General features: G+C 42.0%; 2 protein-coding genes and 1 long non-coding RNA gene across 6 annotated transcripts in view; 2 read left to right on the top strand and 1 right to left on the bottom strand.

Moving 5' to 3' along the window:
• DACH2 (dachshund family transcription factor 2) overlaps nucleotides 1–12985 on the bottom strand; it is a 290074-nt gene extending 277089 nt beyond the window's left edge. Inside the window, exons 1-2 of one of the 3 annotated variants that reach the window (XM_087972089.1) lie at nucleotides 12516–12950; nucleotides 12111–12459 (exon numbers count right to left, since the gene is read on the bottom strand). In XM_087972089.1, the coding sequence (XP_087828215.1) occupies nucleotides 12111–12459; nucleotides 12516–12840 (674 nt within the window). In that variant the 5' untranslated portion in view covers nucleotides 12841–12950. Of the gene's footprint in view, nucleotides 1–12110 lie in introns of all 3 variants that reach the window. The other 2 variants (XM_087972087.1, XM_087972088.1) reach the window with 2 other exon arrangements.
• Nucleotides 12986–17100: 4115 nt separating this feature from the next.
• Nucleotides 17101–35745, top strand: LOC148129752 (uncharacterized). Its single transcript, XR_015750717.1, has 3 exons — nucleotides 17101–17328; nucleotides 27428–27542; nucleotides 35553–35745. It is a non-coding gene; the product is annotated as an uncharacterized LOC148129752 (long non-coding RNA).
• A 7794-nt stretch (nucleotides 35746–43539) lies between these two features.
• Nucleotides 43540–114708, top strand: CHM (CHM Rab escort protein). 2 transcript variants are annotated; one of them, XM_026674675.2, is made up of 15 exons: nucleotides 43540–43600; nucleotides 51950–52016; nucleotides 64264–64336; nucleotides 65360–65484; nucleotides 68724–69120; nucleotides 72634–72750; nucleotides 74250–74370; nucleotides 75194–75419; nucleotides 91794–91871; nucleotides 98613–98717; nucleotides 102152–102218; nucleotides 102775–102871; nucleotides 108337–108426; nucleotides 112952–113121; nucleotides 113984–114708. In XM_026674675.2, exons 1-15 carry the CDS (start codon nucleotides 43552–43554, stop codon nucleotides 114167–114169), a joined length of 1968 nt encoding a protein of 655 aa, XP_026530460.1. In that variant the 5' UTR covers nucleotides 43540–43551; the 3' UTR covers nucleotides 114170–114708. The 2 variants fall into 2 exon arrangements, with proteins under 2 accessions (XP_026530460.1, XP_087828212.1); XM_087972086.1 differs by lacking the exons at nucleotides 112952–113121; nucleotides 113984–114708 and adding an exon at nucleotides 110270–111668.
• The last annotated feature ends 8899 nt before the right edge of the window (nucleotides 114709–123607 follow it).

The following is a 123607-nucleotide window of genomic DNA, read 5'->3' as shown; positions in this document are numbered from 1 at the left end:
AAATGGTTTTCAAGAGGAGAGAGGAGAGGAGAGGAGAGGAGAGGAGAGAGGAGAGAAGGAAGGAAGGAAGGAAGGAAGGAAGGAAGGAAGGAAGGAAGGAAGGAAGGAAGGAAGGAAGGAAGGAAGGAAGGAAGGAAGGAAGGAAGGAAGAAGACAGACAGACAGACAGGAAGGAAGGAAGGAAGGAAGGAAGGAAGGAAGGAAGGAAGGAAGGAAGGAAGGAAGGAAGGAAGGAAGGAAGGAAGGAAAAGAAATGGAGATGAGGCAGGGACAGAAGGAAGGAAAGATAAAGAAAGGAGGGAGGGAGGGAAGGAAGAGAGGGAGGGAAATGAGGTATTGAGGGAAGATAGGAAAAGAATAAAGAAAAGGATATAAGGGAGGGAGGGAGGGAAGGAAGGAAAGAAGAAATGAAGGAAAAATAAAAGGACATGAAGGAGGGAAGGAAGGATAAAGGGAGGGAGGGAGGGATAAAGAATAGGAGATGAGGCAGGGAAGGAAGGTAGGAAGGAAGAATAAATAAAAAGAGATGAGGGAGGGATGGAGGGAAGGAAGGAAGGAAAAAGAAAGGGAGAGTAGGGAGGGGAGGGAGGAAAGAAGGAAGTAATGAAGGAAAGATAAAGAAAGGGAGATGAAGGAGGGAAGGAAGGATAAAGGGAGGGAGGGAGGGAAGGAGTGAGGGAAGGAAGGAAGGAAGGAAGGAAGGAAGGAAGGAAGGAAGGAAGGAAGGAAGGAAGGAAGGAAGCCCATTACAGACTGCATGATTGAGGCTTTTCAAGAAGAGTTTCCAAAAGTAAAAATAAAGATGCTGGCCTTGCATGAAGCGTCAAACGAAGCAGAACAGAACAGCATGAGGGACACATAAATGTAATCACAGTGGACAATCAACAGAGAAGTCCATGCGAAAAAGGACACGGAGCTACTTGTAGCTGCATCATTCGTTACAGAGCCACAAAAGCAGTGAGATTTTGCAAAGCAGGCACTTTGGGTCCCTTCATATTTCAAGTTTTCCAACTTTAAAAATACCAAAACCCAGCAGCCCAGCAGAAGTTGGCAATACATAGCAGTGCCCAAGTTTAAAAACGCACCAATACTCAGGGGAACTTCTAGTATTTGGAGCAGAATACTTCCTATGGCAGAGAAGCCTTGCCTGTTATGATTTCTAGCAATTCATTTCTCATCCAAATATTATTATTTTTTAAAGTAGTCATTTATAGCCTCTAAAATTGAAATTCAACTTGAGTTAACATTTGCAAAGTGTTGTTTGTAAGCCCGATGCTTCTTTATGTTTCTTCTTTTCAATAAAGGAGACAGGTGTTTGTCCCCATGTAAAGTTACTACCTCGATACCCATGCTTCGCTACGAAATTATGTGATCGGGCAAGTTTTTGGGGAGGAAAATAAGGAAGAAAAAAACTGTGCCTCTGCCTAGCAGCATCCATCGCTATTCGCCTGGCTAGAGTCCTGTCAGTGTGTGAGAGAGTTGAGGGCTGTTTGGAAACTGAAACAGTATTTGCTGTGTGAGCAAGAAGGAGACAGCAAGGAACCTGGGCGTGGTAAGGCTCAACTGTTCTGTACTAAAGCTGCTTGATGCTGCGAAATTAAAACTGAAACTCCTCTGCTTGTGTTTTGCATTTGGAACAGATTTCTTTTCAGGTGGGGAAGAGGAGTAGAACTCCTTAGCATCAGAGCATGTTAATAATAATAAGATATGAAATACTGTTGCTCTGATAGTCATTTTGAAAAATCCTCTAAAAAACTTTAATAGTTATGTCTAAATTTACAGTGCGTGGAAATGTCTATTTTCCCCTCTTAAGGCACTACTAGGTTTGCACATTTATTCTCCAGTAAAATGAAATTACCTCTTTGGTCTTGAAATCAGAACTTACACTCCGTAATGAGAGCTAAAAGTTCAATGATCTGACACAGGGAAACATCTATTTGCTATCCTTTTATACAGCAGGATTCATCCATCCCACTCTTCACTTTCCCAATATTCAATTACATAACTCCTTTGAAAAGCTATTTAAGGCACACACACAAAAAAAACTAACAACAAGAAGAAGAACCTCCTGCGGAATAAAACAAAAAAAAATGCTTTTTTCAAAAGTCACCATGTTCCGTAACTTTTTCAAGTTACGCAATTAACACAAAGAGCAAATTAAATTTAGCAATTAACGTGGAAAACATCCTGAACCAGGAAAGCAACTGAAACGTCTTTAAGGCAAATGTACACAAAAGCATCTGTTGGCCAGGAATAAGTAACTGAAGCCTCCATGTTAAATCATACATATAATTCATCCTCAACTTACGACCACATTTGAGCCAAAAATTTCCAGTGCTAAGCAAGACAGTGAATCGCTCCAACTGCTAAGTTAGTAACTTTTTTTCAGTCCTGTTGTAACAGTCCCTAAATGAATGGTCTGAAGTTGAAAACTACCTGTATATCCATTTATCAGAATAATCAAAGTTATGCGAAGGGCACAAGTACAAAAAATTCTAAGCGAAAGAAATTAAAGCCACAAAAATACGGAAAACAGCCAGTCTGCATTTTATCTGGATACACATTCCCCCCCAAAAAAATCTGTTTGGCATATTTCACTAAATCATGACGATGTCAAAATGATGAATGCAGTGATTTCATTTCCTAAATGCAACCATTATATATTTATACCTTGATATATGTCAGTCGCAACATTTGTAGGAAGATGTTTTCACGCAGATCTCATTATAGTTACATTATTAAAAGGCCTCGGTTTATATTTAATTTTATATATTGATATATAGTTCTATATATGGGTAAGTTCCACTGGGGTGGGATAATTAATCATTCAGACTAAAATTCCATGTTGAACAGCCTATGAAGGAAGTTATTATAGCCACTAACTCTGAAAAGTTTTATGACTTTGATTTTGTCTTTTCCCCAAAATCCTAGTTTTTTTTTTAGAAAAAAAAAATTTCTTTTTTTCCTCCAATCCTCAGAAAACCTGGAGAGAAAGAGAGAAAGGGATAGAGAGAGAGGGAGAGAAAGGACGCCGCTACTTTAAAAACCTAAATCTCTCTGATGCTGCCATATTTGTAAGAACATTAATATATCTGTCACAATAAACCTTAATGTCCACTAAATTTGAAAAGTCTTTTTTTTAAAAAAAAACAATTTTATTGGTTTTTAAAGACAAACAAAATAAACAAAACATGAAAACATCCAGCTTTCTTTCATAAATATACAAGCAGTGTGTCGGTTGGTTTACCAGTTTTTTGTGCATCCATTTCGTAGTCTCAATTACAGTTACATTACATAATAACTCATATTATCAATCAGAAATTAAATACCCTGGTATCACTATTAAACAATCATTTGACTATAATTTTATTCATTCATACTTTGCGAGATAACTATAATTTACTTAAATTTGAAAAGTCTTATTATAATTTTCTAAATTCCACTCTCTTCTTAAACATTATGTTGGTTTTGGAGAAACAATTCCTGTTCTCCCCACTCAGGAAACTGAAGAGGGACAGAATAGAAAAAGAGAGAGAGAAAGAAAGAATACGGCTACTTTAAAAACTTCCATCTCTCTGATGCTGCCATATTTGTGAGAACATTAATGCACCTGTCACAATAAACCTTAACATCCACTAAATTTCAAAAGTCTTATTATAATTTTCTGAATTCCTCTCCCTTCCTAAGCAACATTATGTTGGTTTTGGAGAAATAACTCATTTTCTCTCCACTTAGAAAATCTGAAGAGGGACAGAATAGGAAAAAAAAGAGAGAGAAAGGATATGGCTACTTTAAAAACTTCAATCTCTCTGACACTGCCATGTACGAGAACATTAATGCATCTGTCACGATAACAAGCTAAGAATAACATCCAGACATCAAACTGAGCAAAGAATCCATCTGAGGTGATTCACTCGGATCCGTCTCATTGATTTATTAAACACAGAGCAGCATCTGCAGCCTCACAGAGGCGCTTGGCAAAATGAATGCAAGATCAATTCAAACAAAAACAAAACAAAAGAAAACAAAAGAAAACAGATAAATTGACGCATAATTTACATGCAGTTCCACAAACGGGCTCATCGTTTTATTCGAGCTTAAATGTGCACGCTTCTTTGATCAGGTGGTGTAGGACAGCAAAATAGTTTCCAAACACTTTTTGAATATACCACAAAGAATATAATCCAGGTGTAATTATTTGGCGTCAAGCTCAAGGAGCAAAGGCTACCTGGGAGTAAGTCCAGGACAGCAGGTGGAGGAGACCAGGGGGAGTGAGCAAAAGGTCATTATGCCAGGCTCAAATGTGTTACACAATGCACAAACCCTACCTCTATCCTGTGCTTTGGGAAAAAAACGAGAATTCCTGGGTAATTGGGAAGAGAGAGATAAAAATCACAGCTCCTTCACAATAGGCCTTGCTTTAACGGAACTCACAGGAGAATTAACTATTCTTATGCGCCCACACCCAAATTCTCTATAAAGTTCGAGAAAGCAATTCGCTACCCACAAAGATATTGCTAAACCAGATAATACCGCCCAACTACGTTTGAAAATGTTTGCGCAACGTCGCCAGAATTTCTGGGAGGTCACATATTGGCACCAGCCTTAATTAAGATGGTTTGTTTGCATTCCCATATTAAGGGGAATAGTCATTCTGGTTGATTTTTCAGTCTAGGACAGGAGTCAGCAACCCGTGGCTCTAGAGCCGCATGGGGCTCTTGCATCCCTCTGCTGCAGCTCCCTGTCACCAGTTGGCTCCATACCAGTTGGCTCCATAATTGATAGGGCTTTCAGTTAGGACAGGTGGAGGAAAAAGGATGCCGCGCTAGGAGGAGACTCTATGGTGGGGGAACCGGATGTCTGGTCAGCTCCAGAATTGAACAGGGGGCTTGTGGTTAGGACCTTTGTGGATCTTTTGAGTGTTTAAGGTTGCCGACCCCTGAACTAGGACAGGTAGTCCATGAGTTACAATCGCAATTGAGCTCAAAATTTCTGTTGCTCAGTGAGAAATTTGTTAAGTGAGTCACAGAGTTGTTAAGTGAATCTGGCTTCCCCATTGACTTGGCTTGTCAGGTCACCAAAAGCGAGTACGTGACCCTGGGACATGGCTACCATCATAAATATGAGTCAGCTGCCAAGCGCTTGAATTTTGATCAGGTGACCAGGAGGATGCTGCAGCAGTCATAATGTGTGGAAAACGGTCATGAGTCACTTTTTTTCAGTGCCGTTGTAACTTTGAATGGTCACTAAAAGTATGTTGTAAGTCGAGTAATACCTGCATACTGTTTAAAACCAGTCAATTCTACTTTCTTTAAAAACCACAAGTACAGATAGTCCTCGACTTACAACAGTTCATTTAGTGATCACTCGAAGTTACAACAGCACTAAAAAAAGTGACTTATGACTGTTGTTCACACTTGCGACCGTTGCATGGTCACGTGATTCAAAATTCAGGTGCTTTGCAATTGACTCATATTTATAACCACTGCAGGATCCCAGGGGTCATGTGATCCATTTTTGCAATCTTCTGACAAACAAATGGGGAATCATTTAGCAACCATATTACTCACTTAACAAATGTAATGTTTTGTTTAACAACTGCAGCAAGGAAATTTGTAAAATGGGACAAACTCACTTAACAAATGTTTTACTTAGCCACGGAAATCTTGGGCACAATTGTGGTTGCAAGTTGAGGACTAGCTGTAAACAAATATTACTTATTCAATATATGAATAAGTCAATGCCTTTTAATCAATAGAGTTTACTAGAGCTTGTCATTGTTCGGTTGGCTTACCTCTTACACTGCGCCTTGGAAAGATATGTTGTGTATTTTATGATTAACCCTACTTTTTGCTCACAATTAAAGGAAAAACACAGTTATGCAACGCTTAACTGTGACTCTACCCATTCTGCAGACGAGAGGTGAAACGTGAAAGGAAACGCGTTTTTTTCAAAACCTACAAAATAAGCAGCCGGATTAAATCTAAAAGTTAAATCCAAGATGTTCCAGTTTACAGTCTTGCCACCAAACTACAAATCAGTAAGCAGAGCACTTCAACATTCACACCCGTCTACAAGCTGGCAAGTTAATAAATATTTCTCTTTTTAAAAATATCAATCGCATCTGTCAACTCATTGACTAACCACTCTGGACAAGCCTTAATTCATGCAAACCACTTGACATTCAAAATATGGTCTTGTTTATGCGAAGATTATTGTGGGCATTCGAAAACTGTGATGTGACAAAGATTTTAACTTTTGGATTGTCTACATCTAACGGAGCAAGATTTATGGAGGTTTTCAAACAGATGCTACAACCAGAAAGGATTATGTCACAAAAGCAAGGCCCAAAGTCAGTTTTGGTTGGGGCTTTTATTTTAAAGCGTATACTCTTTTAATGGGAGGAACTGATCACAGTTTTAAATACATTTTTTTTTAAATTAAAACTTTACTAGCTCATTTATGAATTCCCTGTTTTTCCGAAGCCCTTTTAAAACTTCCTTGAGATTCCTGATTTCCGTAACTATGCATGCTTAAAATGGCAGAGACATCATTTTACAAATGTTTTAAATATTCAAATATCAGGATTTAAAGTAAGACTTTCTTAGTTCCTTTCTCCTAAGTACCTGTATTCAGAAGTCAAATTAATGGCCTTATCTTCCAGCTAAGTAAATATAGGCACGTAAATGTTTTTTAGTTATATGCCTAATATTATCCATAGGATCCTAGGTGATAAAAAGTCCAGAATTAATTACTTGCCTGAATTTCCACAGCAATCTATAAAATACGTGTATAAAGGCTATTATTGGAATTCCCTAGAGAGTCCCCAGTGAACACACATATATAATATTGAATAAGAAGATTTACTGAAATGGTACTTCTACCCAAAACTAAAATACAGCACACGGGAGTTTAAAAAAGGGACTACAATGGAAAAGAATTTGGTTTTCAACAACAGAGACACATTCCCGTGTTTCCCCAATCTTCCGACAAGAGTTTGGATGAACCCTACAGGAAACAAGTGATGTTCTCAACTTAGTAGAAACTACTATGGTTTAAAGATGTTGCTGTACTAGAAAAAAAATAATTTAAGAAGCATGGCATTTTTAAAAAAATAAATAAAATCTGTGCTTCTAGAAGAGGAAGGGATGGTGATGGAGGAGGAGGAGGAGGAGGAGGAGGAGGAGGAGGAGGAGGAGGAGGAGGAGGAGGAGGAGGAGGAGGAGGAGGAGGAGGAGGAGGAGGAAGAGGCAAAAAGGAAGAAGAATGAAGATTGTAATGGTCAAATAACATTCAGGGGGCCAATGCAAAGTCACATCCCAGCTGCACAAAGACATCAAAAGTCTCTTGACAATTTCACATTCCAGGTGCAAAAGATCGACCTTCTGTGGGGTTACCACGTCAGAATGCACTGTTGAATTTAAAGTCATACGCCTAAGGTTAATTAAGAAATGTTGACATAAGAAAAAGAGAGGAGCCCCAGACTTCTTATAAATTCTCCTTTCACAGTTCTGCAATCCAGTTTCTATACAGAGTTTTGTTTCAAGCTGCAATGTATAGGAACATTGTCAGCTGTCAGTTACGGGAACATCAAAGATAAATAATGTGTGGCTTTTTTTTATTGTAATCAAAGGACAGCTGTTTGTCATTTCCCAAAGAGAAGGTTATTTCACGTCCTTCATCAACAAAGCATGAAGTCAAAAGTAACGGGATTGGGGGGTTTTTGCTTTCCAAGGAAAAAAAGATGATGATGACTCGGAATTCAACAGTAGGATCGGATGGCTAAGAAATGTGACAATTATTTACAGCAAATTTAGAAGAAAGTCTCACTTATGTTAACGGGATTAATTTCCAAGGAGATGCGTACAGGACGACAAAATAAGGAACAAGCCAAATCGTGCCTTCCCTAACTTGTTTCCTTTAAAAGCTTTCTGTTTTTAATTAGACATCTACTTCTGTTTTTTAAACAAATCTGTTCTGTTTCATGATTTCAATTGATCTAGAGATTGCCATGCAGTTGCTCCCCAATTAAAATTTCATACCATCTCCTGGCTGGGTTTTATAAAGCTTCTGGAATCCGTGAGTCTCTCTGCACACAATGCCATAACCTTTTACCAAATGCATCCCAGTTAGTTGTACTTTCTGCACAAAAGTACCAGTCAAGACTTGACTTAAGAATTCTGCAAAGTTTCATTGGGTCTGAAGAAATAATAAATACCCAATTCGTTCTTTCGCCTGGTTATTTTTACAGACTCCAAATCAGATCTAGCAAACTCCTTTTAAGAGATGCCCACACACACACCCCAAAGCTTGGGCACCAAGATTTGATTATTTGATTTCACTGCCCTTGAGCGAATATAACTCCTGCCTCTCCAGTTACAAGTGGCTTTAGGAAGTAGCCATCCCTGTTTCAATTTGGCTTAAATGAGGAGATGGAAGGCGGAGGGGCTTATTATACGTTTTAATACATTTTATCCAACCCGCCCACATCATTTTGACTTGACATGGTTTAAAGACAGGAACTTCACAGAGAAGGCACAAGCTAAAAGACACGATGCCCCCTCTCTGAAATGAAAGAAACGCCTTAGCCATCTGTTCCCGTCCTATTTGAATACCAAGCGTCGCTTACGTGCGAGCGACCTTAAAGTAGAAATCATTTCTACTGCAAGAAGCCTCAACGCACAGGAAAAGCGAGTGACACCAAAGGGGAAAAGTCAACACTGCACACAAGACACCAAAAAGTGAGAGTTGTGGAGATTCTCAATCCTCCAGGTCATGACTGTCCCCAAAGAGGCTTTTTTCCAAAAGGCCAAACGGACTTCCTTGGTTTTATTTTCCTTTGAAAAGGTCTCGCTTCTCATCTAAGAAGATTCTTCAGTTCTGAAGTCCTGAAAAAGCTTCTTAGAGGAGAAGCAAAACGTTCTTAAACAAAAGAAAAAAAACAAGACAGTCCAACTGTCTTTTGGAAAAACACCTCTGGGACAGTCAAGGCTAAAACTTTACCTGCACTCCACTCAATGTGTGGCAATCAAAGGACTCTACTCACCATGTGTCGTTGAGCAGAGAGAAAGACGTTTTTCAAATTCTAGACAAGTGTAGAACGAAATAAAATATTTGGGCGTTTCTAGCCCTCTAAAATTGGGGCATAGCGATAATGCAAAGAGTGCCCCACTGTGTGCATAATAAAATCAGGGTTTTATACAGGCAGCAAATTCTAAGGGAGAACATGTACACCCCAAGAAACTTCCATTTGAGGCCGGGGGAGGCTTCAGATTTGCCAATCTGAGAGCTCAATCCAACTGCTTGATGTGTTCTTTTTAAACTAAACAAAAATAAAAAAAAAGATAACAAAGTAGAAAATGTTTTAATAATAAACAATGATCTAATAATAAACAATGAGTAGAAACAAAAGTTGGCAAGCTTTGTATTCATTCTAGGATCTCAGAAAACACATTAACAAGAAAATCAGCTTTGTGGCAGTTTAAAAAATTGAAAGAGCTTGGTCATTTTGATCAGAATTGGGATTTTTTTTTCTTCCTCAATCTTATTCCTACTGAAAATTTCATCTGATTTGAATGCTCTTGTACATTTACAATATGCAGAAAACTTTTCTATGTATTGTTTTACAGGATGAGATAAAAGAACTAAACTATTTGGAGAAACTGAGAGACACTTTCTGACTGTAACTATTTCAATAACTCAGGAGGCTGTAGGGCAAACAATACTTTTGAGAATGTTCCTTTAATTTACTTTATACTAAGGAACAGTTTTGCAAATGTTCATTCAGTTCTGATCTTACACCACTCCTAATGTTTTCAAGTAATCTGCATCCTCTTTGTGCATTGCAAATTATAATTCCAACCGCAAGAATTTAAGGAAATACAAAGTTTTAAAGTTTCATAACAAAGGAACTAGGGAAAAGTCTCAGATACATACAATTGGAAAACCAAGCGTATTTTTGGTGTCTTATAAAAGAAATGCAGAGTTTGATTTGTAATAGCAAAAAAAAAAAAAATTATCAAAACCTTGAATTAATCCTACTTCTTTCTATTCTGTGTATTTATAAAAGCATATTTTCCTGCTTGCATTTTGACTGAGCAGACGCTTATCCCTCATATGAATTTTGCAAAAGGTTTTTGCAGTAAGGACATCAAACAACATTAGTTCCAATATTACTATATGATCACCTTCCTTTAAGAAAATTTGCTGCCGGCGTTTTTTTGCCTGCTATTTACATAATCTCATTCAACCACAACTTCCCTCTGGGGGAACCAAGCATCCAATAGAGGTTTGTCCCACTTCTGGGGTTTACAGCCAAGGACTTGAGAGAGCAGATGGTAGTTTGAATGAACCTTGCTTGGATCTTTTCCTTATGGCAGGATCCTCAAATCGCAACCCAGTTTGTCTTGTTGGCTAGGTGAGAGCCACATGAGAACCCAGCCAAAATCTGGGGACCTTTGAATCTACCACTACTAAGATATGACCACTGACATGTCCAGCAGTCTTTTATCCCAACCTCCAGGACCTTAAACCCAAGGATACAATCAACTTCTAAGCGGTTTCTATAGCAACCAAGTTTTCTATTAGGGCAGATACACTATGCAAAATTCAGAGAAAGCGGTTAACAGAAATAGAAGCGGTCCTCAGCCTAGATTGATCCTTGTCAACTCACTAGAAGTTGTTTTTAAAGTAGGAATGTTTAGGATATTGCTGCTAAATGCAATCTTGAATCTCTTTTTTTCCCCCAAAGAATTTCTCTACTCAATAGTCAACTTTCCCTCCAAAGGGTGCATCTTTTAAAGAAGATTAAACTTCATAACTCTGAAGTGAATATATGGAAACTGAAGTGGAACTCAACAGCTTGACACCCTAACAAAAACATCAATGCCCTGTTGCAAAGGAGACCTTCCAAGCCAAGATTAAAGTACCCAGAGGCATATTTAAAAAAAAAAAAAAAAAGCAAAAAGTGGAACTTATTTTAAAGCATCATGTGCAACTGGCCTTAAATCCCAAAGTCTGTGTCTTGCTTGCAGGCAAGAGTGCAAAGGAATATGTCCTGCAAACAGCCCTGCCTGAAACCAAATGCCCCCTTATTTTTAAAGCATGGCCGTAGCTCCACATTGTTCCCACGCTCACGGGGTTTTAATAAGTGGCGGGCAAATCCTGTGTTTTGCAACCAGCTTCAGTAAAGTTCTTTTGTACAACCCAGCTTAGGGCACCAACTCAAAGAGGCGTCTTTTTACGGCCCAGAAACTTGCTTAAAAGTTGGACCACACCATCAACCTCCCTTCTCCTCACCCCTTCTCGACTCCCTCCCCCGCTTGCCTTCCCAAAGGCACGTAAATTTTCACAGCCAGAAAGTTTTGGGTCTCTCTGTCCCCAGACAAAGCCATTGTGGGGGGACCTCGGACTTCCTAGAAAAGTATCTTCTTTTTCTCTGAATGAATAGCCCCTCCAAATCCAGACAGGCGGAGAGGGGGGGTGGTTTGAAGTTTCCCACTCTTAAACTCCCCACTTGTCCACTATTCCAGGTGTCAAATTTCCTGCCCCCACAAAAAAAGTCTTCACAGACTGGCTCCTGTAAAGGTCCCAAATGCCAGAAGAGATGCAGGCTTTCTTTCTTTCTTTCTTTCTCTTTTCTTCCTTCCTTCCTTTCTCTCTCCCCCCTCCCTTTCCTTTCTTTCTTTCTTTCTTTCTTTCTTTCTTTCTTTCTTTCTTTCTTTCTTTCTTTCTTCCCTTCCTTCTTTCCTGTGTTTACTATGATATCGTGTGAATTACTTTCGAAAGGCCAAGAGCCGCTAGCCGGAATTGTTTCCTAATTTCCAACCGGGGGTGGACGGTGGAGAGGGAATCCCAAAGCACCCGTTAAAGAGACCCATGCCACGGAGCGCGACCTCTCGCGTGCCCTCTTTAAGCACCCCGGCACGCCCGTAACCCCCATTCACACGTTCGGAAGCGATTTCTCTCGCCCAGGAGGGTTTTGGTTTTTTTTTAACCCCTTCTGTTTCCCGGCGTCCGAAGGGGCTGCTTTCTCCCTCTCTGCCCCCGCTTCCCAAACGGGGAAGGGGTTTCTCTCTCACACTCACACACACACACACACCGGCGCTCACCTGGCGTTGGTGCAGTCGCTGTACAAAGTTTCGAAGTCTTTGCGCGTGATGAGCTTGCACCGGTTGACGCCCGGCTGGATGGCGCCCAGCCCGCGCAGGATGCGCACTTGCTCCACGGTGCACACGACGGGCGCGATGTCCAGCCGCTTCAGCTTGGTGTAGACGGTGTGCAGCCCGCCGACCAGGTGCTTGAGGAAGAGGTCGAAGACCTGCGGCAGGCAGATGAGCTCCTGCCCGTCCACCACGAAGGAGGCCACCTTCACCCCGTGCAGGTCCACCATCTTGCACTCGTTGCCCACCAGCGGACCCGACGGCGCCGAGGCCCCGGAGACCCCCGCCGCCGCCGCTGCTGCTGCTGCTCCGCCGACGCCTCCTCCTCCTCCGCCGGCCGCGACCCCCAAGAGCCCCCGCCGCCCGCGGGCGCCGCGTTGGAGATGAAGCCGTGGAGGAGGCTCCCGCCGCCGCTGCCGCTGCAGCTGCCGCCGCCGGCCAGCCGCGGGGACTCGGAGGGGCTGGGGGCATAAAGAGGGTCCGGCCGGAACAAGCCGGCCGAGCCCCCCGCGCTGCTGCTGCTGCTGGTGGTGCTGCTGGTGCTGCTTCCACCGCCGCCGCCGGTGCTGCTGCTGCTGCAGCCTCCGCCGCCTCCTGCTCCGCCGCTGCTTCCTCCTCCTCCTCCTCCTCCTCCGGGGTTGGAAGTTGCGGGAATGCTCGGGGGAGAAGACACGGCCATGCTCTCTACCCCTCCGCCCCGGCCGCCTGGCTCGGCGTCGGCGTCGGCAGCCGCATCCAACCCGGCCGGCTCCACTTTTTCCTCCAAACTGTTTGCCGCTTCCTCGAGGAAAGGAGGCGAAAGCAGCCGGCGAGCGATGCAAAGGGGGGGGGGAGGGGGAGGGGTTTGGACCGACCCTGGCCCGGCCCCGCCCACGCCCCGCCCCTTTCCCCGGGGAGCGCCGAGAAGCAGCCTGCTTGCCCGCCCAGGCGCCTCCTCGCCCCCCTCTCCTCTTCCCTCCTTCTGCCCGCCCTTCCCTCTCTCTCGAGAGATAGATAGATAGATAGATATACACATACGCACACACAAAACACATACACACACACAAAACACACACGAAACACACCGCGCTCCGGGCTGGGGGGGGGGGTCGATAGGTGGGAGGGGTCCTTCCCTCGCTCCTCCCACCCGGAGCGCTGGTAAGGGGTCCCAGCCGGAGTGGAGGGGGCTTTTGCAGAAGCCTCAGGAGGTTTTTCTCTCTCTCTCTCTCCTGCCCGAGTGGCTTTCCTTGCTGCGGGCGCCCGGTTGGAGATGGAGAGGCCAGATGGCCAACTTAAAAAGAGGCAGCGGGGAAGTTAAGGAGGCTTCTGGGGACGGGCGCCAAGTTGAGGGAGCTGGGGTGTGTGTCATAAACACACCACACACACATTTTACACGTGTATTTACACACACACACACACACACACACACACAGAGAGAGAGAGTTTACACGTGTCTTTCCGGCAGCGAGGCGCGGGGCTCCTTTGCGCGTGGAGGGGCAAGCCTTGGGACCAGCCCGCTTGGCAAAAAAAAACCGCTTGCAGGATCGCCTGTGGATGTGGGGACGAGGCGAGGGACAAAGCTGGAGAGAAGCCGGCGGAGGACACGCGGCGCTCGGCGGGGCGAGGAAACTTGTGGAAGGGGTTGAGACTTGGGAGGGAGAGAGATCGGATAGTAGACGCAGCCTTGAGATGGCAAGTCTTCAATTACTTAAGAATTTTTCCCCGTTTAATAGTTCCCGAACTATTTCATTTTTCTAGGAAAAGGGGCTTCCTACAAATGGTACCCTTCTTTTGCGCCTTTTTTGCTTGGCCAACTTTAAAAAAGCACAAACTAGCCTTGGCTTCCCCCGCACCTCACAATCCAGAGGCTGTTAGTTCGATCTTAGCTAGAGGCTAATATTTGGAATAGACTCTCCTGCTCGAGCAGGGGGTTGGCCTAGATGACCTCCAAGGTCCCTTCCAACTCTGTTAATTCTACGTTCTAACCAGAGTTGCTGCTGCATTCACACAACAAAAGGTAAAGGCCAAGCCTACCTTGCAATGGGGTTTGCCATGTGCAAATATGCCAGTAACTTTTTTTCAAGCCACACACAGCACCATCGAACAAGCCAGACTTTAGTTTCCAAAGACTGGAGAAGATGGCTAAACGCTTAGTAGAGCTGCGTTCAGACATTATTAAGCATTGATTGGTCAGCCACTTTCAGGCCTGGGTTGCAAAACTCTGGACAACTGCTGGCAGGATGAGCAGCAGAAATAATGCAGAAAATGCACTGTGGCATTGCGATCTAGATCTGTAACCTTACGTAGGACTAACCACGGTTCGCTTGATTCACCCAAGATTGCTAAGCTGTAAAACATGGTTTAGAATAGCAGACAGGGCTCAAAAATGTGAAGTGCAGACATATCAGTTGGCCAAGCACCCAGCTTTTCCTCACTTGACCATAAGGCTGCAGCAGTCATAAGCGCAAGAACTGGTCACAAATCACGTTTTTCACTGCCGTCGTAACTTTGAACAGTTGCTAAACAAGGCTTGTAAGTCAAGGCCTACCTTTAAATAATTAAATATTTAATTAAGTATTATAGTTATTATCCTGTGTTGGTTATTGTTATTTTGTTTTGCATGTACACTGAGAGCTTACGCACCAGAGACAAATTCCTTGCCAAAACATACTTGGCCAATAAAGCTATTCTATTCTATTCTATTCTATTCTATTCTATTCTATTCTATTCTATTCTATTCTATTCCATTTTAATTCTATTCTATTCCATCCATTCTATTTCTATTTCTATTCTTCATTCCAATATTCTTTTCTATTCTATTCTATTTCTGTTCTATTCTATTCTATTCTATTCTAATTCTATTCTAATTCTATTCTATTCCATTCTAATTCTATTCTATTCCATCCATTCTATTTCTATTTCTATTCTTCATTCCAATATTCTTTTCTATTCTATTCTATTTCTGTTCTATTCTATTCTATTCTATTCTAATTCTATTCTATTCCATTCTAATTCTATTCTATTCCATCCATTCTATTTCTATTTCTATTCTTCATTCCAATATTCTTTTCTATTCTATTCTATTTCTGTTCTATTCTTCATTCCAATATTCTATTCTATTCCATTCCATTCTCATTCTATTCTATTCTATTCTTATTCCCTTCTCTGTATTATATTCTATTCCTAATTCATATTCTATGTTACTCTATTCTATTCTTTTTATTCCTATTCTATCCTACCCTATTCTATTCTATTTTACTAATTCTATATTTTCTATTCTATTTTCTGTTCTATTTTCTATTCTATAATCTATTTTCTACTCTATATTCTATTCTGCATTCTATTATTTTGCATTCTATTCTTATTCCATTCATATTCATATTCTACTCTATTCTATTCTTTTTATTTATAGTCTATTCTACCCTACCCTATTCTATTTAATTAATTCTATTCTATTTTCTATTCTATTTTATTCTGCATTCTATTCTTATTCTATTCTATCCCATTCTCCATATTCTACTCTATTCATTTTATTCCTATTCTATTCTATTTTATTAATTATATTTTATTTTCTATACTCAGTTCTATTTTCTATATTCTATTCTATATTCTATTCTATTTTCTATTCTATTTTCTATCCTATCCTATCAATTTTCAATCTCTCTATTACAGGGATTCCCACGCTTTGAGCTGTGTAACTGCCTGCTGTGAACTTGTGTAGCCCAAATGAAGAACTAAACTACAGAGGGCGTTTCAATCATACGGTTACACGGTACATTATTTGCACCAACTTAAATCCGTTTTTTAAAAACGTTCTCCCTAAGTGGTTTACAAGAGTGAAGCCCAATTACAGTTGGCTAATCTGTAGTGAGAATAGACCGATGGCAGGACTACAATCACAGCCTTGCCGGTCCAGCTACAGGCGGACTGAATTCACCCCTGTATCAACTGGAATGCTTGCATCAGATATTCCAAGATGAAGGTAGCCAGCCTCTCGCAGCAATTGCAATTGTGAGTCAGAGATCAGCTGCCTCTAAACACGGTCTTACCTGAAAGAGTTGGAAAGCACACCTATGATTTTAAACCTGTGTTCTTTGTGTAACCCGTCTCCATTGCCTTTTTCTATGCAGAATTACAAACTGATTCCACCAGGTAAGGTGTCAGGTTCTCTATGACAGAGGTCCCCAACAGAGGTGGTATTCAGTCGGTTCAAACCGGTTCTAGCGCACCGGTTGCGGAAATTTTGAGTAGTTCGGAGAACCGGCAAATCCCACTTCCGACTGGCCCCACCAACCGCATCTCTTCTCTGCCTCCCATTGAGTCCCAGGTGATCTTCTGGGTCTTCTTTGGTTGCCCTGCCTAGGAGTACGGAGCTGGAAAGCAGGTTAGTGGGGTGGGGAGGGAAGGGGGATTTTGCAGTAACCTTCCCCCAGGAGTGGGGTGGGAATGGGATTCTACAGTATCCTTCCCCTGCCACACCTACCAAACCACGCACACCAAGCCACACCACACCCACCAAACTTTGCCCACAGAACCAGTAGTACATTTTTTTTTAATCCCACCACTGGCATGCAACCACATATATCAATTGGGGAAAAAGCAAAATAAAAGCAATCCATGCAGGCTCAACAGCAGAGGTGGTATTCAGCAGGTTCTGACCAGTTCTGGAGAACCGGTAGTGGAAATGTTGAGTAGTTCAGAGAATCGGCAAATACCACCTCTGACTGGAGATTTTACGATATCCTCCCCCTGCCATGCCCACCAAGCCATGCCCACAGTACCAGTAGTAAAAAAAAAAAAATCAATCCCACCCTATCCCGTCCTATATTCTCTTGTTTTTTAGTGGCAGAGCGGATTACTGTGCCTCAGCTGAGCTAAACAGCAGCTCAGCCTACCAGTGCCGACAGAGGGTGGTTTTTGATTGTTACGTGCGCGCGCAAAGCATGCTTTCATAGAACCGGTAGGAAGACATTTGGAATCCCACCACTGGTCCCCAGCCCTAGGTCCATGGACCGGCACGGGGCCACGGCATGCCAGAAACCGGGCCGTGCAAACAAGAGATGCCCCATCCGTAGGATGCAGTCAGCATGCAAAACCACGCTCCCTCTGGGCCACGGGAAAAATCTCTCTCCACGGAACCGGTCCCTGGCACCCAAAAGTTTGGGGTGGGTGGCTGCTCTACGAACAGGTGAGCTGGGCATTAATTTACAAACCTTGAGCATTTCCTGAGCATGGAGAAGTGCGGTTCTCTTTTTCCACGGATAGTTGCTTCTCAAGGCTACTGTTTTTATACAGCCTTTATGATTTTATATTGCTTCATGCCACTCTTGACACGAAAAGGAATTGATGCTCAAGGCTTCCATTGGCCTTGCAAAAACTCATCCTTATTTAGAAATCTATTTAGCTTATGGAAAGCATTAAAGTCAGGGCAGAGGAAGGGGGGGGAGAGATCCCAAGAGCAAGGAATTTGATAGTCTGAGGAGAGGAACAAAATTCCTTGAAAGGGAAGGAAGGAAGGAAAATAACAACAGGGCAAAACCTATAAATTAGGTTTTATATTTCCTGTCTGAAGATCTTTGCACGGGTCTTGTTTAGAATTAAAGATTCAACCCTTAAAAGTGGACAGGATGTTTAAAAAAAAATGGGGGCTAATTCTCTCAATTAGAAATTTGGGTGGTCCAGGCCTTGATTTTTCTGTCAAAAATCTGAGAACTGAATCTTCAGGGCTGTTGAAAAGATAAATGGCTTGAATGTGTCAATCTTTTTTTATACTGTACAAAAAGTTGACTGGGTTTGCATAAATAACACTGAACTAGCCAGTTACATATGAAGTGAGTTTAGCCTACACGATCGTTTAGTGCACCCCCAAAAAACTGAATTTAACAGATTAAGAGTTGGAAAGGACCTTGTTGATTGCTGGTCTCGCTGTCAGAAAATGTGTCCTTATTTTCAGGTTGAATCTCTCCTTGTTCAGTTTCCATCCATTATTCCTTGTCTGGCCTTCAGGTACTTTAGAAAACAACTTGACCCCTTCCTCCTCTCTGTGGCAGCCCCTCAAATATTGGAAGACTGCTATCCTGTCTCCCCTGTCATCTATGACAGTTCTGTTGAATTCACAAGGCTTCAATTCTTAAAAATGATCATTTACCTAAGGAAGATAGGATTGTGCTCCTGGTGTTCCAACATCCAACGTTAAGTCTGTTCGTACAGATTCTGAGAACAATCTGTTACATTTGCAACCAACGATTTAATTTGGGTACTTTGCTGGCTTCCAAGGAGTCTTTTAACATTTGTAAATTCCTCTCTCTTGGCTTTATCAGAAGGCAGCTATTCTTAGAGAGCTGTAGCTTTTTGACAAGTTCTTTAGCTCTTTGCTTCTTATTAGCAGATTTGCCCAGAAGTGAGTGGGAGATTTGACTGTGTCTGTTACGGAGGCTTTTATGGGAGGGTTTCTCTTCAGATTGTATAATCTTGATTATTTACAGCCCAACATCCTTTTTTTAAAAAAAAACAAATTAAGTGTACAACTGTTCATGAGATATCAAATATAAAGCAACAATAATTTGGTATAAGAAAATGAGAAACAAAGAAGGCGTCACATGGTATCTATGAGCCATAACTAACATTAAAGATTTGACAAACTTCCTGGAAATTATTAATTTTGGAAGGGATTACTTCTTCTACCTCATAGGTATCTTCCCAATATTTCTGGAATTTGAAGATGTTCCAGAATTCCAGGAATTGGAAGACCACACATCTTAAAATTGCTGAGCCACAGTGGTTTTAATCTATATTTTATTTTTATTTTTTTAAAATAATTTTTTATTGAAAATTAAGGTTTAAAAACATTTGAACAAGGTGATCTTTTGACATATATCAGCTGTCTTTACATTATTATAATCAGAATGTCATCAAACAATATAACACACACACACATCTATATACATCTTTACATTATAATTCTTCATATTAATTTCCATCTTAGGTGTTTTATTGTAGTATAAACTCTTTCTTTGATTTCTATTTTACATTTTTTTTTTACTTCCTTTCATATCCCTCCAATTATAAAATTTCTTCCATATTTCATAGAATTCTGAAGAATCTCGTTCCTTCAGTTCTAATGTTAAGCTATCTAACTCAGTGCAATATAGAATTTTTTTTAATTATTTCATCATTAAGTATTTCTTTTAATTTCCATGTTTGGGCAATTGATAGTCTTACGGCTGTGATAATATGTATAATTAAATACAGATCTGCTTTTTTAAACTTTTCATTTGTTATTCCTAAGTAAAAACATTTCTAGTGTATAATTTATTTTTTAATTTAACATTTCCTCTATCCATTTCCATATTTTTTTTTTTTTTGCCAAAGTTCTTGCATTTTCTTGCACTCCCACCACATATGATAGTAAGTACCTCATTCTTTTAAGCATTTTCAGCATGTCGGAGATTGGGAACCAGTCATTTTTGCTAATCTGGTGGGTAGGAGGTGCCATCTGTAGAACATCTTAAATAAGTTACGTTTACAAGATGTGGCTAGAGTGATCTTTTTATTCCTGTCCCAGATTTGTTGCCATTGATCCAGATTTATGTTATGAAGTTTTAATCTATATTTTAGATTAGTCACAGTTCATAATAATAATCCAGTTCTTTAAAGAAAAGGGAAGAACAGATACAAGCATCAAGGTTCACACTGCACATTGCAGGACAGGGGAAGCAGGACACAAAATAATGGTTGGAAGATCATTAAAGAGAGAGCCAATCTAGAATTAAGAAGGAATTTCTTGACAGTCAATGGTTGAGCATGGGGTTGGACTAGAAGACCTCCAAGGTCCCTTCCATTATTTTATATTCTGTAAAGTTGTGCAAATACAACCTATTTTTTTTTTTATTTCATCAAAGAAGCTGATACTTCATTAAGTTATTTTGGAAATACCATAGCAAGCAAGGTTGAATTCAGAAATTACACATATATATGTATATCCATCATGCAATTCCCTTTTGGTTTTCAGCAATATATTCTAAAGTCTAAAATATTTATCAGTTTGAGCTTTAGAAAACTAACTTCTTAACCCCACTGCTCGGTCTTGGCAACCAGGGAAAATATCAGGGCATTCTCATTACATATCAAAGCTGATGGACAGATCCGAGGCGAAGATAAAATATGAGAAAATAAACAAGGGAGATTCGACTGTTTCACAGCCGTTGGAGAAGGGCTGGACAAAACAGGCACAGGGGAAACTTAGTTTGCAACGTAGTAAAATGTGTGGCTTCTTTTAAAATTTGGGAAAGAGAATTGCCATCTATTTCAAAACGATAAGCCTTAGTAAATTATTTCTCCTGTTTTAGGACAGTGTGGTGTGCCACAGGTGGTCCACGACTCACAGAAGTTCATTTAGCAAAGTGGCTTATGACTGGTTTTCACACTTAACGACTGTTGCAGAAGTCCCACAGTCACGTGATCAAAATTCAGCCACTTGGCAATAGACTCGTCTTTACGACGGTGTTCGGACCCAGCTCCGCAAACGCAACAAACCTGCTGAACTCAAAAGATTCCTTTATTAGGAGTGCTGGCTCACAGGCTAACAAGTCCGTCCGGCCAGAAAATGAATAGTTAACTGTCACACCTATTCATCTCCGCCCCCTGCCTTTTATCCCCAGAGCTAGGGTGGGACCTCACTAGCAGCGGTGGCTCTTCCTTCCCTAGGACCGGCCCATAGATTTCCACTGCTCTCCTCTCCTCTGCCTTCTGCGCATCTGTGTGTCAGGCACTGGACCCAGCTGTTCCTCTTCTTCATCAGCCACCTCCAGATCTGGGGGCTGTTGACTCTCCGTCTGAGGGCTGACGGATAGCCCAGGCTCCGCTCTCTCTCTCTCTCTCTCTCTCTCTCTCTCTCTCTCTCTCTCTCTCTCTCTTCTCCCTCTCTCTCTCCTCTGGCTCCATTCCTCTTCCCTCGCTCCCAGGTTGCCCTGATGTTGACCCATACCTCCTCCTCCTCCTCCTCCTCCTCTGATTCGGCTGCTGGAGGGGTCGGAGGTCGACAGGCCACAACATGAGATACCAGGGTTCTCTAAATGCATAAATACAATCTCATGTCCTCTTGTTTCAGCCTTAAAAGATGAAGATTTGGTCCCAATTTAGCCAAAGATCTTGGGCGCAGATCTTTCGGCAGCCGACAGGACCTTGGGCACAATCTTTCAGTGGCCAACAGGCCATAGCAGACAGTTGTAATATCCTGGAGTCGTGATCCCCTTTTGCGACCTTCTGACAAGCAAAGACAAGAGGGAAGCCAGAATCACTTAACAACCGTGTTATTAATGTCAGGATTCCAGCAATCGCCCTAATTAAATCATGATTCTCAAGCTAATCTTCAAAAAGGTTCAAAGGATTCATTAGAGGCGACCTACTGGCACTGCCCTGTATGTCGCCTCTAATGAATCCTTTGAAGTTTTTTGAAGTTTGGCTTGAGAATCATAATTTAATTAGGGCGATTGCTGGAATCTTGACAGCAAGCCAACTCTGGCCTACGTCATTTAAAGTCCTCTGTGATCCTCTTTCCCCCCTCCCCCTGGGTGTCTCATCAATCAGATTCTCCAATTGATGAGCACGTTCACAGGCTGGGTGTCATCAATCATGTTCTCCAATTAAATACATTCGCGGGCAAAAACTCTGGTATTTTAGTTACAATCTTTTAAAGATAAAGAGTTGGAATGTACCAATGGACTTGGAATGTAACTGCTCTTCCAAATTTCCTTTCTCCCCCTCCCCTTCCCTATGGCAACTACTAAAACAGGCATAGGAATGTTTTATGAACTTAACAACTGCAGTGAACCATTGTGATAAGAAAGATCGGTTGGTAAAATTCACTTGAGAAACGTTTCGCTTAAAAACAGAAATTTTGGGCTCGGTGATGGTTGCACGTCGAGGACTACCTGTTGTTTAAATTCTGGTTCGGGCTACCTGGAAGAGGTCACAGCTCTGGGTCTAAACCTTAGAGACGCTCTAGACTTCTGTTTAAAATGTCACATTAATCACACCGAAGCCTTGTGTCATGGACGCACATCGAATGGGACACTTGGTAACTCCTAATAGCATTGCTAATATATAAAAGCTCTCTGCAGAAACAGGGTATGAAAACCCAGCAGCCTAATTAAATGGATTTCGGAGGCTTGACTTTCAACAGAGCGGTGATACCCTTTCCTGTAATTAAATGCATTGTATTAATATGTGCATAAGGCAAAATCAATAAATAATGAATTACTCCTGATTATAATTGAATGTTTTCTTAATTTTATTGTCAGCTGTGATAAATAATCAGTACTTTTATACTGCATTAAATTAATTAGAGTGTCATTTCTGCTACATACATCAGCGGTGAAGAAACAAAGTGACATCTGTTTCTAATGTCTCGAAGATGTGATATTCCTTATTAAGTATTAGGTATATGGCTTCTTTGTTCCTGTGATTGGCAGCTCTGCTGATCAGGCACAAGTTGGAGTAGGGGGTTGGGGAAGCCAGAGAAAATAAGATTTGCATGCAAAACAAGTGAAGAAACACTGATTGACATTCCACCTTTCTGAAGGCCAACCATCGTCTGCAATCTTGAAAAAGATCCTGATCATCTGATGAGATCTGAGCCCATGTTTTTTTTTTTAAATTCCAATATCAACTTGAACAAGAGAAGGAGTCACACATCATCCTAAGCCAGTGACTAGTTTTACACACCCCAGAAACAATAATGTACAGGTTAATTAATCCTCAAACTTAAAACCATTCGTGCAGTGACCATTTGAAGTTACAACATGGATGGGTGGGTGGGTGGATGGGTGGGTGGAAGGAAAGAAGGAAGGAAGGAAGGAAGGAAGGAAAAAAATAGCAATGGCACTTAGACTTATATATCACTTTACAGTGCTTTTACAACCTTCTCTAAGCGGTTTTACAGAGCCAGCCTCTTGCTCCCAACAATCAGGGTCCTCATTTGACCCACCTTGGAAGGATGGAAGGCTGAGTCAACCTTGAGCTGGTTGTCAAGAAATATTCAAAACCAAAAGTTTTCAAACACAAACCAGGATAGTCCGAACTTCCACAAGGCTTGAAGTGCAAGAATTTCTTTGCTTCCTGCAAAGAACTCCAGTCTCTCGGGCTGGTTTTTATCCCTTAAGGGAGGGGTCATTACCTTGCAGCCTTACTGCCGAGTTGCCCATGCTGCTGCAGCTGCTCTTTCTTTCAAGCAGCCCTGCCCTGCACGCACTGGGCACAGGCTCCTCGGGGACCTCTTCATCACTGCTGCCAGCCTCCACAATCTCCAAAGGCAGCACTCCCTGATGGTCCTGGCCCCATCCCTGCATCATACGCAGGCCCCTCATCTGAGTCCTCGCTCTCTGAGACTTCAGCTGTCCACACCTGCTGCCAGCGAACCACAACAACGACTTAGCATCAGAGTGTGTTAATAATAATATACAAAATACGAATGCTCTAATGGTCATTTTGAAAAATCCTTTCTTAGTAAGCACCTAGAAGCCAAGAGGAACATACGTGCCAAATTTCAAGTTTGTAGGCTTTATGGTTCCGGAGTTTTTGTGATGATGTGTGAGTGGTATTTCGCAGATAGATAGATAGGTAGGTAGGTAGGTAGGTAGATAGATAGATAGATAGATAGATAGATAGATAGATAGATGATAGATAGATAGATTTAATTGTTAAACATAAAAGTACAGCTATGTTTTACCCTATTATAAGCCGCCCTGAGTCAATCAAAAGAGTGAGGCAGGCAACATAATAGTTTAATAAATAAATCCACCAATGGTTCACAGTGCAGCCAATCATAGGAGAGTTCACCAAACCAAAAAGGTTGATCGTGGCCATAATTCCCCACCCCATAAATGGCGGTGTGAAGGAGAAGGACAAGCAGAGCCTGGGAGCGGCATCAAGACAGGAATCAGCCTGGAATCGTTTCGTTCCCACAAGCGGTTGAAGTCAGATTCCTCTTTAATTCCATTGACTTTTATCTAGTACCAATTTGGTATTTAGTTGAGTAGATTCTTGTGAATAGGGATAGCAATAAATCGGCTTAACTGGAACTTAACGTGTGGTCCTGACCCCTTGCATCTGACACAGTTCAGGGATGTACTAATTCAAATCTCAATCTTGATCTCAATCTTGAGAAGGTTTTGTTCTGGATTGTTGCTCTTGCTCTTGTTTTTAGGTAATTTAAAATTTAAGGTTATGGACTCCTTGCAAACCATCTACAGTTTCTAATAAACAATAACTCTACATGAGAAACCCCAAAAGCCAGGTTCACAAAACACAACCGACTGTCCACTGCCCAACCATATTTTAGCCTAATATGCAAACAGTAGTAACACTTGTTAGCAGTGAGGGATGCTGTGTGACCCCATAAAATGTGTAAACTTGATTAACACTAGTTAGGGGAAACCTTAATACATGAATATGTGCTGAATGGACAGAGCTGTGTTCTGTGCAACAAACAGTTACGTACACACAAACACATATTAAAAGTTTTGCTATGGATAGCCAGACGGAGGGCATATAAATTTAAAAGTAAAATAATTTTTCAAAGAACTCACAGAAACGAATAAAAAGTACAAGAAAAGAAAGCAAAGCTGCAGAAAGAAAGAATAAAAAGAAAATAGAAGCTTCTGATTTCCTTTGCAGCAAACAACAGGTTCAATTACAAAATTATCTCTTACTCTACCATTACAAAAAGAAAAAAAGCAATGTTTTTCTATTGTCCAATTTTCTTCCAATTCCCCCCATACCATAAATTATAAGTGCATTGTTTCCACTCCATGCAAAATATCTATAAAGCATTCCCAATCAGCCAGAAATGAAGCTATTATGTTTTCTGTAATCGAGAAAATCAATTTAACCATCTCTGCAAGTTTCAATATCCTCACCAACTGTTCCTCCCTGGTGGTTAGTGCCAAAATTTTCTACGTTTGAACCTATAGTTGTCTCGCTGCAATTGTCATGTGCTCTGAGCATATTCCCTCTGGCTGTTACTCTCCCTTTTGCCAGACCCCTAAAAACAGGGACAAGCCACAAACCCTGATCCGAAACTCCTGCCACCTAGTGATGTGAGAAAGCCATGCCAGCTTTCCACTTCAGAGGCTAGACAAAACTCAGCTCTCCAGAGCTGCACACAGTTTCCTGACATTTGTGCAAAGGAAGAATTGTTTTGTCAGCATTCTGCCACGGCAGACAACACTGAGCAAGAGAAATGGGGTGTAGCACATGTCTGTATTCATTTACTCCGTGCGTTCATTTGTGCAGCAATCGTTGTTGCAAGCTAACAAGAACTCCTGGAATTATAAAACAAAAATCTGAAGAGGGTGAAGTAGGAAGCTTCATTGTATAATTCTCCAATTTGAATTGTAAATTGAATATAATCCTCCAATCAGAGTTGTAAATCTAATCTTCCGGTAATACTGATTTGCAAACTAGGGCATACAAAACCTTTGCTAGTCCAATACTGGAATACAGCTCCGCTGTTTGGAATCCTTACTATATATCAGACATTAATACAGTGAGTCCAGAAGTATTTTACAAGAAGAGTACTACACTCTGCAACAAAATATTCTACACCACCAGACTTGAGATTCTAGGCTTAGACAACCTTGAACTACGCCAGCGAAGATTGGCCTTAAGCATAGTGTTAGATCTGGAGGAGTGGGCGTAATAACGGAGACGAGGCATCGATAGTGACTCAACTCAACACTTTAATAGTGACTTCAGAACAGAGCAACAACAAGGGCAGCAGCAGCTCTTTATAGAGCTGGCTGCTGTCACAACAACCAATGCAATTGAAGTAACCGCTCTAAAAGCGTCCAGTCGGCAACGGCCCGTTTTCAGCCAATCAGGTCAGCCCGAATCGGCCAATCACGATTAGCTTATCTGCGGGCCAATCAGAAGTGCAGGCTTACAAGCCTGCTGCTGAAGTAAGTTAATATAGTTTTTGATGAATGAGTTTATTTAGTTCGTAACACATAGTACATAAAATTATCAGTTTCTATGTCTTACCAGTTAATGAATATTTCAGCTTTAACCACAACAACACAAAAGCACACAGCAGATATAAACCAAATGTAAACCACTTCAAAGTTGATTGCAGGAAGTATGATTTCAGCAACAGAGTGGTCAATACCTGGAACTCACTACCTGATTCTGTTGTCATCTGCTCAAACCCCCAATCTTTTACCCTCAAACTATCCACTATTGACCTCACCCCATTCCTAAGAGGTCTATAAGTGACGTCCATAAGCGCACAATCATGCCTACCATGCCTGTCCTCAATTATTTGCACCTATTTCATGTATTTATACTTATGTTTATTCTTATTTCTATTATATTGTAAGCATTTGACTAAATAAATAAATAAATAAATAAATACATTTGATTCTCCCGTTGCACAAAACCATGGTTTCTTGCATAAAGTTCACGAGGCATGAAATGAAATGCAATCACACGTATTGGGAACTGATTTTTAGTTCAAACTCAGCCACTTCTTCAATATTGCTTCTGATAAAAGAAAGACTCTGATGAGTAGTATGGTCATCATGTTAATGCATGATCTGTTAAACCTTGATGTGTGTGAATAAACCACAGTTGTCTGTATTCTCCAATTCAAGTCCTATTTATCTGTTTAGACAATGTACCCAGGCTAGGCCACTTTTACTAGCAAATACAGGTTGTCCTCAATCTACAACAGAAGAGCCGTGGTGGCATAATGCTTAGAATGCAGTATTGCAGGCTAATTGTGATGACCCGGGGCGTGGCACAAAAGCAACAAAGTCACAAAAGTAGGTAAAGTCCATTTAATACCTCCAACTTGGCTATAGGTCCTTGATTGAAGGCAGGTTGGTAGTAATTGTTTTTTTTTCTGCAGTCCTAATTACTCTTTGAAGTCTGTGTCTGTCCTGTAGGGTTGCAGAACCAAACCAGACAGTTATAGAGGTGCAGATGATAGACTCAATAATTCCTCTGTAGAACTGGATCAGCAGCTCCTTGTATATATATTTTATATATGATCGCACTTTATGTAAATCTTACATACCATTATTATTTTTATTTTTATTTTTATTTTGACTATTATTATTATTATTATTATTATTAAATTTTAGAGGTTATTGTGTTTTGTTTAATTTTTAGATGCTACCTTATAACCTAGATATAGATAACTCCTTTTGTATTTCACTCAAGGATTCTAGTCAGCTTGATTTACAGGTGTCTTTTAATTTTGTCTTACTTTTTATTTACTGTCTCTTCAGGTAGATTTATAAGTACTTACAGAGCACTCATGGACACGTTCCTTCTCCTGGCCTTAAAACGTAATAAACAGACTGGCTGACATGAAAAGGAAAGTGATCCCAACAACTTCAGCAGGTGAATGGTTATAATTTAAAGTCATTGTTTGCCTCAATGCACGATGGGAAATATTTTCTTCTTTTCTTTCTAATGGGCTTCCTTGTGAATGGACCAGAAGGTGACTATTTGCATTGGGGCAGCGGTGGTGGGATTCTTTTTTTTTTTACTACCGGTTCTATGGGTAGGCCTGGCAGAGGGAAGGATACTGCAAAATCTCCATTCTCACCTGACTCCAGAGGAAGGATCAGTGGTGGGATTCAAAAATTTTTTTATTACCGGTTCTCTGGGTGTGGCTTGGTGGGTGTGGCAAGGGAAGGTTACCGCAAAATCCCCACCCCACCCCACCCCATTAACCTGATTTCCAGCTCTGTTCTCCTGTGCAGGGCAACAAAAGAAGACCCAGCTGATCAGCTGGGATCAATGGGAAGCAGAGAATAGATGTGGGTGGGGCCACTCAGAGGTGGGATTTGCTGGTTCTCCGAACTACTCAAAATTTCCGCTACCGGTTTTCCAGAACTGGTCAGAACCTGCTGAAGACCACCTCTGATGTTTATCTAGAAAAACAGATAACAGATAATCAGAGTTGGAAGGGACCTGGTAGGTCATCTAGTCCAACCCCCCAACTTGCCAAATTTAAAGGAGTTTGCTGCTGAGCAAACATCCATACAGATAGCCCTCCATGTACGACCACAATTGAGCACAATTTTGGAGTAGTTCGGAGAACGGGCACATACCACCTCTGACTGGCCCCGCCCCCATCTCTTCTCTGCCTCCCATTGAGTCCCAGCTGATCGGCTGGGTCTTCTTTGGTTGCCCTGCACAGGAGAATGGAGCTGGAAAGCAGGTTAGTGGGGTGGGGAGGGAATGAGGATTTTGCAGTGACCTTCCCCTGCCACGCCCACCAAGCCATGCTCACCAAGTAATGCCACGCCCAACAAGCCACGCCCAAAGAACCAGTAGTAAAAAAACCTGAATCCCACCACTGATAAACATGCTTGTAGACTGAGGGAACTGACTAAACTTTACAGCACAGCAATAACAGCCCCCTTTCCCCAAAAAGAGCAGAGGGCAAATGCTTAACGCAAACACAGCCCTCTTCAGAAAAAAAAAAGCAACATCTTAAGTTTGTGCCAAAGCAAAGGGAGTGAATTATTTGCAGATGATTATAATTGACAATGTCGTCAAAGATAATCATCATAATTATTATGATTTTTTTGTACGCCTTTGAAAAAAGGAAAGAATCCCAATGTCACTTTAATCTTTCTCTCGTGTCAGCGTGCTTGAGGCATTCACCTGCATTCTTAAGTTCCTAAACTTTTCAACATGCAGCTGTCGTCTTTAAACTAGTTTTGGAAAGAAAGAAAGAAAGAAAGAAAGAAAGAAAGAAAGAAAGAAAGAAAGAAAGAAAGAAAGAAAGACAATGGGAAGGAAGAAAGGAAAGAAGGAAGTGGAAGGGAGAGAAAGGTTGGCAAGAAATGTGGATGAAAGGTGGAAGGAAGGAAGAAAGGAAGATAATGAAAGAAAGGAAGAACTAGAAAGAAGAGGAAGGAAGTGGAAGAGAGAGAAAGGTTGGCATGAAGGAAGAAGGAAGGAAGGAAGGAAGGAAGGAAGGAAGGAAGGAAGGAAGGAAGGAAGGAAGGAAGGGGTTCTCCAAAAATAACATTTTCTGACTGATTTCTGTCTGTGTTTTTAGATCTGGTTTTTAATGGACACAGAGGTCTCAAGGATAATGGACAGCAAGTGGCTCCTGCAAAATCCATTTGTTCAGGCTGCAAGACTATGGATATTTCTTTTCAAAGCAAATCATATTCATTTCAGGGATTTTATATCAGGCAATTGAATGTAGAATATAAACTGATTCAAATAGTGAGGTTTAGTGAGCCATAGAAATGGATAAAAACAGGACATGAAACATAAGCAGTTTTCACCTTACAATCATTTCTTTAGTGATTATTCAAAGTTACAACGGCACTGAAAAAGGGACTTACAAACTGGTGCTCGCACTTACGACCATCCCAGCAGCCCCATGGTCACATGATCAAAATCCAGGTGCTTGGCAAATGGGCATGTGTGGATGAGGATTGCGTTGTCCCATGGTCATGAGATCACCAATTGTGACCTTCCCAGCCAGCGCCCAACAAGCAACATCTGTAGTGATTCATTTAATTGTTGCAAAAGAGTAAAATGTAAAATTATGTATGACTCGCAACAAGTGACTTGCTTAACAACAGAAATTCTAGTCCCAATTGTGAACATAAGTCAAGGACTCCCTGTAGTATAGGTATTATTAAGGATGAAGGAATACGTGGAATTGCTTGGAAACATATGCATCCAAGCTGGATACCCGTGCTTCACAACGAAACTTTGTGATCGGGCGATGCAGGAGAAATTCGGTTCACAACCGTTGGCTCAGTGGTGGTGGGTGATTGAAACACATAAGAGAATATCGCTCCCGCCACCCTGAGTCCAGAAGCAGTTCCATAGGTGGAAGGCATAGACATTTTGGTGAGGTACCAATGTTTAGTACTGTAAGGAGCCCCAGGTTGCTCCTGAGTGAAGGAGTGGACCGTCTGCCAATTTGAACTGAATGTGAGGCAACTGGCAGTTGGAACAGAGTTCTTTTCAGGTGGGGAGGGGGAGTAGAACTCCTTAGCATCAGAGCGTGTTAATTGCTGTATAAGAAATACTAATGATCTGATGGTCATTTTGAAAAATCCTTTCTTAGTGAGCACCTAGAAGCCAAGGGGAACATATTTTCTATATTTCACTAATCTTCCTTTGTTTTTAACTTTCATATTTATTCTCTTAACTATCGATAGAGTAATTCCCATATCATATAATATTCAGTTTGTTCCTTCTCTTTAATTGCAAGTGTTAACCTATTCATTTCTGCACATCCTAATATTTTCCTGATCAACATTCTCATCAGTAGGAATCTCTTCACTTTTCCAGTTTTGTGCAAATACAATTCTAGCTGCAGTTAATACATGAGTAATCAAATAAACATTCTCGTTACTATAAATTTCAGGTAAAATCCCCAACAAAAATATGTTTTTAAGCCAATGTGCTGTTGTATCATCTTTTCTAGCCGTGTATGTATTTTTGTCCAATAATTTTTGGCTTCTAGATATGTCCACCACATATGATAATATGATCCAGGTATCTGGTGGCATTTCCAACATTTTGCTGATTTATCTTTAAAAAAGCTTCTTCAATTCTGAAGAAGAACCGAAGAAGTTTCTTGGATGAGAAGTGAAACGTTTTCAAGAGGAAAAAAAAAAACAAGAAAATCCAGTTGCCTTTTGAAAAAGCACCTTTAGGACAACCATGACCTCAAAGACTTGAGAATCTCCATCGAGGGCAAGCAAGCAAATTATGATTTAAGCAAGCTGGGGGGAACGCAACCAACATTTTGCAGAGAAGAATGTCAGATATGCTATTCATGTTCTGCCTGTGTGACAAATTAGCATTTTCAGCTGGGCTTAGCTGTACAAAACCATTAGCTGTGGTTCAAGAAAGGATTCCTTGTACAAACTCACCCCTGCTGATGTCTTTCTAGCTTTATGCTTACGGGTTCCCTTTATGCAGTTAAAAATAGAGAAAAATCACTTTTCTTGCCTGTATGGATCTCCTTCAAACCTTTCTAGTAGTATGTATTTTCCGATGGAGTTTGCAACACAGGGTTCAGAACAGAGGTGGTATTCAGCAGGTTCAGTAGCAGAAATTTTGAGTAGTTTGGAGAACCGGCAAATCCCACCTCTGACTGGCCCTGCCAACCTCATCTATTCTCTGCCTCCCGAGTCCCAGCTGATTGGCTGGGTCTTCTTTGGTTGCCCTGCACAGGAGAATGGAGCTGGAAAGCAGGTTAGTGGGGTGGGGAGGGAATGGGATTTTGCAGTGTTCTTCCCCTGCCATGCCCAACAAGCCACGCCCAACAAGCCACGCTCACAGAACTGGTAGTAAAAAAAATTTTTTTAAAACAAATTTTATTAGTTTTTAAAGACAAACAAAACATAAAACATAAGAACATAAAACCTCTTTTCTGAAAGCTACTTGTAAATTTTAACAAGACAAATAAAACATTGTTTTATACAGCATAGTTCTAAATTATCACATTTCCATATAAACACATGCATATCTTTTTCAAATTTCTCATTATTTCTCCCTTTGCTTTTATTCAATTATATTTCTTTTCTATATTTATCTATTTTATATGTTTTTATTCATTATACTTATATTTTCATCTGACTTGTTTATAGTTTCACTATTCTCTTCTAACATTCCTCCAAGGTTTTATTAATTCTCAATCAAACATGAACACACAAAACACAAAACATAGAAACATAAAACTTCTTTTTGGAAAGTGGCTTAGCCCCGGGTTACATCTTTTGATACAGACCTAAATCAAATTCATGCTCACCTTGTATACCATTACTTATCTTATTTACCATTCTATATTTCCTATATAACTTCTTCCCTCTTTTCACACTCTTTTGTGTTAAAGAGAAGAGATAAATAGATAATTGGGAAAGAACGGACAAAAGATACAAGTATAATGATTTAAATTAAGATGAAATAAAAAAAAATAGAATTAAGAGAGTGAAAAGAGAACTGGTAGTAAAAATTTTGAATCCAACCACTGCTTCAAAAAATTTAGCAATCGGTTCTCTGCTCGGTTACTGGGTGGGCGTGACCATGGAGGGGATTGCCTAGTCGGCCTCCTGCTGTCAGCATTAAGATTCAGGATAATATCAGTGTTCCAGCAAACCTCCACTCCAACCAATTACTCCAAATCTTCTTAAAAGTTCCTTTTATTTTGGATAGTAACTGGCACAACTGGGGAAACCCGAAAGTTCCGCGTTTCCTGGCAATAAGTAAAAACTACAAAATCCATCCCCTGCGCCCATCATCGCATCACATGGCCCAATCACCATCCGTCCCAACTTGAGACTTCCTCTCACTTATGCGCAACACAGCCTGACCTTGAATTAGAAAAAAAATGTTATTATGTCTAACTAGATATACTCCAAGAAATTATCCCCTCCAACTTTCCCAGGCTCAAAATGTGGCAGCCTGGGTGCATCTGATCTCAGTATGGCTTCCAAAGCTGACACCTGCACCATGGTGAGGGGGGGCATTTTCACCCTCCCCAGGCTCCGGAGGGTTTTCTCAAGCCTCCGGGAGAGCAAAAATGGTCTCCCCAGGCTCTGGAGCCTCTCTGGATGCCGGAAACAGGCCCATTTCCGGTCTTTTTGAAATTCCAGGAGGCCCATTTTTCACCCTCCTGGGGCTCCAGAGGCTTTCCTTGAGCCTCCAGGAGGTCCGTTTCCCCCCTCCCTGGGCTCCAGAGGCTCTCTGGAGGCCAGAAACAGGCCCTTTTCTGGCTTTCCGGAGCCTCCAGGAGGCCTGTATTTTTTGCCCTCCCCCCTGAGCCTCCATGCAGACTCTACACTTACCTGGGATCCAAAACAGGCCTGTGGAGACTCCTGGGAGGGGCAGGAGGAGCCATCTAGTTGTTGCAACTACCAGATGTAAAATTAACATCCAGTTCGTCCGAACCGATGCGAACTGGAGCAGCCCACTCCTGGTTCAGAATAATAGTTTCCTTTCCTTATGGATTTATCCAAAGGAAACTGATGTGAATACTTTTGTTCACTTTCAGGAGTATCGAGAGAAAATGGTTAAAAAAAAATAGTTGGGATGGCAGTGCTGTTTTTATATGTTGTGCAATAACCATATACTGTATGTGTAACAGATTGGGAAAGAAAGAAACTTTCAAAAATGCCCCTCGGCCTCCTCACCCGCATCGTAAATTAAAATGCTATGCTTCAAAATGTAAATATTTTGCCAACATTCTCTTCTCTTTTGCAAGAAACTGCAAAGCAAAATTCTCCAGGTTTTCAAAGTAAAAAAGCACAAAAGCCACCCAACTTGGGAGAATTTTCCAATTCCTGTCAGTACGGTCTAGCCAATTTGGACCCTTCTAAATATTTCAATCTGTTGGTGCAGATGCAATAACATAGCGGAGTGATACTTATTAATAGAGCAATAACACTTGCACTTATAAATCAAGGTTGGTGAATTATCCCCCCTGTTCACAAGTCATGATTTACAGCTCGGCTGTTTCATCCCCGTTGAAGGAACGTCTGCATTTCTCAGGCAATTCCATTTGCTATCCATGGCTTCCTTCCTTCCCATTTCTGAAACGAATGTCATTAAAAAACACACACGCCGACTTGGTGCTGAAAAGATGGTATAGAATAGTAATGTGTGAATAAGGTGACTGGGAGGACGCAGTACTGCCCAGTTTTTGCTATCAGTTTATTAAGAAGCGGGGAAAGGACACCATTAACCGCCCTCACAATTTCCTGGGGTCCTTTCAGATCACACACAAAGCTAGTTCCCACTCCACGCTAAGCCATAATGTCATTTATTTAATTCCGGCTTGTTTGTTTATGAATCTAGTCCTGAATTCACACAGCTGTACAAGTAGTCTTTGACGTGCCATGATTTGTTTAGTGACTGTAGTTGTAGAATTACTGCATAACTCTGTTAATGAGATGGAGACAAAAATACTTATTAGAGACATGAAGTAAGGCTGAGGGTTACCATTTTGATAGCAACAATACTGAACAGACATTTATCAATGGATCAAATTAGAATAACTTAGTTTTAGAATAACTTTATTGTCACTTTGAATGTACGCTAACTGGCATACATTAAAATGAAATTTCATTGCATAGAGCTCTCAAAGGATCACCATCTCCAATATACACTACACAAACATGGCAAAATAAATAAATAAATACAAAATTATGCATTTACCCACATATATTATATGACACAGAGGAACAACACAGTCTAGTCTGGATGTATACATGTACATGGCGAGAAAGATGCATCTTGTGAGTTTACCAGATGGATGGCATAGGGAACAAAACTGTTACAGAATCTGGTGGTCCTGCTAGCAATACTTTGAAATCTCCCCCCAGAGTGGAGCAACAGAAACAGGTGGTGAAGTGGGTATGTAGGGTCTCTAACTTAAACATGCAACAAAAACATGCTTCCTGAATTCCCAAATCCCTCCGTGAAACTGTATTTTATGTAAAGCAATTGGCATACAATAACGCAAAAATCACTTATAAAGAGAGAAGCATTTGAGGGATGTGAGGAAAGAATTAAAAAGAACCAAAATGCTAAATCCAATTTTGCACGTTTTATTGTTACACGTTGTTCATTATTCCACACCTATTCATTCATTGCACTTGTTTGTTCAAAGACTACCCCTAGATTACAAATTCATCCAAAAGATAAAGATAGGAAAGAAAGCAACTGTATGGTAATTGAATGACTGCAAAGGGCTGGTTGTTTTTTTTTTTTCCAGTGTAATCTTGCTCCTTCTTGAATAGGTGTAGGCTATTGTAATTGACAAAAAGGCTTGTTCTGAGAAATATAAGAACATTTTTCACTCATGCTGTCGAATATGCCGGTACAATGCTGGGCTTTTCTGTTTGTTTCCAATGTAGAGGATCTATTGGTAAAACAAATGTCATTTTGTGGTCTGCTATGCAGAAAATGTTTAAACCGGTGTTTGACTGACTCTGTTAAATCTTTTTTATTGAATGTGCTTATTCGTCCATGAAGAATTGAGTGTGCTCCTTTTCTGTTACTATGACACTGCAATTAAAAGCTAAGCAGGAAAGGGGTTGGGGCTGGGGGGAAAGACATTTTTCTAATGGGCCATGCAAACAGCTATAAAAATTATTCCTACCTGTGTTTCCCCCTCCGTTCCTCTCCTCCGTGAGATTTTAATCCAATGCTGGGGCTGCTGCAAGAAAATATTCTGTGGCAAAGCAGGAAAAAATTAACAAATCCTGCAGGGAAAAAAAAAAAGAAACTTGGATGTCCATTTGGTCAATTCTGCTGCTCCTGAAAACAGCATTTTTCCCCCCAAGCTCAGTGAGGAATGACTATCAGGATGAAATGATATTGCCTTGACTGTATAGTTTTTATGGATGAATTTAACAGGAGCTAAGGAAAACTGGAGAATGAGGTGGATGGATGGAGCCACTGAAGCTGTAGGCATGAGCTTAAATGGACTCTGGAGGATGGTACAGGACAGGAAGGCCTGGAGGAACATTGTCCATGGGCTCTTCATGGGTCGGACACGACTTCGCAACTAACAACAAAGAAAAGCTGGTTGTTCTATCTGGAAAAATACTCAAAGAATCATAGAATCGGAAAAGTTGGAAGTCTCCTCTTCTTCTTCTTCTTCTTTTTCTTCAGCGTTTGTCTCGCGCTCTGGCGAGGTCCGCTAATGTCCTTGAGTACTGCTTCCACGCCTCTCTGTCTGCCACGTATGTCGGGTCTGCCTTCGCGATCTCTAGATCGGCCTTGATCGTGTCCATCCAGCGTTGCTTAGGTCTACCACGCGGTCTCGCTCCTCCGACAATCACCTTCATCACAGATTTGATGATGGATTCTTCCTTGGCGCGACTCACATGGCCGAACCATCGTAGCCGGGACTGCCTCATGACCGTGGGGATGGGCACGACGTTGAACCGTCTGCGCACTTCTTCATTCCTGACGCGATCAAGTAGGGTGAGGCCTACTGACCATCGGAGCATTCGCATCTCCATTGTCTGGAGTCTGCTTTCGACTTCTTTGGTCGTCGGCCAGCACTCTGCGCCGTATATGGCCACGGGCGCACCACAGAGTTATAGATTTTCGCCTTCAGGCGCATCGGCATCTTCTTGTCACAGAGGATGCCCGTGACGGACTTCCATTTGCCCCACGCTGCGTTGATCCTGGCTGCCACCTCAGTTTGTAGTAGGCCTTCTTCCCCAAGAGTAGTTCCCAGGTACTTGAAGGTGGAGGCGCGCGGTAGCTCCTGCCCGTTCACGTGGATGGAACCTGTCGCTTCGTTGTCAGTGGTCAGGTATTCGGACTTCTTTAGGTTCAACCGAGCCCGAACTGCTCGAGGCGGTCGTGCCACTGTTGGACTAGGTGCTCAAGTTCAGCCTTGCGCAGGTTGGCCAGGAACACATCATCGGCGAGAGCAGCGTCCATGGGGCGGGCGTGTGCAGGTCGTGTGTAATTGTGTCCATCACCAGAATGAACAGCAGTGGTGAGAGCAGAGCCCTGGTGTACGCCGACGGTGATATTGAACTCCTCTGATATCCCAGCTGCCGCTTACACGGCTTTTGTGACATCTGTATAGGAGTTGGACCCATTGTACGAGTAGCTCGGGCACGCCGTGATCTCGCAGTGCGCACCAGATGAGATCATGCGGGACTCGGGTCGAAGGCCTTTTCCAAGTCCAAGAAGGCGGTGTGGAGCGGGATTTTCTTCTCTCTGTGAGCCTCCATCAGCATCCGCACACCGAAGATGGCATCGGTGGTGCCGCAGTTCTTGATGAATCCGCCTGGTTGACGCTGATGTCGACGATGTCCCGAATGCGCTTATCGAGGACGCGTCAAGATCTTCATAGTGTGTGACAGTAACCTGACCGGTCTGTAGTTGTAGCAGTCCGCTGGGCTGCCCTTTCCTTCCAGATCGAACAGTGGTGCTGCGGTACCAGTCGTGTGGCACTATTCCCGTGGAGACGATGTTGTTGAACAGCTCGCACAGCCACAATGCCGAGCCCGGTAGTGCCTTTTTCCAGAAGTCGGCAGGGATGTCGCCTGGTCCTGTTGCCTTACCGCTTTTTCATGGCCTTGATGGCGCCGGTGACCTCGCTGGCGTGAATGCCTGAGACTGGGCCTTCGACGGGGTCACCTTGCGGGGTTCGTGGGTGTGGGAACTCCTCGGTGGAGATCTTCAAGTATTGCCGCCACCTCTCGGCAGCGTCTCTGGGGTTGACGATCAAATTTCCCCTTCGTCGTTGATCCCATGAAACTGGTCAATGTCCAGGGTCTTCCTGTGTCTGCTTTTGGCTAGGCGGTAGATCTCATTCTCGCCTTCTCGCGTGTTCAGCTTCTCGTAGATGTCGTCGTAGTGGGAGCTTCTGGCTGTCGCTACTGCTTTCTTGGCTGCCTTTTTGGCCGCCTTGTACTCGCAGAGCTTCTCGCTGGTCTTGTCCTGAAGAAAGGCCTTGTAGAGCCGTTTCTTCAGGTGCACGGCATCTTGTACTTCCGGTGTCCAGAGCCATGTATCTCGCTCGATGCGTCTCCGTCCTGGCTTGGTACAACCAAGCTGTTGGCAGCCGGCAGTGTGAACAGTGCTCTTCAGCATGGACCACGCTTCCTGTGGCCCATCGACCATCTGCAGGAACTGCTCCGGTTTGATGAGGGGTCCCGCCATCTTCTTCTGGTTCCACCACTTGATTCGTGGCTGGTCTGCATTCTTTTGTCAATCTTGGTCTTGGGCTTGTTGATCCTGATCTTCGCCATCAGCGGCCTGTGCTGACTGCTCGATTCGTATGGGTACACCTTGGCGTTGAGCACGTTTTTAGCGGCTCTTCGTCGTACGATGATGTAGTCGATCTGTGTGTGGTGGTTCCCATTTCTGCTATGGTAGGTGAGGAGTTGGGGTTCTCGCCTAATGAAGCAGGTGTTCGTGATGGTCATATCATGGGAGTCGGCAAAGTCCAGGATCCTCTGGCCATTCTCATTCATATCGCCTGTGCCGTGCCCACCGTGGCACTGGTGTCCGCTTTTGTCCCGCCCTACATGACCATTCAGGTCGCCAGAGATGATGATGTCGCCTTCATATGGGATCTGCCTGAGTTGGATGTCGAGCAGTTCCCAGAAGGTATCCTTCTCCTCCTCGTGACATCCGGTCTGAGGGCGTGGCGGACAAGATGTATAGGCGCTGCCTCTCGGTCGCCACGACGATTATCATCAGTCGCTCTGTGAGGCGCTTAACTTCTGCAACGGAGCTTTGCCAGCTGGGACTGACAACCACAGCTACACCACCGCGGTTTTCCTTACAGCTGGTGTATATGATCTTATAGCCGTCTATAGTCGTAGCCTTGTTGCCCTTCCAGCGAGTTTCCTGGAGGCAGCAGATGTCCAGCTTCCTGTCCCGCATGGCCCTGACGATCTCGGTCGAGCGTCCAGTCAGCGAATCCACGCCCAGGTGGCCACCTTGAGCGCCTGGCAATCCTCTGTTCCCCGCTTGCATTTTTCACACGGATCGGGTAGTCTCCGTGGCGCGTCCAGACCCGGACGCGGCCGTCATAGCTTTCACACGGTGCAAGTGCGCCGTGCTTTCCGTGGACCATTTCGTTGATTTTTGACGCAGGCCAATGGTCTCCTGCACCCGCCGGTTCCCCGAACGCGGTAGCATTGGGCGTGTGTTCAGTAGTGGACGTTTCCACCATGTTGATGCGGCATTTGAGTACTCCAGCCGGCCTGTCGCGGGGGGCCTGTCGCCGGAGGGTCTGCTCTCAGTTACGGTCAGCGTTTAACGGCTTTGCGCATCCAGGGGACACCACTTGGAGGTGGCAGACCGCTCGTCCCCTAAAGTTGGAAGTCTCCTAATCTAATAAAGGAGAATATTTTTAGCTCAGACTTGAAATGAGGGGTCCTTGGTGCTTTCTGAGCTTGGTGGTTTTCTTGCAGATTTCTGATGGATGGCAGTCCAGTTTCTCTTGAAAGTCTCCAGTGATGAAGCTTCCACAGCTTCTGAAGGCAACTTCTTTTCTATGGGTTGATTGTTCTCTCTGTCAGAAAATTTATCTTTATTTCCAGGTTGAATCACTCCTTGTTCGATTTCCATCCATTATCCTTGTCTGGCCTTCGGGTGCCTTGGACAATAGCTTGATCCCCTCCTCTCTGTGGCAGCCCCTCAAATATCGGTAAACTGCTATCATGTCTCCCCTGGTCCTTCTCTTCACTAGACCAGCCATGCCCAGTTCCTTCAACCGTTCATCATATGTTTTAATCTCTTATCTTGGTTGCTCTTCTCTGCACTCTTTCCAGAGTCTCAACACTTTTTTTATAGTCTGGTGACCAAAACTGGATGCAATATTCCAGGTGTGGTCTTACTAAGGATTTGTAGAGTGGTATTGGTACCTCACTTGATTTTGATTGTATCCCTTTGTTAATGCAACGTAGGATTGCATTGGCTTTTTGGCTGCCGCCACACACTGCTGGCTCATATTTAACTGGTTGTCCACTAAGACTCCAAGATCCCTCTCACAGTTACTGCTATTAAGCCTGGTTTCACCAAGTCTATATATATATATATATATACTTTTGGTTTTTCTTGCCTAAGTGTAAGACTTTACATTTCTCTACATTTAATTTCATTTTGTTAGATAGGGCCCAGTGTTCAAGTCTGTCAAGATCCATCTGGATCTTGAGCCTATCTTCTTTTGCTGTTGCAACCATTATCTCTTCTCGGCTTGCCAACAAAACAGGGGGGAGGGGAGGGGGAGATGGAATATAGGCTCCAGACATTAAGAAGAGAGCCGTGAGAACCAAGACCACTTCAGCAGGTGTTTGCCGAAGTCAGAGACTTTTTCTCATAACAATATAATGAGACTCAATTGGACAATGTGGTGTGCTCTAATAGGGGAAGGGAGAATCTATACTTTAATTATATGGGTTTGTGCAGAAATTAGTTAAATCTGGTTTTGCCCTAATCAGGGCCGACATGAGGTACTCAATAGAGTTTTACATTCAGAGATTGAAACGTTGACAATGTGACTTAATTTTGTTATATTATCTGTAAAATTAAATGTGCTCCAGTTGCCTCGATCCCCTAGCTATGATTGTATGGTGTCTTTATTTGAAATGAAAAGTGTTTAATGATTTTAATTATGTGGTTCACTCAGAGAATTCTGGTCCAGAACAATAATAAAACTGCCAGGAGATGTTCTTCATTATAATGGTTTGCAGCTGATGCCAAGGTCAAAGCTTTCCACAGCCACAAGTCACAGCAAACAAACCTAATTCTGGATTGATAGCACATGCTTGTTCATACATTGCATTAATCCATAATGTGGCTTGATTTTGGTCACCGATCAAAGTAAATGTTGTCTATGTATCCATAACATGCATCATTTTGCACACTGACTTCATTGGGCATCTGGGTGATTGGCAAGGAACATCAAACATAATATAATAATATCCACTTGCAAATGCATCATTTTTGTGGTGATGTCATAGAACATCCAAGAAGATAGGCTCAAGATCCAGATGGATCTTGACAGACTAGAACACTGGGCCGTATCTAACAAAATGAAATTCGATGTAGAGAAAAGTAAAGTCCTACACTCAGGCAAGGAAAACCAAAAGTACACATATAGACTGGGTGAAACCAGGCTCAATAGCAGTAACTGTGAGAGGGATCTTGGAGTCTTAGTGGACAACCAATTAAATATGAGCCAGCAGTGTGCAGCAGCAGCCAAAAAACCTAATGCAATCTTAATGCAATCCTAAGTGCAAAACATAGTCACCGAACCAGTAGTAACACCGGTTGAATCCCACCCCTGATTTTTTGCCTTAGTGTTATCAGATGTTAAGGCTACTGTATGTCTTCATATTTATTTGGGAACCCAAGTCTGCAATTCCTGGAAAGTCCAAACTCTTCAGCCCAAAACCTTCCTGTCTGTAATAGCCACTTGCTAAAAGGTGAGAATGAATGATTTTATGCCTGGGATTCCTTCCGAATGTCAGATCACATCCTAGAGAACAATGAGTAACAAAGAAGAAAAACAATGCCTAGAAAATAAGAGGTTGTTTGGATTTACATATCACATTAAGCTTTGCCTTGCTTTAACCATGATTTCTGGCTGAATGAATGAATTGGCTTGCTTGCTTCAAATATAAGTTCACATTATAGCTTATAAAGGACACATTAAGACAGAACCCTGAGCATTTTATAGCTTTGTATAATGTATGAGCTTCAGGTTGGACTCTGAAGAGCTGTTTGCATGATGGACTAAGTTATAGGAACAGATTGATGAACACACCTCTATGTATCTTAGTCTCCTCGGAATTGTTGCGTCATAATCAAATTTAGAGTCTTACTTAAGTCTTGTTATGTTGTTGAAACTGGACTATTTATTTATTTTATTTATTTGTTTGCCCAGCATGTAGATAACAGATATAAGGATAAACATGATTATTAATACATGAAATGGATACGAATGAAAGGGAACATTAGGACAGGGACGGTAGGCACGTTGGTGCGCTTATGCATGTCCCCTTAAAGACCTCTTAGGAATGGGGTGAGGTCAACAGTAGCAGTCTGAGGTTAAAGTGTTTGGTGTTTGGGGAAGAAACCACAGAGTCAGGTAGAGTATTCCAGGCATTGACCACTCTGTTGCTGAAGTTGTATTTCCTGCAATCGAGTTTGGTGCGGTTCACCCTGAGTTTGTATCTATTGTGTGCTTGTGTATTGTTGTGGCTGAAGCTGAAGTAGTCATTGATGGATAGGACATTGCAATAGATAATTTTATGTACTACACTTAGGTCAGATCGAAGGCGGCATAGTTTTAAGTTGTCTAAGCCTCAAATTTCAAGTCTGGTGGCATAAAGTATTCTGTTGCGAGTAGAGGAGTGGAGAACTCTTCTCGTGAAATATCTCTGGACTCTCTCGATTGTGTTAATGTCCGATGTGCAATGCGGGTTCCAGACAGATGAGCTGTATTCGAGAATTGGTCTAGCAAATGTTTTGTATGCTCTAGTTAGTAGTACATTACTAGAGAAAAAACTACGCAGGACTAGCTGCTGCCATTTGGGATCAACCAAAATTTCAGAGACCTGGCAAATATAAAACAGCAGGTCAGTTTGGTCTAGTTGTTAAGGCACCTGGCTAGAAAGCAGGAAAGTGTGAGTTCAAATCCTGCCTCAGCCTTTACTTTATTGATTATTGATTAGTCAATTGACCATGTCAGTATGAGCTACGGTAAGGTACAATAAAAACAGATAAGGTAAAATGCAGTAAAACTATATAAAATGTTACGATGCGATAAAATAGAATAAAATATAACAGAGATATAAATCTAGAATAAAAATATGGATAAAATAACTATATGTCAATATCACCCCTACAATCTACTCCAATCAGTCCCACTTATGCCGATCTCAACTGGAGCATTTTGCTCAGATACTGTGCTAATTGTTAATTGTTAATTTCAAATTCTGGCCACACGTAAGGTAAGTTGTTTTTGATATGGGGTTCCCAATATGGGGTCGTTCATTTAGTATATAGACCAAGGTACCCGTCTTTCATCCTCTTATATAGACAACAATCAAATAGGATGTGAGCTAGGTCCTTAGGATCTCTCTCTCTCTCTCTCCCTTTCTCCCACCTCACAAGGTTGTTGTCGTGAGGAAAATAAGGGGAGGAAGGTGTGTTGGCTATGTTCACCGTATTATTTGTAAAAACAATAAAGGCAGGATGGAAACAAATTCATAGTAGAACATACATTTCATGTTAGCATCCCAAACTGTAGTTACTTAATTCAGCAATTCCTCCCTACTGCTGTTTCCCCAGCAGCTGCATAAGAGGTAGATTGTTTTATAGTATGGAGGTTCTACTTCTATATATATTACACAACTTTTAAAATATATACAGAAATAGAACCTAATTCTGAACTTGATTCAGCAATTCCTCCCTACTGCTGTTTTCCCAGCGGCTGCATAAGGGGTCGACTGCTTTGTAGTATGGAGGATCTACTTCTATATATATTACACAACTTTTTAAATACATATAGAAGTAGAACCTCCATACTATAAAGCAGTCTACCCCTTATGCAGCCGCGGGGGAAACGGCAGTAGGGAGGAATTGCTGAATTAAGTTTGCAAATCTTGCAACTTTAATCTCACATTGAGATTGATTAGGAGGAGGAAGGGGATTAGGTTTAAAAAGGGGCCCAAACTAAACGGACACAAAGGTTTTGCGCGTAAACAAAGCGGATCGCAACACAAAAACTCCGTTTGGGAAAAGGAACTACACTCCCCACAACGCCCCGCGAAGGACCTTCCGGCCGCCTCGACCCGCTTCCGGCAGCTCTCGGCGGACGCAGAGGAGTCACGTGACCGCGGGCAGATTTCCCCCCCCCCCTCCCAAGATGGCGGACCATCTGCCTACCGAGTTTGATGTGGTGGTCATAGGAACGGGTGAGGGAACTCGCGTGAATGTAACGTGCGCATGGCTGGGCTGGGGGGCGTCCGAAGCTGGAGCGAGCGAGGGGCGAGATTAGCCAGGAGTTTGGAAGCCGGGGGGGGGGGGAAGGAAGCAGCTTTGGAAATAAACATGATCCTTTCTTGCATCGGGTGTAACCCGCTAGGGGGTGGACTACAATTGCCATCATCCCCAGCCAAGTTCAGGTTTGGAAAGGGAGACGATGCCAGGCTAATGGGTGGTCGCTGTACCGTTGTGAGAAAAGGGGGCAGGTGCTGGTGGCTTTTTGGTATCATCATCATCATCATCACCATTATTATTTTGTAGATTTATGTCCTGCTTTTTCTCTAGGTCAGGCGTGTTTAGCTCTGACATTCATTTTTTTTGGCTTTCCTGGGTCACATTGAATGAAGAGGAATTGTTTTGAGCCCTATATAACGTGTGTGTGTGTTAATATATATCTAAATCTTACCTGTCATATATCTATATACCATGTCTGTCAGTCTGGCTATTCATAATCTATCACCTATCTATCTTTCATCATCATCAACATCATCATCATCTATCCACATAAAATAATAGAGTTGGAAGGGAACTTGGAGTTCTTCTAGTCCAACCCCCTGCTCAGGCAGGAGACCCTATACCATTTCAGACTAATGGCTGTCCAGTCTCTTCTTAAAAACCTCCAGCGATGTAGCGCCCACAACTTCTGGAGCCAAGCCGTTCCACTGATTATTTGTTCTAGCTGCCAGGAAATTAATCCTTAGTTCTAGGTTGCTTCTCTCCTTGATATGATCTTGCTGTAGGTGCTTGTACTGGTCTACATTGCACCTTTGTCCTCTACTTTTCCTCTCACAGCAAAGGGGTGGGGGTCTGGGCTGAAAAAGAGGGACATCAGTTCTAGTCCAACACTTAATACTGTCAATGAACCACATTGATTTCTGTTTCTGAGAGTGGGTGGGCACATTTGAGAATCCCTTAGTGATTGTCTTCCTAATGATAGTTCTAACTGTATAAGCATAGAATCGGCTTAAATAATATCTGTCTGCCACAGTGTCTACTCCTGGCAAGGGCTTGCGGGTAAGTCCCTGCAGGTTGCTTGGCAAGATTTTCAAAGGTGGTTTGCCATTGTCTCCTTCCTAGAGCTGGCCCAAGGTCACCCAGCTGGTGTCTTAAGAACTCATAAACAGTATCAAGTTGGCTTTCCAGTGGAAATGGTTTGCTTTTTTCCATTGCTGTTGCTGTGCTGGGAGTGTGTGTGTGTGTGTGAGAGAGAGAGAGAGAGAGGAGTGGTCCAAAGCCCCCCCCCCCCACTCAAACTGGCTTTGTGTCTAAAGCAGGATTAGAATTCATGGTGTCTGAGTTATTACTTTGTTAATTTACCACTACACCAAACAGGCCCTCCAAGGGAAGTAGTTTGCCATGGCCTTCATTTCCATTGCTATTCTGGAGCTGAGATGGAAGGACTCATCCAAAGTTCCTCAGTTGCCTTCATGTCTATGGCAACTCTAGAACTTTTAACGGTCTCTTCGTTTCTATCCTGGTGCTTTAACTGCTGTACCAAACTGGCTGTCCTTGCCTTCAAGTCTATCTTGACCTCTGGTGACTGCCTGGACTAGTCCGTGCAGTTTTCTTGACAACTTTTTGGGAAGTGTTTTGCCACTTCTAGAGATGAGGGAGAAGGATTGGCTCAAAGTCACCCAACTGGCTTCGTGCCTAAGGCAGGACTAGAACTCAAGGTCTTCTGGTTTCTAGCTTGGTACCTATACTACACCAAACTGGTTCTGTTAGCCAGTATAATGTTGGAACAAGTGATTGGATTTGTGTTTGCTCCTGAGACCAACAGAACCTTCTGGGTATTGACTGGGGAGTGAAGAATTGGGTGGATGCATTGGATGGATAAAACAAAGCCTCATACAATTCAGAGTCCTAGTTTTCTTGTCCATTGCTGGAAAATAGGCCTTTTCTTTCTGTTAACTGCATTTAGCTCATTTGCTGTAATTGCTTTTCATGTTGGGTTCGAAAGCACTGCAGATACAAGTTCTTTTTATTTATTTTTTAATGTAGCTAATATGGATGCTGAACGCTTTAAGGATTTCAAGCCAGGTTATAATAAATCCATAAAATGCATACAGTAAAGTGAAATAAAACTATTTTAAAATTAAAATTATTTGCATTTCCAATTATTTATTTGTCCACACATTTTTTTTAAAAAAATTGGATCTATACTCTGTAGACTATTCAGCATGTAGTTTTTTGCAGACATTAATAGAAGCCAGACATATCCGGATGAATAATGCTATTATCAGTAGCTAGCCTGGCTATAGAAAAGCTCTGAGAAGAGTGCCTGACAAGACTGTCTAACACATTAAGCTATGGTTTGTTTAACCAAATGTTGAATATACCACGCCTGCCTGAGGTCATGCAGCATGCTTCACTAAAATCAACTAAAACATGTTGGTTTTACATGCTTTGTGAATGCAGATAATTGTGTTTCATTCAAACTTTAGGAAACCACAAATTAAAATGGAACGTCTTGTTCACACTCTCTTTTGTCAAGGACTATATTTATTTATTTCTAGGAATTTATTCTTCTCTTTTCCCCCCTTCTCTTTAGCTACCTGTTTAGTTTTGAAGTGCTTGTGCTCATTTGCATATTTATTTCCCCTTCATGAGTATTAAAAAGGGCAAATTTGTAGGATCGGTCATGCATGAACATTATTGCCATTCTGAAAGTACCACGAGGTACCGTGATTCCTTCATTGTTTTCTTTAACTATGGGTTCTTTAGTCTCAATTGGATGGGTTGGTTTGTCATTCTAAATCAGGGGTGTTAAACTTGATTTCATTGAGGGGCACATCAGGGTTGTGTTTGACTTCGCGGGCCAGGGTTGGTATGGCCATGGTGGGCATGGCCAGCTTGACACCACTCGTGTTGGGGCACCTGTGGTGGCTTGAGACCTCTGCCAGCAAAAACGGGCTTCTAAGCTCCGTTTTTGGCTGTGACGGCTTTTCGCAACCCTCTGCCAAGTGAAAATGGAGCTCAGTGGCCCTCCCGCACTCCATTTTTGCTGGCAGAGGCACCGCAGGCCGGTCCTTTGCTGTTTTCAGGAGAACCCCATGGGCCAGATCTAAACATCCCTGCTCTAAATCATAAACCATGATGAGTAATGTTTGACAGTGCAATAAGGAATGTATACTGTGGTTTAGCCCAATATAGCAACCCAGCCTCTATGACTATGATTTTGAATATATTCAAAATGTATTGAGTCTGTTTCAAGCAATAGCTAAAATATGCCAAATATATTTAAATTGGGCTGTAAGTTACAACTTCCAGATGTGGACAACACCAGGACATCTAGCATGCAAGATTTGGTAGATCTATTCTAAATTAGATTGAAAAAAAATGGCAGGGCTGAAGGTTCAGGAGATTAGCAGGTCCAGAAATTAATTTTTTTTGTAAAATCCTGTGTGTTCAGCATTCAATTCCGATAAGAATTAGTTTCAATATGTGTTCATAGGATGCTGTTCCTCATTTCAGTATATGGATGTTTGTCATGAGCCAACCAATTGGCAACTGATTATTGAGGTTTCAGTTAAAAAAACAACCTTTTCGACTTTAATTCCTGAGCTAACATGACTGGAGGAGGAATTCTGGGAGTTGAAGTCAGGACCCAAAGTCTTCAAAAGCTGTCAAGTTTGATTTTGAACAAGGTAGACCCCCGCCCCCTCCTAAAGAGTTAGTGTTTTGTTAGCCCAAAGAATCACCCACACCCCCAACCCCCCCAACCCCCACCAACAAGGAATCACTTGGTTCAGACTCTTATTTCATATATAAAGCTTATTTGGTGTCCCTGAGTGAGGAAAACTACAGACCGACCCAAACTCCTTCCTATGGAGGAGGGGAAGTTTTTGAATTCAGCTCTTTTTGATTTTATTGACACAATCATTTAGTTATCTTGCCAAAAATACAGAATTACTTTCTGGTTTTGTTTTGTTTTTGATTTTGCAAAGTTAGCCTACAGCCCTAGCAGTTCTTGATAGTCTTCAGTCCAAGTACTAATCAATACTGATATCTTTAGCTTTCTAGCCCAGTTATGATCACCAACAGAGATTCTTAATGGAGAGGATAAAAAGCTGAATTTCTCGTGTTCCTGGGAGAAGAGCAGGACCAGGGAGAAAGTAACTTCGTCTGGAACTCTGATCTTGTTGTCTTCTGTGAGATGTAGGGTGGTTAGAGGAACTCAAATGAATTGAGAAATCTCATCCAGGAACACAAGGAAGGCCAGGTCTTATAAGGGACAGTCTTGGTGAAGATGGACTTGGAAAAGAATCTGTTTCAATAAGAAATGGGATCATCATAGCCATTATCAAAGCAGTTATTACTCCAGTTTGAATCAGAATGCCAGTTTAGAGTTTGTGTTTCCAGTGGGGTTATTGGTTGTTAAAAATGTTTTTTTTTTTTGAAAGATAGATGGCCTATGTTTTGCTGCAGATAAATTTGGGAAACATTTTTTAAAAAACCCAACTCCTCCAGTCCCTATTTTAACCAGAACTTGAGAGGATTCATTAGAAATGGAGACCTCGGACTTCAAGTATTTTGCCAAGCTGCATGGATTCTGTAAGGTCTTTAAGCCCAATGTTTGAGGCCGAGCAGTTGTGCCTTAAACAAATTATGATTGAAACACAGCATGGTTTTGTTTCATGTAAATCTCAGAGTCAGACAGTGGTGTTTTGAAATACGGACTGGGAATGGTGCCAGATTTGATTCTGTATTTTCATCTTTGGATCACAGTATACCTCTCTGTTCTTCATCCTAACTGGGATATTGTTGTGCTGGTTAGCTGTTGTTTAACTTATAACCTACACTTTGTCTCCACCTGAAAGGTGTTTGTGGTTTCTGACTGTATGTCAAACTAAGCCACTCTGTTTTCCCCTCTAAAAAGTTTGTGTGTGTGTGTGTACACACACACACACACACACACACCCCAAAGCCCAACCACTGTAAATTTTCTGGTTCCATGCAATTTTTCCCCTTCTTTCTGTTTCTGATCTTCGCTAGTTATAAATAACACATGAAATGACTTTCAAGGTAGAAGGCAGGAATCCATTTTGAAATATTCTATAAAATAAAGCGTGATTTATAGCTCTCTGTGATTTTGGCTGAAAGCGTTTGGGCTTCGCCCAGTCATCAGAGTCCTGTCAGAGGAAGCTGTTATTTATTGGTCGATATGCCAGGAACGGTGGTGATAGTACTTTATGTTTATCTTATGTAAGTATAATGTTAAGAAAAATCAATTCCAAATACTAATACGGTTTTTAAAATGTATCGTGGCACGCTAGCCAAACTGGGACATCAGGAAAGCTGGTTGTTTTTTTTAACCCCCTGCCTAGTTTTATTGCTTCCAATGTTTTGAGGTGTAATCTTTTGATATTTTGGGTTCCAATGTTTAATACTAAATTGGGCCTTTAATCTATACCCCAAATGATCAGCATCACTGATCATTTTCAGGAGTTTTCTAGCCAGAATCTGCACAAAAGCCATGTGCTTAGCAGCTGTTACATCACTCTCTGTGTAAAGAAGCATTGTTTTGATTGTTTTGATAGCATTGCCCCAGGATGTAATATTCACACCCTTTCTCAGTGTTAACATTCACAACAGGGGACCCATTTCAGTTTCTTTTTGTACTGTAAAATAACAGTATTTAGGATTCCCTGGGGCGGCAGCCATGACACGGAGTAGAATCTGGGGCATTGCATATAAGGAATCTTTGCAAAGGAAAATTTGTAGCACAAGGTAGTCCCATTTTGACCATGTGCCCACAAGATGCCGTAGAACAGGGCTCTCCAACCTTGGCAACTTTAAGACTTGTGGACTTCAACTCAGGAACTCTGGGAGTTGAAGTCCACAAATCTTAAAGCGGCCAAGGTTGTTGACTCCTGCTGTAGAACAAGGCGCACTTAGTGGAGGGGAAATTTCAGCACCTTGGATAGTTCCACGTATGCAACTTCCTGCAGCTATTCAGGCTTGCTTGGAAGTAAAACTTTCCTATAACATCTCCCTGTGCCCAATTGATTTCTTTTGGCATTTTCTGCAGAGATCTTTATTTTTGCAATGAATATAACACACAACAGCCAAAGATACTTATAAACCACTTTCAGGCTTTTGTGATAAGCTGATTATAGTAGGCGAGAATATAGCCAGTTGATTAGCCACAATGTCTGGGACTCCATAAACATTAAACAATGAGTAGTTTTTCCCTGTGGAACTTTGCTGCAATGCAGGGATGAACAATATTTTTTTAAAAAAAGTAAGCATTTTTAGAGTTTGGAGGGTGTTTCATTGGCATTCTCACAAGAAGATGTACCCAACTGCAAAGAAGACACTTATTAGAAATAATAATAAACAGTTAGGTTCTTTTTCCTCCCTTTATAGTCTGCAAGGGTGTTTTCTAGCACCCTCCCAATTTTTCTTGGTCGTTTTTGGGAGGTGGGTTAAGTAGGCAATCAAACATGCAAGTTATTAGCTACAACCATGCATGAACATCCATTTTGTTTTCAAAAGAAGGAGATAGGATCTACCAGTATTTTCGCAAATTTCAATAATGCTAGGTTGATGCTTCTCTTTATAGCAGATTCGGTCTTCATTCAAGTTGAATGAAGGGGACTTGGTGCCCGTGTTTGCACGTCAATCTTACTCATGGGTTGTTTACTTGTGGCTATCTTTGGCTGAGTTTGCACAACATCTTAAACCAATGGTTCTCAATCTTTTCTTCACCACAGATCCCCTTTACATACCTTTTGTGGCCATGACCCCCAAGACTTAACTCAAGATTTAAGTCATAACATTTTTTCTAGCCTTCATAGATCACCTGTGATGACATTGGTGGCCCCCCAGGGGTCCTTGGATCACCGATTGAACTGGATAACTGGTTCCTTTCCCTTACTATTTAGGTCCTGTCACTCTCTCTTCTCCCTGTCTCTTTCTCCCAGGAATTTATTTGTACTAAGGTGGATAATCTTTGAAATTCTAGTTACAAGCCGCATTCTACAACTTGATGTCTCACTGCCTCTGATCAATGTATTTTCTTTTCTTTTTCCTTTTTTTTTACTGTAAAGCACTTTCCTTTTATTGCCTCCAGCAGGATTCCACATATTGCCTTTTATTGCTTCAGGTGATATTCTAGATATTGAATTCTAATGTATGAATCATTTGAAGTAGTATCCTCTCCCAGGTAAAAGGATTAAGGACCGCTTACTGCCATTTAGTTAATCTGAATCCCAGTTTGTTAAAACAAAGCTAGCAAGGTTTTGGGCCTTTTTTTGTATTTATTTGCTATTGATTGATTTTTTTTTTTTACTTTGGCATATATATTTTGCCCTTCAAAACGTACAACACTAACATAGCCTAAACTCATCGTCTACAGCAGTGTTTCTCAACCTTGGCTATTTTAATACAGGTTGACTCCAACTCCCAGAATTCCACAGACAGCTCGGCAACGCTGGCTGTGGAATTCTGGGACTTGGAGTCCACACATCTTAAAATGTGCTAACGTTGAGTAACACAGATCTAAATCAAAGCTCACAATAGTGGTACTGGGTGAATGAGAAAGGACAGAAATCAATAACCAAATTGCCATTCGCTTATCTACATTTTGAATTATTAAAAACGAATGTCCAGACATGAGAAACTCAAATCAGGAATACTAGGAGCCTGATGAGAGAGAATCCCTACATGACCGAGAAAAATCAAGGAAATAAGAGCCGCACAGATTCTTTTTGGAAAGGAATCTCTCCTAGAAAGTACCAATAACGGAGAGTATGTGTAGCTCAGGGTTGAAATGAGAGGTCCTTGGTGCTCTCTGAGCTTGGTTATTTTCTTGCAGACACTTCATCACCCAAACTAGGTAACACTAGTGCACTGATAATGTTACCTAGTTGGGTAATAAAACATCTGCAAGAAAACAAGCAAGCTCAGGGAGCACCAAGGATCCCATAGCTGTCATCCTCCCCTCCTATTCCTCCGCATCCTCCCTCTCCTCCTCCTCCCCTCAAACCTCCCTCACTTCCTGCACTGATGATGTTACCTAGTTGGGTCATGAAACATCTGCAAGAAAACAAACAGGCTCGGAGAGCACCAAGGGCCCCTCATAGAAAGTAATGGAAGAGAGAATAGACAATAAATAAGCTGGAGATACCGTAGAACTATCTCCGTTAGTGTCAGAGAAGAATAAAATAAGAATGGGTCATTGGGGGGGGGGGGGGAACTGTCTTATCTTCAAAATGCATGGATCTTAAACTATTTTGACCATAACTTATTTAATGAAAGCCTTGTCTCTTTTATAGGCTTACCCGAGTCTATCATTGCGGCAGCATGTGCCAGGAGTGGCCAGCGAGTTCTTCATGTGGATTCGTAAGTCTTCCATCAATGTACATTTTGTGGCTGTAGGTCAGCATTTCCCAACCTTGGGAGCTTTGTGATGCGTGGACTTTTAACTCCCAGAAGTTGAAGTTGAATTTAAACTTCTTAAAGTTGTCACGTTTGGGAAACCCTGCTATAGGTCCTAACGACCGTTGACACGAAAGGCTGGCTTAATGGAGGAAGTCCTGACTTGAGTTAAGAAAGAAAGAAAGAAAGAAAGAAAGAAAGAAAGAAAGAAAGAAGAAAGAAGAAAGAAGAAAGAAGAAAGAAGAAAGAAAAAAGAAAAGAAAGAAAGAAAGAGGGAGGAAGGGAGAAAGGAAAGAAAGAAATTAAAGAGGAAAGGAGGGGGGAAAGGAAGGAAAAGGAAGAAGAAAAAAGAAAGAAAAAGAAAGAAAGAGGAGAAAGAAAGAGGAGAAAGAAAGAGGAGAAAGAAACAAAAGAGGGAGGGAGGGAGGGAAAAGGAAAGAAAGAAAGAAAGGGAGGGAGGGAGAAAGGAAAGAAAAAGTGAAAGAAAGAAATGAAAGGGAAGGAGGGGGAAAAGGAAGGAAAAGGAAGAAAAAGAAAGAAAGAGGAGAAAGAAACAAAAGAGGGAGGGAGGGGAAAAAGGAAAGAAAGAGGGAGAAAGGAAAGAAAGAAACTAAAGAAAGAGGGAAGGAGGGGGGAAAAGGAAGGAAAAGAAAGAAGAAAAAAGGAAGGAAGGAAGAAAGGAAGGAAGAAGCAAACATTTGAAGCCAAGAACAAACCACAACTTTGGGCTTCATCTTATTGGGTGGGAACAAGCTAGAATTAATCTTTGGTGTGGTAACTTAAATGATCCATACATTAGAAAGATTTTTTTGTGGTTTGTTGCATCTTTTCTGCTGGCATGAAAAGCAGGGAGGAGCAACAGAAGGGTGACTGCTTGCTACCTTCTTATTCACAGTAAATCATCATTTAGGCATGCTTTCACAAATGCAGTAGTTTCCAAGGATCGTTGAACCAACCTAAATTTTGTTTTAGGCAAATGTAATACATGCTAGACGTCCTAACAAACCCTTGTTGCATATTCATTATCTGCTTGTGGTCCTGGGGTCACAGAAAGTCAGCATGGTTTAGTGGTGAAGCGGTTGGATTAGGAGCAGGGAAACCCTAGTTCTAGTCCCTGCCTCCATCACAGAAGCTTTCTAGGTGGCCAGTAACACTCTATCATCAGCTAGCACTGATGATGTTACCTAGTTTGGTAATGAAACATCTGCAAGGTGGCCAGTAACACTCTATCATCAGCTAGCACTGATGATGTTACCTAGTTTGGTAATGAAACATCTGCAAGAAAACAACCAAGCTCAGAGAATACCAATGATCCCACAGTTTAAGGCTGAGCTACAGATATTCTCGTCTCATCTCTCATCCCAACCTATCTGATAGGATTATTTCTAGGGAGGCGTATGGACAGTGTCTATGGAATCCTGAATGAAAAGTGTGATGACCCAAAGGGGCGTGGCACAGGGGCAACACAGTCAGATGATCACTAGGAGTTCCTTTATCAGCTCCAACTTTGCCCCCAATGCCCAGGTTACCTTCTGGCTGGAGAAAAACTCTCCCAGGAACAGCCTTTGGCTGCAGAGAATTAAGTCCAAAACGTGGTCAACAAAAACTGTAACTTTTAAGTCCAATCAAGGCAAACTGAGGTAATTAGTCCTGCAGGACAAGAGCAAGAATTCCAGACCTGAAGGCATGGCAAAACTCACACGGTTAGGAAGATGCCAGGAACACAGATAAGCAACAACAACACAGGATAAATCATGTTTGCTCCCAGCAACTGCCACAGTCAGCATTCAGTTTCTTATAAACTGTCTTCCCAGGTGTAGCTAATGAAGGGAATCAGGGCCCTTTCCTCTCAACCCACGTTGCTCTCTTCTCCATCCTCCCCTGCATGCCCTAGGATGAAGAGGGGGTGGGCCTGGGTCTTCTTTTGAACGTCCTCTCCCTTGTTCTACCTCTCCCCTCCTCTACCCAGCTGGACTTTGCCCTTCCCCAGTTTCCTCCACAGCCAATGGAGCCACACTCCCACTCCCTGTCAGCTGTTTGGCTTCCTTCTCAGATTCAGACTCCAACGGGCATGACAGAAAAGGGGATAAAAATCTATCAAATAAATGTAAATTATTTTATCACATGAAACAGCAAACGGGATATTGTATAGCTGTGCTCAGGGTTGATGCTAAGGCAATGCCAACTGTATTAATACTGGGAACAGGCTGATCAAACAAACGTATGCAAACCATGATGGTTAGTATATCCAAAATAAGAAATGCCACGATGATTTCATGCAGTGTGTGAATCCAGCCTATATGTGCTTTTAAATTACGATGCTGGTCTCACCCACTAACTTCCACCCGGTCTCTAAGCTTTTCATGTAAAACCCATATAAATTCCTTTGATTCTTCAACAAAGGTGTAGCTTTCTTGCTTCATTCAATCTTCTAGAGGTTGAGATGTCTGGAGGATGTGACTGGAAACTATTCCACATCTCTCCTTATTTAACCAGGTTGGATTTTGATAGGGTCTAGTAGCGAGAAAGGAAATAGCAATTGGATGCTAGCGCTTTTCATTATTTGCAAAGCTAGTAATTTGTTCATTTGACAGCTCTGTACATTTGTTTCTAACCCGAGGGGGAAAAAGTGTAATTCCTAACACTTTTTTTCCTCAGAGTTGGGAAGAAAAAGTGTTAAGCTTTAAATTGTGCTAAGCAATATCCTAAGAGTTTACTCTTCTATATTAATAGGTTTAGGTACAGTATTTATATAAAGGTTACTCACTCCCTTATTCCCCTGTTATAACAGTTATACACTTTGCGCAAACCTGAATTGGAAAAAGGTTCTTGCTTTCATTTAACTCAAAGCCTGCAGTTGTTCCTTCTGCAAAGCAACTCCAACACTTTGAAATAATTGTCTCCCCCACCCACCCTTCTCCAGAAATACAATTCCAAGAGAAGGTGATGCAACTAAAATGTAGTTAAAGGAAAGGTAGAAACTGCTACCGCATTTACCTCTCAAAATGTAAACTCATCAATTTTGCACGGGTTTCTTAAGTGAGCAGCATATGAGATGGAAAATTTGAATATTGCCCCCCAATCCCTTACAAACCCGCTCTTTATTGGTGCTTGGTAAGCTTTAATTCTCTACAGGTAGTCCTCAAGTTACGACAACAATTGAGCCCAAAATTTCTGTTGCCCAGTGAGACATTTGTTAAGTGAGTTTTGCCACATCCTGCGACCTTTTTTGCCACATTTGCTAAGCAAATCATTGCTGTTGTTAAGTCAGTAATACCGTTGTTAAGTGAACCTGGTGTCAGGATTCCGGCAGTTACTCCAATTAAATCATGAGCCTCAAGCCACACTCCCAAAACCAAAAAATGATTTATTTGAAGGTAACATTCTACGTCTGGCAGTTACCTGGACGTAGCCAACTCTGAGATACGTAATTCACTGTCACCCCTGATCCTGCTTCCCCCCCCACTCCTCTGGGTGCATCATCCAATGAAACACGTCCATAGCCCAAGAGTCATCAATCATGCTCTCCAATTAGATTTTTTCTTGGCAGAAGCTTCAGCCATCTAATCAGTCTTTGAAGAAAATATGAATGGAATGTACTTTCGATTCCACACTGCTGCCTGCTCTTTGAAACTCCCCCCACCTTCTTTCTGTTGTCAACTATAAAACGTGTATACAAAATGTTTTATGAGTTGACACCTGGCTTCCACATTGTGATCTTGCTTATTAGAAGGTTGCAAAAGCGGGACGCTGCAACCGTCATAAATATGAGTCAATTACCAAGCATCTGACTTTTGATCACGTGAGCATGGGGGATGCTATAGCGGTCGTAAAGTGTAAAAAATGGTCACAAGTCGCTTTTTTCAATACCATTGTTACTTTGAGCGGTCACGAAATGAACTGTTGTAAGTCAAGGGCTACCTTTACTTACTTTCTTTAATTTTTTATTGTTTTTTTGTATACAACAGATCCATTCCATTTCAATAGTGCATCAATTAGGTACATATTTCAATTATTTAACCCTTATAAATGATGTTCTTCTCAAGTCTAACAATACGACAATAATCACATTCTCATGTAAATAATAGTATCAAATATATCTATTACATTAATTTCTCTAATTGTTCTCTATATATATTGTTCTCTAATTGTTCCCCTATACCACTTTATAGTGCTTTTACAGCCCTCTCTAAGTGGTTTACAGAGTCAGCCTCTTGCCCCCAAACAATCTGGGTCCTCATTTCACCCACCTCAGAAGGATGGAAGGCTGAGTCAACCTTGAGCCGGTCAGGATCGAACTGCTGGCAGCGAGCAGAATTGTCCTGCAACACTGCATTCTAACCACTGGGAGGGAAGGAAGGAAGGGCAATAGCAATAGTGCTTAAGACTGATATACCACTTCATAGTGCCTTACATCCCTTTCTAAGTGGTTTACAGAATCAGCCTGTTGCCCCCAACAATCTGGGTCCTCATTTTACCCACCTCGGAAGGATGGAAGGCTGAGTAAACCTTGAGCCTGTTGGGATTTGAACTGCCAAATTGTAGGCAGCTGGCTGTAGCCAAAGTAGCTTGCACTACTGGATTCTAACCACTGCGCCACCGAGGCTCTTTATACATTAAATCCCTTTTAATTTGTTCTATGTTCTATCCATTGATAAAACAGATCCCATACCATTTAATACTTTCTGATGGGAATTGGATGGAAGATGTATGTGGGATGGTTGGAAGAAACTTGAGAGTCAAAGGAAACTTTTGATCCACTTTTTGGTGCCAACCCTGCTTGGATTCATTACCCTGAGAGAATCCTTATCATTTTTAATCTCTCGCCACTGTTTTGTGTTTATCATAATATACCACTTAGGTGATGATGGTGGATGATCTGAAGTGAACCATTATAAACCACTGAGCAGCACCTCTGTTGATTTATAAACACCATCCCCAGCATCTCCTCCTCTAAGACCGCTAATCATATTCAAAATAGTCACTTCCATTGCAGCCCGGTCATAAATTCCTATAATCGTGTTTTAAAACCAAAGTTAGCTTCTGCCAAATTGTAATTGAAGGAGGCTTTCTTTAGCTATCTGTCTCAATAAAACGTTAAAAAAATCCCGACCATTGGTTCTTTTTCAGAGAGCTACATTTACTGTAGGTATTAATGAGCTGTTGACATGTGGGATTTCAAGGATGGATGCTAAGTGATTTAGAAAAGTAATTTGCAATTCAGAATACTGCCGGCTTGGCATTGAGTTTAAACTTGAAGTTGCAAAAGTTTGAATGGAAATTTAGTTTAGGGGAAGCAATTTGTGTATGCATGAAGATTTTCCTCCCCGGTCACCTCTCTTTCGTCTTTGCAAATCTTATTTTGGGGGACGCTGTTCTTGTTTGTCTGTCAATTGGGTTGCTTTGATGGCCGGGGAAAAAAAAGGAAACAGGAGAGCAATTTATTTCCTTAACTTCCCCAACTTCTATCTAGCAATAAAAGTTAGTTTATTCTTCAACAGCTTGTTGTCAGTAAGGCATCATTTTTCAATTGATTTTCGATTAATTAACCAAAGCTCAGACATTTCAGAGACCTTGGGAGAGCTATAATGGAAGTATTATTGGTTTAAGAGCAAAACTTAACTTGGTCATTTTGGAAGGAGAAACTTTTGATAGATAGGTTTTCATCTATCTTGTTCCTTATTGAAGTAAGACATTGCAATTAATGATTGGAATTAGAGTTCTCATATTGTACGAAGCCACGAGTGTTTAATCATTGTTTACTAAATAAATGTGGATGGATTTGCCTGACATGGCTTGTTGAAAGAAGAAAGCTATTATCTTTTAGGTCTGGGAATGATCTCTGCCTCCAACCAATGAATTTGAATTGGGATCCAAATGATCAATAAAGCCATGCCATTACAATATCCTATAAGGACATTGAAATTTTCTTTCTTCTTTCTTTCTTTCTTTCTTTCTTTCTTTCTTTCTTTCTTTCTTTCTTTCTTTCTTTCTTTCTTTCTTTCTTTCTTTCTTTCTTTCTTTCTTTCTTTCTTTCTTTCTTTCTTTCTTTCTTTCTTTCTTCCTTCCTTCCCTTCCTTCCTTCCTTCCCTTCCTTCCTTCCTTCCCTTCCTTCCCTTCCTTCCCTTTCCTTCCTTCCTTCCTTCCCCTTCCTTTTAAAAAACCCAATTTCTTATCCCTTTCTCATGTGATCACACTGGGACACATTCTGGAGGAATGTGCTATATCAGGAATCAGAACTCTAGCTCAGGGATGTCAAACTCGATTTCATTGAGGGCCGCATCAGGATTGTGTTTAACCTTGGGGGCTGGGGAGGGGGCGTGGCCATTTCATGTCGGGGGTGCTCGTAATGGCCACTGCCAGCAAAAATGGGTCCCGAGCACCGTTTTCGGCTGCCACAGCCTCCTGCAATCCTCTGCCAGCGAAAACGGAGCTTGGGAGAGCTCCGTTTTCTCTGGCAGAGGCACCACGGGCTGGTCCTTTGCTGTTTCTAGGGTGGCCCCATGGACCAGATCTAAGCCTCCCGTGGGCCGTATTTAGCCCTCGGGTCTTGAGTTTGACACCCCTGCTCTAGCTGGAAGGGAACACGTCCCCTTTACTTGATATGTCTCCATACTCCACATTCTGCCTGCATATGAAAACGTGTGAACTGCCCCTACTACCTTTGATAATGGTAGCCTGGGTGTAGACCACAGGGGTGTCAAACTCGATTGTGTCACATGACATATTGTGACATTTTTATGGTCTTTGAGGAGTCGGGGTGAGCATAGGCTGCATGTGATACATCCGGCCTGTGGGCTGTCAGTTTGACAGGCCTGGTAGACAGTTGCTGTATGGTTAGAAGTGAACTTTTTCTTTTAAGATAAAATGCTAACTCTTGTCAAGGCAGCTTTGTGGGCCAGCAGTTTTTTGGGGATGGGTGGTTTTTTTTTTTATTCTATTACTTCATATAATAACTCAAGGCAGCAAACATGCAATACTTCCTCCTCCTCCTATTTTCTCCACAACAGCCACCCTAGGGAACTGAGTGGTGCTTATAGAAATAGGCTGGCCCAAAGTCACCCAGCTGGCTTTCGTGGCTAAGGCAGAACTAAAACTCACCGTCTCCTAATTTCTACGCCAGCACCTTAAGCATCACCACACTGGTACTTATAACAAACAGACTTCAGGGTCCCAAATCCAAGCAGTTACCTAACTGTGTTCCGTTCTTCCTTTGTTTGACCAAGGCTTCCTGAGACCGTAACAATCACATGCTGTTCCCCCGAAAATTTGTTATTTATTTCAACAACTGTGAATTATATGCATTCACAGCCCGTAATGAGTCCCAAACAGTTTATGAATAGTCCAACAGAAGTCTGCCACAGTCTTTCGGGATAATGCTGATAAGCACCCACCTTATCTCCCTTGAAAGGCTGCCAACAACTAAATTGCCAATTAGCTGTACAAGGCCAAACGGAGCCCAAAGTCAACATGGAGCTTCTGATTTTAAACCAACCAGAACGAACAAAGTTGCTTCCTGCAAAGGCTCATGTCCCTTTGCTCCTCCTTTATGTCTTATGTGAGGGGCCAATCATCTCCAAGCCTTACTCCCGAGTCGCCCCTTTTGTCTTAACTGTTCTTGCCTTCTGGCAGCTCTGCGCAAGCGCGCCCTGGGAACAGGCTCCCCCGTTCCTCTGCCTCACTGATGTCAGATTCTGGAGGCTCCAGTGTCCACACATAACTTTCAGATGGCCCTGGCCCCTTTTCTGTGTTGGATGCAGATCCCTCGACTGAGCCCTCCTCAGACTCCAGGACTGGCCCATGTTCCTCCCCACTATCCGACTCTGCTGCCAGCTCCACCGGCCACCAGCGGACCACAACATCCTTTATTGGAAGCTGGAAACATTGAGCAACACATTTGGCTGTGTCCAGTTTTAGGCAGTCTGTCCTTAATGGATCCAGTGACAGTGCGATAATGACGCACTTGTACTTTTCAAATTAAACACCGATCTAATTGGCCAGACTTGCCCACGGGGCTGCCCTAGATATGGTGAAGGACTGGCCCACAGAACTCAGGAGGACCCTTTTTGCTGGCAGAGGGTTGCATGAGGCCATTGCAGCCAAAAATGGAGTTCGGGAGCCTGTTTTCTCTGGTAGAGCACTTGGGCCGCCACAGGCACCCCCGACATGAGTGACATCGAGCTGGCCACGCCCACCCCGCCCCCCTGAGACCAAATACAACCCTGTTGTGGCCCTCAGTGGAATTGCATGTGACACCACTGGGTTAGAGGGTTGCGGACGAGCAAAACTAACATCGCAATAACAGCTTCATCAAGTGTTCTGATCCAAATCCTTTTCCAATAAAACAAACAATAACCAAAGGAAACAGAAACCTTTTAATGAGTCTTACGAATCCCCAGTTAAAAGGCTGCTGCAAACTAATTAACTTTGATAAGCACAAAGCCTCACCAAAACTGTGCGAGGCTGCCAAGAATCAGAGATAAGAAATATTTCACAACACAAGAGTCCTCAAATACCAACTTCTGATAGTCAGGGGTGGGATTCTACCAGTTCGCACCTATTCGCTAGAACCGGTTGTTAACATTCTAAGCAGTTCGGAGAACCGGTTGTTAGAAGAAATTACTGGCCTAATCCTGTAAGGAAGGCAGGAAGGAAACATTCTGGTGTTGCTTATAGAAACTGCCTCTCCGTTAACCCTTATTACATTCTTGGCAGGACTAGACTTCCTGTCTCTGGAACTTCTCTGGAGTTTTTTTCCCCCTCCTTTGCTGGTACTTTGCTTGTGTGGAGTGACCATTCAAAGTTACAGTGGCATTGAAAAAAGTGACTTATGACCATTTTTCACACTTACGACTGTTGCAGCATCCCCACAGTCATGAGAGGCCAGGCGAGGTGATGCGTGCCTCGATGTGAGTGATATTGAGTTGGCCCCACCCAGCCAATAACATGACCACCAAGCTATGTCCACCCAGTCACATGACCACCAAGGCACGCCCACCAACTAAGCCAAGCCCACAGAACCGGTCGTTAAAAAATTTGAATCCCACCCCTGCAGATACTGTAATGTCCACGAGGCTGAGTTTCAAAACGTCTTTGCTTGCTGCAAAGACCGTTCGCTTCACAGCTGGCTTTTATCTCCTTGAAGGAGGGGCCATTACCTTGCAGCCTTACTTCCGAGTCGCCCATGCTGCTGCAGCTGCTCTTTCCTGCGAGCAATCCTGCATGCATGAGCACTTGGCACAGGCTCCTTGGGAACCTCATCGCTGCTGCCAGCCCCCACAATCTCTGAAGGCAGCGGTCCACTCCCTAATGGTCCTGGCCCCTCATCTGAGTCCTCGCTCTCCTCAGCCGTCCGCACCTGCTGCCGGCTAACCACAACATCAAGACGGTTGGTTGGAACTCCTTAAGATTTGATGCAGATTACTTTGTACATCCTTGCTTTTAAACAGGGACGCAGGAGAAAGTTTGCTAGCTAAGGGAGAACTCACTCGGATGACAGCCGGACCTCCTCCTCTTCCCCTTCCTTCTCCCTCCAGAAAGAGATCAAATAGAGGAAGATGCACGCAAGCAGGTCTCTGGAGAAATCACCAGGCATCAGCAGCTTCTTCCCAGACAGTGCCTTTGATTCATTTTTCCTCCCCAGGGCGACGCCTGTATCGAAAGAGGCGGCTTTCCTAACTGGCATTTGCGGCAAAAACTAGGCTTCCCCCCCCTGCAAATTCTGCTCGTGCATTTGTACCGATGACACTTTTCTAAAATCCTGACATTTATGAAGGTCTCCTTTAGCTCGGCGACCAGAGGCTTAGTGGAGATCTATTGCTGAACTTGTGATTAGCCTGACCCATCGAAGCCTTGATGAGCTTTGGAATGGGTCAGGATGATAACCAGTAGCTGACAGACCAATACGTATAGTCTACGATCTTGAGCAAACAAGAATTGGAATATCCCAAGAAGAAAAGGAGAGTACTGTAAGATTTGGGGTTTATTTTATGGATGGTTAGAAAGTAGAGTAAGAAATTAAAGGTTACTGTCATAACAATATACTGTAATAGATTATTTGGAATAAGATATAACATGAATATAATCCAGTAAGAGTTGGGATTTCCTCTCAAGGTTAGCTGGGAACTGAAATAAAAAAAACCTCTAATGATATTGTAATAATGATACAATATGATATATAATGTTGATTAGATTACAACATGAATGTGAACTCAATAAGAAAAGTATACAAATATTATTATGTGCAAAATATATATGTACCCAGCTGGCATACTGAATAATTGGAGGAAGATTTTATTTGTTGTTTTTGGTATAAAAAATGGAAAAAAAACTTAAAAAAATAAGAATTGGAATATCCCATTTTGGAATATTTGACGGCCCCACATTAAAAGACAGTTCTTACAGTTTAGGGAGTTCTATTGTTTTGTTTTGTATTTATTGGATTACCCAAATAAGGTTTTCAAATAGATGGATCTCTCTCTCTCTCTCTCTCTCTCTCTCTCTCTCTCTCTCTCTCTCTCTCTCTCTCTCTGTGTGTGTGTGTGTGTGTGTGTGTGTGTGTATGTATTGCAGATGATGACCCTAAGTGAGACACTTGTTCATTGTATGACCTTTCCTGCCACACTTGTTAAGCGAATCGCTGCAATTGTTAAGTTACTAACAGAGTTATTAGTGAATCTGGCATCCCCAGAAGGTTGTAAAAGAGGGTTAATATGACCCCAGGACACTGCAACCGTCGTAAATATGAACCAGTTGCCAAGCAGCTGAATTTTGATCATGTGATCATGAGGATGCTGCAACAGTCATAAGTGTGAAAAACAGTCATAAATCACTTTTTTCAATGCTGTTGTAACTTCGAAAGGTCACTCAATGAACTGTTGTAAGTCAACGACTACCTGTATAACTTCAGTTAGAGATGTAAATTATTATTTATTAAATTATTATAGAGTAGAATAGAGTAGAGTAGAATAGAGTAGAATAGAATAGAATAGAATAGAATAGAATAGAATAGAATAGAATAGAATAGAATAGAATTCTTTATTGGCCAAGTGTGATTGGACACACAAGGAATTTGTCTTGTTGCAAATGCTCTCAGTGTACATAAAAAGCAAAGATAACACTTGTCTAGAGTCAAGAATCATAAGGTACAACAATTAATAATAGTCCTAGGATACAATAAGCAATCAAATCATACCAGGAAACAGTCAATATAAATCGTAAGGATACAAGCAACAAAGTTACAGTCCTACAGCACAAGTGGGAGGGGATGGGTGATAAGGAGTGATGAGAAGATTAATAGTAATAGTAGTGCAGACTTTGTAAATAGTTGGACAATGTTGAGAGGATTATTTGTTTAGCAGAGTGATGGCGTTTGGGAAAAAACTGTCCTTGTGTCTAGTTATTCTGGTGTGCAGTGCTCTGTAGACTTGTTTTGAGGGAAGGAGTTGAAACAGTTTGTGTCCAGGATGTGAGGGTCTGTAGATATTTTCACAGCCCTCTTTTTGACTCATGCAGTATACAGGTCCTTGATTGAAGGCAGGTTGGTAGCAATTGTTTTTTCTGCAGTCCTAATTACTCTTTGAAGTCTCTGCCTGTCATGTTGGGTTATTATTCACTAGAGTGATGGAGTGGCCTTAAGGTTGTGACTTCGATCCAAGGTAGGGGCAGTTATTTTTCTCTCTGGGCACCGTGAGAATATATCTGCTGGAAAAAAAACTCTGCATTGGCGACAGGAAGGGCATCCGGCCAGTAAACCCTCAGCTCCATTCAGTTGCCCAGACTCCAGCCCGCAAGGGATTATGGGGTCATTAAAAGATATGATGATTTATTCTTCTCCACCCTGAGTCACCTTTTAGAGGAGGTGGGTGGCATAAACATTTAATAAATAGTAGAGGGTAAATGTAAGGCTCAATTATACTTCTGCTCCTGATCAAAACTTTGTTGGTGAATACACTGCATGCCTACAAGAAATTATATTCTACTTTTAAATGGCAACCATGATGACCAAATGAAAAAGGGAAGAGGGATTTTTGCTTGTTGGAATTGATTTGTATACTTATTATTCTCTTTTTCCATAGAGGCATGTGAAAGTCTCTTTTCTGGGACATCTTTCTCCATAACTGTAGATAATAGCAAAGTCCTTGCGATGAGGAAATGGATGACTTTTTCTTCTCTTCTCCCTCTTCTTTCCTTCTCCCCTCTGCTGCCACAGGAGAAATTACTATGGAGGAAATTGGGCAAGTTTTAGCTTCTCAGGATTATTGTCCTGGATAAAAGAAAACCAAGTAAGGAGTAGCTTTATTGTCTTATCTCAAATTCTATTGTTTTGGTTGAAGCGTTCATTTTAATTTAAATATAAGTTTTCTGTGCCTGTTTTCCCTTTTTAGGACCCAGAGTTGAGAATTCTCACATAGGTGGGGTGATAAGGAGACATGTTCTGTTCCCACCTCCTAATTTTAAATTATTTTAATATTTCTGCTTAGATCAAATTCCACCAAGAAGGGGATCAGTCGATTCACCCAATAAAAACAACATATAAGGATAGATTTGGCAACCTATGGCCATTAGGCATTAGGATTAGGTCACTATGGTCTTTCTGCCTTTTTTTCAGAAGCCTTCCAGGATCACATTGCAAATCAGTGAACAAGTGTTGTGCTACTTTCCTTAGCTTTTTAAAAATTTTTTGCAAAATAGGGTTTACGAACATCTATGTGTCCCAGGATAATGTTGCTGGATCGAATCTGGGTTGGTCACCAGAGTGCTAGAAAGAAGTTAACTGAGGATAGGATCCAGCACCACTCCAAATATTCAGAAGACTAAATCTCAGGTCCCGTGACGGACTCAGATTGGATCCTGCAGGGGGAAAAAATTCTTAAGCCCTACTGTTATCTGGGATTTTTTAAACTCCAAAAATGAAGAAAATGACTGAAAATTCCAATAATACTATTGTGTCCACATAGCCTTTAACTGTTTTTTTTAATCGTTCTTTAAAAAAAAAAATTAAGTCTTCATCCATATAATAATTGTCTTCCTATGTTGTAGGAACCATAAGCCAGTCAGAATTATCTGTAGGTGTATTTGCTGTCTGCATTCTGTTATGCTGTACTTTGCAGAAGTTAAAAAGGTTCAACTTGCTTTCAACTTGATAAGCCTCTAACAGGTTGATCTTATATACAACAGGGCCAAGAATTTTTTTCCTGCCATTTTAAAAGTTTAAATGAAACAAAAATATATATTATGGTACTAGATTTTTTTCCCCCTCACTTTTCTGATATAAACTTTATTTTCTTTGTTCCTGTTATTACAAGGAACAGGCCGATCCATGTGAGGAAAGTACAGCTTGGCAAGAACTAATTCTTGAAAATGAGGAAGTAATTCCCCTTAACAAGGAAGATCAAACCATCCAAAATGTAGAATATTTCTGCCATGTTAGGTGAGTACAAAGATGGTATGCATGTAATTTTACAGATGTGTTTGCATATTTTACTGAGTCCTAAGTTTTTAAACAATGAATTATTCCATTAGCCATAATTTAGTGGAGGATCCCAGATTGATATAATGCAGGGTACAACTTCAGTCATGGTGGTTAATTGGAAGAGGATAGTGCAAAAAGTAAAATTCTTAATTTTTCTAGAGAAGATGTTTGGAGCTGCTTGACACTTTAAAACATTAAGAAAGTCTAAGTGACTTCAGGAATCTAATCCATTCTCCTCTATACTAAACTTGAAAACTTGCAATGAAAAAAGATTTGTTTACTTACTGAAATCATCCCAGCCCTAATCAATGCAACCATTTCTCCCTCGTTATAAGATGTTATGAGTGTGGCTTGAGTGTGGCTTGTGGAAATAGACAGATATATTTTGAGCAATGGGAAATAGCTATGCTTTCATACATTATAAAAGCCTGATTTTTCCTTGATTTGAGTGGCAATCAGGAAAAACAAAATTGTCCTTAAACACAGAGAACAGTAGCCATATTATCAATGAACATTTTATCTATTTGTAACCCACACAAGTCTGTAGCGATCACCAAAGCTTACTTATTTATAGTTTATTCAGTGTGAACCCTGCTTTTTGTTTTTTGTTTTGTATAAACAATTTATAGCGAGTGTAATAAATATTTCCTTTTGTCTATCTCATTTTGCCTACAAATTGGTTTCATCAGGCGACCGGAATGATGAAGAATGATAGATATAATTATATGGTTTATGAAGTATTATGAATAAAAAAGAACGCCTGTTGCTTTCTGCACAGTGTATAACATTAATTAACTTCTATCATTTTCTGTCTCTTTTTTTCTCTGTATTTAAACAGCTCCAAAAATTTTCAAATCTTTCATATAAGGGAGTGAATTGCTCCTAATCCTTGACTATTTTGGGGGTGGTAATTGTTGTTTACATCTTTCCTTGTTCTAGAACCAGGGGTGTCAAACTCAAGGCCAGTGGATCTGGCCTGCGGGGTGCTTAGATCTGGCCGATGGGGCTGCCCTGGAAACAAATCTGCAGTGCCTCTGCCAGCAAAAACGGAGCTCGGGGACCTCCGTTCTCACTGGCAGATGGTGTTGTGGTTCGCCAGCAGCAGGTGCAGATGGCTGAGGTCTCGGAGAGCGAGGACTCAGATGAGGGGCCTGCGTGTGAGGCAGGGATGGGGCCAGGACTATCAGAGAGTGGAGTGCTGCCTTCGGAGCTTCTGGAGGCTGGCAGCAGTGATGAAGAGGTCCCTGAGGAGCCTGTGCCCAGTGCACGTGCGCACATGGCTGCTCAAAGGAAAGAGCAACAGCAGCAGCACGGGCGACTCGGGAGTAAGGCTGCAAGGTAATGGCCCCTCCCTTAAGAGATAAAAGCCAGCTGAGAAAGCGCAGTTCTTTGCAGGAAGCAAAGACGTTTTTGCACTCGAGCCTTGTGGACATTCAGATTATCTTGGTTGCTGTTTGGAAACGCTTTGTGTTTGAAGTATTTCTTGGCAACTTTATCTAGTGTTTTTGGCAGCCTCGCACAACCTTGGCAAGGCTCGTTCTTATCAGAGACAATTAGTTTGAAACAGCCTTTTAACAGTGAAGGAACGGAATTCATAAAGAATCATTAAAAGGTTTTGCTGTTACCTCCGTTTGGTGTTTGTTTCCTTGGAACAAGGTTTGGGTCAGGACAGATAGCTGCAGGAGTCCGTTGCAGCTGAAAATTGAGCCTCGATGAGTGATGTCGAGCTGGCCATGCCCCCTCCCCCAGCCACGCCCCCACGCCCTCCGAGGTCAAACACAACCCTGATGCAGCCCTCAATTAAATCGAGTTTGACGCCCCTGTTCTAGACTGTTCTTGTAGCTCTGGATTGGTTATTGCATCTGCACCAGCTCTTTGCTTTTGAATTTTTATTTGTTTTAAATTGAGCCCATTTAAAAAAAGGGAAAGCTGTTTCAAACCAAACCAAAAACCCAAATCCCTGAATCCACTGTAATTTATGCTCGAGGAACAGTTGATTTCGACACCGTTCTGTCGGTTTACGTGCTTCAGGTCCTTCCCCCCCCTCCCCACTTGCTTCTCAACTTGCCTGAACTCCTATGAAGTTGCCATTAAACATTTATTTTGAAAGAATAAAACAGCTGGGGAGCCGCGGTAATAGAATGTACAAAGCTGAACCTACGGCCGCCAAATAAAGTGCATCCATCAAAGGAAGAGAATACCATCTCTGCAACAAGTAGGATAGGGAAAAAGAATTTTTTTTCCTAAAAAAAAAAAAAAAGGAAAACGACTGAAAAATAAATAGCGAACACCTGTGCTGCATAAATTAACCAGCTGGTTGGCAGTTTTTCTTTTGACCTATCGGAAGGCTGACTGTGGCAAAGCATTAATAAGGCACATTGGCTTTGAGAGATTCCTTTGTTGGGACCATTAATTAATGAACGACACTAGATAATGTTCAGAATTTACACCACAATTGGGGCTGCAGATGTATCCCCTTTTTGTGAGATAGCATGACTGAAAAGGAGCGAGGGTGGGTGGGAGATTCCAACCCCCCTCCAATCGCCACCAGACCTGGACAAAGATTTAAATGTAAACACTTTTTTTTCCTGCTTCAATTTTTTATTGCCGCATCTATTCTGTTTGAAAATTATGTCCTTGGGCGAAAAAAATATCTGGGATGGTGATAATAAATTTCAGATTCGTATTCCAGATTTAAGGGAGCGAGTTGCTTTTTAGAATAGGATAGGATGGGATGGGATGGGATGGGGTAGAAAATATTCCACTCCATTCCTTTCCATATTTTCTGTTCTGTTCTGTTCTATTCTTTCTTCATTTCATTATTCTATTCTATTCTATTCTATTCTATTCTATTCTATTCTATTCTATTCTATTCTATTCTATTCTATTCTTTCTCTATTCCTGTCCTATTCTGTACTCTACTCTACTCTACTCTACTCTACTCTACTCTACTCTACTTTGTTCTATTAATTCTCTATTCCTGTTCTGTTCTACTCTACTCTACTCTACTCTACTCTAATTTTGGAAAAAAACATCTTTGGGACCTGGATGATTGAGAATCTCCATAGACATCATAGTTCTTGTTGTATTGACTAAATTGGGGAAGCCTCGACTTGCATCAGACCGCTGCAAATCAGGGTTGTTGGGGAACTGATTTTTCTTTCTCTCTTTGGAAAAAAACAAAACCAACAACCCAGCCAGGACTCAGCTGAAGAAGTTGAAGAAGCTGGTGCACTGCCAAGACCATCTGCCTCAGTCACTTCTGCCTGTAGTAAGGATTCAGAGGAAACCTCTGCGGTCACTGAGGTTGAGAATGGAGGCTTGTCTTCAGACGGTGGGGCCAAAAGCGAAGAGAACTGCCCACAAAGTGATCCAGGAAGTGATCTGCAAGGTACCAGTGACCAAGAGGACCCAGGAGGGACTTCTCTGGAAGGGACAACATCCTCTGACAGCGTTGCACCCGATTCAACAGCATCGGAAACGGGAGACGATAAATCTGAGCCAGTCCCTGAAGCTGCAGCTGAACCAAGGAAAATCACCTATTCCCAAATTGTAAAAGAAGGCAGGAGGTTTAATATTGATTTAATTTCTAAGGTAAGGGACTTAACTATATTTTTCTGGTTTTTTTTAAACAAGTCACTTCTGCATGGAAAACCATTAAAGGCTAAGAATGTATTAGCAATATTAGGATCCCACTATCAGGGAGCATAGAAAAGAACATTTGGCAATTTAAAAAAAAAAAGGGGTTCACTTACTCACACAGAGGTTTTCAGAGAAGGAAAAGCTAAACATTGTATTTTGATCGTGGCTTCCAGGAAACAAAAAATAGTTTCCAAACAGCAGCTTCTCTATCCCACACATGCCATATCATAGAGCCTAAGGATGCTTCAAATCCATGGGACTTTCCAAAATTAATTGGGGGGGGGGGGTATTATAAAATCACATCCCACTCAAGAAAGAGGTAACCATTCCTTACTGAGCATAGAAACTGTGCTCATAAATAGTACAATTCCATGCAACCCTAAAGTTTATTTGAATGAATGAATGAATGAATGAATGAATGAATAAAATAAATTCTTTATTGGCCAAGTGTGATTAGATACACAAGGAATTTGTCTTGGTGCATATGCTCTCGGTGTACATAAAAAGAAAAGATACATTCGTCAAGAGTCAAGAATCAGGTACAACACTTAACGATAGTCATAGGGTACAAATAAGCAATCAAATCATACTAGGAAACAGTCAATATAGATTGTAAGAATACAAGCAACAAAGTTACAGTCATACAGTCACAAGTGGGAGGAGATAGGTGATAGGAACGATGAGAAGATTAATAGTAGTAATGCAGACTTAGTAAATAGTTGGGCAGTGTTGAGGGAATTATTTGTTTAGCAGAGTGATGGCATTTGCATCGTTTTGAGGGAAGGAGTTGAAACAGTTTATGTCCAGGATGTGAGGGCTCATTTTTATTTATTAGACTTGTGGGCCTCCCATTACGCCTAGAGGCAACTCTGGGTGGCTTACAAACATTAAAAGCCACTAGAACATCACACAATAAATAATAGCAATTTAGCACCATCAATCATCCACATCTACCTATCCCACATCCTTGGGACGGACTCTATAAGTGGGTAAAAAATGCCAAATCCAGTCTGAACATCCGGCTGACTGTGTGACAAACAAAAAAATGTACAATTTAAAAGATGGGGAGGAAGGGAGCAAGACGCAGAAGGGGAGAGGTGGGGTCTTCTCTTAATCCAATGCCCACTTCCAGAGCGATACACCCTCATTGGGGTCCCAAGTCAACTGGTAGAGCCAGGTCTTCAGGTCCTAAGTGAATCTCACAATAGGGCTTACTTCCTAGAATTACTGGTTTCATTAACGGAATAACAGTTGGCAGGGAACTTGGAGGTCGTCTAGTCCAGGGGTCTCCAACCTTAGCTACTTTAAGACTTATGTCAGGGCTCCAGCAGTTACCCCCATTTAAATCATGAGTCTCGAGCCAAACTTCCAAAACTTAAAGAAGATTTATTAGGAGTAAACATGCCGGCACTGCCTGGGTGTAGCCGACTCTGAGACACATCATTCATTGTCACCCTTGACCCTGGTTTTCCCCCCACCCCCTGGGTGTATTGTAATTCATATTCTCCAATGGGACACATCCATAGCCAAGAGTCATCAATCATGTTCTCCACTTAGAATTTTGCACGGCAGAAACTTCGGTCACCTAGAAACTATCTTTGAAAACATTTATGGAATGCAGTTTCAGTTTGCAAGTGGCTTCACTGATTCCCCCCTCCCTTTCTGTCGGCAACTCTAAAAAGACCATAGAAATATTTTATGAGTTGACAACTTGTGGACTTCAACTCCCAGAGTTTCTGAGAGTTGAATTCTGGGAGTTGAAGTCCACAAGTCTTAAAGTTGACCAAGGTTGGAGACCTGAATCTAGTCCATCTCCCTCCTCAGGAAGGAAACCCTATACCAGGGGCCCCCAATCTTTTGGGCACCAGGGACTGGTTCTATGGAGAGAGGATTTTCTGCAGATCCGTGTGTGTGTGTGTGTGTGTGTGTGTGTGTGTGAGAGAGAGAGAGAGAGAGAGAGAGAGAGAGAGAGAGAGATTTCATGTGCTGCCTGCATACCGTGAATGGGGTGAATGGGGCTTCACTTGTTTGCACAGACTGAGAGTTGGGGACTCCTGCCCTATACCATTTCAGACAAACAGGTTTCTGAATCGCAGACAAATAGTAGTCCTTTAACTGGATGGGAATGGAATCTAGCCTTGATTTAACCTCCCATCAAACCAAACTGTTTGCCCAGAGCTCTCCATGGTCCTGTTTTAGTCTGTTGCCATCCCTGGTCTTCTGCCCAAGATCTGGCTGGACAAGGCACACAGCTTGGATTTGAAAAGTGATTCCATCTCCTTGTGATTCTGACGATTTTTGAGAATGATGGCATGTTGTCACTTCTTTAGCGGAACATCGCCTTTTAGAAGTTTTAGGTCATCCATCTTGCACGAGGTTTTTTTGTTTTTGTTTTTTACATTCATGTCCTTCCAAGAATGTATAATAAATTTGGAGCTTATACAAAGGTGACCAAAGGTATTTAGAAGATTTAAGTTTTATGGTTTCAACTTGTAACCCCACCTTGCAAGCTTGCTGGGATATTGAAGAAATAAAGACAGACATTAAGCTCGGAGTCCATACACAAAAGTTGAGGTAGGAAGGATATGTAGAATATCAGAAAGAACATTAAAACCTCTGAAAGTCTTGTCAAATGTATTCTTCCAGAATGCATGGCTAGATATTTTTTTTTAATGATTTGAAGGTTTGAGTGTTGTGAATACCTCCAGTATGAATCTTTTTAATTTTCTTCCAGATACTTTTTTGATTTGAATAGTACCAAATACAGATAATCCTTACAACAATTTATTTGGTCACCGTTCGAAGTTACGTCGCTGGAAAAAAACATTTTTCGCACTTATGACCATGGCTATCTCACATTTATGATGGTTCCCGGGGTCATGCAATCCCCTTTTGGCAACCTTCTGACAAGCATGGGGAAGCCAGATTCATTTAACAATTGTGCTACTCGCTTAAAGAACCGCAGTGGTTCCCTTAACCCCTGGGGCAAGAGAAGTCGTAAAATGAGGCAAAATTCACTTAATAACTGTCTGGCTCAGCAGCAGAAAATCAGACTCAATGGTGGTCGTAAGTCAAGGATCACCTGTAGTTTCTTTGCATTCTAAGAGTGTCTTTCCAGTTCTTTTCCTAGTGGAATAATATACCTTTGCAGAAAAATATTACTTCGGTACTGTCTCTTCAACCTTTGAGGTTATTCCCTCCAGCTGCACAGGGCTGATTTGCTGCTGCCACTATTTATTTTTAAGAGTGTTGGCGTTCTCTTTTCTTCTCCTTCCAGTTCCTCAGCCAGAAGAGCCACTATTAATTTACCGAAATGCCCAGCATTCTTGGCAGTGGGTTCCTTGTAAGCAGTAACGGCAAGGAGGAAAAAAAATTGGTTGAAATAGCAATCGTGTTTCCTTGGAAGAATTTGTGTATATATGTTCTTCTCCCCCCCACCCACCCCCCTTTCTCTCTCTCCTGCAGCTCCTCTATTCCCGAGGGTTGCTGATCGACCTCCTCATTAAGTCCAACGTCAGCCGATATGCCGAGTTCAAAAACGTGACCCGTATTCTTGTGTTGAGAGATGGCAGAGTGGAACAGGTACGCTAACCGGTCAGATGACGAAACTGAACTCCCGGCTCATTGGAAAGTGTTCCTTTTCACTGAGCCATGGTGGCGCTATGGTTTAAAATGCAGTATTGCAGGCTGGCTCTACCCACTGCCAAGAGTTTGAGCTCTGTAAACTACTTAGAAAGAGCTGTAAAGCACTGTGAAGCGGTGTATAAGTGCTATTACCCTTCCTTCCTTCCTTCCTTCCTTCCTTCCTTCCTTCCTTCCTTCCTTCCTTCCTTCCTTCCTTCCTTCCTTCCTTCCTTCCTTCCCTCCCTCCCCTCCCTCCCTCCCTCCCTCCCTCCAGTGAATCTAGTATTGCAGGCTAAATCTGCCCACTACCAGGCTCAAGGTTGACTCAGCCTTCCATCCTTCCGAGGTGGGTCAAATGAGGACCCAGATTGTTGGGGGCAACAGGCTGACTCTGTAAACTGCTTAGAGAGGGCTATAAAAGCACTGTGAAGCAGTATATAAGTCTAAGTGCTATTGCTATATAAGAGCTGTAGTGGCACAAGTGGTATGAATGTAGTATTGCAGGCTAGCTTTGCCCATAACCAAGAGTTCAAATCTGACCTGCTCAAGGTTGACTCAGCCTTTTATCCTCCCAAGGTCAGTAAAATGAGGGCCCAGATTGTTGGGGGCAACATGCTCACTCTGTAAACCGCTTAGAGAGGGCTGTAAAAGCACTGTGAAGAAGTATATAATTCTAAATGCTATTATTGCTATTGCTATTTTGATGAATACGGTCCTAATGATTCCTGCCTCTCACTTCCATCTCTTCAGTATTTATTTTGTTTTATTTTATTAATTTTATTTTATCATTTTATTATTTATTTTATTATTCATATTTCTTCTTCCTAAACCACCCATCTCCCTCAAAGAGAGCCTCTGGGTGGCGTACAATATAATACAACTGAAATATAAAGCACTGTATACACATTAACATTAAAAGTAAAAATTAAATTAGGATTTTTTAAAAAAAATAAATGATAGAATCGTGTCAATTAAAAATCAAAAGGGGAAAAAAACATCTCAAAATGGCCATTTAACGTTGGATTATTACAGGTGGGACTCTCAAGGGAGTGGTTGTCGGTTTCTCTTTGCAAGGATTTTGTCCAGAGGTGATATTCAGCTGGTTCGGACCGGTTCTAGAGAACCGGTAGCGGAAAATTTGAGTAGTTTGGAGAACTGGCAAATCCCACCTCTGACTGGCCCTGCCAACCCCATCTATTCTCTACCTCCCGAGTCCCAGTTGATCAGCTGGGTCTTCTTTGGTTGCCCTGCACAGGAGAACGGAGCTGGAAAGCAGGTTAGTGGGGTGGTGTGGGAAAGGAGATTTTGCAGTATCCTTCCCCTGCCATTCCCACCAGGCCACGCCCACAGAACCAGTAATAAAAATTTTTTGAATCCCACCACTGATTCTGTCATTTCTCTCTCTTTGCTTGAGCCAAGTGGAAAAATGGAGGTTGACCCCAAACTCTTTGTTTCAGGTTCCATGTTCCAGAGCGGACATTTTCAATAACAAACAGCTGACGATGGTGGAAAAAAGAATGTTGATGAGATTTCTGACCTTTTGCCTGGATTTTGAACAGCGCCCAGATGAATACCAAGGTGAGCGTCCTTCGACGAATGGTGAAATCCTCTTGTCTCCTTGTTTTTCAAGGAATGGAACCCCTCTGGAAACCCCTTGATCCTATTTACCGTGAGAGCATGTGAGGAAGCGCCAGGTGGCTGGAGTTCCCAAAGGCTTTACACTGTTGGGTTGCGGTTGTGGAGATGTTCTGACCATTCATGAGGGTGGGGGAGGCCTATTGACAACTCAGCGCTCAGTCTAGACATTGGTGTCCGTGAGGCCCACGTTGGCTAACCCTAGGTTTGAAAGGGACGAGCTTAGTACCTTGGAGTAAGATAACACAGAACGGTCGCCAAGTGATCAGTTGTAAGTAAAGGGATACTTGTAATTGAGCACCTTGTGTTTTCTTGACATATATAAAGATGGTCTTCTCTTCTCTCCTCTTCTCTTCTCTCCTCTCCTCCTTCCCTCCCCTTCCCTCTCCTCCCTCCCCTCTTGTCCCCTTCCCTTCTCCTCCATTCTTCTCTTCCTCTCCTCCTTCCTTTCCTTCCCCTCTCCTCCTCCCTTCCTTTCCCCTCCTCTCCTTCCCTTATCTCCTCCCTCCTCCTTCCCTCCCTCCTTCCCTCCCTCCCTCCCTCCTTCTCTCCCTCCCTCCTTCCCTTCCCCTCTTCCCTTCTTTTCTCTCCTTCCCTTTCTCCTTCTCCCTTCTTTTCCTCTTCTCTTCTTTTCTCTTCTCTTTCCTCCCTCCCCTCTCCTCCTCCCTTCTTCTCTCTCCTCTCCTCCTTCCCTTCCCCCTCCCTTCTTCTTGTCTCTCCTCTCCTTTCCTCCTTCCCTTCCCTTCCCCCCCTTCCCCTGAGACAGCTCAGAAGGATCGCAAGTTTGCTGACTATTTAAAAACCCAGAAGTTAACTCCCAACCTGCAGCATTTCATTCTGCATTCCATTGCGATGGTCTCGGAGGCGGATTGCTGCACCATAGATGGACTGAAGGCCACTCAAAAATTTCTGCAGTGCCTGGGGCGCTACGGCAACACCCCCTTCTTATTCCCTTTGTACGGCCAAGGGGAAATCCCTCAGTGTTTTTGTCGGTAAGTGTATTTCCTCTCCCTCTCCCTCCCTCCCTCCTCCTCTCTCTCTCTTTTTAGGCACTCTCGTTCATTTTTTAAAAATTTCTTTATCGTTTTCCTTTTGACATACCCTTTAAGTGTGTGAGTAGAAAATACGCATCTGCTGTTTAAGCAAATATGGCTTGTGGGCCTTTTGTGGCTTTGCACTTGGATGGACAGAAGTCGAGAAAGTGACTCTTAGTTGGCCAACCTTTGATACTTTAGAGCAGGGTTTCTCCAAGCTTGGCAACTTTTAAGGTGTGTGGACTTCAACTCCCAGAATCCCTCAGCCATGTAAGCCTGTTTGCTGTGGTTTTATTTACCATATGGTGGTTAAAGCAAACCATGGCTTAGCATTTATCCTTATAGGTTATTGTGATGCCCGGGGCGTGGCACAAAAGCAACAAAGTCACCAAAATAGGTAAAACCCTTTTAATACCTCCAACTTGGCCCCCGATGTCCAGTTATTATCGGCTGGAGAAAAAACTCTCCCAAGAACAGTTTTTAAAGGGAAGAAATTCAGTCCGAACCCAAAGTACATATAAATTACAAAAAACCAACACAAACCATGCCGCAGCAATTAACGAGACGGGAGGATAAGGAATTGAAGATAACAACACACACACACAGTTGGGACCCCAGAACTCAGATAAGACTTGACAAACCAAAATAATTCATGCTTTGCTTCCAGCAAGTTTGCTGTGTGTAGTTTGCCTTTTTAAACAGTTTTCCCAGCTGCAGCCAATGAAGGGGATCAGGGCCCTTTCCTCCCCCATAAACCATGTTGCTCCCTTATCCGTTCCTCCCTGCATGCCCTAAGACGAAGAGGGGGGTGGCCCTGGATCTTCCTCTGAATGCCCAGCCGGACTGTGCCCTTCCCCAGTTTCCTCCACAGCCACCAGAGCCACACTCCCACTCTCTGTCAGCAGTTCCACCTCTCCCTCAGAATCAGATTCCAACAGGGGCATGACAGTTATGGTGTCACCTAGCAAACTTCAGTAGAGCACCAGAAAACGATGATGGGGAGAACAGCATTGGTAACATGGGCCGTTGGTAGCAGTCCAAAGAGACCCAGAGTGACAAAAGCATGTTACAATTTAAAATTTGTTGAAAGCAAATCACTTTTGTGCCAAAAATGAGTACAGGTCGCTTACAACCATTCGTTTAGTGATCACACAGGTAATCCTTGAGTTATGTCCACAATCAAGCCCAACATTTCTGTTGCTAAGTGAAAAATTGGTTAAGTGAGCTTTGCCGCATTTTACAACCTGTCTTGCCTCCGTTGTTAAGTGAATCACTGCAGTTGTTAACGTTAGTCACCCGGGCAAAAATTCAGTTATCAAATGTCTCGCTTAGCAACAGAAATTTTGGGCTTGATTGCGGTAATAAGTCAAGGACTACCTGTACCCTGATATGCAGTGGTGGGATTCCACATTTTTCCTACCAGTTCTATGACAGTGCGCTTATAGGACAGGAAATATAGAACGGGAAAGGCCGGGGGCGGGTGGGCAAGGCCAGCCAGAGGTGGTGTTTGCCAGTTCTCTGAACTACTCAAAATTTCTGCTACCGGTATGCCAGAACCAGTCCGAACCGGCTGAATACCACCCTCTGCTGGTGTCAGGATTCCAGCAATCGTATTCAGAGTTTTGCAGTGTTAATTCAGTGCCAGAAAAATAAACGGCTGATGGCTGATGCTTCATTTAATGTCTTTATAAACATAATAAGTAAATTTTGCAAACCAGTTGTAGATTTCTCCGAAACAGAGCAAACTCAGACAGAAACATTTTGCAAGTAACTTCAGCAGCACAGAACAGAGAGAACTTCCAGTTTCACTTTAGTTCAGCTGGCAAGCAAGAGGAGCGAAGCAGTTTCATTTTCAACAGACAGACTCCGAGCTTCACATAGCTGCAGAGTTGCAGAGCTTCATATAGAGCCACGCCTAGACTACTTCTAGTTTCAGTTTCCAAACTATCCTCATTGGCTGATTTAGTTGCTATGCCTATTCATTGGCTGACCTTGTTACCATGCTCTATTCCAATTCATGAATATACTCTGACAAATCGCTCTAATTAAATCATGATTCTTGAGCCAAACTTCAAAAAACTTCAAAGGATTCATTAGAAGCGACATACTGGCACTGTCATGTCTGGAGCCAACTCTGGCATATGTCATTTACAGTCCCATGTGACCCTGTTTCCCCCCCCCCTTCCCCCCTGGGTGTCTCATAAACCAGATTCTCCACTTGAACACGTTCACAGGGCTGGGTGTCATTATTCACGGTCTCCAATTAAATATATTTGTGGACAAAAACTCTGGTATTTTAGTTACAATCTTTTAAAGAGAAAGAGTTGGAATGTACTTTTGCTTTCAACTGCTGCACTGCTCTTCCAGATTTCCTCCCCCCCCCTTTTATGGCAACTACTAAAACAGGCATAGGAATGTTTTATGAGTTGAGAGCTGGTATGTGTTTCCCAGTTTTTCCTGGCCTGTAAGATTTCCAGGAAGAGCGTTCAACCGGTCTACCAACTGGCAACCACTCTGCCTATACATCACAGCCTACAATGTTTTTTATCGCCGGGTTATCAGAATAAGGTGTCACTGGCCCTGTGATTTCTAACCGCCTCTTCATATCCTCTTTTAATGTAACCCTCTTAAGCGCTCCTTGCACTCGGTTATCCTGTGTCTTCTCATCAAGGCTACCATTATAAACGGCAGGCATGCATATTTATGTGAATGATTCAAAGACATTTGTAAGTCATATCCTTGCATTCCGAATGAGCTGGCCATCCACTCTGCAGTGATCTTGAGAACTGGGGTGGGGTGTGGTGGTGTCCCTGAAGCATACGTAAAATCAGGAGTTATTCTGAAACAATTGTGAGCCAAACTGATGAGTACTACTACTACTACTACTACTTCTTCTTCTTCTTCTTCTTCTTCTTCTTCTTCTTCTTCTTCTTCTTCTTCTTCTTCTTCTTCTTCTTCTTCTTCTTCTTCTTCTTCTCCTCTTCTTCCTCCTCCCTCTTCTCCTCTTCTTCCTCTTCCTCCCTCCTCCCCTCCTCCTCCTCCTCCTCCTCTCCTTCTCCTTCTCCTTCTCCTCTCCTTCTCCTTCTTCTCCTTCTTCTCCTTCTTCTTCGTTAATCTTTAATGAGATTCACAGCCTTTTGGGCTGGTTGGTAGCTCAACATCTCGAGTCCTAACCACGGACCTAAGAACTGTTCAGGTAGCGTCGGAGGATATAAGCTGTTCCAAGTAGGGTGGTTTTTTGTAGAATAAGGGTATTCAAGTCTGATAAATTCAGAATTTCCAAATAGCGAGGCAGCTGTTTAGGTATTGCTCCAAGGGCTCCAGTTACAATTGGGATAACACATGGTTTCTTTTTCCAAAGTCGTTTAACTTCAATTTGTAAGTCCAGATACTTTGTGATTTTTTCTTGCTGCACGTCTACAATTTGTGCATCACCAAGTATTGCAATGTCAATGAACCAAACCTTTTTCTTTTCAACTATGGTTAGATCAGGTGTGTTGTGGGCGAAGTGCCTGTCAGTCTGAATTCTGAAGTCCCACAAGATCTTGACTTTTTCATTCTCCAGAACCTTCTCAACCTGATGTTCCCAGTAGTTGTTACTATACTCAAATCCAAACTTTTGGCACAGTTTCCAGTGAATGATTTTAGCAACTCGGTTATGGCGTTCTAGATAGTCAGTTTGTGAAATTTTGCTGCACCCTTTTTTCTAATTATTAGTATTAGTATTATTATTGCTCCGTAACTACCATCGACAGAGGTGCCCATTTTTAAATGCAGGGCTCATCCGAATGACATTTACACACTGGCAATCATTTGTTTCTTCACTGCTTTTTAGTGCTGGTTGTAGATGGGGGGAGGTTTTGAAGTATTTCTAGCAGGACTAGCAGATTCTGTAACAGCTTGGTTCCCTAGGGGTTCGGACCCAGCTCTCCAAACACGACAAACCCTTTGAAGTTAACTCAATGATTCCTTTAATTAGGAGTGCCAGCAACCCCAACAAAAAGTTTCTCTGTCAACTCAGGCTAACAAGTCCATCTAGAAGATGAATAGTTGTCTGCCACATCTATTCATCTCCTCCCCCTGCCTTTTATTCCCAGAACTAGGGTGTGGCTTTGCTAGCAAGGACCCAAGGACCGGCCCACAGATTTCCACTGATCTCCTCTCCTCTCCTCTGCCTGCTGCACATCCTCACGTCAGGCACTGGAGCCAACTGTTCCTCCCCTTCCTCATCAGCCACCTCCAGATCTGGGAGCTGTTGACTCTCCATCTGAGGGCTAATGGACGGGCCCGGCTCCGCCACAACACTAGGCCATCCGTCTGGCAAACTCGCAAGATTCATTTTTCTCGCCATGTCCATGTTTACATCCGAACTAGACTGTGTCGTTTCTCTGTGGCACGTAGTATATGTGGGTATTTGCATACTTTGGTATATTTATTTATTTTGTCATGTTTTTGTAGCATATATTGGAGGTGTTTTGAGAGCTGCATACAACGAAATTTCATTTTGATGTTTGCCGATTAGTGTACATTCAAAGTGACAGTAAAGTTATTATTCTAAGTCTAGATCTAACCAATACATAGTTTCTTCTTCCTGACGAATGGATTCCTTTTCCATGCCTGAGTGAACTGGAACCTCGGATTCCCTTCTTTTGATGGAAGGAATCTCCTTTCAGTGGAGGGTGGGAACTTCTGACAACTTTATGGTGGGGTTTTAAAATACATCTGGCAATAAAAATGAAAGCATTCCATTGTTCCAACAGGGGGACAATCAACTACTTTTCTTCCTGGAGGCCGTTTTTCTTCTCTTCCCTCCTCTTGGTCCCCCAAAACCGCACAAAAAGACATTTTTACATTTTTTCTAGAGTATGAAAGAAAGACTGTCATGGAACTACTCTAAAGAATAATCATGCTGATTCAGAAGATTTATCCTGACCCCAGTAAGATCAGATAGTTGTGATTAGAAGCTCAGGGTTGAGCTGTGGTGTCCTTGGTGCTCTCTGAGCTTGGTTGTTTCATGGAAAGGTTTCATTACCCATCTAGGGAACATCATCAGTGCTAGAAGGCGGGGTGGGTGGGTGGGTTGCAGGGAGGAGGAGGACTGTGGGGTCCTTGGTGCTTTCTGAGCTTGGTTGTTTTCTTGCAGTTTTCTTTCATTACCCAGCTAGGGAACCTCATTAGTGCTGGAAGGGAGTGGGGTTGGGGAGGAGGAGGAGGAAGAGGAGGAGGAAGAAGACTATGGGGTGCTTTGGGGGGGTTGAAGAAGAGGACTGTGAGGACCTTGATGGTCTAGGAGTTTGGGTTGTTTTCTTGGAGATATTTCATTACCAAACTAGATAACATCATCAGTGCTAGAAGGAATTAGGGTGTGTGGAGGGGAGGAGAAATGGAAGGGAAGGAGGAAGATTGTGGAGTCCTTGGTGCTCTCTGAGCCTGATTGTTTTCTTGCAAACCTTTCATTACCCAACTAGGGAACCGCATCAGTGCTAGGAGGGGAGGGGGGTTGGGGAGGAGAAGGACGATGGGGTGCTTGGCAGGATGGGGGTTGAGGAGGAGGACTGTAGGTCCTTGGTGGTCTAGGAGCTTGGGTTGTTTTCTGGGAGATGGTTCATGACCCAAACTAGGTAACATCAGTGTTGGAATGACATAATGTATGTGGAGTGGAGGAGAAATGGAAGAGGAGGAGGAGGAGGAGGGCTGTGGGGTCCTTGGTGCTCTCTGAGTTTGGTTGTTTTCTTGCAGACGTTTCATTACCCAAACTAGGTAATATCATCAGTGGTAGAAGGAATTAGGGTGTGTGGAGAGGAGGAGAAATGGAAGGGGAGGAAGGACGAGGAAAACTTTGTGGTCCTTGCTGTTCTCTGAGGTTGGTTGTTTCCTTGCGGAAGTTTCATAATCCAACTAGGGAACATCATCAGTGCTAGAAAGGAGTGGGGTTTGTGGAGGGGAGGAGGAGCAGGAGGAGAGGAGGAGTCAGGAAGGACGAGGAAGACTTTGGGGTCCTTACTGTTCTCTGAGATTGGTTGTTTCCTTGCAGACGTTTCATAATCCAACTAGGGAACATCATCAGTGCCAGCTGACAATCGGTAAGGAAACGTCTGCATGGAAACAACCCAGCTCAGAGAGCACCCAAGAACCCCACATTCTCCCAACAAATGTATGTTAGAGTGATGCCCAACTCTCCTGTTTCCTAAAGGAGAAGCCACGGTGTGTATGGTGGATTTAAGGGTAAGGGGTGGGAAATTTTGCTGGATCTCCAGTTCGACATGGATGATCCTAGATAGCCTTCAGCTTTTGCCAAGACTGAGATCAAGAAGCTCTCCTGGTATTTGCTTCTTCCTTTTCTTTGGCTCCAATGTAGAAGATGCTTTTTTATTGTTTGACTGCTGTACATAACCCAGGCCAAAAGAAAAGCAGAGGAAAAAGTGCAGAGCCTTTCTTAGCTAACTTAATTTCTTAGTAAATAAAGAAAGAAATCCTTTAATTCAAGCCTTCTCCAGCCACGCTAGACTCCTTCCCATTACCCCAGACAATCCCGGTGCTGCCACCTCATCTTTGAAGATCCAAAGTTCATTAAGGCTGATTTAATCACGAGTGCGTGTGTTTTAATGTGTTAGTTCTACCCATCTACCAACACAGGAACACCCCCCCATCTCTCTCGTAGATCCTTGACTGTACAGTTATGCAGAGGTGTTAATTGGCAATTTAATAATAAATGACACCCAATTTCAAGCATGATGAAAACCTTTATCACCAGTTTTAAAGAGCCAATTTACATTCTGCAGGCCGTTCTCATGGAAGGTAGAGGGAAGAGGAGAACGGTAGCTCCTCGACGGCAGAACGGGGAATCGTAGTTGGTGGGAGGTGAGCTGCCAGGATGTCAACGCAAAATTGAACGAATTGAATCCAAAGCAGCTTCTGAAATTCCCATTGCAGTGGTCCTCCACTTATAACCACAGTCGGGAAAGGAACTTTTGGTTGCCAAAGAACCCTAATTTCCTTCCCTTCCTCCCTCTTCCCTTTCCCACTCCCTGTCCCTCACTTCCTTCTTCCCTCCCTCCCTCCCTCCCTCCCTCCCTCCCTCCCTTCCTTCCTTCCTTCCTTCCTTCCTTCCTTCCTTCCTTCCAGTGAATCTTACTTTGGGACAAATCTCAGTGAAGTGAGACGATCCATCACGTCTTGAGAGCTGCTCTCCTATGATGGATGGATAGATTGGTAAAGTAACTCAATAATCTTCACTTTTTCTCTCTGGGTTATTCACAGATCAGTGAGCGCTGTCGTTAATAAAGCTATGGAATGCTTTTGTTGTCCTTGCCCGCATTATTTCTCAAGTTTTGACAGGACAGGCCTTTTAATTTGAAAATAACCTTTGTGTTGAAACATGCCTCCTTAAGCACACAAAGGCCTTTGTGAGAGTTCCACTTCACAATCCGTTGTGTGGAAACCGTTTCTCGGAAAAGGCCATTCGGGATTCTTCGAGATTTTGTTTTGTTGACTACTCAGTTGCTGGATACAGGCAGTCCTCAACTTACAACAGTTTGCTTAGTGACCATTTTGAAGTTACAACGGCACTGCGGGGAAAAAGTGACTTATGACCATTTTTCACACTTAATGGCTGTTGCAGCATCCCTGTGGTGATCAAAACAGTGACACTTGACAACTGACTCACATTTATGACAGTGGCAGTGTCCGCAGGGTCACATGATCCGCTTTTACGACCTTCTGACGACCTAACCCAAAGCCAGATTCACTTAACCAGTGAATTTCTAACTTAACAGCAGCAGTGATTCACTTAACAAATGTGGCAAGAATGGTCGTAAAACGACGCACAACACACTTAATAAATGTCTCGTTTAGCAATGAAAATTTTGGGCTCAGTTGTGGTTGTAAGTGCATGTGTTTAAGATGTGCAAAATGATTAAATCCATCTCCTGGCCCAGGGATAGCAATAGCAGTAGCCCTTAGACTTATATACCGCTTCACAGTGCTTTACAGCCCTCTCTAAGGGGTTTACAGAGTCAGCCTATTGCCCCCAATAATCTGGGTCCTCATTTTACCAACCTCGGAAGGATGGAAGGCTGAGTGAACCTTGAGCCAGTCAGGATCGAACTGCTGTTATTGGGCAGAGTTAGCCTGCAATACTGCATTGTGTTCACCGGGAAGGGGGGAGGGAGGGAGAGAAGGAAGGAGGGAAGGAAATGAGAGAGAGTCAGATAGGAAGGAGACAGGAAGGAAGGAGGGAAGGAAAATAGCAATACCCTTAGACTTATATGTCACTTTATAGTGCTTTACTGCCCTCTCTAAGCGGTTTATAGAGTCAACTTATCGCCCCCAAACAATCTGGGTCCTCCTTTTACCGAACTCAGAAGGTTGGATCTCTGACTTTCTTTTTTGGAGGGGGGAGCATATTCTTTAATACCCAATCAGATCAGATGCTTGGATGCCTCTGGAGGAGCAATTCGCCTGAAGTTCCTCCTAGGACAGTAGATGGTTAAGAAAGCCAGCATGGCGTAGTGTTTGGAAGCACGCGCAAAACACATTAAGCCAAAAAAAATCACATGATGCTGAAAGCCATGTTTGATTAGTTAGTGTAGTTTATGAAGCCATCCATGCCCTGCTCCTTCAGTTAAGCAAAACAGTGTGGAGCACCAAACAGGTCCAGGTTGACTCGGCCCTCCATCCTTCCAAGGTTGCTATAATGGGGACCCAGATTGTTGGTGGCAAGATGCTGATTCCGTGAACTGCTTAGAGAGGGCTGTAAAACTCTGTGAAGCGGTTTATAAGTCTAAGGGCTATTGCTAATACTATCTTCCTTCCTTCCTTCCTTCCTTCCTTCCTTCCTTCCTTCCTTCCTTCCTTCCTTCCTTCCTTCCTTCCTTCCTTCCTTCCTTCCTTCCTTCCTTCCTTCCTTCCTTCCTTCCTTCCTTCCTTCCTTCCCAATGGTTAGAATGCAGTATTGCAGATAATTCTGCCCACTACCAGGAGTTTGATCCTGACTGGCTCAAGGTTGACTCAGCCTTCCATCTTTCCGAGATCGGTAAAATGAGGACCCAGATTACTGGACTAGAATAAGCAGGAACCAGGTCTATATCCCATCCAACCTAAAGAGTTATTATCTTTTAGCCTGATTTTATTTATTGGCTATACAAGTAGTGATTGACTTATGATCACAGTTGAGCCCAGAATTTCTGTTACTAAAGTTTTGCCCCATGGAATGACCTTTCTCGCCACAGTTGTTAAGTGAATCATTGCAATTGTTAAGTTAATAACCTGATTGTGAAAATAATCTGGCTTCCCCGTTGACTTTGCTTGTCCGAAGGTCGCAAAAGGATGATCACATGACCCGCGGGATGCTGCAACTGTCATAAATATGAGTCAGCTGCCAAGCATCAGGATTTTGATCACATCATCACGGAGATGCTGCAAAGGTGGTAATTCAGTGTAATGTGGTAATTTCAGTGTTGTAACTTTGAACGGTCACTAACTGAACCAATTTAAGTCAAGCACTACCTGTATTGGCCATATTTCCACCAAAGAGCTGAGCGATACACCTGGATTCCATATTTCTATTTGATCTTTTCCCCTCCATTATTAAACAGACCAAAAAGAGAGAGAGAGAAAAACAACAAACTGAACCATAAAAAAAGAAATCAAAACAACAGCAAATTAGTGAATGATCCAAAATAATCCGCTGAGCTTCAGGGTGGAGAAATTATTTGAACCCTGTCCATCATATATTACTCTGTTTCCCCCCAAATAAGGCACAACCAGAAAATAAGCCCTAGCGTGATTTTTTCAGAATGCTCGTAATATAAGCCCTACCCCAAAAATAAGCCCTGGTTAAGATTGTCAGCCAGATGGATGCATTTAGTAACATATTTCCCTGAAAATAAGACCTAATCGGAAAATTAAGACCTAATGTGGTTTTTGGAGCAAAAATTAATATAAGACCCGGTCTTATTTTCGGGGAAACACGGGTACATATTAAATCATGGTTTATGATAACACAATAGGTGAACCCAGCACGATTGTGTTTATGTTGTTAAAAGCTCGTTCAAAGTTTATGATGAATCACTCACCAACTGCTGTCTCCCATTCAGAATGATTAGACTTATCCGCAAAACTGCTTTGCGGTGCTAAGGTATTGTTCAAAGTAACCAAGTTAAATCAGTCACATGGTGGTTAAGTGAATCTGGCTTCCCCATTGACTTTGCTTGTCAGAAGATCTCAAGTGGGGGATCACATGCCCTTGGGACATGTTAGTTGCCAAGCCTCTGAATTTGGATCAGGTGACCATGGGGATGTGGCAACAGTCATAAGTGTGAAAAACGGTCATAAGTCACTTTTTTCAGTGCTGTTGTGACTTGGGACGGCCACTAAATGAACTGTTGTAAGTCAAGGACTACCTACCCGTGTTTCCCTGAAAATAAGACCCTGTCTTTTTTTTTTCTTTTTTCTTTGCCACCGAGAAGGGCATCAGGTCTTATTTTCAGGGGGGGGATGTTGTCCACTGACTCATCTCACTTGACTCTGAACCTTTCCGGTTGTGCTACCCGCTTATGAGATGAGCTCCGGGAAGGGAGTGGGTCATGAGTGGCACAGCAGGAAGAGCCACTCGTCTTTCTCGCTGGTGCAAAGCCAGCTCCCCTCCTGTGGTGCATCTTGGGAAACAGGCAAAGATGTACCTGACAGAACTCATAAACAGGTAGCCAAACTACTACTCTGTAACTGCATTGTAATATAATTAATGTAACAATGCAATGTGCTAATACCGTGTTTCGCTAGGGCTTATTTGGGGAGGAATGTTATCCACTGAGTAACCTCACTTGTGCACGTTGCTCCTGGCCTCCTTTTCGCTGTCAGAGGCCTTCATCCAGAGCCTTGTTATCAGCTACAGAGGCCTTCAGGGAAGCTTTGCCAGCTGCAGAAGAAATGGGCTGGCAAGGCAGGTGTTGGAGTGTGCGAGGCCTGGCTGCACCTATCTGGAGGTAACTAGTAGGGCAGCTCCACCCCACCTTCTCACCCTAGCTTAATTTTTACCTGTGTACCCTGGAGTGGTGGAGAGTCTTAATTAGGGCTTATTTTTGGGGTAGGGCTTCTATTGGGCACGTGTAAAAAAAAAATCAAGTTAGGACTTACTTTTGGGGTAGGTCCTATTTTCGGGGAAACGCTGTGGCAGCTGAATTTCAGAGCTGATATCATGGATACTTTCTGGATTCTTGACACTCCGTACCTTGAAAGCATCTCATAAAGAAGTATTTGAATTGTTTTTTATTGCCTTCTTCCAAATGTTCTGATCCAAGAGACTCTCCAGGCTTGTCAACCTCCTGCCCGGCACCAGGCGCGCCAAGCCCGAAGCCTCTTGTAACATTCATGTTTTAATTAAAGAAAACAACCCGTTAGAGGCAGTTATTTTCTGCGGGAAGAGTAATGAAGATTTATTTTAGGGAGTGACCTTCACTGGATTAGCTCTAGCAGTAATCAGTAGAATTAATAGAATAATCAAATTATATGCAAACTCATAAATCACGGCGGGAACGGTGCTGTCAGAAGTTCGGCTATTAATGGGCTCCATTGTTGTGCTGTTGTATTAGAAATTGCAGCGGCTGGTTTTTTTTTTCTTCCTTCTTTTTTTTCTCCATGATAGGAACTGAAATGGCATTTGAAGGCTAGGGAGGAGGGAGCAGGGGGAGCAGAGAGGCGACTAGCAGGGCAAAAATTTTCACAACTGTTAATTTAGCTGTAATGTGGTTTGATGTCAGCAGGGCAGAGTTGAAGCGGAGTGCAGATTCAAGGCATGATCTTTCAGCCGAGGCGGAATCATTGGCAGAGACAGTAGCCAGTTAATTAGAAGAATGATCAGTTTAAATGTCTATTTAGGGTTAATAGTAATCAGAAGTACTTTGTGCTTGGGCCCCAGCCAAACCAACCCTCTGCGTTTAGTCTATTTTAAATAGAGGAACAAAACATAACATGGATACGATAATGGATCTGATTGTCACAACGGATTTCAACTTTTCTGATTTAAGAAAAAAAATCTGTCGTGTCAATGCCAAATTTTAGCTCTTAACCTGTTTTCTGTGTTTCCTGACAGTTAGGTGATGTACAGGCAGTCCTCGAATTTTGAGCCCAAGGTTTCTGTTGCTAAGTGAGACGTTTGTTAAATGAGTTTTGCGGCATTTGATGTCCCAAGGGCATATGATCCCTGCTTGAGATCTTCTGACAAGCAAAGTCAATGGGGAAGCCAGGCTCACTTATCAACTGCAGAGATTCATTTAATCGCTGTGGCAACGAAGGCCATAAAACGGGGAAAAGCTCCCCATTTTTGGAGGAGACTGGAGAAGGGCAAAGTCCGGCTGGACAGAGAAGAGGAGAGGTAGAACAAGGCAAAGGGAATTCAGAGGAAGACCCAGGCCCAGCTCCTCTTCATCCTAGGGCATGCAGGGAGGAACGGAGAAGGGAGCAACGTGAGTTGCATGGCTTACGGGGGAGGAAAGGGCCCCGATTCCCTTCATTAGCTGCAGCTGGGAACACAGTGTATAAAAGAGGAAGCTGTGCACAGCAAGTCATTGGGAGCAAATGTGAATTTATCTTGTATCCTCGTGGCTTATTTGTGTTCCTGGTGTCTTCCCAACTGTGTGAGTTTTGCCGTGCTTTCAAGTCTGAAATTCCTTCTCCTGCCCTGTCAAGTTAATTACTTCAGCTTGGTTTGTTTGGATTTTTAGTTACAGTTTGTTATGTACGTTGTTTTGGACTGGATTTTTTACAGTTAAAGGCTGTTCCTGGGAGAGTTTTTCTCCAGCTGAAGGTAACCAGGACATTAGGGGCAAAGTTGGAGATAATAAAGGGACTCTTCTTGCTTATTTGGCTGTGTTGCCTTTGTGCCACACCCCAGGTCATCACAGGTGTGTGTATAATGTTCATCCATGGATGGCACTTGTCCATGTTCATTCATCCATTCCATCCTACATTCAGAACCAGGAATGAGATAAACTTTAAGAAAGGAGATTGCCAACTTCATAGGTTTTTCCCAGTTGTTCTCTTCTCCCAACAGCCTTACTGGTTTTGGGGTTCTGGAAGGCCCATCACATTTGGGGTTCTGGAAGGCCCATCACATAAAACATGAGTAATTGATGAACATTGGAGCTTGGTTTTCTGTCCTGACTAAGTAGGCAGAGAAGAATATTTAGGACTTATTTTCAGCGGCAGGCCAATCAGGAATAGAAATCATACGATTTTCAGACTCTTTTATTACTTTATCCTCAAAAGTATGAAAATAATCCTGGTGGTTCAGCTTTTCAACTTGTTGATTCAGCTGGATGTGGCAGAAAAAAAAAGAAAAGAAAAACCAGTGATTTAACTGAGGAGGAAAATTACTAAGTGCTTTTGCTGTCATTGTGAGTTGCTGCATGTTGCTCGTTGTTTTATTGTTTTCAGCAGACATTTCTTTGACAAACACATATGTTTAGTTTCCTCTGCCGAGTTGCCAAAAAACACTGCCTCCTATTATGGGAGAAACAAATCTAATTATTTAGCTTTTGGAAATACATATTTTTTTCATATTTTATAGACAAAAAGATCCAACCTTTTCATTTGGTGCCGCCTTCGGTAGTATTTCCCTCTCTTTGTTTTTAAGCTGCTAAGTCACTCTGGTTTTGCATTTGGTGACCTTTCTTTTAATTGAGAGAGGGACCTTTATTGAAGGCACAAAGGCATTGTTCCAACATCTGCCGTATCATTTGTCACTTGGTCTTGATTATTGTTCTCCAGCCAGGGATCTGGGGTAACAATCTCTAGTCAAAAGAGGCTATTTTAAGTGCAGGTTGGTAAGTCGGTGGATTTTGGCAGTAGGAAGTGAAAAAGCAATGATGATAGGAGGTGGAACCTCCAGATTTTATTAGCTGAAAGCACCATGGTGCTTTTTTATGTGAACCCCACTACTAACCATTACTGAAATACAGACATTTGCACCTGTGTTTGTTGATGTTTGTAACAAACCTCGATGTTATGACAGGGGTCGGCAACCCGCGGCTCTGGAGCCGCATGTGGCTCTTTCATCCCTCTGCTGCAGCTCCGTGTCGCCTCCACAATTGATAGGGCTTTCTGTTAGGACAGGTAGAGGAAAAAGGATGCCGCACTAAGAGGAGACTCTATGGTGGGGGAACCAGCTCCAGAATTGAATGGGGGGCTTCCGGTTAGGACCTTTGTGGCTCTTTGAGTGTTTAAGGTTGCTGATCCCTGTGTTAGGACATCATCATGTATACAATGCCATAACCGTTAACGATTTTTGGCACAAGTATGTAAGTCAAAGCCTTTGCACCAGAGGTGGATATTCAGCAAGTTCTGACCAGTTCTGGAGAACCAGTAGCGGAAATTTTGAGTAGTTCGGAGAACCGACAAATACCACCTCTGACTAGCCCCGCCCCCATCTATTCTCTGCCTCCCGAGTCCCAGCTGATTGGCTGGGTCTTCTTTAGTTGCCCTGCACAGAGAACGGAGCTGGAAAGCAGGTTAGTGGGATGGGAAGGGAATGGGATTTTCATTATCCTTCCCCTGCCACGCCCACCAAGCCATGCCACACCCACCAAGCCACGCCCACAGAACCTGTAGTAAAACAATTTGAATCCCACCACTGCTTTGACCAAGAGGTCATGACACAAAATGTCATCCTCTACCGCATTTGCACCCATGTAAGTTCATGGACATCTCACACTAAGAGTGATCTGATAGCCTTGGGTTTGGCTTCAGGTGTGATTGATAGCCTCATTGCATGGAATCAGATTTATCCAGTAAGTCATGTCTGAACGAACTATGGTCCATCAAGTCAGAGATTTCAGAACAGATGAAAAATGGGTAGGGATAGGCAGTTAATAGACTCCCAATATGTATGACTCTTTATTACTTTCTGAATCCTAGGCAACAAGACCGGTGATGATTGTCCTCCGTAGCAGCTTATGCTGAAGGCTTCTAGTTGAATGCATTAGTTCATATAGTCAAGTGTGATAGGGGCATAAGGTTTGATCCAGTTTAATCTTCCAACATTTTTATGAAAAGCTTTCTAGAGATACTTGGTAGCCCATGTGTCAACGTTACGACTGATGAACCCAACCAAAGCAGGCACGGTTAAGACAATCCAATCTCTTCATGCAAAACTTTAATGAGTATATCATATTGGCAAAGATGAGGGCAAAACCATATCTGACTATTTCCCACGCAAACGCACATAGTTAAAGTTCAAGTTTTCCTTCCCTCCCTATTAGACCAGGTCTCATTGTCCAATGGAGATTTCTAGTATTGTTTTGAGAAAGTCTTTTTTGGCTCCGGCCTGCCGAACTGTCCTTGGTTCCCATCTTGATGTCTGGAGCTTTCTTTTATCTCCCCCTTCCCTTCCCTCCCCCACCCTCGCCCATAGTTTGTTGGCAAACCGAGAAATGATAATAGTTGCAAACAGCAAAAATGTCATTTGAAGCTTGGCACCATGTTTGTTGGGTTTGCTGTTACTACCTTCATGTGAAAGAGTAGTTTCGAGTGGGCTCTGATCATTGATCTAGTTAATGCTGACCATGGGTAACCGCTCTAATGGCAAACTCTTAAAATGATTAAGATAGGAAGATAGAATTTGCCCCTGGGAGAAAAATTGAAATAATTCAAAGTTGACTTTCGATTATATTCACCATGATCTTCGGGAAAGAAGCTTAATTTCAGAACTTCCCGAAGCCAAGTTTTGAATGAAATATTATTTGTGATTATACAGAGTTTTAATGATTACTTAGCCTTTATTTTTTGGCTGCTTTTTAACCTCCCAAGAATTCAGATGCCATATGATTTGAGTTTTTGGATATCTTCTACAAGTTTTCCTTACATAAACCTTGCCAGAGTTGGTTAATGTATTCCAGGAATCCTGTATTCTAGGAATCCTGGCTTAATAAATCATGATGTGAACAAACAAGGTTTGCCTTGCAGGGCATTCCTCTTTTCTTGAGAGCATCCAACCAAACCATCAAGGATAACTTCTTGTTATACACTCATCCACAATTACTTGTTAAACGGATCCAAATAGGTCAGGATGACAAGCCAGTTCTAAACCAATATTATTTGTTCAAATTCTACCTTGATTTCTCCTTCCATGATATGCAGCTATGCCTAGGAGATTATTCCTAAACATTTTAGGAAACATTTCCTAAAACATTTGTGTTGAATTAAACAACTTATTAGAGGTCACAGTGCTTCCTATTTCATGGATCAATTTAAATAAAGTGAACATTCTTGTTTTTAGAAAAAAATAGACACTGTAAACCTGATGCCTTGTTTTCTTGATTTCTGACGTTCCTTTAGGATGTGTGCAGTATTTGGTGGGATCTATTGTCTCCGGCACTCCATAAAGTATCTTGTCCTAGACAAAGAACTTAGAAGGTAAGTCTTGAGCGAAGTAACCTTCCCTCTCTTTTATATAAACGCAACTACGAGATGAAAAATGCCAGGGTCTTTTTTTTTTTTTAAAAAAAAAAGATTCTTCAAAGATCTTCCTTGGTATTAATAACACATCAACCTTGATTAAAAATAATTTGTGTATAGGTCCTCCAGAACTAGGAAAGTGGGTTTAGAATAAAGAAACTAAATTAATTTCCCTCCGATATTACTGGAGCCTCCTGCTCATCCAAGCTTGGAAGACAGATCATTTCAGTTGCCGGGGGTCTGGTGATGAGTGATGTTAGTTTTCCTTGTGGCCTTACCTACTCTAATTGATTTTCATCAGATGACAACAAAGCCCTCTGTTATTGCATTTTTAAAAATGAAGCTCACCTAAAGATTCATCAGATTAATCTTTGCTGATAATGCATGTCACTCTAAGAGAAAAAGCTTTAATGAGTTTTGGGGTAGATTGTTGTCATAAACTACGCTGCCCTCTTAGCCTACAATGAATTATTTTTTCCACCAATATTGGGCTTTTGAGCAACTTTTTTTTTTAAGTTGGAACCAAATCAAATGATGTTTGGGGGCTGCAAAATTTATGCCAATGAGATGGTGCAAAGCACAAAACATGACCAGCTAGTTCAGTGTACTAAAGCATAGGGTGGTTAGGTTTAGCATGACATCTGCACTTAATTTTATCAGCTAAATCTATATATATAAAAGTGAAATATCATTCACGCATCATGACAAAATCTCTAGAACTGTAAAGCCTATAAACTTGAAATTTGGCATGTATGTTCCTCTTGGCTTCTAGGTGCTCACTAAGAAAGGATTTTTCGAAATGAGCTTCCACCTTCGTCCGACCAGGTGTGAGAATGTCCTTGGTTCCCAAGAGAAAGTATTTTTGTTTTGGCTACAGAAATCCCTTCTATCTGAAATCCCCCCCTCCCTCACTCTCATCTCCAGGGTGGCAACACTGAAGCGGTAAAAATGGCTTCAGTCTGGTCAGCTTCAGGGTTGACAACATTGTTAACCAAAATCAAAACCATAAAACCATATCCCAGAAGTTCTTATCAAATTGTCACTGAAAAACACCAACCAGATGGGACATTAGCTGATACAAGAAAGTGTATTTGGGTGTGCCCAATGACCATGCCATGTACCCCATCATCCGTGAGCTATTACTATATCCTCTAGATATGTAGTGGGCAGCCCTCTGGATTTTGTTGAATTACAACTACCAACCGCCCCATCCAGCATGGTAGAGAGCTGCTAATAGTGATTCAACAACATTTGGAGACCCACCTAATGTGGAACGCACCACATCCATGTATTTTTTCATGTTACAACAGTTAAATAGACATGCTGTTATTAAGAAGATGGACAGATTAATAAATCTGTTTGTTACTTATGTATTTGTCCATACACACTATCTACAACCAGAAAAATTAGAAGGGAGAACCACAATAGCCCTTTGCCAACCAATGTATGAATACTGCTCTAAAATAAGTAGACCCAATTCTATTTAACCTACTTGGTGGATTGTTTGTGTGGATTATATTTCTCCTCCAGACCCAGAAGTTGAGATTTACAGCAAAATGTTGACAATGGCAAATCACTTACATACTGTTCCCATGAAAATTGCACAGATGTGCCCATGAAATAGCTAAAAATCAAACTTGATTCAAGAGGCTTTTCTTTTTCACCATTTTCCCCCCACCTCTAATGATAATCAGATAAAGTTTGGAATGAGCCCACTTGGGGAAAAAAATATTAGGCTTCTATAGATAATTGATGAAAATGCGGTCCAGTCTAGCATTTGTGGGAAAAGGTGGATGTTGTAGAGTTTTTAAAAAGGGGGGAATGGAATGATTAAGAAGCTACGGCAATTCTCTTTCAAGAAAATGTAAAATTTGGGGCAACTCAGCTTAGGAAAAAGAATAGCTAAGGGAGGATATAATATAGACTTATCAAATTATACACGCTCCATTACATCACCAAAATCTGGGATAATACAATTAAGTTGAGGGGAGGATTCAGAAAAGATAGGCCCAAGAGCTTCCTCATACAGAATATAGTCAACATGTTAGATTTGGTACCATCAGAGACCGGACTGAGTTCGTGTATTATACAAAGTCAGTGTTTTGCTTAACCATAACTATCTAAGCTATAGTAAATATATTGCAAAGCACCTGAAGGCAGAGCAAGAAGCAACAGACGAAAGCTTACGAAGGAGAGATCCAACTTAGAAATAAGAAGGAACTTCTGACAGTGAGAACAATTAATCAGTGGAATGGTTTGCCTCCAGAAGGTGTGGGCACTTCAACCCTGGAGATTTTCAAGAAGAGATTGGACAAACATTTGTCTGGAATAGTAGAGTTTTCTGCTGAAGCAGGGGGCTGGACTAGAAGACCTCTGAAGTGCCTTCCAGCTCTGTTTTTTTAAAATTTCCATTTCTAATTCTATTCCATCCCATTCCATCCCATTCATGAGGTGGCTAAATTCATAATACTAATCCAAAAATCAAATAAGCTACATTTTTGCTTTTGAATCAGGTTGTAGAGATGGCCAACCAACTGACCTGAGAAGGAAAAATCCACTGAAGGTTAGACTTGCATCAATTGCTCTGGAATATGAACATGAAGATGTCACAGTTCTCATGTCCTTGTTGCACACTTTGGAAGTAGTGCACAGAGGTAGAATTTGGAACCAGATCTTTGATTCGATTCCTCGGGCTCTTCATGTGTATTTATGGAAGTCAGTTGGAAATCAGATGACTGACGATTGCAGACTTTGCTTACCCATAGACTCCCACACAACCCCAAGTGTAGGAGGACAGGTAGAGACTGGGGGTGGAGTCAAGAGAGTAATCAGCTTAGAGTCCTTTTTAAAAAAAATAAAATTTATTAATTATAAGCATTAAAAACATTGAATGTGGTGGTCTTCTTTGACGTACATTTCAGTTAAAACATTTTACATTAGAAAAAATCAAAAGATATAAACATTTATATACATACATACATACATACACTGTATATACACATACGTACGTACACAACACATTTAAGCTTTGTATCTTTTTAGTTCTTTTTCTTATACCTCAGGTTTGAGGTCGCTCACCTCTTTTCTATTTCATCTTAAATTCTTATTTCAGTTTTGTGAACTCCTTTTCATGTCCCTCCAATAATAGAATTTATTCCATACTTTATAATATTCTGATTTATCTTGTTCTTTCAATTCCAGTGTCAACCTATCCATTTCGATGCATTGAAAAATCTTATCAATCATAGCATCTTCATTTGGAATTTCATTTGCTTTCCAATTTTGGGCAAATATCATTCTTGCTGCTGTGATTACATGTATAATTAGATAGGTATCAGCTTTGCTAAAGTTCTCTTCCATTATTCCTAGTAAAAACATCTCTGGTGTATAATTAATTTTTAACCTCATCATTCCCTCTAGCCATGACCAAATTTTGTACCAAAACTCCTGAGTTATTTTACATGTCCACCATACATGATAATAAGCACCCTGTTCTTTTTGAGCATTGCCAACAGTTGGGCGATTGGCTTTCTAGAGTCCTTTATGTTCCCATAAACAGTCTAAGTCCAACCCTTCCTGAATTCCATTAACTGTTATCTAGTGCCAATTCCTCTGTTATAGGTGTGAACAATACCTTAACTAGAACTTAACGTGTGGTCCTCATTCTTCCTGCCTGGCACTAATTGACCCAAGCAGAAGGGAAGTTGGGAAATTGCTTCTGGTCCACAGAGCGTCATGTTCAGGATGACACACATCTTTGTATCATGCAACTTTCTATTTGTCAGGTCTCCTGGTCGTAAGGAATGGTTGAACCAAATGATGGAATTGGATAAACTTGTCTATCCCCACACTTAACATTTGTCCTTCCAAGACTACATTCTCAATTATTGCAGATAATGCTTGTGTCCCCAAAAGTGTGGATATCTGCATTTATATCTTAAAATAATGCCAAGGAGAGAGAATGGGGGAATAAAGTGTTTACATCTATAGTCAGTCCTAATTAAACCAAGAATTGTATTTCTGCTAATGCAACTGAAGGCCAATCAAATTTGTTGCCTGTTTGGAAATGTTCCTCCCTCCACTTTAGGGTGCTGAATAGTGCATTCCCTTCCTGGTTAGCTTCCTTTCCCCCTTTTAATTTAACTTTTCAGAGTTTTTTTTTAACGGTACATGCATGGAGTTTCATTTCCATGAGTTTTAAAATGTTTCAATTTGTATTTGTGGGTTTTGTGATCTACATTTAAAAACCATCATTCCTGTTTTGCTTCAAGCCCAATTTTGAACGTGTTTCCAAAAAAGCCGCCGACCTCCAAGCAAAATGACAAACGTGAATTTATCTTTTCACAATAATAATTAAAAAATATAGCAAACACTGTAATTTACATATCTTTCCTGAATTATTGCTTGCTGGCTTTGTCAGTGCTGGTAAGTCCATTTCAAGGATGTCGCCCTTAGTCCATTAGTTTGGATAATGAGCCCTATAAAGTACATTTATAACTGGTGGCACTTGGCAAGAAGATGGATTCTAATTTTCATCCTTTTATCTAGACACATTGAAGAAGGTCAATGGAGGTTCTATATGATTCATTGTCTGAACAGATATCAGATGACAGAGAGACCTGATAATGTCATTGTATAAGTGGCTTCCTTATTTGAGCCTGGCACTTGGAAGAATTCTTCTGCTGTTCTTCTTCTTCTTTTTTTAAGTAAAGATCGGTTTTAAGATGTTGTGTTCTTCTTCTGAACAAATCTCTGGCATTGTTGAATGATGAAGCAAGAAAAACACACACACACACAAACATATATATATATTCTTTCTGTGGGGTCCTGTAATGTGATACCTTCCCCCTCCTCTCTTCTCCCATGCAAGAATGTACAAAAAACGGCTTCATGAACAGTAAGTAGCAAAGAATTTAGTTTGATGTAAAATGGTGATTCCAGCGTTTTGGCTTGCATTCCTGGCAGTATTCAGTAAATTGAATAGCAGAACAAATGTGGGCCGTTATGAATAAAAACACGGTGGCTCAGTGGCTAAGACGCTGAGCTTGTCGATCAGAAAGGTTGGCAGTTCGGCGGTTCGAATCCCTAGCGCTGCATAACGGAGTGAGCTCCCGTTACTTGTCCCAGCTTCTGCCAACCTAGCAGTTCGAAAGCACGTAAAAAATGCAAGTAGAAAAATAGGGACCACTTTGGTAGGAAGGAATCGGCGTTCAGTACACCTTCGGCATTTCGTCATGCCGGCCACATGACCATGGAGACGTCTTCGGACAGTGCTGGCTTTGTAACGGAGATGAGCACTGCCCCCTAGAGCCGGAAACAGCTAGCACGCATGTGCGAGGGGAACCTTTCCTTTTTCCTTTAAATAAAAACACTTAACTATCCCGAGCAGAATAAATTCCTGAGTTTCTCAAATTCAGTTCATGTTGTTCATTTATCATTTCCTTTGTTGAATGTTCAGTTGTGATTATTCTTATGTCACTAATACACCACCACCAAATAAAAGGGAGTTGTCAGGATGCTTGGAAGTATAGAAAAGATTGCAAATATTTTTTTCAAAAAAAATTGGGGGGGTGGAAAATCTCTAAACGGATTTTTTCTGGGCTCGGAATGATGTTCTGTTGGGTGAGAAGAAGAGAGGATGATGTGGTAACACTGAAAAGAAACTGCTGTGACTTTCAGCTGAGTATTTCATTTGTTTTTCTGCAGTGAAATTTATCTAAAGCATGGTTTGCGTGATTTTGATTAAAAATTCTAACCATGGTTTACAAACCCCATTATTCTGATCTTGGGGTGTTATGCAAGTCTAGGCAGTTTTGATTCATTTAATTAACTACACTATAATTAAAGAGACCAGACGTTACTTCCTTCTTTGACAAAGTAAAGACATTAAAAAAAATTAAGACTCATGATTTGAAGTAAAAATAGTAGGGAAATGGGAAAGGGAAAGAAAGGGGAAAAAGAAGTGTAGAATAAAAAGGGAAAGACAAAAAGGATTGACTTCCATCTTTTTTCTGCACAGAAGAATACAATACAAAGTAAAGTTACAACCTCAACTTTTTTATTTTTACATACTTAGTAAATACTAGCCATTTCTATAAACTAATTTAATCAGCAAATCCCATGGCTCATAGTTCATTTCATTTTCTTCTGTCTCAAGCACAAAGTTGAAAAGCCTGTTTCCAAAGTCTACACCCAAAAATATACTGAAAAGAAAGGAGGGAGGGAAGGATGGATAGATATAGGGTGACAGATTGATTGCTTCAGATTCTTCAGTTCTATAATCTGGGGAAACATTTCCCCTGGTACGGAAAAAATATCAGGCTAAAGAAGATAATGTTCTGGGAAAGGTACTAAAAAGACAGTTAAATGTTCAAAGCCTCCTAAATCATTACAAAAATGTTGCTAATTTTCTTTTTCTTTGTCAAATTATTTTTTTAAAAAAATCACAAACACAAGTTTGTGTAAACAATGCTGAAAATAATCCACGTTGACAGAGCTTCACGTAATAAAATCAAGAGCAAGGCAGACCTAAAGAAAGGCTAATAAAACTCTTTAATTTATGACAAAAGCTCAAATGAGAGAAAACGTGTTGGTTAGGGGTCTTTTTTTTATAGTCTGTTAATATTTTATACTCCTCAATCTAACAATGACACAAATCGTTTTGCTTTTTAAAAACTTTTCCCCCTTATTTTCCAACAGGTGTAAAGCGGTCATCGATCATTTCGGTCAAAGAATAAATGCAAGTTATTTTGTTGTGGAGGATAGTTATCTTTCAGAAAAAATATGCAAAAACATATCTTACAGGTAAATATCGACACGAGAATAACTAACAGTGTATCCTCATATTCTGGTTTTGGACCTAAGATTGTGGATATTCATCTCAGTCCCAACAATTAATTCTATCAGGTTCCCTGGATTACTGAGAAATTGATCAGAAAAAAAAAACATGTGTAGACCAATTTCCTCTTCCATCCTCCACCTAGTTACTTGTATGTGACTTATACATATTTAGTATATCAACCCTTGTAAAAATCAGTCAGTTTTATGCCCTGGGGGACACTCTGGGTTCAAAATTAGCCTTTGTTTTGAAAATCAGTCTAGAAAAAAAGTCTGCTATTATATTAAATGTTACGTCCCCCTTCTTGCATATGGATGGCTCACCTGTTTCTTAAGTGTGAAGCATGCATGCAGATCTAGGCAAAATCCTGGTCAGAGATTAAAAGTTGGAGCCCAGATAAATATGACATAGACTAGACAATGATAGGATGGCTTGAATTCTCATATTGTATTTCCCTTCTTGACAAATCTTCACCCCTTCTTCACCTCATATTTCATCCCTTAACAAAAAACGTCCATAAAACTGGCTAGAATATTTTTAGAGCTGAAGTCCACCCATCTTAATTTTGCCAACATCGAGGAATGCTATGCCGGTGGATCCCACAATGAGCAGGGGTTTGAATAAGATTAAGTTGATCTTAATCATGATATCTGTCTTCCTGTATTTGAGAGGTTGTCATAGAGAAGAGGAGACTGACTTATTCTCCAAAGCACCAGAAGGACAGAAATAATGGGTACAATTTTATTAATGAGAGATCCAACCTAACAATAAGGAGAAATTTTCTGACATTGAGAAAAATTAATCAGTGGAATAGCATTGATTGATTGATTCATTCATTCATTCATTCATTCATTTCATATGGTGTAACAGTAATTGAGTGGCGTGGTGGCCTAGAGGTAGAGCTTTTGCCTCACAATCAAGAGGCTGTGAGTTCGATCCTAAGTAGAAGCAGATATTTCTCTCTCTGGGCACAATGAAAATGCTGAACAAAACTCCACAGTGGTGACAGGAAAGGCATCTGGACAGTAAACAATCATCTCCATTCAGTTGCCCAGACTCCAACCCGCAATGGATTATGGGGTTGTTGAAAGAAGATGATATGGTTATTTTCGGTTCACAAGTTGCTGCTTCTTGCTGAGACATCCTTATGAGATTCAGCAGCCAGGAAGCATAGACTATTTAGCCGTGACAAAGTCACGTAGCCTGGGGTGCACCATGGTTAGTCCACATTGCATGCCAAAGGAATAGGTTGCCCTCTGGAGTTGTGGATACTCCATCACTAGAGGTTTTCAAGAAGAGATTGGACAGCCATTTGTCCAGAAGGATATACAGTCTTCTACTTGAGCAGAGAGTTGGACTTGAAGACTTCCAAAGTCCCTTCCAACCCTATTGTTCTATGTTCTATCCATAAAATAGCAGGCTGTTGATTGAAACAGCTCTTTCTGGCAAGCTCAGGTCATGAATTAGACCTTGGAGCCCAAGGAGATAATCTTAGTGCCCTTCCTGGTCATTGACATGGATAGTCTAACCATCTGGAAGCCACTAGCCCCACTCAACGCTGGGGCTTCTTCTAAATGTTTCCTGCTGCCACAGCATTCTTGATTATCTCTTTAGTTCTCCAAGTGGCTTGCGCAGAGCAGGAGAAGGCAGTTGAGACCTTTAAGGGAGCTTGAATCATAGGCACATAGGACAACTTCTGGTTGGCATTTGAATTTCAGCATTTGAATGACTGCGCATTACGGCAACTGTGGGGTAGCTGTTTGCACGCTAGCTCTCCACACAACCATTTGCTGTTTGAAATAACTTCAAAGATGGCTAAACATCACATTCCATACGGAGTCCTCAATGTCTTCATTACATTTTGATGGCTATTAAGCAAGCGCTGTAACCTTTCTATAAGGCTGATTTGAGTTCATTATGAATTTCTCAACTTGAGCAGGCCATATGTGAAAATGTCATTAACCGTGTTCAGACTGCCGAGTGTAGAACATTAACTTGCATTGGGGCAATGTGTGTTGTTTTTGATGAAAACAAAATGTGGATCCATATGGCTGCTACTATTATTAGTATTAGTATTAGTAGTATTATTCATCGCACAGTCAGCCAGATGTTCAGACTGGGTTTGGCATTTTTTGTCTACCTATCGAGTCCTTACCAAGGACCTGGGATAGGCAAATCTGGATGTTTGATGATGTTAACAGAGATCGCCCCAGGATGGAAGCTGTTCCAAGTAAAGCTGCCTTCTGCAATTGACTGATGGAGAATTTATCAATGTCTATGGTGTTCAAGTGGTGCTCCAGTTGTTTTTGGGATTGCACCCAAGGCATCCAAATAGCATTGCACTTTTCTTCTTCTTCTTCTTCTTCTTCTTCTTCTTCTTCTTCTTCTTCTTCTTCTTCTTCTTCTTCTTCTTCTTCTTCTTCTTCTTCTTCTTCTTCTTCTTCTTCTTCTTCTTCTTCTTCTTCTTCTTCTTCTTCTTCTTCCTCTTCTTCTTCCTCTTCTTCCTCTTCTTCCTCCTCCTCCTCCTCCTCCTCCTCCTCCTCCTCCTCCTCCTCCTCCTCCTCCTCCCTTTATTGCACAGTCAGCCAGATATTCAGACTGGGTTTGACATTTTTTTCTACCTATTGAGTCTTTACCAAGGACCTGGAATAGGCAAATCTGGATGTTTGATGGTATTACAGATATCACCGAAGGATGGAAGCTGCTCTTAGTAAAGTTGCCTTCTGCAATTGACTGATATCAAATTTGTCAATGCCTTTGGTGTTCATGTGATGCTCCAATTCTTTTGGGACTGCGCCCAAGGTGCCTATTACTATTTGTACTACCCTTGCTTGCATCATCATCATCATTATTATTATTATTATTATTATTATTATTATTATTATTATTATTATTAACAACTTTTATTCATTAAACATGAAACTTGGGGAACTGAACATTTAAAAATGTATCACAGATATCATTGACTGGCTCTGATAGTTGATATGGGTTGCTGACAGCATCCTAGGTATCAACCAAGTACCACCTTAAAATATACAATGTTCCGAATAGCGCTGTCTTTTGCAGCTCTGCTGGCACTATAGCAGGAAGCTGCAACTTCTTGATGTATTTTGAAAAATTCTTGGACATGGTACCGAGTGCCCACATGACAATAGGTATGACTAGGACATGTTTCATCCATGATCGTGTAGTTTGGATGGCCAGGTTGTGACATTTTGTGATTTTTTTCTAGTTCTTTTCCTTCGACTGACGTCTCCTGGTACAATGAAATCAATAAATTGTAGTTTTGGGTATTATTATTATTATTATTATTATTATTATTATTATTATTATTATTATTATTATTATTATTATTATTATTATTATTCTCAATGATGGAGCTTTGCTTATTCACTGGCAGGCAGATCTCCAGAGCGGTTCTCATAACTGATCGATCCATACAGAATAATGAGAACTCTGATCAGCAGGTGAGCCCATCATTCCCCCTTTCTTTGTGACCCTTTAATATCCTGGATTAATTTTTTGTCTAGTTATCTACAGTGTTTTGTAAAAAGAGATTTGGCTTTGTCATCTCTGGATTCTTTACTTAACAAGAAGGCCTTACGTCCCAGAACTCAAATTTTGCAAACGTTTGATTGGCAAAATATTTGTTAGAAGTAAAAATGGATTCATATTTGATCCCACTGGAAAAAAAAATTGCTTGTAGATCTCAATTGATTAGAAGAAAAAAAATTCAGAAGACCAGGTGACGGGATCTGAAGTTGATGCAGGTTGAAGGAAGAATTTCTTCCTGGCTTTTTCAGCCATGCCAACTGGACAAACGGTGGCTCCAAACTGTGAGAAATCTCAGTTGTGACGGAGCTTTGCTGAAATTAAACCTTTCTAATCCCTCCCATTTCCTTAAGTCAAATGAACTTCTGAAAAAAGTTTCATGCAGGGAGGTATGGTCATACTATGTATGCGTGTATGTATATATGTATATGAGAGAGATATTATATATAAGGTCTTTTATCTCCATTCCAGATTTCCATTTTGACTATCCCACCTCAGGAGAAAGGCCAGCCAGCTGTTTACCTTGTGGAATTGTGTTCTTCAGCTATGATCTGCATGAAAAATACATGTGAGTCGACCCAGTTTTCCCAGAAGGACTTCCGAACTTGACTAGACACAGTTACGTGGAAGCATAGGTTTTTGTTTTATTGATAGGATCGGTACCAGAGATGGAAGAGAAGAGATGTGATTAGAAGCCCATCTTTACAGTTGTGTGCAAATCACCTTTTCATTTAGATACATTCCAATCAGAGATACTCATTAGTTATGCCATAGACCAAGAGTGTCCAACCTTGGCAACTTTAAGACTTGTGGACTTCAACTCCCAGAATTCTGGGAGTTGAAGTCCACAAGTCTTAAAGTTGCCAAGGTTGGACACCCCTGCCATAGACTATAGCAATGTGATTGATTAGGTTAACCTTGATCATCATCATCTTCTTTTAATGACCCCATAATCCCTTATGGGGTGGAGTCTGGGCAACTTAATGGAGCTGAGTGTTTACTGCCCAGATGCCCTTCTGGTTGCCAATACGGAGCGTTTTTTTCCCGAGCAGATATATTCTCCTTGTGCCCAGAGAGAGAAATATCTGCCTCGACCTAGGATCGAACTCGCCACCGCCTGATTGTGAGGCGAGAGTTCCACCTCTAGGCCACCACACACAGCTCATTAGGTTAACCTTGATGATTAGATTAATTCATATGTGTATTGAAATTTATTATAAGGAATGGATGAAGTTATACTTCTTCTATCAAATGGATCCTTCGGATTCTGGCAGTGGTTTGCTCTCCAAAGCTTGTTTCAATTTAATTTCTGAACGTTTCATTACCATCATTGTTTGTTACTAGTTAACATCATCAGCAGGAATTTCTTGCGCTGTTCTCCTTATGTCATGCCCCTGTCACAGTCTGAATCCGAGGAGGAAGATGAACAGCTGACGGGGAGCAGGAGTATGGCTTCGTTGACTGGAGGAGGCTGGGGAGGAGCGAAGTCTGGTTGGGAAAGGGCAAAGTCCAGCTGGGCAGAGCAGGGAAAAGGTAGAACAAGGGAGAGGACGTTCAAAGGAAGACCCAGGCCCACCCCCTCTTCATCCTATGGCACACAGGGAGGAACGGAGAAGAGAGCAACATGGGTTGCGTGGCTTACAGGGGAGGAAAGGGCCCTGATTCCCTTCATTAGCCACACCTGGGAAGAGAGTTTACAAGAACTGAATGCTGACTGTGGCAGTTGCTGGGAGCAAACGTGATTTATCCTGTGTTGTCGTTGCTTATCTGTGTTCCTGGCGTCTTCCTAACCATGTGAGTTTTGCCATGCCTTCATGCCTGGAATTCTTGCTCTTGTCCTGCAGGACTAATTACCTCATCTTGCCTTGATTGGACTTATAGTTACAGTGTTTGTTGACCACGTTTTAGACTTAATTCTCTGCAGCCAAAGGCTGTTCCTGGGAGAGTTTTTCTCCAGCCAGAAGGTAACCAGGACATTGGGGGCAAAGTTGGAGCTAATAAAGGAACTCCTAGTGATCATCTGACTGTGTTGCCTTTATGCCACGCCCTTTGGGTCATCACACCTTAGCTTACAATTGTCTTGTGGATCCTTTGGATTAAATCAAGGGTGTCCAACCTTGGCAACTTTAAGAACAGAAATCTGAATTCCATGTTGGCTGGGGAATTCCGGGAGTTGAAGTCCAGACATCTTAAAATTACTGAGATTGGACACCCCTGGATTTAAATAAAGTAGTTTAGTATCTAAAACTGTTATTTCCGCATTAGCTCCTTTATAAAAACGTTGAGTTCCCGATGCTCATTGTTAATCCTTCATTCCTTTCTTGTTTTTATCGTTTATTATTTTCTTGTGCTCAGAATAGAATAGAATAGAATAGAATAGAATAGAATAGAATAGAATAGAATAGAATAGAATAGAATAGAATAGAATAGAATAGAATAGAATAGAATAGAATAGAATTCTTTATTGGCCAAGTGTGATTGGACACACAAGGAATTTGTCTTGGTGCAAATGCTCTCAGTGTACATAAAAGAAAAGATACATTAATCAAGAGTCAAGAATCATAAGATACAACACTTAATGATAGTCATAGGGTACAACATATTATAGGGTACAATAGTCATAGGGTACAATAAACAATCAAATCATACTAGGAAACAGTCAATATAAATCGTAAGGATTCAAGTGACAAAGTTACAGTCATACAGTCACAAGTGGGAGAGGATGGGTGATAAGGAATGATGAGAAGATTAATAGTAATAGTAGTGCAGACTTTGTAAATAGATGAACAGTGTTGAGGGAATTATTTGTTTAGCAGAGTGATGGTGTTCGAGGGAAAAACTGTCCTTGTGTCTAGTTGTTCTGGTGTGCAGTGCTCTGTAGTGTCGTTTTGAGGGAAGGAGTTGAAACAGTTTATGTCCAGGATGTGAGGGGACTGTAAATATTTTCACAGCCCTCTTTTTGACTCCTGCAGTATACAGGTCCTCGATTGAAGGCAGGTTGGTAGTAATTGTTTTTTCTGCAGTCCTAATTACTCTCTGAAGTCCATGTCTGTCCTGTAGGGTTGCGGAACCAAAGCAGACAGTTATAGAGGTGCAGATGGCAGACTCCATCATTCCTCTGTAGAACTGGATCAGCAGCTCCTTGGGCAGTTTGAGCTTTCTGAGTTGGCGCAGAAAGAACAGTCCAGTTCAGTTCAGTCACAGTCAAAACTCCGTAAGGATCAGAAACACCACACTTAAAACTGCACTGTTATAAGGACTAGAAGCTGTTTGGAAAAGAAACGGAAATACTTTTCCGATTTCCCCCTGCTTTAATATTTGTAGGGATTGTAGGTTACTTACATGCTGCGAATAAGACACTTACTTATTCCCTCCCTTTGTAGAAATCGTTGTCCCCACTTTTCAGCAAGGTCCCACGGGGATGGCCGTTTCACCCCCCAAAAAAATGCTGCCGATCCTTGGATTAGAAACTCGGTGGGACCTCCTCCCCCTTTTTTTGCAAGCGACATTGTAAATTGGGGGATTCTGCTCTTGGGTAAGACGCCGTACGCCTCATTACTTACCTGCACTTGCTTTTCTCCGCCTATTTTCTTCCCCCCTATTATTAAAATCATTTTAATAAGCTTTGCAGAAAGGGCTCTAATTATGTATTTACACTTCAGGTCAACGGGACCGTTAATGCTCATTCATTAGAATGACAGATGGTTGTCTTAATTTTTTAAACTCGTAAGGAGCATTTGACACTCAGCTCTTTTTAAAGCCCTCCTGAATTATGACTTGCACTGCCAAATGAAAGATGCAGAAGAATCCTTGGCAGGAATTCCCGGGTGCTTTGGCTCAACACGGCTGCTTGGACTCTTAAGCTCAACGTAGGCTGAAGGTTCTCCAAGCCCAGGAAGAAATTTTTTTTAAAAAAAAAAACCTATTTACAGGTAGTCCTCGACTTACGACCACAATTGAGCCCAACGTTTCTGTTGCTAAGCGAGACACTGAGTGAGTTTCCCCCCATTTTATGATCTTTCTCGCCGCGGTCCCTGCAGTGCTTAAGTTAACGACCCGGTTGTTAAGCGAATCTGGCTCCCCCGCCAGACTTCACTGTACAGAAGGTTGCAAAAGGGGACCTCGCGACCCCGGGACTATGCGACAGTCATAAATATGAGCCAGTTGCCAAGCGCCTCAACGTTGATCCCATGGGGGTGATTGCAACGGTCGTAAGGGTGAAAAACGGTCATAAGTTACTTTTTCCAGTGCTGTTGTAACTTTGAATGGCCATTAAGCAAATGGTTGTAAATCAAGAATTACCTGTATTGCATTTAGGGAAAAAAAACACCATTAAAACAGGTGAGAATATTGCAGAATTGACTGTTTGGTATTTTAACCAGTCACTATTTTCCTCAATAGCTCCATTTTGTTTTCAATGATTTCACCTGTCCCCGAATTCCAGTAGCCCATCAGTATCCTGAATCGTTAAATTGTCTTGATTTTGGCTTTTGCTGATTAGAACGGGTTTGTTGTTAAAGAAAGGGCTACTATATATTAACGTGTAAAAGCAAAAAGTTTATTATCTTCTACTGTGCTAATAAGAGTCAGAAGTCAATGTTCTTTTTTAATTTCTCCTTTACTCTCTACACTCTCTCTTCCTTCCTATCCCCCCTCCTTACTTTCCCCTTTTTCATTCTCCTTTGTATTTTATATTATGACAAACTAATAAAAACAATTGAACCTTGAACCACGGATCGGTCCTAAATAGGATGGAGGGGAAAAAATTGTCTTCAGGTTGTCCTGTGTTCCCCAATCGTGTTGCCGCCTCTCTATTTTTCCTTCTTGGCCTCATCTTAGCATAAAAATTCAGGACTTGTTATTAATGTGTGGTAATTAGATCTCCTATTAATATACTTTGTTCTTCTGAATTCCAGCCAGATAGAGAGGATTAGATAACTTTCAAGAAAGGTCCTTCATCCTTACCTTTCCTTCCTTCCTTCCTTCCTTCCTTCCTTCCTTCCTTCCTTCCTTCCTTCCTTCCTTCCTTCCTTCCTTCCTTCCTTCCTTCCTTCCTTCTCCTCCTCCTCCTTCCCTCCTTCCTTCCCTTCTCCAACCTTTTAAGAAAAAATGCTCAGTTTTGAACGCTGTGTTCTGAATCATCATATTGATTTGGTCACCAGTTTATAAAAAAAGATGTTAATCTGTCAACTCTGTTAATCTGTAACAAGTCGCCATTGCTTTGGAGAAGCAGAGGTTAAGATAGTGGTGTGACCCTTCAAGACTCAAAGCATACCGATTCTACTTCTATCACAAGAACCTGCCCTGACATTGAGACGTGTAGGGCAGGGATCCCCAACCTTTTCGACGCCGCGGCCCGGTTCCGGTGTCAGCTGGGCGCTGCGGCCCGGTTCCGGCGTCAGCTGGGCGCCGCCATCTTTTTGACGAAAAATCACTTCCGGTGGCGTCACGGGCGATTTCGTCAAAAAATAAGCGGCGCCAGCGCTCGGTGAGCTTTTCGGGTAGAAATGGCTTTCTACCGGAAAAGCTCACCAACGCTGGCGCCGCCATCTTTTTGACGAAAAATTGCTTTTTACCAAAAAAGATGGCGGCGCCAGCAACCAGCGACCGGTAAGGTTTGTTCATGCGCCGGTACCGGTCCGCGGACCGGCGGTTGGGGACCCCTGGTGTAGGGGATCCCATGGCTTCCATAGGCAACCTATCATCTTCACTTGCATTGTTTCCAAGTATGCTTCCGCCCAAATCCTTCCGAGTCGTCAGAACATTCAAATCATTGAAACCAGTCAACTCATGGGGTCCATACACTCTTTGCTCTGACTCAGCCAAGATCCATCCACCAGGCCTTCAATCCTCAACGGTTGCTGGTTAAACCTTTCTTTGTTCATCTTTTTGATTTTTGTCGTTTGGGGGGTCCTTCTACATCATCGTCGCTGGTCACCTTGAGTTTTCATTACTAACAGCAAGACAGGATATAAATTGAGTGAACGAATCAGCGCCTTGAATAACCATTTTGCTCTTCCATTCTTTCAACAGATTTGGTTCATTTGACCTGTCCTTCCGTTCAAACTGCTAAAGAAGACTTGACACCTGTAGTGGAGCAGTTATTCAGTGTTGCAGAAACAGGTGAAGTTGGGGGAGGGGCAGGGGCCGGGGGTTTTAAGATTAAACAAAAATGGAAGATTCGCCATTTTTCTCCCCATTCAAGGCGCCTGATACCCATTTTGTAATCATCGTCTGGCTAAGTGTGTTTTTTTTTTTCCCCTCCTCCTTTTCTGCCAAACATGCGTCCTTGTATTTTTTTTTCAGTGTTCAAAGGGGGCATGGAGGTTTCAAATCTTTCCCCCCCCGAAACATTTCACCATCTCGAAGGAAGAGCTGGGCAACTACGGCCTCTTTGCCACTTGTGGACTTCAACTCCCAGGATTCCTGAGCCAGCCTTTCTCAATGTGCTCATGGTTGTCGGGGAATTCTGGGAAGTGAAGTCCACAGGTGATAAACGGGCCATAGTTGCCCAGCCCTGCTCTAAGGGATTAAGTTTTGCTCCTCCAATGAATATTAGCTGTGCACTTCCAGCTATATGAGAGCAAAGTTGTAGCCCCTGATCCTACAATTACAGTAGTCCTCGACATACAACCACAATCGAGTCCAAGAGTTCCGTTGCTAAGTGAGACAGTTGTTAAATGAATTTTGCTCCATTTTACAACCTTTCTTACCACGGTTGCTAAGGGAATCGCTACAGTGGTTAAGTTGGTACCACGGTTGTTAAGTGAGCAACTTCCATTGACTTGGCTTGCTAGAAGGTCACAAAAGATGGATTGAATAACGCTGGGACGCTGTAATCCTCATATATACGAAGCCGTTGCCAAGCATCCAAATTTTGATGACGCAACCACAGGAATGCTATGTGAAAAGGTGTTTTTTTTCCAGTGAGGTTTTAACTTCGAATGGTCTCTAAATGGACTGTTGTAAGTCGAGGATTACCTATAATGCAGACTTGAAAAGATCCCCAGGATCAGTTGAAGAAGGAGGAGGGGGGGGGGGGGGGAGGAGAAGAGGAGGGGAGAAGTGGAGGAGGAGGAGAGGAGGAAGAAGAAGAGAGGAGGAGGAGGAGGAGGAGAAGAAGAGGAGGAGGGGAAGAAAGAAATAGAAGAAGAAGAGGAGAAGAAGAGGAAGAAGGAGGAAGAAGAAGGAAGAATAAGAAGAAGAGGAGGAGGAGGGAGGAAGAGGAAGAAGAAGAAGAAGAAGAAGAAGAAGAGAGGAGGGGGAGGAAGAAGAGGAGGAGAAAGAGGAGGAGGAGGGGAAGAAAGAAATAGAAGAAGAAGAGAAGAAAAGGAAGAAGGAGGAAGAAGAAGGAAGAATAAGAAGAAGAGGAGGAGGAGGAGGAAGGAAGAGGAAGAAGTAGTTTTCTACTTCTCTATTGTCACTAGCAGAGAGTTGAAACAAACCTTGCTAGATCCTTTGCTTCAAACAGAGCTTCTTAAACTTAATTTTCTAACTTTTACTGCGCTCAAGAACTAGCAGAGCCCAAACAGAAGGGGGGAACCCAGGCTGCCTCTGAACATCGCCTTCCCTTGTCTTTCCTCCCGGCTTTCCCCCCCCCTTCTTTCTTAGCATTAATCTTAATGTTTAAAATGGTCTAGTTTTGAAGTGATGTATTGTTTAGAAGCTGCCCGGAGTTCGTTTCAGAGGAGGCCTCCGACCAGAAGAGTCCTCAGGTGCACTGAGGCACTGAGAAGGTAGTTTTCACTGACACATAGGCCTTTTTATCATCAAGATGAGGTAGTAGTCGTATTTTAATTAAAATGTCAGAACAAATACTGTTGGAGTTATTGAAAATGAATCACCAGATAAAGCGAGCACTGGGCCATGGCAGGTCACAGAAGCAAAGTCACCTAAAGGAAGAGGACTTTATTCATTTCCCTGCCTAAATTATGAAGAAGTAACTTTTTTTTTTCTTTTTAAATAGGAGCAGTAGGAACTTTTAATAATATTTGAGAAAAGGCCCCATTCTCTCCTGGCGGACGGTCCCTCCCACACAATACGAGAAGAAATGAACTATTATTTTTGGGAACAGTTGTTTGAAGATTACAGGCGACAATTTATTTGCGGGCACAGATAAGACTGTGGATAATCTCCCTTGTTGACGCCTGGATGCTCTGCCCCACCTACCTTTAAAAAAAGAAAGAAAAACGTAATCATCATCATTATCATGGTGGTAGTAGTAGTAGAAGTAGTAGTAGTAGTAGTAAGATACTTGGTTGATACCTAGGATGCTGTCAGCATCCCGTATCAACCATCAAAGCCAGTTGATGATATTTGTGATACATTTTTAAATGTTCAGTTGACTGAGTTTCACATTTAAGGAATAAAAGTTAATAATAATAATAAGGGACGCGGTGGCTCAGTGGCTAAGATGCTGAGCTTGTCTATCAGAAAGGTCGGCAGTTTGGTGGTTTGAATCCCTAGCGCTGCGTAACGGAGCGAGCTCCCATTACTCGTCCCAACTTCTGCCAACCTAGCAGTTCGAAAGCATGTTAAAAAAATGCAAGTAGAAAAATAGGGACCCCTTTGGTGGGAAGGTAACCGCGTTCCGTGCGCCTTCAGCGTTTAGTCATGCCGGCCACATGACCACAGAGAAATCTTTGGACAGCGTTGGCTCTTCAGCTTTGTAACGGAGATGAGCACCAGTGCCCCCTAGAGCCGCAAACGACTAGCACGTATGTGCGAGGTGAACCTTTACCTTTTATTGGCATTGACAAATTCGCCATCAGTCAATTGCAGAAGGCAGCTTTCCTTGGAACTGCTTCCATCTTGTGACGATATCTGTAACACCATCAAACATCGAGGTTTGCCTGTCCCAGGTCCTTTGTAAGGACTCGATAGGTAGACAAAAATGCCAAACCCAGTCTGAACATCTGGCTGACTGTGCAAGGATCAATAATAATAATAATATAATAATAATATATTAATTATTCATAAATAATAAATATCTCTAATACCATCAGGCAACCTCTACCTATCTCATGTCTTTGGGAAGAACATATGGATAGATGGATAGAAATGCCAAATTTCGTCTAAAGACCTAAATGGCAATGTGACCAATCGTCATCCTTGTAATAGGCGCCTTTGGTGCCATCCTTAAACAACTGGAGCACCATCTGGTCGCCATTGACAAAAATCACCATCGGTCAGTTGCAAAAGGCAGTTTTGTTCGGATCCATTTACATCCTGCAACGATACTTTTTAACAGCACCAAACATCCACACCTGCCCATTCTAGGGAAGGACTCGATAGACGTAGGGGGAAAAAAAGCCAAATCCAGTCTGAACACCTGGCTGGCTGTGCGACGAACCATAATCATGAGGGGGACAAAAAAAAAAAAGCCAGGAATCTGAGTTGTTGCAAAACAAAGAAGCCGTCTCTTCTTTGGGGCCTTGCAAAGTTCCTCCCGAGACGGCGGAAAACGTTAGTGGACTACAATAATTTAGCTCGTCTTCTGATAAACAGAAGTTCTCAAGCTGGCTCTGCCCACTGCGAGAAGGTCCTTCAGGGCAGCCAATTTGTGTGTGTAATCTCTTTAAATTCCATATTATTCTTCTGTCCCATAAAGCAACCTCTGATGTGGCTCAATGCCAGGTCGCGGCCCTTTGGGAACCAGGCCACCCGAGCAACAAGCAAGTGGGTGCACGCACAAATCTCCATTTGCACAAGTTGGGACTCTTTAGAAAGAGTGCAGAGAAGAGCAACCAAGAGGATTAGGGGACTCTTCCTGGCGATGAATAGTTTCAGGAACTGGGCATGGCTAGTCTAGTGAAGAGAAGGAGAGCAGAGGCCCTGCTATAGAGAATGAAGAAAACAAACCCAAAAAGCTAAGGAAATCCTAAGTTGCATTAACACAGGGATACAATCAAGATCAAGGGAAGTACTAATACCACTCTATAAAGCCTTAGTAAGACCACACCTAAGAGTACTGCATCCAGTTTTGGCCACCGCACTATAAAGAAGATGTTGAGACTCTAGAAAGAGAGCAGAGAAGAGCAACCAGGAGGATTAGGGGACTGGAGGCTAAAACATACAATGAACGGTTGCACGTACTCAGTATGGCTAGTCTAGGGAAGAGAAGGACCAGGGGAGACAGGATAGTAGTCTTCCAATATTGGAGGGGCTGCCACAGAGAGGAGGAAGGGGTCAAGCTATTTTCTAAAGTGCTTGTTGGCCAGACAAGGAATAATGGATGGAAACTGATCAAGGAGAGATTCAACCTGGAAATAAGGAGAAATTTTCTGATAGAACAATCAACCAATGGAAGAGAAGTTGCCTTCAGAAGTTGTGGGAGCTTCATCACTGGAAGCTTTCAAGAAGAAACTGGGCTGCCGTCTGTCAGCAATGGTGTAGGGTCTCCTGCTTGGGTGGGGGGTTGGACTAAATGACCTACAAGGTCCCTTCCAACTCTGTTAAGTGGCAGGCACGTGTGGGAAAACACACCCTCCCCCGGTCTCCCCTTATCGGTCCACAGAGTCGGAAACGTTCTCTACCTTCTTCCTTTAAAGAGAATCCCCAGTGCTTTGCTTTTCACATTTTGCTGAATTCTTCTAAGTTTCAGTTCCTTTGAAAGCTGAACGCTAAGACAGTTGCCTTGTGGTTTCAGAAGGGGAAGAGGAAGAGGAAGGAGCCAAACCACAGGTTCTCTGGTCCTTGTATTTCAACATGAGGGATTCCTCCAGCCTTGACCGGTCTTCGTATGACAGTTTGCCCTCCAACATGTATATTTGTTCTGGGCCAGATGGGGCACTAGGGAATGACTGTGCTGTCAAACAGGTAAATCGTTCACTTTTCTGGGTAAAGTAGGAATGTAGATGACTAAGGCAAGCCACTTCTCTCAGGCCCAACAGATATCAGGTATTATTATTATTTTTTTTGGGGGGGGGGGGGAGAAACAGATATCAGGTATTTTTTTTGGGGGGGGGGAGAAAAAACCTGAATACTAATTTAAAATACCTTGTATGCCTATTCCCTTGCCTGCATTGTTTAAGAATGAATGGTGACTAGATTCTTTGTGGTTTCACAACTTGAAAACTTTACTTGTGTGCTCATACAGAACCACGTATTAATGAAGCTTCAAGCATATTTATATGCTCTGAGCCAATTTCTAGTTTAAAAACTATCCATGTTATAGTATGGGGAAAGATCAAAATTTCCCTTTGACTCTCCTCCATTTGATATCAATTGGATTTAAAGTCTATGGCATTGTGTTCATACACCTTTATATTCATGTTCCCTGTCTTTTTAACACAGAGGTGAGCTACTTATAGCCCAGGGTCTGTAAGTAACTCACTTAAAATCTTCTGCTGACAGTGTATTCAGGTAAAAACTATCCGGCAGCCTAGGAGGGAAGAGAAAGTATGGGAGGGTGGAAGGAAGGAAGGAAGGAAGGAAGGAAGGAAGGAAGGAAGGAAGGAAGGAAGGAAGGAAGGAAGGAAGGAAGGAGAAAGAGAGGGGTCAAAGCATCTGGATGATAAATTGCATTGGCCACCCTCTGTTGTAAAACCCGTATGATAACAATCTATTTGTGATTTGATAAAATAACAATATTACACAGGAGGGGACCCAGATAAAAATGAAATATTGCCAAGAAGCCCCCCCGAGACTTCCAAAATAATATATATTGGCTTTCCAACAGGCCGAAGCCATCTTTCAAGAGATGTTCCCCAGTGAAGAATTCTGCCCCCCGCCTCCAAATCCAGAAGACATCATCTACGATGGAGATGGAACTCAGCCAGAGGACCCTGGGTTCAGCAACCCATCCGAAGGCAAGGCGGAGAAGCTGCCTGAGAAGAACCTTGAAGAACAACCTCCTGAGGAATGAGGCGGCAACAAGGCCAGAATTGAAGCCACGTGGCTCCAAGGCTCTGAGCAGAGTTCCAACAGTTGTCATGCATCATGTGTCACTCCAAGGAATTTGGGTGGGGCCTTTGCCGAGTTGGTTTAATAGACTGAATTGAGCTGGGACTATGAAGGGCCCTTCCAGTCATTGGGTTAAAAAAAGTATTACATGCTTGACTCATTTCTCCTAGAAATCCATGTCAATATCTTGTAAAATAAGGCTTTGCCAAAATTCAGTGGATTAGGCCGGTTGGCCAAAGTCAACAGTAGCTCCATATGTCATTCGGCTTGTTTTCAAAAGAAAGGCAAACGGATTCCCACTTCCCCAATCGCCTCTTGTTGGGAACATATGTCTTCTGTTATGGCACAAATTCTTCTTCCTGAAAGGAACACTTTCCAATATTACAACGGTTGCCCATTCAGCTTGCTGTACAGAATAATATCTGAAGTGGCTTTAAAACTCACTGTCTTAAAACTCAGTCAAATTGCATAATAAAGCAGATAGCGTAGCTTTCTTGGAAAGGGTGGAGTGGATTGCATTTTTAAACATTCAAACACCCGTGTATTAAATTTGCTACTGGCCAGTTTTGAACTGTTTACAAAAAGAGTATTCTAGAACCATTGTGGATTTCTCCTTTTTATGAATTGCATACATACAAATATGCCCAAAAAGGACAACTTGGTTTGGGGAAAAGAAAGGAGGACAAGCAAAGCATGTTCAACAGGTACGGCTCAAAAGGTGTATACTACTACTTTTTTTTTTTTTTTTCAAATGAGTCATTTATCTGTAGGATAATTAATCATGTTAAAGAAAGATAAGGTTAATTGAATTTTTTAACGAGTGCCGGTGTTATCCTTCAAGCCCATTGAAGTTCATTCAATATTCACACCTTTTTATTCCCCTGCTGCTGAAGTGATCCAGTGGAAAATGAATCCTTTTAAGCTACAGTTAGAAAATAAAAACTGTATTGATGAGCAAATGTCTTGAGGAAGGCCTTGGCACACACCTTGGCTGAGGGAGGTGGTGACACCACCTGTAGGGTACCACCCAGTGGTGGGATTCAATTTTTTTTTTTACTACTGGTTCTGTAGGCGTGGCATGGTGGAAGGCTACTGCAAAATCCCCATTCCCTCCCCACCCCACTAACCTGCTTTCCAGCTCCGTTCTCCTGTGCAGGGCAACCAAAGAAGAACCAGCCGATCAGCTGGGACTCAATGGGAGGCGGAGAATAGATGGGGGCGGGGCCAGTCAGAGGTGGGATTGGTCGGTTCTCTGAACAACTCAAAATTTCCACTACCGGTTCTCCAGAACCGGTCAGAACCTTCCGAATACGGTAGTCAAGTAACTTCATATAAATAGTTGTTGACTTGCAACGAGTCACCTAACAACAGGCCGACCTGCTTATAACCTGGATTCGAAGTTCCCGTGGTCCAGGCTCCTCCCCTCCCCTGCAGTCACATGACCCAACTTTGGGCATTGAGCAACTGGGACGCATGACGATTTGCAACATTCACCGTCACGTGACCTCGTTTTGTGATGGTTTTTTTGCCCAAACCTGGCATTTCCTTCAGGTTTTCAAGCAAAAACTTGCACCCATAGTGAACTATTGGTTTCCTTAATGACTTACCACGTTTGCTTAACTGTGGCAGCCGCTTTACAACAGAGGCTCCATTATGGGCATAAGTGGAGAACGATGCGTCCCTCTGCATAAATGATGGCCATGAATCGCGCACTTCAAAAGAGCCCCTGGAACTGAAATTGATCCTTTTTTTTTTTTGGAAGCAGCTCCTGAACATCCATAAATCCGTAAAGCATGAATATTCTCGTCCCTTATTTTGTCGCAAGCCTTGGAGGAATCGGGATGACACGGCGGCCTGCCAATTTAATGATATAATAATGTATCGATAATCTAAATTTTACACTGCATTTCACAGGAAATCGGAGGCGGCAGCAGCAGCAGCATCTCTGTTTGCACGCACACCGCTCTTAATGCACACACGTGCAATTCCAACCACACGCACGCTGATCGCTTCCGCGGCCGATTCCAGCAACCCTGAGTTAGCCTCTGATTTCCGAAACCCATCCCAAAGTTGTTCAAAGCGAATTGTGGCAGCCTCTTTTATGTCTTTCAGGGCAGTGTAGCTGTCGCAGGCGTATTAACAAAACAATTCATGTACACAATGACTTTAAGGAACACGTTGGCTTGTCTGTGCTAGGAAGATCGTATTTTTAAAGGCTGAAGCAGGGAAGATTTTTCTCCCCGCTTTCTCTCCTCCTTTCCCAGAGGTGAGGATCTCTCTCCGTGTAACGTGGCGTACAAGCTGAAGATTGCCTCTCCTATTGAATTATATAATGAAAAATCAATCCGTTTAATGGTTGACAAACTTTGACATTCAAATAAAAATGTTCCTGGCATTTTCATCAGCAACCTGTTGGCAAAAATTAGGTGCAGTGACTTTAATTTATGCAATAGGAAATCTCTGCCAAAACATGGTACAAATGGCTGTATAATGAGGTAATAACAACTACAAAGGGAGGCAGCAATAAAAAAAAAGAGAGTACTACTCAAAGCTAGGTTACCTTAAGTGTTGTTTTTTAATTTTATTTTTATAAATTTTCATTCATAAACATTTTTGAATAACAGTGCATTGGCAGAGCATTATTTACAAACAAAACATGACCAACAATCTAATAGCACTGGTAATGGTATAATAATGGTACCAAGAGTATAACCAAGAGAATTGATCCAGGTTTCTTCTTACATTAATTTAATTACATTTTTATCAATTACTACATTTATATTTCTCTACCTCTTTACTTTCACTATATATAATATTAACCTTCATAATCTTACTTTCTCTAATTTCTACCTCTTTTCTCTATTCATAGAATTTATTTTCCATGTCCGAAAGTATTCTGAATCATCTTTGTCTTTAATTTTTAAAGTTAATTATCCATTTCAGCACAGTCCCAAATTTTCCTAATTATAACGTCATCTGGTGGGGTATTCATATTTTTCCAGTATTTAGCAAATGTAATTCTTGCTGCCGTTAATATGTGTAACACTAAGTATGTGGTCACTTGTCATAACCCTCTGATAGTATACCTAAAAGGCACATTTCTGGTTTAAAATCAATATTTTGTTCAGTTATCGTTTCCAGCCATTTATGTATATTCTCCCAATATTTTCTTGCTTTATTGCATGTCCACCACATATGGTAATAGGTGCCTACGACCCGGTTGCATTTCCAACATTTAGCAGATAGGTTGCTGAACATTTTCACCAAATGGTAAATGCCACCTGTAAAACATCTTTTAAAGATTTTCTTTGTAAGCTGAGGCCATAGTCATTTTGTAATTTCTGTCCCAAAGTTTTTGCCAGTTCTCTAATTCTATATTATAGGCAAAGTTTTTTGCCCAGACAATTGTTTCTTTGACTATTTCTTCCTCCATTTTATAGTTCAGTAAATAATTGTATATATTTTTTTGATCAACTACAAGACCAAGGGGTTAGCTTGGTGGCCATATTTTCTAATTCAGTCAAGATTTGAGAAAGATGTTGGAACATGGGGTGTAATTAAAGAACCTACAGCATTGGATAAAATTTTAATGGGGAAAGTTACCTTAGTTTTTAAGGGATTATAATTTCCCAGCTCTTATCATATGAAAAACTATTTCCCTTCCTACTGCTTTCTTTACAACTCTTATTCTAAAAGCAATTTCTCAGACATAGATGTATGCATATATCATATACACACATACACATGTGTATGCATACATATACATACACATGCATGCCCTCAAGAAAGGAAAGGAGAGAGAGAAGAAAGGGAAGGAAAAAAGAAAACAGGAATTTTGAATTAAGTTGAAAATGAAACAAGGAAAAATGTCTTTGCAAAAACTTTGGGGAAATCCAAGAACATCCTTTTATACAGCTGTCTTGTCAAGGATTAGTCAGGCTTTCCATGCAATTGGAGTAGATGCCTATTTAAAACTGAACTCTTGTGGAGCTTCCTTCGACCCAGGCCAAGTCTTTTTTGCTGAAGACTGCAGCCTTTCGAAGTCATAATTTAGAAACCAAAATAAAGGATGGATCCTGACAGCTGCGTTCCTTCTCTCCACCAAAGCTTGCTTTCTCAGCATCAAAACTCCCACGCGTTTGCAGTCCCCATCTTGTGTCAGCAGCAAAAATGGAAGGATTCTCTTGTCACCTGTCCTGCAGTCAGCAGAATGGAGAAAAGAATAGAGAGAAAGCCACCCCAAAGATGCAGAAAACGTCCTTTCAGCATTAACGTAAATATCAAGATGATTTACCAGCTTGGGGGCTTCTTGGCTTTCGTCTCGGCTTCCGAGGCTTTCCTTCATCAAGATTTTTACTCATGTAGATATCTTCCCTCTCTACTGCTGGTTTGCAAAGCTCCTCAAGCAAACAAGAAAGTTGCCACCAGCTTTTACATCCAGCAATGGGAGCTCTGGGTAGAATGTGGCTTCCGTTGGGTTGATCTGAATGTGGCTTCCGTTGGGTTGATTCTGGGTAGAATGTGGCTTCCGTTGGGTTGATCTACTTCAAACTTGGAGAAGTCAAGACAGCGATAGCACTTAGACGTATATACTGCTTCATGGTGCATTTACAGCCCCCTCATCCTATCGCCCCCAACAATCTGGGTCCTCATTTTACAAACCTCGGAAGGATGGAAGGCTGAGTCAACCTTGAGCTGGTCAGGATCGAACTGTTGGCAGTGGGCAGAATTACCTGCAGTACTGCATTCTAACCACTGGGAAGGAAGGAAGGAAGGAAGGAAGGAGGGAAGGAAGGAAAGGCAATAGCTATTGCACTTAGACTAGGGTCTTCAAACTTGACAACTTTTAAGACTTGTGGACTTCAACTCCCAGAATTCCTCCTCCAGTCATGTTGGCTTAGGCATTCTAAGAGTTGAAGTCCACAAGTCTTAAACTTGCCAAGTTTGAAAGACCCTTGACCTAGACTTATATACCGCTTCACAGAGTCATTATATTCCCGCCAACAATCTGGGTCCTCATTTGACCCACCTCAGAAGGATGGAAGGCTGAGTCAACCTTGAGCCTGGTGAGATTCGAACTGCCAAATTGTAGGCAGCTGGCAGTCAGCAGAAGTAGCCTGCAGTGCTGCACTATAACCACTGCGCCACCGTGGCTCTTTTCTGTTGTGTTCTTCAAGATGGTGGCTGTAGGTCGCCCATTTTGGAGGAGGATCTTCCTATCTTTCAGAGATGGACACTTTTCCCCCCAATGGAAAACTACCTTTGCAAGAGAAAACCCATTGGCAGGAGATGCTTAATGGGCAATGTATGGAGAGAACTATGCACCATGTGCTCAGAACATCAGGACTTATTTTGTTTTTATCATGATGGAAGAAATGAAACAGTTGCCATTCCCGTTCATCAAAGTCGGTTGAGATCAGGACAAAAGAAAAGGAAATTGATTCAGTTCATTGAAATACATGAAAAACATTAACTGTAGATCATATGATTAGTTCTGCGATATTTAAACATCCCTCATCTGGTCTCATTAAGAATTAGAATTCAATGATTTGCAGAGGCTTGATGAATTACATTTGGACTTAAAAGGTTGAGCATCCCCAATTAAAAACAAGTTTCAGTGATTTTTCCATAAGTCTTCTAATCTCTCTTCCCTTCAGTGCTGCCTCCTAATAAAATGGCTAACTCCATAGACAAGAGATGGAACTGTCAATAGATTATATTCATGAAAGACTTATCCATTACATAGGACTGTGGGTGATGACCAATAAGTGGATTGAGTTAAAATCTAGCACCAAAGCTATTAAGAACACAGAACAGAGAAAAACAAGGTTGGAAGGGACCTTGGAGGTCTTCTAGTCCAACCCCCTGCCCCCTGCCCATACATACATACATACATACATACATACATACATACATACATACATATAAAATGTCCCTAAGAAGCTGTCAAACCGGTCAGTCCTGGAGGAGATCAACCTTAACTGCTCCTTAGAAGGCCAGATCCTGAAGATGAAACTCAAAGACTTTGGCCACCTCATGAGAAGGAAGGAATCGCTGGAGAAGAGGGAACGATTGAGGGTAAAAGAAGAAGAAGGGGACGGCAGAGAATGAGGTGGCTGGATGGCGTCACTGAAGCAGTCGGCGTGAACTTAAATGGACTCCAGGGGATGGTAGAGGACAGAAAGGCCTGGAGGAACATTGTCCATAGGGTCGCGATGGGTCAGACATGACTTTGCAACTAATAACAACAACAAAGAAGCTGTGATGATGTCATTTGCCTTGTGACATCATTGCACTAATGATACCATGTGACATAATTTGTATTAGTCACAACACAACTGATGCAAATTACATAACTGTGCAATGACATGATTTGTATGCTATTGCTTCATTTCCCACACATTAAATATAGATATGTTTGTATGCGTACATTTATATACAGTTGTACTCAAGTATTAAATGTGTTTATGTTTCACATTACCTTGCAAGGATAGTAGGCTTGCATTCTGACATGAGATAGCTATTATGGGATACAATAGTACCCTATTGAACTGGATACGACTGCTGTTTTAAAGTTAAAATGAAAAACGCATATTGAAATTTTTCTTTGCAAACCACAGATGTAAATTGATCGCTGGATGATTAAGGAGAATTGAAAGGTCTCCTGATCAAACTCTCATTCTTGTAACTAATAAGCTGCAATTGTCTGGATTCATGCACATACTTCTAAAATGTACAAAACATCAGGGCTGGATTGACACAACAAGCCAAATCCAAACCAACTAGACCACATTGAGGCTTAGTGCAATGTTTAAGCCCTGGCATTGAATAAAATCGATGAATGGGATGCTTGGAGGAGGAGGAGGGGGAGGCCATTTAGCCCAATCCCTTATCCAACACAAGTCCATGGGCTACCACAAGATCTTCAACTTCTAATTGGAGGCCTTCAATGAAAAGGACCCTGCTGTCTTCTCTATTGCACTCTGAAACAGCTCTTCCATTAGAGAGTTGGCCACCTAAAACCAGCTTCTTAGCCATTTTCATCCATGCTTCTAGGCCAGGGGTCGGCAACCTTAAACACTCAAAGAACCATTTGGACCTGTTTCCCACAGAAAAGAAAACACCGGGAGCCATGAAACCCTTTTGACATCTAAAATGAAGATAACACTGCATATATTGTTTTTTTTTTAACCTTTATGCTATGTATTAAAAAAGACCTATAGTATTTATGAAATAAAAAGCTGAACTTAAATTATTCACCTGCAGCAAACCAAAAATGCCGTCTGCTTCTGCGTGCAGTCATCCTCAATAAATTGTGCGCTGGTGGGTGTTGCACATTGGCAGCTTATGAAGGGGCGTGCATAAGCGCACAATTGTGCCTACCATCCCTGTCCTGTTGTCCCCAATTATTAGTTCCTATTTCATGTATTTAAACTTATGTTTATTCTTATTTCTATTATATTGTAAGCATTTGACTAAATAAATAAAATAAATAAATATTTTGAGTGACGGGGAGACGCAGCAAAGTTGTTCTGACCAAGGCTTCTGAGACCGTAATTAAGCACACGCTTAGTTAAAACAGCTCTTGTTTTATTTCAACGCTGGGAATTATGTTCATTCCCAGCCTGTAATGAGTCCCAAATAGCCCCTCAAGATAAGCACCCACCTTTCTCTCCTTTGAATTGCTGCCAACAACTAAAGTGCTAAATGAACTATAAAAAACCAACCAAAGTACAAAGTCCATACAGAGCTTCAAGGTTTAATCTGAACAGAGCGAACGACTTTGCTTCCTGCAAAGGTTTCTTCACCTTTGCCTATCCTTTATACCTTTTGGGAGGGGCAATCACCTCCCTGCCTTACTCCTGAGTCACCCCTTTTGTTTCAGCTGCTCTTTGCCTTCTAGCAGCTCTGCACACACGCGCACTGGGAACAGGCTCCCCTGGTTCCTCTTCCTCGCTGCTGCCAGACTCCAAAGGCTCCAAAGGCAGCACCCCACTCCCAGATGGTCCTGGCCCCATCTCTGCATCGGACACAGGACCCTCATCCGAGTCCTCTTCAGACTCCCTGACTGGTCCCCGTTCTTCCCCACTGTCCGAGTCCGCTGCCATCTCCATAGGCTGCCAGCGAACCACAACAAAAGCGGTGAAAGAGCCATATGCAGCTCCAGGGCCGCGGGTTGCTGACCTCTGTTCTAGACCAAGAGTATCCAAACATGGCAAAAGTAAGACTTGTGGACTTCAACGTGGGGAATTCTGGGAGCTGAAGTTGCCAAATTTAGAGAGCTTTGGTCTAGACAAACAGCCAAGAATGGAACAATGGGACACATTTTCAGAAGGCAAAGGATCCTGAACCCAACTCACATTTTTCCCAGGTTGAGATCCCCCCAAATACTTCGAGGATTTAAGGTCCCCAGATCCAAACATTGCTTCCAGTCCCTCAGGCTCTTCATCGGCCAACCGTGGCTCGAATGAGCATCTGGACAAGGGGGAAACTCATTAATGCAAGGGAGATGTCCGCTCCATGGTGATAAGGAGCCGCCTTCCAAAAGCAGCGAGGAAATGAATGGTTGTGTAGCCAAGGCCAGGAGTGGAGCCTGCACGCCAAAAGATGAAAAGAAACAATTGAATAGCTGCCTCATTCACTGGAGACCATCTATCCTTAGGCCTGACAGGCAGGTCTATACGACAGTTGGAAGAGAGAGAGATTCCCATTGTGCAATTCAGCAAGATTTCATGGAACACGGCCCCCACGCCTGTTGGCTTTGTAGTAAAATGAAAGTAGCAGGTAACTTCCTAAACCGGGTGAGAGAAACATCTGGTTATCTTGGTTGAGCATCAGACAGTCTCATTCTCCAAACTTTTTCAAATAAAGCCTCTTTTTTTGGGGAAAAAAAAAAGAATTCTAAGTATCCGTAGTAACAATCCCTTAAACTATACTTTCTTTCAACTCTCTTCAAATTTATTTCCTTTGTCCTATCACAAGCTTTGGATTTGGGCTTCTATTTGAAATCAAACTACTATTGCTTAATAGTGACCCCTGCTGGGAAATGTTTAAAAGAGGTCTCTTTCTTTTTAAATGTTGAGTCCTGTGAATTCAGGCTGTGCCAAAACTTCCGTTGTAAACTTTACTTAGTTCTTCAGTTACAATCTACTGTCTGAATCAACTTGAAAATCTGATGGGCTTTAGTAAATTGAATAGAATCTTCCTAGGTTTTTATTTTGAATGACAAATTTACGTAAATACTACTATTGCTACTAGTGTTATAAACACAGTATGGTCAATGAAAGGCTGTTGGAAATGTGTGGTTGATCTATTTTTGGAAAAGGCAATATTTTCTACTATCCAATACACAGCAATGTGTGTGTTACTCTGGTTGAGATTTCACGATATCTTGCAATAT

The sequence above is a fragment of the Notechis scutatus genome, chromosome 10 (assembly GCF_049901735.1).
Source record: "Notechis scutatus isolate UNSWTSFEM ecotype Mainland chromosome 10, rNotScu1.2, whole genome shotgun sequence".
Taxonomy (NCBI): domain Eukaryota; kingdom Metazoa; phylum Chordata; class Lepidosauria; order Squamata; family Elapidae; genus Notechis; species Notechis scutatus.
Note: the sequence above shows the minus strand (reverse complement) of the source record. Positions and strands in the feature narration are given on the sequence as shown.

What these genes read in the sequence shown, in the direction of transcription:
- CHM (XM_026674675.2), top strand. Translation starts at nt 43,552, where the DNA reads ATGGCGGACCATCTGCCTACCGAGTTTGATGTGGTGGTCATAGGAACG. An exon ending in CTAGACAAAGAACTTAGAAG is followed by an intron (nt 91,872 to 98,612) that starts GTAAGTCTTGAG and finishes ATTTTCCAACAG; the next exon opens with GTGTAAAGCGGTCATCGATC. An exon ending in ATGACTGTGCTGTCAAACAG is followed by an intron (nt 113,122 to 113,983) that starts GTAAATCGTTCA and finishes GCTTTCCAACAG; the next exon opens with GCCGAAGCCATCTTTCAAGA.